The sequence below is a fragment of the Hemibagrus wyckioides genome, linkage group LG17 (genome assembly GCF_019097595.1).
Source record: "Hemibagrus wyckioides isolate EC202008001 linkage group LG17, SWU_Hwy_1.0, whole genome shotgun sequence".
Classification (NCBI taxonomy): domain Eukaryota; kingdom Metazoa; phylum Chordata; class Actinopteri; order Siluriformes; family Bagridae; genus Hemibagrus; species Hemibagrus wyckioides.
In genome coordinates, this window is record NC_080726.1 from 14,257,827 (window position 1) to 14,402,005 (window position 144,179).

Genomic DNA, 144,179 nt, shown 5'->3' on the forward strand with positions numbered 1-144,179 from the left:
GATTAGTTTCGCACTGATTGCCCATACTGGAAAAGTCTTACTAAGCCCTGACTATTGCACTATTAGTTATCAAAATGATTTTAAGAAATGTTTGCTTCCCCTGACTAAAAAGTTAAACAGATATGTAAATTTCTTAATTTGCACAGACAAATATTGACTATTTTATGAATGAGAGCTATAATCAGAATCAGAATATGAAATCAGAATCAGAAAATACAGTAGTTACTGCTATAAATTGAGTCATATATATGTGTGGCTTGACTAAGCATGTAAACATCAAATTTTAAGGGTTGTAGAAATTATAATGAATTCTCTACTCCAGCAGCTTCAGGTAATGATTATGTCAATCGTTCAAAGGCTTTTCCCCTGTGTAATCCATTTCCTTATGAGACTTAACTCTGAGCTCAAGCATCAATATTTAACTTAGTGTAATGGCCTTGGCAAAGTATTAGATGGTAACTATCAGACAGTAACCATTTGGCAAAAAGTATTTGAAAACATGATGATCACACCTATAGCTCTGGGGGAAAAAAATAAGAGACCGCTGCAAAAATAATCAGTTTCTTATGTTTTTTTCTTACTGGTTCATGTATTGGTGAGTTTTGTTTCATTTTTTTATGAACTGATGACAATATTTCTCCTAAATTCAAAATATAACTATTGTTATTTAGAGTGTATATCTAAAGGAAATGACAACACATCAAAATAACCCAAGATCATGCAGTATTTGCAGAGATTTAATAACTCAAATAAAACAAAATGCAAATAATTTGTAAACTATTTGTGTTAATGCTTTGGCTAAATAACATTAAGAAATCAGTATTTGGTGGAATAACCCCGATTTGCATGAGTTTTGGCTCCATGATCTCAACCAGTTTCTCACATTGCTGTTGGGGAACTTTATACCACTCTTTTTGCAAAAAAAGCAAACAGCTCAGCTTTGCTTGATGGTTTGTGATCATCCATCTTCCTCTTGATGACATTCCAGAGCTTTTCAATAGGGTTCAAATCTGGAGATTGGGCAGTGGTCTCTTATTTTTTTGTAGAGCTGTATATGTGGACATTTCCTACTGATGCATTAAACTATTCTGTAGTATTAAGATTTCTTTTCACTATTACTAAGGGGTTGAGCCTAAACATATTCCAGCATGATAGTGCGCCTGTGCACAAAGCAAGGTCCATGAAGAGATGATTTCCTGAGGTTGAAGTGAGACCTGCACAGAGCTCTGACCTCAACTTAAATAATTTTTTTAGATTGGTATTTTATCCCTCCGGTACAGCTCCAGAAACTTGCAGGATAAATTTCAAGGTGCATTGAAGTTCTGGTAGATTGTATTAGTCCAACCCCTTACTAACACACATGCCTTCCAACCCACAGGGTTCAAGGGCTTACTGATTGATTAGATCAGTATGAATATGATGTAAATCACTGATATGCTATGGGCGTCATCATAAACTCATGTCTATCTATGGGAGCCTTTGAAAAACGTTAGACCATAAACAACAGTAGATAATGTTACTTTTTTTGGAGGAATGGTGTTCATCCCTAAATTACAGTTCCAGAGACAGTAGGCTTTATCATCATTTGCCACCTATATGATTCAAATTAAAATGTTATTTGTCACATACATAACCATACACAGTAGGTCATATAGTGAGATGGTTGTAGGACTGCCTTCACATCAGAAAGAGTTGCAGTACAATTTTGGGGTAGAGCTGTAATGACAGATGTAGTGAACGAAAATAAATAAATAAATAAATAAATAAATATTAATATTAATATTAATATTAATATTAATATTAATATTAATATTAATATTAATATTAATATTAATATTAATATTAATATTAATATTAAATAAATTAAAATGTGACACAAACCAGTGAAATATATCCAGCTATAATACATATATAACCACTTAATTTTTCATGTTTCCAATAAGTTCAATGAGACATGATTGTGAATAGTACGCTTGGTTATTTATTTATACATTGTAAAATTTTAAATCCAGTTTCTCAGCAAAAGAATATTTACAAATTTTACTTTCTAAGAGTGAAAGTCTTGTGCCTGTCTTCTTTTATACAGTGCTATGCCTTCTTTTGAGACATCTATGACCGTTTATAGTATTGCAAACCATGTACTGTTTATAGGCATACAATTTCTATTCAGGAGAAAGTATGTATTCTTTTTATTCTAATGAGCGCTAATATCTCAAAATCTTTCATATGTTCAGCAGAGGCTTCATGGTGCTAATTGGTAAACCTTTGTCATGGTGACCTGTGACTGCACAGCTGTGGCAAAAAGACTGTCCCCTGTAGTGAGTGTGGGTTTACTTTAAAAAACATAACATTGTTTTGTTTTATTGACAGAGAAAATTGAGTCCAGTCCAATTCAAAGCTGTTGTATGGAAACCACTATCAAGTCATCTGCAGGACTGTACATTGTATGATGATTTTTCCTCCTGTCTGTCTACTCTCATATACACTGAGAAACATATTAGCAATATTTTAAATATTTTGATGTTACTGTTCACTCTTGCCTAAGATGTATGTGTCTCACAAGACAGATAATATTAGGCATTACTATTAGTCTTATTATTTGTTACACAAATAAATTATTACCTAATGGTTCAGCAACCTCATGCTTAGTGCATCACTTGGAGTTCTGATCACTTGGAAAGCACTAGCTGCTACTGAAGGTGGCCCCACATTGACAACCTAAACATACATGAGATTACTGTGGATGATACCATTTACAAACCATGAAGAAGGCCTTGGACTGCAATTGCCATGAACAGTTTTGCATCATTAGTGAACAGTTGATAACTTCAATAAAATAGTCTTCATGGTAAGACAATGAAATAACTTTTTGACCATATAGTACATAGGGAAATTATTTATAATCTGGTGACACCCAGATAAGTTTTTGGTTCCCCACAAAGTTTCTTCCTCTTGTCATGCGAAGGCCTTCTTTTGTTGTTTCCATTGTTAACAGTGCAATAAAACAATTTATTTGCTATTCTAAACTTTGTTTTAAATCCTAAACATTTGCATATATTTTTCATAACACTGTTAGATTTATAACAAAATAATTGTAACCACTGCTAAATAGAAGGTTAGTTACTGCACAGTCTAATAGATAATGCACACAGTAAACCTTCTGCTGAAGATAACATTCGTCCAAGCACTTCATATGATCATATAGATAAAGGCTGGTAGGATGAAAGGTTAGTATGATTTCTGGTATGATTACCATAGTTTTATGGTCATTTTATAAATGACATCATATTTATTACATATTAAATGAGAAAACAAATTAATAAATCTAGGAAATTTAGGAATTGATCGTGTTTTTCAGTGGAATTGGAATGACATCTGTAAAATCAGTTTTATCTCTTTTCACTTTTGGTGTGAAATCTCCGTCTGGGCTCACATCAGTTTAATATGAAGCCTTTCATTTCCATCTCTTTGTTTCCCAAGTTCATGCAACAGTTCCTGAGTTTCCTCCCTAAAGGGGGGGGGGGGGGGGGGGGTAACCCAGTTCACTCATTTTAAAAGTGGAGATGAAAAGTTTGACCTAGCAATACTGCACATTTCATTAAGGTGGTGATTTCCTTTCTAAGAAGCCACCTTTGCTCAACTTTTGGGTGAGACGCATGCTGCGGGGAAAAGCGTTCATGCTGTGAGTACACTCTTAAAATATTCCATAAGCATACATATTGAAACATGTCTCGTATTTTTTGTTTTGAATATTTAACAAATTGTCTGGAAGGTGTGTTGTGAACTGGTGGCTGTAAAATTCCAAGGTGGTTATGACAAAATTAGATCATTCAATAATAAGAGCATATTGAGTGTGAAGAAATAGACATCAAGTAATGCAGTAACTTATTTGAGATTTCTAATGTAAAGATGCATATTATTTAGATCTGATTTTAATTGACATTGGAAATGGGAAATAATATTGGATACAACTGGAAATAATAATAATAATAATAATAATAATAATAATAGCTAGTGTTTGTTTTCCATGTTATATTAATGTTTTATTTTCAAGACAAGGGAACCCATTGTTATTGGAGTTAACTGAATATATATTTATTAATATATTTCATTATATGCTATAGCTAATGATGATTGAAGCTCATTATAAGGAAATATGTTTTTAAAGCATAAATGCTTTAATTTGACAAAGCTCTGAGTAATTGTATTCAAAATGCAAATTGTGAAGTTCTAGCTACTACTATGAGCTTGCAGTCCCCATTGCTGATCTCTGATGTCTGCATCTCACTTAATCAGTGAGCTTTTAAGAGTTGTGAAACCTTTTACCTAGAAGTCAGAGGAATGCACAGCTGCAGCTGAGACACTGTTGCCTTTGGTGAGCTTGGGTTTACTGAGGACCTCTGAGACGATCATGGCGGGATCTAACTCCAGAGCTGAAGCTCCTGCAATGGAACCCAGTTCCAAGCTCTTCTGCTGCCCCTGTGTGAGACGCTGCCTCCCTCTGGCTTACCGAGAGGAGCTCTACCACATCCTGAGGATGACTGGGCCCCTGGTGAGTGATCGCAAGCTTATGCAAGAGCATAAGAGTAATAGCATACTTACATGAGCTCGTTTTCTCATTGAGCATAGAATGTTTGTCTTGTAGGAAAAAAATGGAGAATGATATTCAGATTCGTATTCAGAAACTTTTGAACTGGTCTTATAATTTTAATATCTGTTAATACAGTTTTTGTTCTTATTTTGTAATATTAATATGAATGTAAACATGGGTAGTGATATATAATTCTGATTTTGCAAGTAGCCATAGCACAGTATAACATGAATATAAAGGAATCATATAGGGAAAAAACATCAAGCACAATTCTGTGCTATTATTACACATTTTTTTTAAAACTCTTGACGGTTGTTTGTTGCCCTTTTCACTCTGCTGAGTCTTTTATCTCTGTTGGTTGTGTTTGTTTCCCCAGCTTGTGTGCCGGGTCTTGAATTTCCTTCTTTTCTTTGTGGTCACAATGTTCTGTGGCCGCCTAGGGAACACTGTACTTGCAGGCTATGGCATGGCCTCAGCTGTGAGTCGCCCAGTGTATCCCTCTTTAATTTAATGCTTTTGCAGAGTTCATTATTAAAATACTCTCTTTTTTCCATCATGCACAATCATGCTGAGTAAAAATCCATTTACTGTATTTTTAGACAATAAATATAACTTCTGCAGCAACTGGATTAGGGCTAACTTTGGCCTGTGATACACTGGTTTCACAGGTAGGTGAATAAAACAATCTCTTTCATTGTCCATAACTAAAATTATAGATTCTTATTTCTATTTAGTATTTGATGAATGTGATATTTAACTAAAGGCTAAATGTATGCATTATTAAAATTCAATTGATTTTAGCCTACTTCATTTACTAATGAAAGAAATCTAGCCATTACTGATTACATCCATGACAGCGGTCAAAATGTGAACTCATTCAGTGGCAAAGTATAGCAGCCATACCATTTCTTCGCCTCAGTAATTAAGCTTCCATTTCTATGTGCTCATGTACACAGACATTTGGGAGTAAAAACCTGCTACATGTAGGAGTAATCCTGCAAAGAAGCATTCTGATCTTGCTGCTCTTCTGTCTTCCCTGCTGGGGTGTGCTTATTAACACCCAGTCCCTCTTACTCCTGCTGGGACAGGACCCTGCTGTAACCAGGTCAGGCATAATTTATATCTGGTCATAAGAGGTTGAAATGAGGTAACTCATAGGGAAAGCACAGCTTTTATTATGGTGTGTGAGTGTGTGTATACTGTATATCTGTGGTGGCCACAGAGGTCATAGAGTTCAATATAGTACACAAGTTTCTATTAAAACGGAATGTTTCAGGCACGTTTCCTTCATCATCTGTGCAGCAGAGTGCTCCTGAGGCTGTAATGAAACCAGTGGATATTTATAATGTTATACATGCTATGTTACATACTGTATATAACAGGAACAACTGGTTTACTGTATAATTTTTAGTTTCTCCTCACATAAGAATGAGAATTATAAAGGGTCTGCCATCTCATCCTAAAACGCCGGTTGCTGAATACTGAAGTGACAGCTAACTAACTAGACTAATAAACGACATATTACAGAAATTAATCAGGCTATATTGATGTTTGAGATGTCAGCCATGATTATGCCTAATTTACTGAATGGCAGGTATTTCGAAGGTTCTGCCCATTCAGACAGTTAAAATTCATCATAAGAAAACCCATAACACATAACACACATTAACTGATGCACAAGCTTTCTGCTGTCTGTTAGCAATGTGTTAGCTCTTCCCACTGAAAAGAGTTTGAGTTAAATGAACAAACAGTGAGATATTGCAATTAAAATATTTGATCATTTAATTCGCTAAAAATATTACATTTGACCAAGACTGAAGAATAACATAGTCACTTTGGTAAACATTTCATTGTTGCATATTAAGGAAATTTTTAGAAAGGGGAAGCCCAGACTTCATGTGGTGTTTTAAAGCAGTCATTTATGTGTTTTTACACTTGCAAAGCCTTTAATTGTCTATTATACCTTTTGTCAAGCATTATTTTCTATCATGATACTGTGTTAAATATTATCACAGGAATTTCTGGAGCATTAATAATTGTTCCTTAATGTAACACAGTAATGACTTCACTGTTGTTGTTTTTTTAGGGTAGCCCAGATTTATGTTGAGGCATACCTTCCTGCTATTCCGGTAAGGTCATATTTACTTGATGTATTTCCATCTTGTAAACCATACATTTTGTATGCATTTTTAGGTCTATGCTCATGTTAGCTTTATGTTTGATGTTTACAGGCTATATTTCTCTACCAGCTGCAAGTGTCTTACCTCCAGAACCAGGTTTGATTGATGGAGTGAAATGTTCTGTAAGCAGTGAAAAAATGCCACAAAGTATCTGGTTCTTATATCAGTATCTCTGTGCAGGGGGTGATTATACCTCAGGTGTATGTATCTGTTGTGGCCAATGTTGTGAATGTGCTGGTCCACTACATTTTGTTATTTTGGTGGGATCTTGGGGTACAGTAAGTATTTTTCATTTATTCATTCATTTCAACATTTCAGTCCACTCCTGAAAAGACAATGGATGTTATCATTTGTGGGTGTGTGTTTATTTTTGCGATATTTTTTTTGTGTTTCAGTGGATCTGCAGCAGCCAATTGTTTTGCACAGGTCTTTTCCTGTTTCAGTTTGTTTGCTTACATTCGCTTTAAGAAACTCCATGTTAAGACGTGGGGAGGTGAGCATGTTCTTTTGCACATGAAAATACATTTTATCAGTTAATACTGATGTTAATGTGCCCTACAGAACATTTGTCAGGTAGATAGCACTGAGATATTCTTTCAGCTTTCTATCATTTCTCCTGCTTTTCATTCCAGGCTGGTCCTCAGAATCTTTGCAGGAGTGGGACAGCTACATGAAGCTGGCTATTCCTAGTACACTAATGTTATGCTTTGAATGGTGGATCTATGAAATTGGTGGATTCCTAGCAGGTAATCTCTGAACAGTTTTTTATTAATTGTAGTGTTACTGTAGACGCATAATAACTAATTGTGCCCTTCCTCACAGGAATGCTGGGGGAAATCGACTTGGCTGCTCAACATGTGGTTATAATGCTTGCTTATATAAACTACATGGTAACAGTCTCTCTGAATATATACATGCCATTCTGTTTTGTAACACATTAATAAAGATGACTCCGTTGTGTACCATAATCAGACATAAAAATACATTGCTACTATAATACAGTAGGTATTTATACTTTACTTGCGTATTAATAAACTAAATATATTAAGTATTCTTACTAAGATAAATTTCCAGGAAAGGAAAAAACTCTTTTAACACATTGGACCTTCAATGTATTCATTACAAAATAGAAAGGTCAGGTCTTCTTACATCCATGCAAAGACTGTATGCTGTATATCAATGAGTGCTTAGCATCCAGTCAAAAAAATGGCATTCTATCCATGTGCATTTGTAGATGGATAACTGCTGAACTAAGTGTTGAGCACCCCTGGCTCTTCTTTACTAAAGTGTTTCCATATGTTACATGTCACCACGTTAGGAGGTTACACTAACATCAGTAGCTAACAATTTACCAGGAAGTAATTCAAAGTCTAGCTAATAAGCACTGATTTTTTACATTGTTATCAATTAATTATCAAACTATGTATTATGAGTCATGCATATGATCAGCAAACCTATATTGAGACTGGATGATGTTTTCAGGTGAAATCTGAAAATTGAAAATTATCCTAGCAGTTATTTTTCATGTGAAATCTTTTTATTGCTTAATACATGAGTACGTTTAAAAGTAGTAACCTTTTTACTTAGACTTGAGTACATTTTTGAGTGGATTAATTAGGTTTGGTAATTAAATTTTATTTGTTAATTGAGTAAGATTTTCACAAATTATCTATACTTTCAGTATTCACTCTACACAAATTATTTATACTTTCAAGTATAATAAGAATTTTATCATTTCACATTATTATTTTTTCCATCCCTAACCATAATCCATGCATGTCCTTCTTCCTGAGCAGAGCTGTAGATTAAAGAAAGTGTAATTCTTATGGCATGCTTGTTTCCTGTACATATTGTTTTTGTGTGTGTATTATACCTGTAGATCCCAGCTGGAATACAAGGTGCAGCTTGTGTGCGTGTGGGTAATGCATTAGGAGCTGGAAATACAGCTGGAGCCATCCTCACTAGCAAAGTTTCTCTCATCTGTGCAGGTAACAACACGTATATATTTCCTATATAATCAGTACTCATAATCATTAAAGCACTATAGCTTGACCAAAAGCACTTAATTGATTTGACTCCCTTTTTAGCTGTATTGGCAATCATTCAGGGTGTAGTGCTTGGTGGAACAAAAACAGTCATTGGATTTTTGTTCACTTCAGATGAGTAAGTACATAGATCTGGTTTTTAATATTTGAAACATTTTAATACTTGAATTAGGTTTTGTGAACATTAATCAAAGGATTTATTTTATTCATAAAACATAAAACAAAGAAACATAGAAATTGCGTTTTGACTTTTGGCCTTTATTTTCAGGTCCATAGCAGAGTTAGTTTCTGAACTCATGAGCATTTACTGCCCCCTTCAATTCTTTAATGGACTGCTGGTGAGTTTTTAATTCCTCTGTACTCTGTTCTATTTGATACTACACTATACACTGCCAAGGGTTTTCAAAATCTTTCAGCCAAGGATCATTTTAAATGTTAAAGAAATTCCATAGACTGCCTCAGTACAGAATTATGTCATGAAAATGATTTAAATGTGTACAGTAATATTTTGTATATTTATTAGATACAACTTTATACCAACAGAACACAGGTTTAAGTTGATATTATTTCTAGGCTTATAACTATAACTTCCTTTGTGTTAACCAAATCATACTCTAATTGCTACAATAACTCAATAATAATAAACTAACTTTAATAGTGGTGGGTTGTGATTTTCATCTGTAGTAACTGAAATAAATAAACAAACAAACAACAAATAAATAAATAATAAATAACCCCAGGGGAACACCAGATAAAACTATAAGATCCACTGTACTGTACTTTAGCCAGCTACATATACTATACTATACTATACTGTACTATACTATACTATACTATACTATACTAGCTTTATCCCTTCTCTTGACACATTACAGCATAAATAATAAATAATGAGAATACTGAGACTATGACTGTTTTTTCCTTAGTGTGTGGGCATGGGCATAGTCCTGGGCACTGGGAAGCAGGGGATTGCAGCCATTGCTAATCTAATTAGTTACTACTGTATTGGACTTCCATTAAGTATTGCTCTGACCTTCCCAGCAAAGTTACAAGTTGCCGGTTTGTACTTTTCAAAACAATTGTATATAAAAATAATATTAGTATGAATTGCATTGTGCTTCATCTGTAAGCAAAAATATTAAATCTAATTTCTTTGATTACAGGCTTTTGGTGGGGCCTTTTTGTTGCTGTCTTCTTGCTATCAATCTTTTTCATTGTCATCATCTTCAAATTAAACTGGAAGAGGTTAACAGAAGAGGTATGTCCTATCAAGTGTTTATCTCACATGAACTGGTCATAATCAGACAGGTTTCATGGGTTAATGCTGGCACCTATGCTTATTTAAGGCTATTGAGCGTGCTGGAATAGGGAAGAGCAGAGGCATAGACTTTAGATCCAGCCGCCGGCTCTCCGATAGCTTCTTCCTTGCACTCAGTAATTTGGAGGTAAGTTTCTCTTTCTTGAATTCTCTTTCTTGAATGTTTTTTACTGGGTAAATATTGCCAAACACCACAAATAATATATTATTCACTGAAAATCAGCTTCAGAATCAGAATGGCTATGTAGCTGTAAGCTCTCAAGACACGGCTGAGGAAAGAAGCACTTCAGTGGCTCTGGAGGGATTGAGAGAGACTCAGGAAGGAGAAATGAGAAAAGAAAATCAGCTCTCCGCCTCACAGGACAGATTGAGAAAGACTCAGGAAGGAGGAAGGAGCAAAGAAAACCACCTCTCCACCTCTCAGCTCATAGTCAGGAGAGGTCTGACTGCTCTGACTGCTGTCTTTATCCTCAGTGTAGGGATGATGGTCCATTTCATCCTGCCTCTACCTGAGGTGCCATCCATCAACAATAGCACTTTGGACTTGGAGAACTCCACTTTATCCACTCCCATTGCCACAACAATGTTGTCTTTTTGAGACTAGGAGATCCTTGCTGGAGAATAGTGTTTTCATGTGGTATTGATATTATATACACTGTATTACCATTATAGTGTACTGACCTTAGTGCCTTATAAACTACCAGGATAAGGAACAGCATATTAACTAAACTAACTTAACTAAAGTTGTTTGACACTTTTCTTTACTACTGGAATGTGAGAATGTTATCAATCTACATGAAGTAGAAATACTGTGAAATTCTAACTAATCCAGCAGTAATGATCTCTCTGTCTAAAGAATATAACTCTGGTAAATATTGTTAGGTTGACAGATTACAAACCTAATAGTATAAATAAATAATAATAAATAAATAATAATAATAAATAAATAATGGAATGAACTGTCTAGACAAAGAACTAACATTGTCACTTAAATAATTTTATTAAAATATGCATTTCTGTAACTCCTGAAACATATGACATGAGACTGTAAACCTACTGTATGGAGCATTATACCTTCATGTAGGCTTTGGCCTGACATCTATTACAGACTGAATGTCCATACATTAAATTCCCTGGGACTATTAAATCTTTAACATGGCTTTAGGCCAAATGAGCATGTTGCTACCTCTTCACAATCACACTTAAGGCAATCCCTAGACCCAGAATAATGAACATAGCCAATAGAGTCAGGCTTCTGCAGGCAACCAAGACCCCTAAAGGTAATGGATCCTTCGTGGACAAGTTGGTCATATTCTCCGCCAGCCTCTCAGTGTCAGTATTAGAACCTTCATCAGTCACATCCATGTTGTTAGCCTGCTCTACTGTATCTGCAAAATAAAAAGATTCTGGTAAATGTGATAACATTCTGCCATTTTCTTCTAACAGTTAATTTACGCTTACTAAACAATCAATGGCAAATATCTGGCAGGATTCTTACCATTATCTGTGCAGTCCAATTGAATTCCAGCTCTTATCTGTGCCTGTGATCAGGGCAAGGTGTTAATAAAACTGATGTATTAAGGTTACAATGACAGATGCAAGTCAAATGATTTTTTTTTTTTTCTGGAGCTCTCACCTCCTCTGTGGCTTTCACCCAGTTTAGCTTTATTAGGAAAACATTAAAGAAAACGGACTGCAGGAACACACAAATCAACAGGCCACTCCAAAGACCTATGAGACAGGAGAAGCATAAAGCATGAAGCAAGAACTTATACAAGAAGAGAGAGTGGGTTACAGAAAAAGTTGTGTTTGTACCAAATATGCCCATTTTAGCAGCAAACATCAGAGATACTCCAATAGGAAAGCCTATGCCATAATATCCAACCAGGCTCCCAGCTGCCCCATACACCTGCTTTCCTAGGGCTCGGACAATATTCGAACCAGCTGCCTGGTTAGTGAAGAAACAGAGTCTTAACACATTCTCGACAAACAGCTTTGATCAATCTGTCTATATAAGATGTTGTAAATAATACATGAAGTGTACTTCAGAATTTAAACATTAACTAGTTGGCTGATTACTCACTGCTGCTGCATCAAAGAGATGGAAAGGGGCATAGAGCACCATTACACTGCTGACTCGCTCTCTGATCCGCCTGTGAGAAAAGACACAATGTTTCTCAAGTAACCTTTCAATAATTTCTCAAACAATACTGTATCACACCAAACAAAACCCATATTACATAGGCAAAGTTCAACAAGGAGTTAAGTCATTGTAAGAAATCTATGAGTCATAGCAGTAACACTCTATAGCTTACGATGTAAGTGATAACCCAACTTTGAGACTGAATATATATGAATGAATAGTAGGTAGCTCCTTGATGATCTGAGTTCATCTAAAAAATATATCTCAAACAAAAGAATGACATTAATAAAATCATTTAGTTTTCACAATGCTTAGTAAATTCATAGTAGATTAAGTGTGGTGCACTCACTCATCATTTGAGAAGATGTAAGAAATGACATCTTTGCTACTGCCAATGATAACTGCCAAGCACACTGAGACGCAGACTGTTTCAAAAGCACAGTATAGTTAACAGAGAATATGTCAGTGAACTGTGGGATTGATACAGGTGTGCCAGCCACACAAGAATCATAAGTTTACAGCCTTGTGAATTCTGCTATACAATTACGTATGCCACAATTCTGACTGAATTATTGTCATACCCTTTACTGTAATTAATGATTTTATTCTTTTCTGGTGCCTTTATGCCACTAAAATGTAAATATGGGTGCGTTTTCAGATAAAGATCAATCTATTGATGAATAACAATCAGCTACTCAATGATGGACATATGCTGCAAACAAACTTGTTTTGTGAGTACAGATAATCAGATAGTTATCAGTTAGTCAAGTCACCATTCAGGAGTAAATCCCACCGATCGATAAGCAACTGAGACAGAATAAACAGATGCCCAAAGACAGTGCTTATAAATGGTGGATGGAAGACAACAGCATATTCAACAATTTACAACAAAAATTACCTTTGCTTGGAAGAGAGAGCACAAAATATATTATTTTCTAAATAGCGGGTCATGGTGAGTTAAAAAAAAGAAAAGCAAAAGGGGAAGAACATTGCAAGAGAGTGTGTGTGTGTGGCTCTCACAATTAAACAATAATTTCAGCAAAGCACTGCCATGTAGGTGCTAATAGACAACAAGGTGTTTAGGAGGCATTTGGGATGCACTGCAGGCATTTCAGATGCACTAATAATAATAATGATATTACATATTAAATAAATGGATCAGTGAAGGGTTTCTATACAAAAATGTTCACCTTCGGCTTTTTGAAGTACTAGCACATGCAAGACCCAAATAAGGAAGTGAAAAATGTATACATATCAACTAATTGAGAATGGACATCATGCTTATCATCTCTAAAAATTTATATGCAAACATATGATAATGAAACCTAATGACTAAAAACGATCAGTTTAAAGGATCATGATTATTAAAATAATTGTATTATTTATTAATTTATTATTTATTAGATTATATAATAATTAATAAAGGACTGCCCGACTCCAAGGTTGCCTTTTGTGATCCCATGTTGGTGGCATTTTTTTTCAAGGAGCTGGATTTTCCACTGTCTGTAGTCCTGCTATTGTGACATTATACCTGGAGTTATAAATAATTCACAGGGATTGAGGCCTGCTGATTTTGAAAAATCAAAATCAAACTAGTCACACACCAAATTGTCATCCTGAAAACTAGGAGTGTCAGTGTCAAGAATCTGGCCAACAACTAGTAATCTGATTTATTACAGGTGTACAATCTACTGATGCTGTACAACATAGTCCTGTTTGTAATCACCGCATGTGAAATTTGTTAGCCCAGCAAGCTTATAATAAACACTTGGACAGTCAGTGTAATGCATTAAGAAGTACCTGCGCAGGCTATAGCGATCTTGGCAGACAGCTTGGCTTGTTCAGTGTTTCCAGCACCCAGAGCATTTCCCACTCTCACACCGCCTGCCACACTAAAGCCTGCAGGAAACTGGCAACAGTTTGGACAGTCTTCAATATGACAGTAGTCAACAACATAGTTGAGATTTAAATACATTAATAATACAAAAAGAATTACTTCAGCAGAATATCCTTGAAGTATTTACCATATATGCAATATTTGCCAGTGCAAAAGTAACTGACTGGGCTCCCAGCTCCACATCACTTATCAAACCTGCCATGCAAGACAAAGGCAGAGAAAATGATCAACCCTGCAGGATGAATTTTAGATTGAAACATTACATATAAATATCCTCGGCACATTAACAAGACTAAACATTATCACTTTATTCAAAGAACATTTTACCTGCCAAAAATGCACCCAGCTCATAGGTCCACCACTCTGCACACAGCATTAGCATGCCTGGAATGCCCAGCCGCATAAATTCACCCCATTCCTGTAGACAATCCATTGAGAAGCCTGCACAGAGGACAAACATGAGCTGTACATCTCAATAGCTTATGACATATCATAGTGAAGCCATCAGTGAATAATTTCATGTCTGAATTTATGTGAAGTTGGGCATACATGTATGCTTAAAAAAGGTTCAATATTGTTTCATTTGTGAAAGTAAATATACAACAGTTATTCTTGTGTGTAATCAAATCAATTATACCGCAAACATCCTGCGTCCTGTCTTGACCGAAGACGTTATCAGATGTGTGTAAGTACCACTGAAGCCACCTTTGAAACCACTACTAAACATCTGGGTCTATTATATGAACTCACCATGCCAGGTGTCCTTATGAAGACCTTTATACACAATGTAGACAAACAGTATAATAGCCATAGCGTAATCTGAGGCAACATTGGCTGCTGCCGATCCACTGTTGATTAAACAGACAACATTAAATGTGCCTTTTTTTTGTTCAAATATATTCAATCATTATATCCATACACATATTATGGTCTGGAATTACTATACTTGTAGAATGTATATTTTAACCTTCACTGATTTTCTATACTTACGCAATGCCAAGATCCAAAACAAATAGGAAAATATAGTTGCACAAGGCATTGATCACATTGCCTAAAGCTCCAGAGATGACCAATGGCCACATGATACCCTAAAAGGAGATGCTTAATTAAATGTCAAATTTACACCACACTAACTTGTTTTCTAATTTTACTTACTTGATTTTGTAGATATGTTGCCTCAGCTTTTTTACTTACTTGATTTTGCAGATATGTTGCCTCAGCTATATACATAAACAATCCCTTATAAGGGAAAAAAAACAGAGTATATGATTCTTCTTCGCAAACTGGGTTCCTAGTGGCAGTGTATACTGAATTTTATTGTTTTAGTGTTGTCAAGTCATATACATTATAGACACTTACTGGAAGAGCAGCCATGTAAATCTTCACATATAGCTGAGATAGTCTGGAACAGACAAAGAAAGATGACTTGAAACTTAACAAAAGACATTTAGCTAAAATAAAAAATAACTATAAATTATATATAGAATTTAATGACAATAAACCAACCTGGCAACCTCAGGGTTCTGTTTAACAGCAATCAGTAATGACTCTGTGTTTATTAAAATGGCCCAGCAAGGGAAGCAGGCCAACATTAAGATGAGAAACATCCTCTGCAGAATTACACCAACTCGCTTAAGGTTCCCACTTCCAAACGCCTGTCATTTAACAGACGAAGCAAAGGTTTATTAATAGCAATCAAACATATTGCATGATGGGATGTTTAATTAAACACAATTAAATACACAGTATATCCTGTTTTTTGTTTTTTTTGTTTGGCTTAGTTCTGCCAGAATAATCATATTTGTAGACTACGGGACCACAAAAAAGTTTGTCTAGATCATTATTTAAATAGACTGATATAAAGGCAAACAGAACTCTTGTGATTTAAGCGCCACGTAATATATGTGATTAATATTAATTCAGTAGATATTTTATTATATTCAATTAGTGTATATTACTGCTTAACTTTTGAAACATAAACATGATATTTATTTCCCCCTAAAGGTTCTATCAAAAGTCAGTTATACAATTCAGTCATGTCAGGGTCATCAGCAAAAACTACTACATTTCTGAGGATTACTTTTGCATCAGTGGTGTGTGTGTGTGTGTGTGTGTGTGTACTTGAGATATTAATGTGGCACCGGCTGTAGCCAATCCATATCCTACGGAAACAGCTGACACGTTAATAATCTGTAAATAAGAGCACATAGAAAAAACTCTCTTTCGTGAAAACTGCAACTCCTGGTCATTGTTACTGGTCATACTGACTGACCAGAGAGAAGAGTTTAAAAGTGCTCACTGCTGTAGCTAGTGTCACTCCGTCCAGGCTTGTCCTTCCTAGATGTCCACAAAATACAACGCTGACAAAACTGATCAAGTAGACCATAACGTAGGACAAAAACTAGTGGGATAAAAACAAGTAACAAGTTAACCGGCTATCGGTTTAGAAATCGAGTTTGAATTATAATCATTAACGACAAAACGAGTCAAAGTCTGTTATGCTTTCTAGAGAGAACTTATATTAACCACGAAAGCAGGAACCTCGTGAACGCAGCATGGCATCGGACCTGGAAGAGGCTCTACTCACTGAACCTAGACTAAAAGCTTAACAATTCAGCGATATATATATATAAAAAAACAGTTTTCAGACACTACTAACCACAGGCAATGCCAGAGTTGACACATCTTTCAGTTCTTTTTTGAACTCGATCGGTATGAAACTGCGAATACGCCTGAGGGAACCGCTGTGCAAACTTTCAGCCATCTTTCCAGCTTGTTGGAAAATCCTGACGTTTAAGTGAGATGGCTTTTGCTAGACAACGTATTTTATCAGATCGCTTGTGAACTCCGCCCCCAATAAAGTAAATACAGTAAAGCACAGCACAGGCCTATCTGATTTATTAAATAATATAGAGCAGAGCTGTAATGGAAACAGCTTTACTGGCTGAAAAGACAAAATAGTGTTCATGTTCTGAGATTCCGGGAAAATAATAATAATCATCATCATCATCATCATCATCATCACCATCACTATTTTGTGTTTTTATCACTTACAGAATCACGAGTGATGGGAAAATCTGCTTTTTTATTTATTTTTATGTGTGTTATTTTTATGTGTGTGGGGATATATGTTACAGTAGGTCTTTTTATCTACATCTAGGTCTTTTTATCTACATCTCAACCCCCAACACACACACACACACACACACACACACACACACATACACACACACACACACACACACACACACACTTATTTATTTATTTATTTTTAAATAATGTGATAATTATATACATATATGGTTCGTACCACTAGATGGCGGAATAGCTGTACAATTTTTCAGGAAGATTTCTCATTTGTCTCTAAGCAGTGTGACCAGATGATGGGGCTGTTTCCACAAGCTGCAAAAATAGCTCAAGGGCGAAGTGTCCTCCCTCATTACGTTTCCCTTACTATACAATGGATATAAAACCTTTACACACCCCTCTTAAAAGTGCAACTGCATTGAAGTGATTCTAATTAACCCCTAACAAAGATCAAATGTTTCTGTAAAATGTCTCTAAGATTTTCTTGGTTGCATCCGACTGCTCAGGAGAGTCGAACAAAAGAAATTCCGAATCATTAGATGTGCCATGGAACACTGCGAAGTTCATCAACGAGTGGATAAAATGTGGCACCATGAGGTTCCAGTCTTGTCAACTAAGTTCAAGAATCTGAAACTATCATGGGCACAGACTCACGCAAACTGGACAGTTAAAGACTGGAAAAGCTAAACTGTTCAGTTTAAGAGGGCTTGTGTCTATGATAGCCTTAGATTCATTGTTAGACTTCCTGTCACCAGTCTGGCCATTTTTCTCTGGTCTCTCTCATTAAAAATGCATTTCATTCTACTTATAAAGTCACAGTGATCACACTTTTCCCTCCTTCTGATGTTTGCTGTGAACTTTAACTGATGATCTTGACTTGTATCTGGGTGATTGTATGCATTTTGCTGATGCCACCTGATTGGGTGACTGGATACCTGCATAAATCTGTTGTTGTACAAGCATTCCCATTAGTCCTGATGTCGATTGTTAGTGTATACTGCAACTTAATGAGACAGAAACTACAGCACATATTGCACTAAAATGAGTAAAGTGTCAATGTCAAAGTATCAAGTGGCAGAGGAAGTGAACAGTGTGTCAAGTGACTTGGTGATTGACATTTGGGATGCAGATGCAGACCTGTCTGCAGGCTGTTTAGGTAAAGACAGTTGGTTAGACAACTCATTAGTGACTGGAAGCCCTGAAAATGTTTTCTGGATGCCAAATCAGACAATAGACAGTAGAAAATAGACAGTGGATAGTTTGCTGGGTGACTGAGCTCTGAGGTGATTTTGTGTGCTTTACTCGCACCATGACCAGTAGATGTCCTCTTTGATGAGCTCATGACTTTCTGCTGTGTACTTGTAACTGCCATACCATACTGTGATGCACCCGGTCGGGATGCTCTCTGTGGTACAGTAGTAGTAGGGTTTTCGAGTTCAAAAACTTGATTAAAGTAAATATGACACCTCCATCAATGTTCATTTAATTCATAAGATAAATTATATTTTCACAGTTTTGATGTTTATATGCATTTTCATAATCCTGATATGAGCTTAATCCTATATTTATTGTATCTATATCCTTCTTATCCAAAACCCCCTGCCCTGGGGAAACCCCATTTCCCCAAATCCCCAGTTTGAAACCTTGCCCACTTCCCAAATCTCTGCCAACACAAATTGCTCAAACTCATTGAGATTCTCAACAAGTTCACCTGTTTATTCATTCGACTCTGTAAATATATATACTGCTCAGTTGTTTATATGCATTCCCTGCTGGCACTTCTAGGTCATTATTACTCATGTTCTAATGTGTATTTGTTGTGCATGACTTTCTTTTGGTTTTCAGATTTGTACTTACATCCTGCCCTGTTTATTGTTTTGGAGACAGTTACCTTGTTGTTTCTCTTTGGCTTTGTTTTACCATGCTTTAAACAAAAAACCTCAATGTTTATTTTAACGTGTATATGTATCCTGTTGTTTAGTCCAATCCTGACGCACTTCACAAACTTAAATAGTATGATGTACACCACAGCGCAGTTGAATTCTCAAATCTGATTGGCCAGAAGGATTTGGTTTGGGTATAATAAATAGATTTAAAAACATGTTATTTTACCAAGAGGAAAATATTGTAATAATTATTATGAAGTTGTTTTGTTTTTTTTTGTTGTGAAGACACATTTATGGAATGTAGTCTTGGGTGTCAGCGTTTCTTCATTTTTTAATTTTTAAAAATATATATTGAATGGAAAAAGTACTGTTACTTACCAAACCATTGTCAGAGGAATAATACAGATTTGGTAAAAAAAAAAGCGGTTGCCAAATATAAGCAGAACAAACTTTTGTACAAAAATAAATATCTGAGAACACATTTCTAAGAGCCACACGTTTCTGAGAACACATTTCTATTGCCAAGAGCTTATATTCTTATTATAGTTCAGTCTAACAGCTCTTATAAAACAAATAGAAACAGTATACTGCTTTACAAAGTGGGCTGTTCAATGAGATTAGATATTAGATATAATGGGAGGGGAAATCAGCTAATAGAAATATTGCATGTACAGCAATGATTACTCTAGTGAACAATGTTTCAATTATTATTATTATTTTTCTTTTTTTATTTGCTTATGATTATGACACTTAGTTTGAAAATGATGAAGTTGCTGAACCAACAACCAGTTGAACAAGACTCTTGCCAAGAGTTCATGATTGAAATGATCCCTTGTCATGCCACCTCAGCAGAGTAAATTCTGTGCTTACTTTAATTTAGAAACATACTTTCATGTATAAATAGGCCTAACGGGTACACACCATACATGTTCTTGTTTCAGCTGGATAATGAATGGGTGTTTGAAAAACAGTAAATGAGAGAAAGGCACTGTAATTACATCTGCCCATGTTCCCAGACTCATGATCATAGTGTTCAGAGTGCCACTGCACATCCAACCGCTTGTTAACTGCTTATTCGTTAGGCGTCTGACCTCTTAATTGCCTCAATAGTAAAATGAGATTTTGTGGTCAAGGGCAGGGACTTGACTTTTTTTTTACGGTCACGCTCTGCCTCTCTATGTTAAAGCAGATGGTGTATATTTCACTGGAGACGCTCCCTGTGGATCAAAGAAGAGTGCATATCTTTGCTCTCAGTGTTAATTTGATCTGATTCTCAAATGGCTTCAACCTTCCCAGACTAAAGGTCTTGTGTGTGGACAGGTAGCACGTGTGACCACATAGCAGGAGATTATAATGGTTGTGAAATTCAGGTTTTTGTATGAGCTGTTATTATTCAAGTGCCTCTGCCATGTCTATGTCCATGATGTCATCAGATGTAATTACTGTGGTGACATGTTTGCCAAACAGAGGTTGGATTTGTTTACTTAAGCTTTAAAAAAAAATCTAATGCAACAACAGCAACTAATAAAAAGTCTCACCAATGAAATCTGAGATATATTCTTTGATTATGCCACATATTTTGACACGGTTTGACATATACATCAAATTCCTGAACCAACATTTCCCCCTAGAACTAATATCCATGCTCACATTAGTATTTAAAAGATTCCTTTAAATTGTTTTTAAATTCCAATTAAATTCCATCTAAATTCCTTTAAAAAGTCATTTTTTTAATTATACGATACTGCTACAATGTTGTAATTCTCTACTAGAATTAGCTACGTCATCCAAACCTTTCTGAGTCTGACAGAAGACTTCTTCTACCAATAATGATGTGGGTTATGGACAAATACAGCCGGTATTTTCACCCCAAGGAAGCCACCATCCATACAATCCTATGCCAACATCCCTTTTTACCCTTTTTTTAGAGCTCATTGACGTGGACATCAACCTAGAACTGCAACCATTGGACTCATCTATGCATGTTCAAGCCTTGGTTTGTCAAGCAGTAAGGGAGGGAGTCATTACCCACTACATTATGCCAATGTGTTTGGAGACACGTGCACTTCATCACAACAACATACCTTCACTTCCGACATCATCAACCAAGTACCATATTTCTGGAACTTCCCTAGCTTCCCTAAAAGTTCACCACAATGCTAGAAATAATGCATAAAGCATCCCTCAATCACTACTGCATTTATGTTAACTAAAAGTAGAACAACCCCAACATTGAACAATCTCCAGAAAGTCTGTGTACAACAATGTCTTTAGCAAAACCAAAGCATTTGCACAATCCTTTTATTGTCCCTATTATTGATTTTGTGTTTTTTACATGCCAACAGCACATGATACTGGGGAATACATTCCTGAAGCATTCAGGTTTATATTTGCTATGGACCAACTCAAATCAACCTGTGTCTTCACTAACCTTGATCTCAAAAGTGTCAGATTGTGAGGGTCATGATGAAAAAACGCCTTTAGCACTGCCTCACACCACAATGAAATGCAAAGTACATTCTTCAAAGATTCTTCAACAATAATTGATCTGTAATATTCATCTTCCTATAGCCTCCTGGTGGTCCAGCGGCAGGATCCCGCACTCTCATTGCCGTGGCCCAGGTTCGATTCTTGAGCAGGGAGCGAACCTTAGCCACTGAAGAGTTAACTCTCAGTGCTGGTTTCAAGCCCGGCTAAAATGGGAGGATTATGTCCGGAAGGGTATCCGGCATAAAACCTGTGCCAAATTAAAAATATGCAGACCAAATGATCCCCTGTGGTGACCCTGAACAGGGAGCAGCCGAAAACAACAACAACAACATGTTCATCATGTTCCTAGTGTTGCATTGTATTAATGGATGAGGTGCATTCAGTAAACTTGCCAACACTCAAAATATGAAAGTACCTACAAAAATGGGCCGACAAAAATGGCATTCATTTTTAGTGGAATTAATACATCTTCTTAACACACTAAACTCTAGAAGGGCCCTATAACAATTTTCACTTCCATACCTTTCTGGCTCCTTAACACTAAAGATGATTACCCAACTCAAAGAAGTCACTTGAAGCAAGGTTCCTGCTTGATTGGAATGAAAACTTGCCACCCAGTGCCTTTGGATTGGACACCCTTGGTCTTGAAGAAGGGCCACCATCAAACATTCTGTCAGAACCCTTTGATTTGGGAATACAACCTGCTTACACCATATGAGAGATACTGGATTCCAGATGTTGGAATGGTAGGATGCAGGATTTGAAACACCAGGAATGAAACTGCCTTGAGAATTTCTCCCTCAGCACAAAACTGATCATCACCAAATACCTGAGGTAAATAAGGTATATCTTTTTACAGTGTTGCTGTCTCTATTGTCTCCATTGAAAAATATCCCATGATCATCAACTAATTCTCTGGCATTTTGACCTGTTCACCAACACACACAAGCCTTCAAAAGGCCTGATCTTTGAAACGCTCTCAATCAAAACTTTAAGCAGTAACATTTCTGAGCTTTTTATGCCATGACAATTGTATATATGTTTTTTACTGTGTTTTGCCAAGCTTTTGCCTTTACCTGTTTGTTTGTAGACCCTTTGCTTACCTAACATTCCTGATTATTGTTTTGTCCTGCTCTTTTTAAAATCCCGCCTGTGAAAATATTTGTGAAAAAACATCCACTGTAATGTGTACTTCCAGCATACCTCGTCTCTATATTAAAGGCTGGACCACAGTTAAATAAAAATACAAATTTAATGAAAGTGCATGACTGGCTCCACATTAAATACTGTAAATTGGTAAGCTGTATTTATAGCTCACAGTGTACTTTCCACATTGTTGATGTTCTTGGCCACTGTTTTGCTTTAGTCACTTTTGTCCTGTGCCATAATGGCTGTGTGAGCTTGACCAAACGTTAAATTTGAGTTACATTAAGATCCCTTTGATGTAATGAAAAGCGTAAAAAGTCACTTGGCTGAAGTTCTGCACCACAAAGTTACATAAAGCTTAACGAATAAGCAGTTAACAAGTGGTTGGATGTGTAGCAGCATCTCAATGTAGTCTGGGTTCTACTTTCATGTTAGAGATCATAGCACATAATTCTACACTTTCTATGCCTGGTTAAGATGCCTGTTTTAATTCACTAAAATATGATAATATAATGACAATTTGTCTTTATCCATCTCATTGTAACTGTAGTTACAAACATTTAAAAATAAAATGTGTTATTTTTTGTGAGTTGTTACCAACACATGTTGGTAAAATATAAAATGGAAGAAATGAGAAAATCTCAAGTAAAATGTCAGGAATTAGAAAGAAAATACATGAGAAATGTTATTGTCTGTTTTTATTCAAGATCTTGCTACAGAAATGGAAATCCATTTTTCTTTTATATACCCTAACTTACTGCATCACTTTAAAGTGCCAGTCAATAAACTAGATTTTATTGCTATAGATTTTATTTATTAAGTGATTCTTTTCTTTTAAGACTCAATATGTTTGTTTTTTTGTGATTAAACACAAGGTTTTGATAGATAAACTCAAACTTGACAAAAATTTACAAAACTTAAAATCAAATTTCAATTTCATTTTTTCTTTTCTTTTCTTTTCTTTTCTTTTCTTTTCTTTTCTTTTCTTTTAACAAACATACTAACCCTGTTGACACAGGTCACATTCTCCCAAGCTGAGACCTTGGTAGGGTCTACTATACAAAATAAATACCCTACAGACTTTATTTGTCTGATACAAAACAGTATACAATATTATACAGCACATAAAAATAGCACAGTGTTTTGGAAAACAAACACGTATACTGCTGGAATGTCGTAAGCCATGGTGTCAGTATTTAGGCTGCTTTAGTTAGGCTGCTTAGAAAAATATGCTGATGGCAAAGATGAGCACTGGGTTCATTCAAACTGGCAAGAAAAAGTGTCCTCATTGGGATTTGTAACTATGTTCGAAGCAATAAATCCTTTATAACAATGTGAACAATAAAATATCAAATTGAACTGTACTAAATATAAGCTATGTTTTTGTATCAATAAATATGACTAATAATACCTAATAATATTAAAACCAGAAGCAACAAACATGTGCTTATACACAGCATATGCTGGCAAATGAATCTTAGTCTAAAAAAACTTAGTAAACACAAGACTCATAATTATAATTGCACTTCCCTGGTGACAGATAGACTGAAATTTAATGACTGTTTTCTTCTCAAATGTAATCCATAGTTACCTTAAATACGCATTATAGTTATGGAAACACCATTCAAACCTTGGCATCAATGACTTGGACTTTGATTTCTAATGAAGATGAAAACATGCCTAAAGGCATATAGTGAATCAGGCCATTTGTGTTAATAATAGGCGATGTAGAAAACCATAACAAAACAAAATACATTGCTAGCCCATTACAGATGGAGGATGAAAAACCCACGTTTGGGCTCTGTCATGGTGCATGATTTGTGTAATGGTATTTGGGGAGAACAGTTTGCTTGGTCTCTTCACTTGCGTCTGTCATGGCTTTCACAAGCCTGTGTTGTTGGCCCATGTAGGGAAAGAGTCCAAATGGAACATTGCCTTTCCCCAGGTGTTGATGGCCAGTGTGATGCAGAAGATCCCTATAATGTTCATCATTATGCCGGCCTTTGCCTTGAATGGATGAAAACCACCAAATGATTAGATGAAAACCAGAATAAACCCAACACCATGACTATAGAGCTTATGTGACCTAGTAATAGTTGAGAGTTCTGGTTATTCTGTACTGTATCTGTATGAATAGATTTTACTAATGAAGAGTCAAATTACTATCCAATCAGAGTACTTATAGCTTTCATGAGCGGAAGAGAGAGGCCTCACCATGTCCGAAACCTTGAGGTAGCCATAGGAGAATACAATCGCATTGGGGGGTGTTGCCACGGGTAACATGAAGGCAAAAGAAGCACTGAGTGTGCAGGGCACCATGACATACAAGGGGTTCATTCCAATGGAGTGTGACTAAAAAGCAAAAATGAAACAGTAAATGCACCATATTCAGTTAGCCCTTTACTCTAATTCTCTCATTTTGATCTCTAATTTAAGTGGCAGTTTTCTGTGCCATGAGCCATTATTTAGTGTGTGTAATTAAGCTGGGATTCTTCAGGATGATACATTCAAGACTGACTCATGTCTGCAAAAAAGCAGCCGCTCCTTAGAACTATTGCACTTGAGGAGCAAACCATAACATAACACCTGACGCATAGTAATTTAAGCTTTTGAGACATGGCTTAGATCTTTTTTGGGTGTAAAAGAATGAAGGAGGTTGAGGTTTTCTGTATGTGCTTGCGAAATGAGTATGACTGTCACAGGTAAGACGATATGCTTAAACATGATTAAACAGGAATGACCTTAATTAGGGCAAGACACTTCAAGTAGGAACAACAACTTTAGTCATCAGTTATTTTTAGTGATTAATTATAACACATCTTGACATCAGAAGATGTATTATGTATGTATGTATGTATGTATGTATCTATCTATCTATCTATCTATCTATCTATCTATATCTATATATTTCTTTCTCTCTCTCTCTCTCTCTCTCTCTCTCTCCCTCTAGGTATATCACATTCAAATTTTATTTGTCACATACATATCCATACACAGTATGACTTGCAGAGAGAGTTAAATCAATTGCACAGAGTTGCAGTACAGTTCGAGGTAGAGCCGTAAGGACAGATATAGTCAAAAAAATTTTTTTAAATAAATAAATAAATGAAAAACAATTACAAAAGAAATTAAATTAAATAAAATGTGAACAAGAGTTATGTTACAGAATAGTTGCAAAATAGGCTTTTATATATTCTTAATAACTTTTTTTTTATCATTCTTGGGTCATTCTAATATACCATGACATCAGTATACTTTATTAAACTGTGTTTTACCAAAATATTACTTTTCTGTGTGAATCTATATAATTTTTCTGTGAGAATCTCTCTCTCTAGATTACCTACATTAATGACATTTAGCACATCTATATTCCAGTCCTTATTTAGCAGAATATTACAGGGAAACATTTCCAAAATCTTGATTATTGTTGGATTTGTGTTTAAGTATGATATGTTTTATAACAATACTTGTTATTATATTGAATAAACAATAAAGAAATAAGGAAAGAACATTTCAACATACATATCTTGAAGTCTTGATATCATCTTCATGTCTCAATAGCATCTTTGCAGTAAAATGAATATTTTAAATCTAATACCAATGTAAATGGATATTTTAAATCTAATAGCACTTTAAACCATATTTACATTATTTCATTAGATGAAGCATCATTCGCATATGGATGTGTAACTTTTTTTTTAATTCAAGTAAATGTACTTGGGATAAATATCAACACTGAACTGTCTATAGTGATTTAAAGAAAAAATGAATCTCTTCTCAAGCACTCAAGCAAAAGTTTATGTAGAGCAAAATCAGTATGCACACAGAAATAATATATGTAAATACTGCAAAAACACTTGTTCCTCATTAACTGTCATTTTACTTTTTTTGTCATTTTTCTGCTCTCTGTCCCTTTGTTTGTTTATGTGCCTTGAATGTCTCTCCTGCTCGGTCCATTTGCAGCCAAGTCTCATTGTAGAGCTTTGTAAGTTAACTAAAGGAAAGCAGCGTAGTGCAGTTTAGAGGGCAGAAGGACAATTTGGTTGCCTGTGAGCACGGTTAGGCAGCTGAATTGGGCTGCTTGAGAACTTGGCTGTCTGGTGAATGGGGCCTCTAAAAGGGACTGAAATAATTCAGTGAAAAATGAATGGACAATAGGGTGTTGTGGATCTGGGCCAGGGTAGTGCTTTAATGCTTGTCTTCACTGGCACTCACCCAAATAGAGTGTACACTCACTACTACTACTACTACTGCTTCTGCTGCTGCTGCTACTACTACAACTACAGTAAACTGCAGCATAGGGTGTGTTTTATCCTGACTTTATTTCATTTTGTCCTTACCATAGAAGCCAGAACCGGTAGGAAGAGGGTAGCTGTGGCCACATTGCTGGTGCATTCAGTGAAAGTGGATATCACAAGACAGAGGACAACGGCAATGGCCCAAGGAGGAATACTATGCAGAGGTGTTAACTGATTCCCCATCCATCTGGACAAACCTGATTCCTGATGCAAAATATATTTACAGATTGAAATCATGGTATCTTACAGTATGAGAGCAAATTATTCAGAATTTTTGCGCACCCCTTAATAATACATCCTTTTTTGAACAAATAAAACACCTATATTTGATCTACATTTTTTAACCGTTCAAGCTACATCAATTCTATTTGGAAATGGTTCTAAAAGGAAAACCTACAAATTTTATTCTACAAATAACCGTTAAGGCTTCTTCCAGGGAAACAAACTAAAAAGCTCTTTAATGTACTATATGGAGTCCTTCAATAGAAAGCAGAATGCAAAGGTACACATTAAGGAAGGAGGAGAAAATGGTATATGGTTAAATATTACCTCACTCCCTTTGGCCAGTGCAAATCCTCCCCCAAGGAGCAGAACTATGTTCCAGGGCATTTTCCTCTGAGCTACCTTCCATGTAAGCAGAGCTGGCATGGGGATACCCAGAGACAAACAGCCAAAACTATGAGTGAGTGACATGCACAACACTTTATAATTCATCATTTTCGGTGTAGTAAGGTGTCTCCCACCTGGACCAGGACTAGCAGGTGGCCAACAACAAAGGGTTGGTGGTGTTGAGGGCAGAATGAAAAGAAGCACAGCGATGAGAACTGCCACCGTGGCATCCGTCACATACCTGATGTTTTAGTAACATTGAGAAATTATTCTATATTCAGTACCCTGTTTAATTCCTGTCATATACAAAAGCCACATTTATGATTTAGTGAAAATTCAACAAAGTAAATGAAAGCTTTGCAAGCAAAATGTAACCCATACTCAGCTTCTGAGTTGAACGTGTGTGTGGCCCAGCCAGCCACAAATCCGGGATCCCTGGTGAACCACAGGATCACAAGAAGAATAAAAAGAGCCAACACACTGAACTCTCCGTATGTCATGGGTCCCAGGAGCCGGTGCTGCTCTCTGATTACATTATACGCCGCAATCTCTTTCTCTGTCTTCACTGCCTTGCAGCCCCATGTCTTCCTGAAGCTAGTGAAAGGAGGATGAGAAGAAACAGACAGTGGGACTCAGGTTGTACTGGATAAACTTTTTTTTTTACAACACTTACTTGAACCCCATGAAAAGAAACTGCAGCCACAGCCAGGCTAAAGCTAGCATCAGGATCATGTTTGGAAACGCAAAGCCGAACCAGGATGCAAAATTGATGACGTCACCATTCTGTGGAAACAGTCTAAGGGAGAAGGAAGAGACATCACTGAGTAGGATAATACAATAAAAAAGAAAGGAAGGAGCGAATAACAGAATTGTAAAATAAGAAAGGAAAAGGAAGGCTATCAAATTGTTTAAAATTTGAGGTTATCATTAGAAATTAAATGTAACACCCACTGATTCATTTGTCCCTTGAGTACAAGATTAGGGCCTGTGCCTGTCAGCGTGGCTGTTCCCCCGATGCTGGCAGCATAGCACACACACAATGTCATGCCTTTACATATCTGTTTTCTCTCTGCTGCTTCTATATGCCTGGTAGCCTCACTTGACATGTTCAGACCACTTAACACCACTGCTGGGAAGAAAATAATCACAACAAGCAATAACATATAACACATTTGATTTCTATTAGTTGGAGCTGAAAATGGAGAAATGCGCTGTATGATTCCTATCTTCTATAAAATATATAACAACGGTCACATATCTGACCTTGCCCATCTTTTTGTTTAGCCAACTCATTGTTTTGTGTGTCTGGTGCCTGGTTTGGCTCCATGCTGGAGTTCAGCGGGACTGTTTCAATTTCCTGGTTGTTCAGTTGTTCCAGGACTGCCTGCACTATGGGGACCATCATCGCCGTGGTGGCAGTGTTACTGATCCACATGGAGAGGAAGGCTGTAATACCCATGAACCCTAGCATTAGCCTGTGTTCAAACACAGAAAAACAAAGAGAAAGAAAGAAAGAAACTTCAAATAAAAGTTGGCAGCTTCTTAAGAAGTCCGTGAGGAAGAAACACTACAATTGTTATAGTGTAATTAGTGGTCACCTACAGTGCTGGACGCACTCCTACGAGGAGCAGCACACGAAGAGCAATGCGTTTGTGTAGGTTCCAGTGCTCAACAGCTACGGCCACCATTAGGCCACTCACGAACAACATATTAGTGTCCTTTAGATACTGAATGCATACCTAGAGAATGACAGGAAAATAAACACCCATAATTCACTGGAAAAGGAAAATATGGTAGAAAGTTTAGATCAGAGCCTAAAAAATGGAGCCTAAAACATGGAGACACCTGTTTTGACTTCATGATGCCGAACAGAGGAAAGAGGAGAGCAGGCAGCAGGGAAGTCACAGCCAGTGGGAGAGCTTCTGTACACCAGTACACTGCCATCAGTGAGATCACATAAGCACAGCTGGCCTCCTGGAATGCACATGATCATCAGACAACTATCAAGTAGTTCTGGTAACTAGAATTAAAAGTTCAAGTTTGAAATTAGTTCTAAATCTAGAACCCTTAAGAGTTCTTACTACAAAAATACCGATCTTAATGAAAGAGAAATCTTAGCTTAGCTAACATAGTTGTTTTAAGTATTGGTAACTGAGTCATGTAAGAGTTTACTCCTTGTTTCACAGCTTCCTCTCACAGAGAAGTCTTAGGATCTCCAGGGTCCCCTGAAGTTTTATTTTGAAGTTTTAAATCTCAGTCCACACAAGCATACACAAATGTACATTATTATATTTTTTTAACTGAGTTCTTAAAGTTATTAGCATGTTTGATTGGATGCTTGAATTGAATGGGTTTAATCCAAACCTCTTTAACCAAGTCAGTAAACCTATAAAAAATAATTTTAAAAAAACATAATATATTTGGTTCATATTATGTTCAGAAATAAAACAGAATTTGTGCTGGAGAGAATCGTTGAAATGTATGTTACAGTTAAAAGACCCTGGCTGCAAAAGGTTTAAGAAGCCCTCCTTTAGAAATCCAGAATCTCATATAACACACAGGATTGAATTTTGTGAGTGGTGAGACAAGTTTCAGAAACTAGGCCTCCTTTCTTTTTAACATTTTGTTCTTCCACATCATTTTTACTTTGAAAACAAGCTGCCTTTTTTTTAATTTTACTATACCCATGATGTACATGTGACTGATAAAATTTCATTATAGTCAGCAGTAGGGAGGTGGCCATAAAATAATGATGATTCATTCAAATTTGTGTTTACAAATTTGTGGTTGCAGAGGTCAAGTAGACTTGTAAAGAGTCATTTTCAAATACTAATAACACTTAACACTGTCAAAAAGAGCATTTCAACAACCTTTGAGGGATTCTTATTTTCAAGGAGCTTTGTACAGTGTGATGCAAACTTTTACACAAAGATATAGTAAGCTATGATTCATAGTTTTCAACCACATAAAAATAATATAACAGCAGAATGATAGCTTGATGTAGTTATCTGTAGCATTTCTAGGTCTTTTACTACTATTAATAAATAAATAAATAAATAAATAAATAAATACATAAATAAATAAATAAATAAATAAATAAATAAATAAATAAATAAATAAGTATGAGCTATGCCCTCAACACACTGAACTAATGCTGAACTACATTCAGCAGATAAAAAGCCTAGCTTAGAGGATGGCACTGATACCCAAAAGATGCCACACAGTACTGCCAGGACGAATAATATAAACATACATAAATAAATATAAATGAAGGTGGATTTGACGTACCGTTGTACCCACATACAGTGGTAGTGGAAGCAGTATTAGAGGTGTAAAGAAAAGAACTATGCCATTCTTTAAGGTCCAGATGGATTTGAGGATGCGTGACATCTCCAGATGAATGAAGAGAGAAGTGGGGTAAAGAAGCAGCACACTGTCAGACTTTTAAAACTTGGAAACTTGGGGAGAGAGAGAGAGAGAGAGAGAGGGAGAGAGGGAGAGGGGAGAAAGAGAGATTGAGTAAGTGAGTGAGAGAGAGGGGAGGAATGAGTAAGTGAGTGAGAGAGAGAGACAGAGAAAGGTGGGGAAGAGAGATTGAGTAAGTGATTGAGAGAGAGAGAGAGAGAGAGAGAGAGAGAGAGAAATGAATGAATAGGCACTCACTGACGCAGTAAACACTCCCCTATTATATGACTGTAAGCCTAGAGATAAGCCTACTTTAATAAGAAAATGCAAACAAATAAATAAATTAAATAAATATATATTATTCTAGATGTAATATAATTATTCTATATGTAACATAATATCTCTGTCTGTTCAACAGGATCTGCATCACAGTGTAATCTACACCAAGTGTACTGTAGCACACAGTTGTCAGTAGAGCAGTGTGCGATCTTGGACTTAGCCTTACTTTGGTTTGTACAGTATCAATGAAATTTTAGTTACGTTACAGCACCCCCTTGTGGAATAATTGCTATGGGCTGTTCACTTGCATTGTCCGTCCTGTGGGCTTTAAAATCTTTGGAAGCGTTTTCTTCTCAAAATATTGCTGTTCTCTACATCTTAAAGCCTATTAACTCTATTACTTTACATTTCATTTATGCCATTTGGCAGACATTTATACAGAGTCAAAAATATATATTCTCATTCCAGTTCTAAGAATACAAAACCCTGTTGAGGAAGTTTTTTGTTTTTTCTTTGTCTTTAGACATCAGCAACTACAGACCATTATCACTTCTCTCCTTTCTTTCTAAAATTCTTGAACGCATTCGACTATCTATCTATCTCTTTCAAAACAACCTCCAAAATCCCAACCAGTCTGGCTTCAAAGCAGCACATTTTTGGCTGTCACTGAGAAACTACATGCTGCTAGATCAGTCATCTGTCCTCATCCTTAGCAACCTTTCACCAGCATTTGACACGGTCAACCACAAGACTCTCTTGTCCACCTTCAGGAGTCTTGGAATTTGTGGAGAAGCATGGGAATTGCTTGCGTCCACCTTCGAAGGTCGCTCATATCAGGTAACATGGAGGAGATTGACTTCTGCTCCATGCAGACTCTACACTACTGTTCCACAAGGCTCAGTACTTGGTCCTCTCCTTTTCTCCCTCAGTACTCACTGAAGTTATTTCCTCACATGGGTTCTCTGCTATGCTGATGATACTCAACTTGTCTTCTCCTTCCCTTCCTCAGATACCACAGCTTCTGCTCGGATCTCAGTATGTCTGTCAGACATATTGTCATGGATGTTGGCTTATCAACTGAAACTCAATCCCAGCAAAACTGAACTGCTGGTCATCCCAGCTGATTCATCCACAGGTCAGGATCTTGCGATATTCCTGCATAAGTCTCTGATCTCCCCTTCGACTTCTGCTCTCAACCTTGGGGTAACCATGGACAATCAACTGCCGTTTTGCTCACATGTTGCTAATGTGACATGCTCATTTCAGGTTCTTCTCTACAACATCAGAAGGATTTGGCTATTTTTATACACACAGGCTGCTCAGGTGCTTGTTCAGTCTTTTGCCATTTCAGTACTGGACTACTGCAGCTCTCTACTGGCAGGTATACCTCTGAATGCAATTCGTCCTTTGCAAATGATCCAAACACCTACCTCTTCCTGAAACACTTAAAGCTTTGTATGTTGCTCTGGATAAGGGTATCTGCCAAATGTTGTAAATGTAAATGTAAAAAGTATACCCAAAATGCAAAAATACAAAATAATCTATATTTATCTTTAATATGTCTTACATTCTCCATTCACAGATACTCAGGACAGCAAACAGCAGGGGAACCTACTTGACTAATGTTTGCCAAAGACAGATGTAGTGTCTATTTTGAAACACCGGGTGGCACCGTCATGTCAAGGATGAAAGAATATGAGCCTGTGGAGGCATAAGGAGTCAGACTGGTAATGGAGCCAGAGTCAGGAGCAGGGCTTTCTTCAGTGTATGATATGAAACAAAGACAGGAACAAGGACAGAAATAGATGTAAATTCCAAGTGAGCAGAAAAGTAGAGACTATAGAAACAGGTACAGACATGGTCTGACATACAGAGTGAATGTAGAGCTGACACACAACAGTAAGACTAAAGCTAGATCAGGTCTATGGCTGGTATTAGATCACTTGTAAAAGAATGACACAAGATGGAGGTAGATTTTAGCCTTGTGAAAACAGACAGAGGGAGCAGGCAGAGTAAAATGCTTGGAAGTCACACTGGTGATGGATTTTCATGGGGCTGAACTGGGTGCATAGGCTGTTGACCAAAGGAAACAAACTGTAATAGCATGGTTTTTTGCTAAAGTTTTTGCGAAAAACATGATTCAACGTGAAAAACGTTGTTGCCCAAGATCAGTAATGTAGATATTTCAGTAGGACGATAACCACTTATGATATTTGATCTCTACCAAAAAAAAAATTAATAATAATATATAACTATAACATATTGGTAAATACTGTATGTCTAGTTCATTTTAGTATATTTTAAGTTATTTATTGTTATAACGTTACATATAGAGCCTATCATCTACTATTACACACAAAAAATGGAATACATATAGGATTTTAAATTATAAACTATTCCTAAAGGAGAAGATAAAAAGTTACTTTAACATTTCCTGGTTTTTCATACACTGTATTGCCAAATGTTTTGGGACACCCATTCAAATAATAGAATTCAAGTGTTGTTTTTCAGGGGTTCAGCTTGGCCCCTTAGTTCCAGTGGAACAATTTCATGTTCCCAACATTGTAGGAAGAGTTTGGGGATGACCCCTTCCTGTTCCAACATGACTGCACACCAGTGCACAAAGCAAGGTCCATAAAGACATGGATGAGTGAGTTTGGTGTGGAGGAACTTGACTGTCCTGCACAGAGTCCTGACCTCAACCTGATAGAACACCTTTGGGATGAATTAGAGCGGAGACTGCAAGCCAGACCTTCTCATCCAACATCAGTGCCTGACCTCACAGATGCTCTTCTAGAGAAATGGTCAAAAATTCCCATAAACACACTCCTAAACCTTGTGGAAAGCCTTCCCAGAAGAGTTGAAGCTGTTATAGCTACAAAGGATGGGTCAACTTCATATTAAACCCTATGGATTAAGAATGGGATGTCATTAAAGTTCATGTGCATGTAAAAGCAGACGTCCTAAAACCTTTGGCAATATTGTGTACATAGTAAGACAGGTAGAGTGCTGCATCAGTACACCTGTTTCCCTTTTAGCAATTACTTCCTTTAATTCAACTTTATATTAAAAAATTTCAGTAGTCCTTAGTTTTTGACTAATTGCAAAGCTCTTGTTTGAAATGTTCCACTAAAGTAGCAGTGCAAAGCGTTTTTTCCTTAGCAACATTGCTTTGAGCATGTATGCCCCAAATATAAAAATAAAATAAAATCTGTATTTTAATTTTTTATTAAATATCTGTTTTTATAAATATTTATTTTTTAATAAATGTCTGTATCTTTGGATATCTTACATTTTCAATCCCCATATTGCATAACATGATCAATGATTAGATTCTGAAAATGTCTGTTTTTGTTCCCTTTTAATTCTTAGATCTTTTTTAGTTCTCGTTTTGTTTTCCAGGAAAAAAATTGAACACATTGCATATAGTCTATAGTTTAGGAAACATTTCACTAACATTTACACTGCCATAACATTATAAGCACTGAGAGGTGAAGTGAATAACACTGATGATCTCCTCATCATGGCACCTGTTAGTGGGTGGGATATATTAGGCAGCAAGTGAACATTTTGTCCTCAAAGTTGATGTGTTAGAAGCAAGAAAAATGGACAAGAGTAAGGATTTGAGTGACTTTGACAAAGGGCCAAACTGTGATGGCTAGACGACTGGATCAGAGCATCTCCAAAACTGCAGCTCATGTGGGGTGTTCCTGCAGTGGTCAATATCTATCAAAAGTGGTCCAAGGAAGGAACAGTGGTGAACCGGTGACAGGGTCATGGCTGGCCAAGGCTCACTGATGCACGTGGGGAGCGAAAGCTGACCCAACAGACGAGCTACTGTTGCTGAAATTGCTGAAGAAGTTAATGCTGGTTCTGATAGAAAGGTGTCAGAATACACAGTGCATGACGGGTCAGGGCTGTTTTGGCAGCAAAAGAGGGACCATCATAATATTAGACAGGTGGTCATAATGTTATGCCTTGTCAGTGTAAATAGCCGTGCTGTAACCTTAGCGAACGTTCATGTAACGTTCCGATATCCATTGACCCTCTCACAGGCTCTGCAAATCATAAACGAATCCTCTTCTAGTGCTAGCAAAAACTATTATATTTCTCGAAGTAGAAGACTACGAAACGCACATTTGCATACAAATAGCAAACTTATTGGTTATAATAATAATAATAATAATAATAATAATAATAATAATAATAATAATAATTAAGTTCTCTCTCCTTGAAAGCGGAACAAACAAAGCTTTTATTTTGGAGAAAATGTCATATGACTTTTGCTCAGCTATTATAGCAGCTATTTTCAGTGCGCATAAGACAGTCACATGAGTGGATTTTCAGATTTCGCTTGGTGACCAGACGCAGCAGCTCCATCAATCTATAGATTAGTTTTGCTCCACTCGGTGGTAATAACTGCCCTTGTTAAGTACATCCACATGACTGTACTATCAGCGCGTTGGCGCGCGCAGTATGACGCGAGTCACGTGTTGACGTCCACAACATCATGGCTTCTATCAGTACAGAGGAAGCAAATAATGTCGCCTGCCAGGAACTAAAGTCCTCTCTTAGACATTTCACGTGATTTTATTGTTTTTCTCCCACCTCTGGATTTCATTGCATGCATGTATGGATGAACTAGCGCAAAGAAACCATGGGAGCTGACATTACGGAAACAACTGTTACACACAACAGTTTGTGAGTGGCTGACTACAGAGCTGAGGTAAAAAAGCTGTGAGCTAGTTAGCTAACGGTCAATAACAAGCTGTGTGTTAGAGGCTGCTTATATCACTGGAGCTTTTCCTTTCAGTCTACTTTCATTTCCTCATTCCTGTTTTTATTGCTTTAACCTCGCTCTATTTGTATCGTAAAAAACGTGTTGTTCTGTCAACTTTTTATTATGAATTACTTTGTGTTGTGGGAAACTTATAATGTTGGCAGTTCAAATACAGCTCTGGTAAAAAAAAAATAAGAGACCACTGCCCAATCTCCAGATTTGAACCCTATTGAAAAGCTCTGGAATGTCATCAAGAGGAAGATGGATGATCACAAACCATCAAGTAAAGCTGAGCTGTTTGCTTTTTTGCAAAAAGAGTGGTATAAAGTTCCCCAACAGCAATGTGAGAAACTGGTGGAGAGCATGGAGCCAAAACTCATGCAAATCGGGGTTATTCCACAAATACTGATTTCTTAATGTTATTTAGCCAAAGCATTAACACAATTTATTTACAATTATTTGCATTTGAGTTATTAAATCTCTGCAAATACTGCATGATCTTGGGTTATTTTGATGTGTTGTCATTTCCTTTAGATATACACTCTAAATAACAATAGTTATATTTTGAATTTAGGAGAAATATTGTCATCAGTTCACAAAAAATGAAACAAAACTCACCAATACATGAACCTGTAAGAAAAAAACATAAGAAAGTCATTATTTTGCAGCGGTCTCTTATTATTTTTTTTACCAGAGCTGTATGATATGTTCAGAATACACAGTTATATCATCAGGAAAGGGCCTCATGTTAATGAACAGCTACGACTCTATAATGCAAGTGAGGAAAAGATTTGTGGTCAGAATTTTAAAACTTATGATACTGATAATAAAACTGATTATTGTGATGTTGCTGGGGGACAGCAGTGATGTACACTATACTGCCTAAAGTTTTGGGACACCCCTCCAAATCATTGAATTCAGGTGTTGTTTTTCAGGGGTTGGGCTCGGTCCCTTAGTTCCAGTGAAAGGAACTCTTAATGCTTCAGTATACCAAGACATTTTGGACAATTTAATGTTCCCAACTTTGTGGGAACAGTTTGGGGATGACCCCTTCCTGTTCTAACATGACTGCACACCAGTGCACAAAGCAAGGTCCATAAAGACATGGATGAGCGAGTTTGGTGTAGAGGAACTTGACTGGCCTGCACAGAGTCCTGACCTCAACCTGATAGAACACATTTGGGATGGCGCTATGCAATTTATGTATTCGTGTCTTTGGTTTGGTGCTGATCTTTGTGAGTTTCCTCAAGGTTCTCTGCTTCTTTCCCATCTACCAAAAGGTAGTCAGTATTGGCTAATCTAAATTGCTTTTATAGATATATGTGTGTGTGTACATATGCACACTGGCATCCCATCCAGGATGTATTCCTTTCTCACACCTATTATTCCTGTGAATATAGGCACTGCATCCTCCATGTCCCTGGCCAGGATAAAGCAAATACTGAACAAAATTGATAAATGTATTCATGCATAAAGATGTCAGTGATTAAAAATCATTATTGTTATTCCTAGACAGCATGTAGTGGAAACCTGAAGACTGTCATTTCATTTTTTTTACTAGGTGTGTTTGATATTCACATATCTTGTTGTTTTGTTTTGTTTTGATTGTTTGTTTCTTCACAGAAATTCAGTGTTCAGTGATGCTCACTGTCTCATCCATTTATGAGCTTCTCATGGAGGAATAGGAGAGTCCTTCTGTTCCTTTCATAGAGGAGCAATACAGAGCTTTGGCATTAAGACTTTGGCTTGTACTGGTTAAACCCTGAGAGGTTGTCATGGAGTGGTTGGCATCAGCTTTAGAGCGCGACCTTGGAGTCGACCAGCGGCAGATCGGACCAGGAACGCGACCCCATGAGCTAGTGGCACTCGTTTCGACCCGCTGGATTATGGGACTTAGAGAAAGGAGAGTAACCCGTTGTGCTCGTTATGATTCTAGCAGTGATGGAGATATCCGTACTCTCCTCCAGCGCTCTCAGGTAAAGTTGCCACCTGGATGGACTCGTGTTTGCATCCAAGGTCTAAGGAAAAGCAAGTTGGGGTATAGGATTGCCCAGGAGCCAGGCTGGAATGGGGAAGGCTTCTCCCAGGAATCTTTCATGAGACAGATGCAGGAAGTGTCAGAGTGCAACATCAGGTAAATAACAATACAATACATGTTGGATGTCCCGAACAAATGTTGGAATTAATACAAATCTTTTACAAAAATACTAAGTGTTATACTAAAAATGAAATATAAATTAAATATAAAATTGAACATTAGAAGTAAAAAAAACCCCACACAAACGTTATTCTGTTAAAAAGACACAGGATCCAAAACCACAAAGCATCATTAGCATCCAAATCAATTAGAAGCTCACAATTATAACATTAATCAGTATAGTGTTTATAGGCATTCTTTCCTTAAATACATACAGATGTAGCTGACTGACATAGACTTAAAAATAAAAACAAATTAGTTATTTATAGTAATTTATTAATCAAATAGTAAATTGTGAAACTATTTCAGGAGCAGACAACAATTGCATTTTGTTTTATCCGTCTTCACACACATACATTTTTAAAATTGTATTTATTTATTTAATTATTTAATTTGAGAGTATCACATTTGTTATTAGTGTAACTAAATTTTCCTGGCATTGACAAGTAAATAGTTTTCTATTCATTGAAATCTAAATAGGTTTATACAATATATGGCCAAAAGTTTGTGGACACCTGACCACCCTCACAAGAGTAGCCACAAAGTTTTATATATTGTTACCCAAGAATCTACCATGTCTATGTACCCTGTAAGAGATTTAAGTTTCCAGTCACTGGGACTATAATGCCCAGCCCAAATGTCTTACATCATGACCAAACTCATGCTCCAAAATCTTATGGAAAGCCTTCCAAGAAAAGTGGAGATTATTATATAACAAAACCTGGAAAAGGATGTTCAACAAGCGCATACGTGTATGGTGGTCCGTTGACAACAAAGTTTTGGCTGAATAGTGTAGCTTTTGCTGTAGTAACAGCATATTACATTTCTATAAGATCATAAAAAAAGCTGTACACATTTGCCTGTCAGAGATTCAGAATATTTGCTAAGAGCTGATTTGACTGTTTGTATTACAGGAATCTGTGGAATGAGGCGTATATGAAACATGTGCAGCCATATGCAAGTGCAACAGACCAAACACAGGTGTTGGCCATTGATGCAGTTCACCGAGCTTTGCAAAAGCTGTTTGGCTGTACATTTCTCTCCACTGAGCGGTTGTCACCGTCCCTCTCTCCAGCCAGAGAGAAGGAAAAAGAGTGTCCTCTACCATCCAGCTCCTCAGCCCTCAAGCAAAACACAGACACTCTGTGTCCAAATGTAGTCCCAGCTGAATGCTTGCTTGAGTCAGGGGAGGTGCTGTACATCATTCTCCCATATACACAATACTCCCTTCATGATGTTGTCACCTACAGTCCAGCTAAGCTTGCCAACAGCAATGCTAAAGTATTGTTCATTTTGTACCAAGTGCTCATAGCTATGCGTGAATGCCATGCATCCGGACTGTCATGTGGAGAGGTCTCATTGCAGGACATAGCTGTCAATGAGCAGCTTTGCAGTCGCCTCAAAATATCCCTAGCACATTACGAAAAAAACGAGGAGGACGGCAATACAGCGGAGTATGCGATGAGAAGGCAAAGACCAACTGCTGGTGATAAAGGAGTTGAAAATTTAAGAAGTGATGCCAGTGAAGAGCACTGCCAGGATTGTCAGTTTTATCTCAAATCTTTGGTCCTAGACTGGGTTCATGGTAGAGTCAGTAACTTCTGTTATTTGATGGAACTGAACAGATTAGCTGGAAGACGCGAAGGTGACCCCAACTATCACCCAGTTTTACCCTGGGTGGTAGATTTCACTGTACCATATGGAAGATTTCGTGATCTCCGAAGGTCAAAGTTTCGTCTAAACAAGGGTGATAAACAACTGGATTTCACTTATGAAATGACCAAAGAAGCTCTTGTAGCAGCAGCTAATGGAGGTGGTGGAAGCCACTTTCCTTCTGATCTTGGTGCATCAGTTGGTCCTAGTGGTTCAGTACAGGCAGATCATCTACACGTACCCCATCATATTTCAGATGTTCTATCAGACATTACCTACTATGTCTACAAGGCTAGACAAACACCCAAATCAGTACTTTGTAGCCATGTTCGTTCTCAATGGGAGCCCAATGAATACCCAGGTAGCATGGAACGTATTCAGAGTTGGACACCAGACGAATGCATACCAGAATTCTACACAGATCCTTCAATATTTCGGTCCATTCACCCAGACATGCCAGATCTTGAGGTGCCTCCATGGTGTAACTCCTATGAGGAGTTTATTGCAGTGCACAGGCGGCTTTTGGACAGTCGTGAAGTTTCCCAGCACCTACACCATTGGATTGACCTAACGTTTGGCTATAAGCTGACTGGTAAAGAAGCAGTAAAAGCCAAGAATGTATGTTTACATTTAGTGGATAACCATACCCATCTGACCAGCTATGGAGTCGTTCAACTGTTCGACCAACCTCACCCACCCTGCCTTGCACCTTATCAGTATTCACCAGCAGAGCCTCCCCACCTTGGTCCTATCAGTGTGTCAGCATGGCAAATCCCACCTCTTGAGACTACAGTAGATGTGGACAGAACGGTCCCAGAGGCAACAGGGTGTGAATCTAGTGGTTGGACCATGGTTGATAGGGATGAAGAGCTTGAGCAAGGAACAGAGGCTCTTGATTCCTTAAGTGCTGCTGTCTCTGCCACCACCTCTATGCCAGTACCTATTGTGAGCTCTGCAGGAGGGAAGGCAATTGGGGAGCATGCTGCGTTGGTTTTGTCTCCCTCTCATAGCTCTTTTCCTGAAGAAACTGTTAGCAGTACCATAAATACTCTTGGATCTATGGGTAACATTCTTCACAGAGGAAATGCAATGATTAAGAAGCAGGAAGGTTACACAAACACAGATGGTTTCAAAATAAATTTGCCAGAAGGATTCAAGCCTTTACAGCCTCTAGAAGAGTTTGAGAAGCTTAATATCTTCTTAGCTAAAGGGTTGCATTCCCAAGTTCAGAATACAATGGATGTAGACAGGAGAGCGTTGGGTACCTCATCAAAAGCACCCTTGTCTTTTACAGACCTATTTCACAGAGACATGCAAGCCCTTGGTGTGTTCATTGCAGAAATATTTTATTCATCAAAACTCCAGTGTTTAAAACCAGGCACATCTTTGAGAGGCCGTTATCAAGCAGTTATGAAGTTTTGCTCTGCCAGTCTTAGAGACATCCCACTACCATTTCATCATGCACTTGAGAGCCTTCTGCAAATTCACAAGTACACATCTGAGACCGAATCTTTGAGCTTGCTCTTTGCTGGCCTGCCATTTCTTTTTAAATATGACCCAGTTTATGAGGGCCTTCCACCACCAAATCCATGGCAACTACTTAGTCCTGTGTTATCTCCATTACCTTTCCCTGAATATTTCCCAGCACTTCATCACTTCATTTTCTCTTACCATTCCAAGATGGCATCCATCAACAGCGTTCAAGGTCGGGATATTGTGTTTGGCCTATGGCAACAGCTGCAGACTCTTCTACAGGGTGATATCACTGCAGAGGGACTGGAGATTCTACTTCCTTTTGTGCTTGCTTTAATGACAGAAGAATCTACAGCTGTGTATGCAGCCTGGTACTTATTTGAACCAGTCTCCAGTGTCCTAGGGCCACGCAATTCCTCAAAATATTTGATAAAGCCACTCATAGGTGTATATGAAAACCCCCATTGCCTTCGTGGTCGTTTCTACCTCTACACAGACTGTTTTGTACTACAGCTTATAGTCCGGCTTGGCTTGCGAGCTTTTCTGTCTAGCCTTCTACCTCATGTGCTCCAAGTTATCACTGGTTTTGAGAGTTGTCGCACAGGGGCAGGGAGTGAATGGGATGGGCTTAAAGCCTTAAGGGGTGGTATGGGTGGTTTAGGAGAAGAGGAGGAAGACTATGAATGTGTGAATGGCAGGCCATCATCAGCTGCCTCAGCTGGCAAAGTGGGAGGAGGCAATAGCAGTGGTAGTGGAGGTGTCGGGGTTGGAGACCCAGGACTTGTGGACTACTCATCAGGCATCAGTCTGAATGACCAGGTCTTTATTGCTGACGGTGAAGACTTTCAGAACGGCTTTTATGTCAATAATGGGTCATCTGTACCAACAGCTGGGGTATCTGCTAAACTACAAGGCAAGAATTCTGCAAACAAAGACCAAGACCAGGAATCTCTCAGTGTGGGTAAACTAAGTGACAAGAGTAGTGCTAGTGAGGTGTCCATTGGAGATGGAGACTCCACCAAGGATCGAGCAAGTTTAAAGTCTGCTGATAGCAGTCAGGACTTAAAGCAGACCAGTGATGGGGAGGATGGAGGTGATCTGGAGGACGAAGATGCAACCGTAGAGGAGAAAGAAAGCACAGTACAGAAAGCTCCTAGTCTTGAATTGACATTGTCTGGTTGTACTGAGGAGTCTGAAGCCACAGTGGCTACTCTAGAGGGTGACTTCATGAATGGAATGGTGCAAGGAGAGGGTGACAAAAATATAGAGGAAGAGGATGATGAACATGACTCTTCAGAGAACTCTGAGGAGAAAGAACACAAAATATTATTGGGTAAGTAGAAAAAGCGTTTGGGGATAATGCTTAGAAGTCAAGTTTTGTGAATTCAGAAATTTTGGGAATTAACCTTGTGAAGTAATTTTATATATATTTTAATCAGACACTGTTTGCAAAACCGTTCGATGGCTGTCTGCTAAATTGGGGCCCACAGTAACCTCACGATATGTAGCTAAAAATCTTCTGCGCCTTCTTACTACCTGTTATATAGGTAAGAATCAGATATGTGTTTCATGTAGATTGCTGATGTTTTTCACTGAACCATTATTCTAAATACTGTACATGGGCATGGATTTTCTCATCAGTCTTAATTCGATGTTTAACATTTCTCTCAAAAGGACCGGAGAAGCATCAGTTTTTGCTACCAGCAAATGAAGAGAATAGTCTTGACAGTTCAGGAAGTGTTTATGAAAAGAAACCAATTGTTGGTGACCAGACTGCAAAGGCAGTTCTTGATTGTCTTATCTACATAGCCCATCTGTATGGAGAGCCTGTTCTGACCTATCAATACCTACCATATATTGGTTACTTGGTAAGTTTTTTTTTTTTTAGCATTCTGTATAAAAACATTTGTTGAAAGAATACGGTCCATTGTGTATGTACTGATCTTGCAATAAAGCATGAATATTTTAATCTGTTTTTAGTTTAGGACAAAATAATGTTTTTGTGATGTAAAAAGGAAAACAAGAGAAATCATGCCAGATCTTATTCTACCTTTTTATATGACAAAGCAACCAACAAAATTCAAGTGACAAATAGAAACATTGGGGGGTGTCAAGGCATACTCTTTTATAACTTCTTTGTCACAAAAACCTGCTATTTTTAGCAGGGGTGTATATATATATATATATATATATATATATATATATATATATATATATATATATATATATATATATATATATATATATATATATCCACTGAAGAATACATGGTACAAATCTAAAGCAATAATTGTTACAAAAATGATAGGATAATCATTTCCAAGTGTGTTCCAAATTTCTTCTGCAAGTATTCATCAACTTTGTGAGACATAACAGATCTGTATTGTGCACCAGAGATATTATATAATAATTAAAAATAAATATCTCTAGGATCCCTTTCTCTTATCACCAGGAATGTAGCTGCTTCATTTAACAAAGCACTCATGCCCTTTGCCTTGGCTTGGATGGTGACCAGTTGGCAGACTTAGCATCATTCTCTTGGTGATTAGTGTTTCCAAGATTTAGCTTGGAAATACATATTTATTTATTTTTAGATAATTAGTGGGAAAAACACACAGGACACTTGTGTGTGATGGGTTTTATGAGTGATGGATATTTATGTGCTGTTCATTTTTGTGTATATTGTCGTTTTACTGAACGCATCATTGGACATGATTGTACACTGACTTTTATACCTTTTTTTTTGATCTTTGATAAACCTTTGCCAGGTGTCTCCTCCCTCATCCTGCCGTCTGAATACTCGTAAGGAGGCAGGACTTCTAGGTGCAGTCGTGCTGACTCAGAAGATTATAGTTTATCTGTCAGACACCACTCTAATGGACGTGCTGATGAAGATCAATCAGGATGTACTTCTGCCCCTGCTCGACCTGCTCACCTCACCCAAAATGGGGTAAGGTCTTGTACCCTTTTTTTCATCTTCTGATTTACTTACAATGAGAGCCCACACTTCTTTGCAATAATTTTTCATTATTTGTATTTATGTGGCTGTTCCTGTATTCAGTTTTCCCAGTGGGGTACAGTCACGTTCTGCTGTGTGTTTGAAGACTATCAGTCTGATGGCACTGATATGGATGCGAATTGGCAGGGAGATGGTGCAACAGCACATGGCAGACACACTCTGCAAGTTCTTTCAGGTCTTCTCCTTGCTGGACACTCTGCAAAACCAGGTAACACAAATTGGTACATATTACTACTATTGGTGCATATTAATAATATTGGTACATTTGTAATAAACAGAAATGCATCTGGTTTTTAATGCCAGGCTGATTTGGTTGAATGGGGGCTTTTATTGCATTGTTTTCAGGAAAGACAATAATTTTAGCCTGTGCCTTTGTTTATGTTTCTTGTTTTAGTAATGTCATGATTTCATTGTTATTTTACTGTGCAGATAGAGAGGGGACCCCGAAAAGAGGTTGGAGAGTACACATACATTGATGTCTGCACTCCAGGGGGAACAGAGGTGACCTGTGAACTGGGGGTTCTGGAAGAACTTCAGGCCGTGTTCAACCCAGAGATGGCGTATAATGCCTGTATCCCTTCACACTGTCTCATTGGTGAGACAGGCCTCGTTTATTGTTTTTGGGGCTTGATTAATTAATTTATTAATTAATAAATCTTTCATTTATGTTTTTCTTTTGATTTTAGGTGACACAATTATTCGCAAAGTAGTTCCTAACTATGAATTGGTTTGGGGTCTGGCTATGTCCTACTTTAACAAATCAAGTCTAGGAAGCCCAGAATCAAACCTACCTGGCAGTCAAAGAGCAGAGGTGCCCTCTTCTTCCATGAATTTCTCTCCAAGCTTAAGCCACCAGTTTGGTCGCAGCCCTTTCCCAGCCCCCTCTTCCACTTCAACTCCTCTTAGTGGGGATGCCCTTCCTGAGTCCGGAACATTTGGCAGTCACTTGGTAGGAAATCGCATCCAAGTAGCACGGGACACTGAGCCAAGTGGGAGCCCGAGTCAGTCCTCTTTTGATATCTGGGGACGGTCTCATGTGAGCTATATTCCATCATCAAACCTTGCCAACTCCATGTTTGCCTCAATGTCGGTGGGACCAGTTTCCTCACTTTCTTCATCTTCTTGGGTTCTGGGTCATACTCCAGAGGACAGTGCACTGAAGCAGGAACTCCCACGCAGTAGTCGTTCTCTGCAGGGTAATTGGCTGGCGTACTGGCAATATGAGATTGGCTTTAACCAGCAGGACCCACGGTTCCATTTCCACCAGATCCGCCTGCAGAGCTTTTTGGGCCACTCGGGCACAGTTAAGTGTCTAGCTCCACTAGCTGGGGAAGACTACTTTCTTTCTGGAAGCAAAGATAAAACCGTGAAACTCTGGCCACTGTATAATCATGGTGATGGTACTCGAGAGGTGGATCCTCGCCTGACGTACACAGACCATCGCAAATCTGTGTTCTATGTTGCACAGCTGGAGGCGTTACAGGAGGTGGTGAGCTGTGATGGCACTGTGCACTTTTGGGACCAGTTCACAGGTAAGAGGCACTTATAACTGTACAGACAGTGTTAAAACTACAGTATGTAACTTTTGGTGCTTTCGGGATTTCTCCCCAGTCCAAAGACACACGTTTACTCTGATTGGCATTTCTGAATTGTCTGTTGAGTGCACAATTGTGCCCTGTCATAGTCTGGCATCCTGTCTAATGTATACCCTGCCTTGTCCGCATGTCTCCTGGGATAGATTGTAGTTCCCTGTGACCCAGCAGGATAAGCAGTGTAGGATGGATGAAATAAGTAAACAAATACAGCTTTAAAATTAATAAAATTCTCTTTGTTGTGTTTGAAAAGGCAAGCAAATTCGTGTGCTAGATCCACTTGACGGAAAGAATCCCATCACAGCCGTCACCACTATGCCAGCTCCTCACTGCAGCGTGGTGTATGCAAGTGCTGACTCTATCCTTCGTTTTGTAGACCCACGCAAGCCTGGTCTTCAGGTACGTCCATCACTCCTCAACATATCATCCCCATCTCATTTAAAAACCTAAAGTTACTGTTGCCTTATAAATGTAATTGATCAGAATTGATTCTATCATGCAGCTCACTACAGGCAATGTGTCTTGGCATTAGAGTTAATGGCTAACATTAAGGTACTCTGTGCTGTTCCCCTACTCTCAGCATGAGTTTCGCCTGGCCTATAACAACCTGAGTGCAGGTCTAATCCGCTGCTTGGCTGTGAGCCCCGGAGGACGAACAGTGGCAGCTGGATTCTCCTCTGGCTTCATAGTGTTGCTGGATGCGCGGACTGGGCTGGTGCTGCGAGGATGGCCTGCTCATGAGGGAGATATACTGCAGATGAAGGTGGGGGTGTGCTTCATACTTCTCAGATGTGTAAATGTAGTGGGACGTTTTTACAAATCTTTGTCAACATTTACATTTATAATGAGGTCAGTAATGAGGCTGTTCAGAACGTTTTGTGAATACTTGTGGTGAATCAGATATGCGCCTGGTATTTGTCACCTGTTGACTACATGTACTAACAGAAATGAGTAAGAGATCCCTGTGCTGCACAAAAGCCCAGTGCAAAAGCCTGTTTAGTTATTTTCAAAATCTGTTGTTTACAAGGTCAACAGATTCCTGAAGATTATCATTCATTAGATTAAATGTCGTATTTTCTAAATGGAGGTATTGTCCACTAAGTTATGTTAAGGAAGACAAGAATTTCATTGTTTCCAGCCAACAAATAAAACTTAAATGTTGCTCCTTGTATTCACTGATTTATTCTGGATTTATAGGACTTAATTCATCAAGGTAGATTTAGGACATTTCTTTGTTGCAAGTACATAACAGTTAAAGTACTAGACCCACATTCATAACCTTCTTTAGTCTATGAATTTGTGGAATAGTACTGTGCTTCCCACAATGTGAGCAGAAGTTGTACCCTGTCAGTTTGTTCAGAAGCAGTCAACAACAGACTACAGCAAAACAAACTTTATTTAACCTTGATTATGAGGGTCAAGGATCCTGCCTGGGCCTTTGCAACCCAGTGTTTAGCAAATATGGACATGGCTTACTCATTATTAACACTGATATGAGAAATGCTATTGATTACATACAAGCTACACACAATTAGTAATTATGGATCACTGTATGTGAAAACTGTCAACCTTGAATTGGTTTTATTTATCCCAAAAAAAAAAAAAATCAATACAAAGACTTAATGTATGTGGTTGTTTGCATATGTACCCATATCTGTATGTTTTTGCAGGCAGCAGAGGGGAATTTGCTGATTAGTTCCTCCACTGATCACACTTTGACAGTGTGGAAAGATCTGGAGCACAAGCCTCTTCATCTGTACAGGACTCCTTCTGATCCCATCCATGCCTTTGACCTCTATGGTGCTGAGATTGTGGCAGGAACTGTAGCCAACAAGATAGGCGTGTACTCCATGATGGACATCTCTGCCAGCCCAGCTAGTTGCACCAAACTTAGCTCTGAGAACTTCCGTGGGACGCTCACCAGCCTTGCAGTGCTGCCCACTAAAAGACTCCTGCTGTTGGGTTCTGAGAATGGCGCCATCAGATTGTTGGCTTAAACACATGTAAAACTTCAGCACAAGCAGCCTTGATGTTGAGAGTCACGTTTATATATTTGCTCTTTGCACCAATGCTGGCTCGTCCTCAAAGTGGGGGAAAAAAGCAAAGACAATGTTTGTCTGTTGCCCTTTTCAGCTATAATGAGGAGCTTCTGTGATTGATTTAAGTTATTTAAGAATGTCTTAGCACCTTAGACTTACTAAGGCTTAACTGAACTGACTAATATAAGTCTTAACACAATCAAAAAGCATATGAACAGCTTCACAAACAGTTTATACAATTTTATACAATTTATCTATGGGGTTTGTGACTAGCTGATGTTTATGTACAAGAAATACAAGGATCTAATTTCTTATCCTGGAAAAAGACAAACTGTCTCTTTAGATGAGCGGATAAGAAGAGCTGCTCAGGAATGTTGAGCCAATCATGGTTCCACAGTAGTGTTTACACTTTCAAAATAGGTGTACAAAATCACCAAAACCCCACTGTGTGAATCACAGATCAAACCTTGTCAATGCGATAATGTCACCATGCACCTGAGGCATTGAACTACTATGCAGTATTTGTGGGTTTTTATTGGTATTCTATGTTGTCCTAAGTCCTCTATATCATAAGTACCTTTAATCATGAACAGTTAATGATATGAAAGGTATTTTCCAGGATGCCATATCCATTATTGCATATTGATGTCACATATGCAGTCAGTTATAGGCTTTTTGTTTTCCTTTGAAGGACCTCTCTCTCTCTATATATATATGCACACCACAGTAAATGAGGAAATATCTAGTCATAGATGCTCTATGAGGAGGGGTTAAATAATAGGTCAACGATCCCATATTAAATGGGATTAACATTTTAGTGTAACAGTGAATTCTTACATAGTTTGGATTGTTCCCCAAAATAATCAGTCCTCATAATTCTATTAATTCATTCTCTTCTGTATACCTGTAGTAATATTTTTATTCCTTATATACAGTGTACTTGTGTATCCTAGAAACTAACCACTGATTAGAGGAATATGAACTGTATGCACATAATAGAGTCTTATTTGACATTCCAATTAGGCGGTTCTGAGTTTGTAAAATTTGCTAAGTAAAACGTGATGTTTTACAGCTTTGTCAATTAAACGCAGTTATGCCAACTATAAAACTACACTGGGTCATGATCAGGCAAGGACACACATAAAAGAGAGACCCCCGGAGCTATTCCGATTGAAACTGATACTTACTCTTTGGTATTGAATTCAGGTTTCTAATTTGAGATCCATCACATGCAATAAACTCGACCTGTCTGATCTGACATTTTGCTTGCACAAATGCAAATCTGCCTATGAATCCCAGAAGTTTGGGAATTCTTTATTGAGTCAAGTAGAACGAGCCATTCTGAGTACACATCTCTCAACCTGATCATCTCTCAAACTTCATGTCTTCAAGATTCTGTAGTAAGTCTCACTGCAATATATGGAACTGTGTAACTCTGAGTAGGTTACTCTCTTGAACTTAAGCTTAACTTATTATTATTATTGTTATTTTTTACTTTCAAGCTTTGTGAATTTTTTTCCATGTACTTAAGAAATCAAATTTGGACATTTTCAGAAATTTGAAGTAAACTCAAATTGATCAGAAATATTGTTGTTCTGTTTGCTATTTAAAATGTGTGGGTTTTTTAGTATGGGATTAATCCGCATAATATGTGCAGCATTAACATGCCCCTGTGAATGCAATGGGGATAATCAGTGTTAATTTTACTCTTGAAGGTTTACTGTTTAGAACCACAGCAGCCACTTGGAAACCTTGGCCCACAAGGGCAAAGTCCTTCCTGAGTGTTTGACATTTGATGCCTCTGGTTTTAGAGAGCTCTGTGGCTTTCTGTATAGAGCTGTATAATGTATTATATTTTCTTGTCTCTTAAGAGCAGTAATTCACCAGCTGCCGATCTTTATTGATAATCTATATACTTAACGTTTCTCTCTCTCTCTCTCCCGCTCTCTCTCCCTCTCTTATCTCTATCCCTTTCTCTCCATTAGCCACAGTGCTTCTAGTAAATGCAATAGTATGCACCCACTGCTTCCAGCAAGCAGGTTAATCAGAACCCTACATTAAAATAGTCCATGATCCATTATGTTCCACATAGTCATAAGTGTGTAAACAGCTACATGATGCATACATCTTGCACACACGGTTTGTGGCGTCAAGATCTTTCTCAGTGTTTACATGTATGTGAGTTATATGAAGCACAGATCAATGAAAGTTGAAGTGTAACTGCCTGTCCATTGATTGCCAAACTTTAAGAGAGGACAGTTTTCCTTTTGACCATTTGTGGTTTCTCTCAATTTAGGACTGAATAGTAGTTTCCCCAGGTATGTTCAATTTTCCTGTACTATTGTGCATAACATAAATGATAGTTTGATATATAAAATGTTGAGCATATTTAGTTTTGGAAATGTGTATACAGCGTGACTAGTAATCTGAAAAAGAATCAAAATACATGTGAAAATGAACACTGAACTACACATTCAGTGTTTTAGCCGAGACTGCTCTTTAGACCATATTTAAGTTCGTAGCAATGAAACTAAATGTTATGGTATTAACATATTTGGTCTGTTTTTCCTCATATGCTTAAAACAGTATCTGCTCATGTTCATTATTGAATTTAGACTGTGGAACGCTGTGCTTCATGGAGTAATTGATTGCAGTGCTAATTTGTTTAGGAATCAGTTACCATAAAAGACTAAGGAGAGAAGGCTATTAGCTTTAAATCTTTACACCCAATGTCACTTAAATTGATCAAAATAGCTCTCTAATCTAAGTGCAGTTCTGGCTGTGTATTCTGTTCCAAGTTAGTACACCATACTTCTGCAGATAAACTACTGAGCCTGAAATGAACTTTTATAAAAAATATTTGTTGCTCATATAATCTGCTTCACTTTAAAATATGTGATTTCAGACAGGACATGGATCTAAGATTACTTGTCTTCCTTTTCCTCTGTTACTGCCAACAAGGCTGGACGGTAAACATTAACATTAAGTTTAGATGATTAACATCAGGTTTTATTTTTACCTTTACTTCTCAATCCCCTATTCCATGTTAAATCAGAAAGGCTGGTCTTGCACTTTTACAGGAGGATGTCGTTTCAGAGGATGAAAAGCCAGCTGTGATTCCTCTCACACCCCTGATGACCAGCGCTCCCCGAACAGTAAGAAGTTTGTTCACTGATTAAATCTTGCATGTCGCCTAATCTGATTCAGGAGACTTCAGTCAGTGTGTTTCTGACAGGATGCAGAAAGCTCCAACGTGTCCCACACAGAAGATTTTACCCAAGATGGCTTTTCTATCTCTACCCCCACTGCCGAACATGCAGAGAGCTCCTCAGAGGAAGACCTGGATGAGTTGTGTGGTCCGCTGAATTCTAAAGAACTTCGACGGGCCGTAGGTAGTGGGATTATGAAGTTTGGTCTGGAGCTGTTGGAGAACCTGAAGGCAGATTCGAAACAATCGAACATTATTATCTCCCCCCTCAGTGTGTCCTTAGCGCTCTCTCAGTTGGCTCTGGGTACGTTCCCCACATGCAACACTTGACCAATTTAATGCACGTAACTCACGTAGCAAGTAAATAACTAACCATATGTTTCTTTTTGGCTAAATTTAATATCACTATAGGATGATTTTATTTACATTAATGACATGTTTCTGGAAAAATAACTAAGTAAAGTGGTCCACAAGCCAGGAGAATTCAATTCATTTTTGTTATGTAGGGTTTTCTATGGAAATAGAAAAGATTGAACATTTACGGATGCAGATTGAGTGGGGTCAGTGTAGATTCTGCAGTTGTCTGAAACTATTAACCATTCTTTTTAAATTATTTAGTGTTTTGATGGTGGACAGAGCTATTGGTCCAAAATGTTCAATTGGGTTGAGGTTGAGTCATTGTACATTACATTTACATTTCTGTCATTTGTAGACACCCTTATCCAGAGGGACTTACATTTTGTCACTGTGAATGTCATAGTATTTGATTTACATAATTTTCATACTCGTCCTTCACTTCAGTGAGCCTTTGTGCCCTGTACATACAGGCATTTTCATCCTGGGAGAGATAACTCCCATCAGAACAGAAATGCTCTACCATATGATATAGGTTGTCAGTCAGGGGAACTTAATTGTATTCATTTGCAATGAATTCTAGGATGAGGCAGGAAATTTGCCCTATATAAGATAACAGCAATTTGTTTCTGCTTAGTCACCTTTTTGTATATTCAGTAGTATCACTTGTATATGGGACTTTGAACTCGGCATATGGAACAACGGTTTAGAGAGTGTTAACAGTGTGATGTATGTATGGTTATCAGGGGCGAGGAATGACACCGAAAAGCTCCTTCTTCAAAGCCTACATGCTGATACAGTGCCATGCTACCACAAAGCACTGAAAAGCCTTCTCCACCATGTCCACAAAAACGCCCTGCAAATCGCAAGCCGCATCTACCTTGCTGATGGTAAGTGAGGAAAAAAGAGACCCCAGTGATATTCTCTCCAGACTTCTTATGCAGACAGTGTCAGTGTCATTGATGTGAAGTTCTTAGCCCTGACATTAATCTCTATAACAGATGAAAGCATCATAAATCTATAACCATTTTTTTTCTTTCTGAAGGATTTAAGCCAAACCAGGAGTTTTTGGAAGAGTCTTTCAAAATATATGATTCAAAGCCTGCAGCTTTGACTGATCTAGAGGAGATCAATGAGTGGGTGGAGAAATCCACTAATGGTCATGTTACAGACTTCCTGTCTAGTCTCCCTCCCAACCTTGTCATGATGCTTATCAATGCTGTGCACTACAAAGGTAATACAATAATATCATCATCCTACATGTTCAGTAGTTCAGAATTATAACACACTGCTCCCTAGTGGAACTCTGGTTGGTTTCTATATAAGATGTTTACCAGCCTGATATCTGTGGGGCTAAATGATCCATCAGATAACGTTTCAATATTGAGTATTCAATCCATAAACTTTTCCACCTTTTTGTACTGTTACAACCTGGACCTGAAATGGGTTTATTTGATATCATAGGTAATGAAACTGTACAAAAATAGTAAATATTATTGACGGGGGTGGGATGGTCATAGATATACACAATATAGTTTGGAAAATTAATTATAAATGGGGAAAAAAAATTCGACTGTATACTTATTCACCCATTTTAATGTGTAAATTAGTTTAGGTGCAACCAGTTACCATCTGAGATCACACAATATGGCTGTTAATAGACTTGTTCCTTGACAATGCCAGTGTTTGATAGTGAACAAACCTAAACAAACAGCCTCACGAAGATCACAGAACTATCAGAACTACATCCAGGCAAAGTAACAATCTGGAATTGGTGATAACTTCGTTTGTGGATCGTGAACAACCACACATGCCACAAATCTGGTCTTGGCACAATGGGGTACATTTGACAGAAACTGACACACACCCCCACAGTGAAGCTTGATGGGATGAGACCATGTTCTGTTACCTCTAGCCTCTTGGTTGTGTGTGTGTGTGTTTTAGCAATTTTCTTAGTGGATCCAAAGAAATGCATTTTCCTGCTGTAGGATCTATTGAAAATTCAACCACACTGTCCTCTAAATGTCCTGGAGCTGCTGTATGCAAATTTGTAAAATGTTCTTTTCTTTCTCTTTTTTTCTCCCCACTATACATGACTGGTGTTGTGTGGTTAATACTTTATTTTGGTCTTAAATATCGCTAGAATTTTGTGTCGGCTCTGCACTGAACACATTTATCAAACTCTTAAGTACATACACTAGTGATTTTGCAAAGGTATATCGTTTATTTGGACACGCATCCTATCTAAATGTTTGATTATAGTGGTGGCAATTCATATTATTTTAGCCTCTAGTGGGCATATTATTCTCTAACTGTGTGGTAAGCCAGTTTCTCACTTTTGAGGCAAAAAATAGCTTTGGGATAGTCATTTATCAGTTACATTTTAGGGCAGGTATACAGAGAACTGGATTAGAATTTTATTCTGCTTGCTAAGAAAATCATTGAAAATCATTTTTGCGGTAATTGCTTGCTGATTTTTTTCACTTCGGGTTATTCAGTCATGTATTAGGTAAGAAGAATGTACCTACCATGTGGGTGCTAGTAGTGAGATTAATGAGTTTATCTCCCAGCCGGGGACATGGTGCTTTACATCAGCTATCTGTCTTCTCTTTTCTTTTTCTTCTTTTTTTGGAAAGTAATACAAGCCCTGTATTTTTTTTAAAAAAAAAGACTGCTGGAAATGAAATGGTGTTCTATGTAAATATAGCCATAAAACGTATTTTTGTTGGTACTTTCGGCAAGTAATTAAACCGCTCGCTTAAACAAGGATAAATGTATATGCACTTGTAAATTCAGTAGGATTTTTGTGTGATGCAACTTGGGAGAAAAACTCGCATTCCCATAAACAGTATATTGCGATTCTTTTAGGTGGTGCTAAGAAACGAGGCTGATTTAAGATTTTAAGATTCAAGACAGGTATTATTTGCCCTGTACACGGTTATATATATAGCCTACATCCTGCTGAGAAATAAAAACCCAGCCTGCTCCTCCTTAGACAGTGTGTATAAAAATAGCTATTTAAAAAGCTAAACTAAACTAGGTATGAATCAAAAAAAATTAAGAACTAAAAATAATATGTAAAAATAGGATTTGATGTGCAAATATGTTGCATTTAGTAACAGCAAAGAGTACAGAATGGAAAGTGATGTGGTTCATGTAGTAAAAGTGCAGCGTGCAGAATATCAATTGAGTGACTCTTTATGGACTCCTAAGGGAACCATAAAGTGGACATGAGGAATTTGATGGCCTGAGGGAAGAAGCTCCTCCTGAGACTCAGTTTTAGCCACCAGACTTCTAAAGCGCTTGCCTTTTGTAATTTGTATACCCATAGATTCTATCTATCTATCTATCTATCTATCTATCTATCTATCTATCTATCTATCTATCTATCTATCTATCTATCTATCTATCTATCTATCTATCTATCTATCTATCTACCTACCTACCTACCTACCTACCTACCTACCTATCTATCTTAAAGGTTTAAGATAGAGGTTTAATCAGCATGAAAACGACAAAAATGATATTGATATCCAAATTATTGAACAATTTATCTTCCTAAGCTGAATTTGGGTGTTCTGTCTTTGGATCTACTGACTGATAATGACTTCCTGTCTGCTTTTTCAGGAGAGTGGCTCTGGCGCTTTGACCCTCATTTCACCTCCAGTGAGCCTTTTTATATTGATGAAAAACAAATAGTCAATGTTGACATGATGCTTGGGCCAAAATACCCACTCAGCCTTTTCAACCATAATGAACTTGATGCACAGGTAACGTTATATATACACTAGACAGAAAGTCAATCATATTAAGTAGATTTTTGTAACATGACATGTTTCTTTTTCTTCTTTTAATGGACATTCCTCTTATGTACAACTTTTGTTTTGATCCCCCCTGTTTGGCAGATTGCTCGCTTTCCATTCAAAGGGAATATGAGCCTGATAATTGTAATGCCCATGAATGGACCAGTTGACGTGTCAGATATTGCAGCCAAACTCAATATCTCAGAACTATATAATCAATTCCCACGAGAGAGAAGCATGCTGGTTAAGCTCCCTAAATTCAAATTACATTTTACTCAGGAACTTGAAGAGGCCCTGACAAGCATGGGTAAGTCAGAATCCTTAGTACATGTTATTGTTTGTTTTTAAATGAAGATAAATTTCACAGACTGAATTGATTATCAAATATCAATTCACTGATGATAATACTTAATATTAACAATCCAGTGAATAATAGTAATATTGCTGAGTCTTGTTTTTTCTCAGGTCTAGGGGAGCTGTTCTCAAGTCCTAATCTGAGTGGTATCTCAGAGGGACCCCTGCTGGTCTCCAGTGTACAGCACAAGTCCAGCATTGAGATCAACGAGGAGGGAGCAGAGGCTTCGGCTGCAACCAGTGTAGCTGTCAGCCGCTCCAATCCCTCTTTTACAGTCAACCAGCCTTTTCTCTTGGCCCTTATAGATGATTCCACTCAAACACCACTTTTTATGGGGGTTATTTTTAACCCTAACCCTAGCGGAACTACTTCAACATTAGGTCCAAACCTTTCAGATAAAGGAAAGTTTCTTAGTAAAGATAATTTTGACAAGCCACCCAAGTAAGGGTGCTTATTTATGTCTTTAGTGCTGACCTGCCTCCAAATAACCAAATCAAGACGTGCAACAAATCTAGGCTCAGTTAGAATATGTTTAATGGGCATGTTACAAATATGGCAATGACATATATTTGAGTTTTTAAAAAGTTTCTTTTATATAAATGACCTTTCAGCTGAGAATCAAGCTTACATTGACAGCATATAACTCTGTTTTACTGCTGTTGTAAAAGCATGTGTTTGATAATTAAATAAATGTATTTTTAAAAATGAAGTCCTATATTTCCATCATTGGCAACATCATACTATCATGTGGAGAATATTAAAATCCTTTTCCTCTTTTTTATTCTTATCACTGAATAAGATTTGGATTGAACGATAAAACCATAAAAAGCTAAAAAGTACGAATAATAAGCATGAAAAGTGAGTAAATGAGTAATGAGTAATATGACTGTGTCTCTGTATGGGAAGATAAAGAAAAAAAACAGGACTTTTTATATTAGGACCTAATTTGAACGCAGTACAATGGATTGATTCTTCTTATCACAATATGCATGTAAAGACATTGTTTTTCAGCAGTTTTAAAAACAGATTCATTTAATAGCCAGTTTAAATCATGAGCTTTATTTGCCCAGGCTGATCTTCTAAACTCTCATGCTAAAGGGTTACATCTTTTCCCTGTTTTCAACAGACCTGATATAACCTCATGAAGGGCGTGATAATCAGCTGGCTCAGATGTGTCAGCAGTAGGGTAAACTTTCCAATCTGGAGAGTGATGGTTGCTGGGATATGAGCAACCGTTCCCTTCTATCATGATTCAGCTTGACCCACAATCCCTTATGACTCTTCTCTGTATTGGCACAGTGGTGGTGAAATGAAATTGCCCTGTCTGTCACCGTCTGTCTTTCAGCAAAAAATGAAGTGCTACCTCCTCTTGAAGCACTTAAATTTGCTTGAATTTATTAAAAAAAAAACAAAACACTAAAACAACAAGACAGCTTGATTGATTTGGGTGTCTTCTTGCAATACTAAATTCTCTGTAACAGGGTTTGAGCTTGATGGTATTCTTAGACCCTATCATATCAAAAAAAAAAAACCCATAAATGTACCTTTGCACCAACGTATTAACTGTTTAAAGTTAGATTACTCGTCAAAGCACTGTAGGCAGTACCATTATACATGCTGCATTCGACTTCGAACACATACAAAGAACTTAGAACCCCACCACAAATTACAATAACTGTGGAAGGTGATAAAATAACTGTGATAATACACAATCATTTCACCTTGTGGATGACAACAATAGGGAGAATATGGATTTTAATAAAGACTGCAGAGCCTTTCTGTATGTTGTCCTGGAAAAAAGCATCTTAATCATTCTTAAATTGTAAATGTAATATAAATGAGTTACCAGACTAGATTCCATTTAGAGGTTCTCCTTGCCAATTACACACTCACTGATTAAAACCGGACCAACTCTGCAAGGCTATTTGCTCATGCTAAAGTCAATCAGTCTACAAAGTAAACTGGTACTCTGGTGGGGTTACAGCAATTAACTTTGCAGGCTTTCCACCTTCCTCTAAAGTTTGAGCTTTAGGGCTGTATATTATTTAAATACATTGGAGGGTTTACTGTGAAGGACTGACTCCCAATGTTAATGTAGATTTCCTCTGAGATTTTCTCCACCTCCCCTAAACATAAAGGTATAAGTGGATTGGCTATTCTAAATTGCCCCTTGATGAGAATGAGTATGTGAATGTGTATACATGGTGCCCTGCAATAGACTGCCATCACATACAGGGTGTATTCCTGCCTTGTGTTCAGTGTTCCAGGGATCACCATGAGCCTGACGCTGGATAAAGTGGTAACTGAAAATGTATGCATTCATTAAAAAAAGAAAAAGAAAAAAAATTACGTTTACATTTGTGGATTTTTCTAAGATGCCCTTATCCAGAGTGACTTACAGAAGTGCTTTGAAGTCTCTGTCGATAAACGCATCCTGATACTGGTTCACTAGGTCGCAGACTACAGTTAGTCTAAAATCTCTGATGGGAGTATAGTGAGAAAAGTGCTAACGTAAGGTAGGTCTGTAGACTTGGTTTGAACACTGCCAGTGACTCGGCTGTTATCTCAGCTGACATCTAAGGGAAGTTCTCTGATCCATTTCTGGCTTCATAGGCAGGCGTCAGCGTTTTGTATCTGATGTGGGCAGCTACAGGAAGCAGTGGGTGGGAGAATTTAGGAAGGTTGAAAACGATCACGCAGTTGAATTATGGGAATGGTGCTCAGGGGCCGGCTGGTCAGAACCTGAGATGCAGTAGTCCATTCTCAAAATGACAAGGGACTAAACAAGCACATGAAAAGCACCTTCTACATACATCATTAGTACTATACATAAGCTGTAGTAACTCAGGTCACTGTGTATTTAGTACAATACAACTGTACTACAAAGACTAGTGAGGGAGTGGACCTGAAATATCTATTATCTGGATCCTTACGCTTCTATATAAAACACGGACATAATGTGAGAATAGTGATACTGTGCGTTAATTAGAAACCTTAATAAAACATCCAGGGCTTTAATACTGAGATGCAGAATATGACCTATTTATCCTTCAGCAGTTTCCCTCTGCTCGCTGGGCTCGGAGGATTGCTGCGCATGCGCATGCGCATGTTTTTAATAGCCCTAAAAAATCATGATTCTTCATAATGTTCTCATGCTAGAGGCATTTTCTGGGAAGACATTTACCACTACCAAAATATGCTGCCTGTAGTTGTCTGCCGGAGGCACTTTCTGATAAGGCCACAGTAATAAAAGTAGACAAAATAACACAAAATAGCCTCCTTGCGCTGAATCAGGCTCGAGCGTGAAAGTATTGTAAATAGAGCAGCCAGCCTGATTTACCGGGAGAACCAGCCTCAGTCTTTTTATGATTAAAAAAATAACCAATAATTATATAAACAGACTATTACCATGCACTGTGATAGGCTGTTTATATAATAAATACTGATATATGGAAAATTCTGACGATAAAATGTCTCGAGAAGGATTTTCCTAGAATCAGTGCCGATATAATAATAATAATAATAACAATAATACAGTAATAATAAGAGAGCAACTAAAAGGAAATGCATGGACGTGGTCACGTGGGCTTACGCGTTGCCGGTAGTGACGTAACGAACAGGAAGTGGTACCAAGGTTCGCGCGTTTTGAGTGAAAGTTGGCGCCACGAGCTTTAGCACAACAAAACGTCTGGCTGCTGCGCGAGACTCCGTGAATTATCAATAAACAGGATTTCTTTGTGAACCAGCAGTATTTTTGAGAAGTCATGACTGTTAAATTGTCAGAGGGCGCAATCGAGGTACGTGACACAGTGCATGAGATATAAATAAATACTGTATATATATAGTGAGAGAGGAATGGTCAAGACAGGCCTGGTGTCATGGCCGCTACATGTTATGAAACATAACTAGATAACTGTAGAGTGTGTAATGTCTGATGGAGCAGAGAGGATCGAGATGATAATCACCGAGACTCTGTAATGTTCTTCATGAGCTGATGTTTATTAAAGAACCCGCAGTTTTGGAGAACTTGGCGTTGCTAAGAACTCGCATGTAGTTAGCATACAGACAAGTCAATAAAAGCATAACTGTAAAAGTGTAAGAAAATATTAGAAAATGTTTTGGACAAATGTATAATTATTTTGTTGTCTAAGTAGGGATGTCTTTTGGACCTCCTTATTTTCTGCCTCATTTTTCATGAGCCACTTTCAAAATATTTCGTTAAAACTTTGGACAGACTAGCTTTAATATGTTTTAAAGCAGATGTAAGCAGTGTTATTAGTTTATACTTACACTAAAGTCTTGCATAATAATAATAATAATAATAATAATAATAATAATAATAATTTATGCAATAAAGCGCGCCAGGAAGTCCTTTATTTCACCAGAAAGGAGGAGTTAGACGGACATGGCCGAAAACCATGGCACATACATTTTCCTGTACACTTGTCGACACACATTAACTCATTTACTGACCCATAACTATTCCACACTTAACTCTTTAATACCTTTGAAAGAGTGTGTGAAGTAAGTACACAGACGTTCAGCAAGCCAGTGAGGGTGTAACTGATACAATCCCGGTCAGAAAAGCATGGGTGGATTATGAGGTGTGGAATAATCATGACCAAATATTGACATTAAAGGATCATACACTGATCAGGCATAACATTATAACCACCTGCGTAATATTGTGCTGCCAAAACAGCCCTGACCCGTCATGCAGCTTTCTATCAGAACCAGCATTAACTTCTTCAGCAGTTTGAGCAACAGTAGCTCGTCTGATGGATCGGATCACACGGTCAAGCCTTCACTCCCCACGTGCATCAATGAGCCTTGGCCATCCATGACCCTGTCACCGGTTCACCACTGTTCCTTGCTTGGACCACTTTTGATAGATGCTGACCACTGCAGACCGGGAACACCCCACAAGAGCTGCAGTTTTGGAGATGCCCTGATCCAGTCGTCTAGCCATCACAATTTGGCCCTTTGTCAAACTCGCTCAAATCCTTACGCTTGCCCATTTTTCCTGCTTCTAACACATCAACTTTGAGGACAAAATGTTCACTTGCTGCCTAATATATCCCACCCACTAACAGGTGCCATGATGAGGAGATCATCAGTGTTATTCACTTCACCTGTCAGTGTCCATAATGTTATGACCAGTGTATACCAAGTGTTGTGGATGCTTACAATGTGTGTTTTACATTAGGGAAGTTTATTTGCAATCCAGATAAGATTCTGATGTGTGTTAACGTGTCATAACTAACTATAGATAACAGGAATAAAGCCTTGATCGACGCAAAGCATTAGGTGTCCGTTGTGTTAAGGTTTTGTTACAGCTGTTTGATTTGCTGAGAAATTGATTCTGTTTGCAATAAAGTCTGTTGTTCTGTTGTTTCAGGCCCTGATCAAAGGTAATGAAGTGACAAACCCGATTCTTCAGTTGATTGTAAGTAACTATAATCACTATTATCATCATCATTTTATATGATGTGTGTGCAGATATAGCTGCAAGGGTCATTTTCAGTTACACTTTACAAAAATCTCCAATATACAATCTAAACCTTTGCATAGAAATTCTCATTTCCCTAACACGATAATATAACACAGCTTTAAAAATGATTAATACGGTATGTTTTATTCACTAAAATATCTGTCTAGTCAGGCCTTTTTATTACCGTAGCACTTAAAAAAAAAAACAAACAAAAAAAAAACTAATCTCAGTTTTAACTAAACGTATTTTTTTATAATCACATTTATTACTGATAAACCAACCTTTTATTTATTGTTTCTGAAAGTTTTTGGTTTCAAAACTAAATAGTGGTGACATTGTATTTGAGTTGTTTCCCATTTATGTTCAAGTGACTGTAAAATTTTTATAACGATGGTTGAAGAACCATCTATTGTTTAAGACTAATTTCTACTTCAGCAATCCTGTATCTGCAACTACATCCAGGCGTCAGGTGCTAATAGCCCCTTATACACACAGTCCATTTTATTGGGAGCACCTGTACATTCACACCATTGTCTAATCATCCAATCATGTAACAGCATCATAATGCAAAAAAAACCAAAAAACATTCAGATCCAGGTGAAATGCTTGAGGTAAAAATCGTATCAAACTTCAGAATGGGGAAAATGTGATATTCGGGACATTAACCATACCAGATGGGCTGGCATGAGTATTTCAGAAATTTCTGCTCTACTGGGATTTTCTCATACAACAGTCTCTAGGGTTTGCACAGAATGGAGCAATAAACAAATAACACTGAGTGAGGAGTAGTTGTGTGTGTGTGTGTGTGTGTGGAAACACCTTGCTGATAGAGTTCAGAGGAAAATGAACAGATTTGTAGGGGCTGATAGGAACTCTTTATAACCATGATGGGCAGAAAAGCATTTCGGCATGCACAAAACACTGAACCTTTAAGTGGATGGGTTTCAAGAGCAGATCACTTTGGGTTCCACTCCTTATGATGATCTGTGCATGCTGAGATGCTTTTCTGCTCACCAAGATTATAATCAGATGCTCAGCAGTTTTTGAACGTGAAAACCAGCTCATCTAGTACCAACATCCACGCTACAAAGTCACAGACATCACATGTTTTACCAGACTTTACCAGAAGCTCTTGACCTGTACCTGTATGACTTTGCTTGGTGCTGCTGCCACCACATGATTAGCTGATTAGATAACAGCATAAATGTACTAATAAAGTGGTCAGTGATTTTAGGTGTCTGTCTTCATACTTGCACATGACTTGAGCGTGTACACGAGGGACAGTGTCATAAACCAAACCAGATTTTACAGAAAAGTGAAAATATCCAGTCTCTGAGTAAGAGGAAATTGGTGGTTATGACTACAGAGTGTATATCGTTTGTTTTTAATATGCAGGATTCTCAAAGGTACGCTGCTAAATAGTTTGCACGTTTTCCTTTTACGTAGAATATTCGGAAACTCGATTCAGGCAATGGACCGGTTCGCTTTCGCCTCATGATGAGCGATGGCCTTCACACCATGTCGTGTAAGTTTGACTGTTACACCGATGTTTGTTTCTCTCATATTGATTTAATTTGAGGCATTTACAATTGATATTTTGAGACCAGTTCCTTTAATCGAAAAAAGGAAGATGTTCAGGGCTGTTTTTTATTTTAAAGCACAGATGTTCTGAGATGAAAACATCAGGAGACTGTGGAGGGGCTGTGTTTAAAATGATCAAAGAGCAGGAAAAGAAGGGGAAAGCGTCATGAAAAAAAAGCCCCCTTTCCTGTAATTAATTTAGTCAGTTGTAAAAGTGTTAATGGCATGCAAACTCATGCATAAGTTACAGAGCAGTTTCATTATCCATTAAGAAGCACAGCTGTGCTGCATCTTAATTACCTTCTCTGGCAGACCCACACAGGCTGTAGATGTGAGCCGAGATTGATGCCAGTTATTTATTTATTTATTTTTTTGGATCTGTTTAATCTTGTCTGCTTTGCTTGTTTGATTTCTTTCTCTGTGCAGCCTTCATGCTCGCCACACCGCTGAACTCCCTGGCTGAACAAAACCTTGTCGCTCCCAACTGCGTGTGCCTTCTGAAGAAAAGTGTCACCAACGTTCTAAAGGATGGACGGTCAGGGCAAATTTTCTACTTTGAGACACTTGCCTCTTACTTACTCATGACCTGAAGCAGCTATTAGCATTTGCAGTCCTAGACTTCCTAGACCGTCGGGCATTCAGCTGAAATTCGTGCGGGACCAGATGTGTAACTAAACTAAGCAACGAAAGTCAGCTTTTACAATTCTGCTTGTTTGGCTTGATTTTTCTCTCAATGCAAATCATCACGGTGCCAGTGAGACCAAACACAGCTGACGGCAATGCTCTGGCTGTGTCTGAAAATATTTACAAATTGAGATCTCAGCCACCAATCAGAAGATGAACAGACTACAAACACAGTAGTGGTAATGATGAGCCCTGAGCACTATAAGGCAGAAATTTTATTCAGAAGACCCTTTAGAAAATATTTTCAAGACAGCTCCCCGTACAAGATTTTGAACTTCTTAACAAGCATAAACCTCAAAAAACTTATAGAAACTCTTCTTGCTATCTCACATATCAATGTAACCCTATCTATTGAATATCACCTTGTTTTAACTACATTCAAATTTTGCCATAATATAGCCATTGACGCTAACATGGCATTAAAAAAAAACACAATAATAATGGTAATGATGAAAGAAATCTGCTATTTGATAGCAAATAATTTTATTGTTACTTTAAATGTTTTACCATTCTGACTCAATTTTCTAATTTTTTTGCATGAGCCCGGCTTACAGAAACCGATGAAGTAAGCAGATTGTACTTCTCTTAGTTAAGGAATCATATTTGACACAGAGAGCAAATTTTATTGGGATCAACTCTTACAGTGTGACAATTAATAATAATCCTAAACGACCATCTAAAATCAGGATGTGTAAATCTGTTGCTGTATGTTTCTGTACAGCCGGAACAGTTGCCTTTTAATGCTTGATCATTAATGATTTTATCATGGTTATAAATAACACTCTTTGCTTTTATGAAACTTACCCGTTCTCAGTGAGCTGGTTTTAGATAAATCTATTATACAGAACATGTGACTGGCTACAACAGAGAATCTGCTTCCAAAGCTGAGATAGTTGAAAAGCTGGTCCAGGTTGAAAAAAATTGCTGATCTATGGCCTGCTACGGTACTTGGTTAGATCTGCTGAAATGTTTTGCTCGGCCTGTATCTGGACCACAGCTTACCTCTCGACATCCCCTGTCCTGTTGTTCTTATTGGTTTTACACATTGTATTAAAATTGTCATTATTTACATTTGATTTTCAATTTAAAATTTTTAAAGTATTTTTTTTAATGCTGAAGTTAAGAATAAAGTAATTCAACATAAGTTAACAAGTCTAATAATTATAAGAACATGACAGTAAATATAATCATTTTGTGGCTTGTGATTTCTATCAACGTAACTAGTTTAGAATTTTAGAAATCACTGACAAATGCTTGAAGAAGCACCCCCTGAGAGCCCTTTTCCTGGACTGTCAATGATGTTTAATGACGACAGTGAATTGTTTATGCATTTGAAGATGCCATTGTCTCGGCTGGTGTTCTGAATATTTGTCATTTGTCTGTATGCCATAGCACTGTGGTTATTATCCTGGACCTGGAGGTGATTAAACCTGCAGATCAGATGGCTGGAAAAATAGGAGACCCAACCCCTTATGTTGAGGGTGAGTACACACCAGGAACATAAATTTGTCTATAAAATCATTACCTAGGCTCCTGGGTGGGGAAAACGTGCACCGCGGTACTCAGTTCTGTGAACGATCTGCCTGCAGCTCAACTAACTTAATTTAATGGATAAGTATTCTAAGCTACGTTTTTTCAGCCTGAGTCATTATCCTGATGATGATCTAGTAATAAAGCATGGTGTTTGTGTCCTCGACAAAAAAAAAAAAGACAGAAAGGCATTTGGAAAACATTTCACGTATGAGCTATTTTCTCATCACATGTGAAGGAATTATTTAAGTCTGACTGCATCTTTCTTTATTTTCGCTCGATGAACTGTTTAAATGAGAGGAAAGATAGATAGATATATATATATATATATATATATATATATATATATATATATATATATATATATATATATATATATAACTATAACTATAACTATAACTGCTTTTATACCGCATTGTACTGTTTACCACATCCCAGCCTTTCATATTTCTGATCGTGGAAAGATGGTCCGTCATCTGTTCGAGCAAATACGCCAAGTTAGAAATGATTTCTAAAATCAGCCAGACTGCATCCTCAGCATTGCAGCAGGTGGCAGGATTCGGGAATGAGTAGCAAGCATTACAGCATCAAGGTGTTTTGCACCATTGAGAAACATATGAACCAAGTGGAATGGATTATGTTTAAACACATGCATCAATAAAATATTTTGTGTAAGCCAAAAGGAAGTAATTTTTTCTTTCTCTGGTGGTAGTTGGCAGGTGAACACTAGTGACCATTATATTATAACAGCTCACTGAAGGTACTTGTCCAGCAGGCAACTGTGAATGAAAACCTAATGGCCCAGCCATGTAATCTATTTGTCCTGACTGCCCAGGATACCACTTTGTCCACTACTGTGCTTGGTGTTCGATGCCCCAAGAGAAAAGTATATCATGCCTCCTAATTTAAAACACCACTGAACCTTTTAAGTTGGTTTGGTGCACTTTTTTTGCTCCAGGTCAATCCAAGGCTCCACAGACCGTTCCTGCTCTTACTCCTGCTCCTGCTCCTTCTTCTACTTCTGCACGTCCACTGCAGCCACAAAATGGAGGTAATTATCCATGTTTTAACCACAGCATTCAACTATTTACATGTTTCAACACATCATTTAACTCTTTCCTAATAAGTGTGCTGCACAAATTTTACATGCATAATTAATTTAAAATCCTGTGTATATATTGTGTGCATTTTGCTGTGCATTCCCACACATGTCCAGCAGGTGGCAGGATTTTTTTGTTCACTGTTTAGTGACCAAAATTCTCCTGTAATGGCTTCCATCATCTTGTGGTAGTTGTATTAAACACTTTTTAACTGCACATGACTTTTAAAGAGGTGTAGTAGAAATCATGATGGGGATGTATCTCCTGTCAGCTTAGTAAGGAGTTATTGTAAAATTATCAGTTGGAATAACTAAGATCTAATCATATAATCTTTCTCTTTTATTTCATACTGTATTAATGAAAAGTTTGTGTCACAAGATCAAATTTCTACACAAATCACGTCCTTTAATGTGTAGAATAAATATTTCCAGAACCTTTAAGTTCTATGCTTGAAATAGATCTTTGTTCAATGATTGACTCTATATCAGTTAAAAATTGTTTGCCTAAATACGTTTATATTCAGCCAGTCATGGTGGCACTATTTCCTTTTTTTAAATTTTTTTATTTATTTATTTTTGTAAGAGCTCTTGCATAGTAGTGGATACTTAATTAACTTTGGCTGCCTCATCCAGGTTGTGCATGCTTCAGTGACTTCTCTTTTACTCTGTTCTCATTAGGCTCCATGAATAGAGGCTCCAGTCGTGATTTTGGAAAGAAGCCTATGACAGCTCCCAGCACACCAGGAGGCACTTCAAAAGTAGTGCCTATTGCCAGCCTTAATCCCTACCAGTCAAAGTTAGTAGGAATGCCTCCGTTTTGATTTCTTGTCTTCCTGTCAGGCATTCGTGTGTGCGACATCACTGTGTGGTGCTATTTTTGAGCTGAGATCCGTGTTCCCTAGATGGACCATTAGAGCACGAGTGACCAACAAGAGCGCCATTCGTACCTGGAGCAACTCTCGAGGGGACGGAAAGCTCTTCTCCATGGAGATTGTTGACGAAAGTGTAAGTATCTAACATTTCGAGGTGGTTTTGTAGGAGAACACGGTCCACTGAATGTGTTAACCCTTGACTTTTTCATTGATTGTGGTGTATATAGGGAGAAATTAGAGTGACTGGTTTTAATCAGGAGGTGGACAAATTCTTCTCCCTGATCGAGCAGGGGAAGGCAAGTCGATTTTTTTTTCTCCACTTGTCCCTTTTCTGATTAGCGGCTTAGTGTGAGATTGTCACCTGAATTGAATTGTTTCCCACAAAGAGTGGACTTTAATGTCCTAAGTCTTATTAAGTCTAGATCTTAATTAGAAGTTATACTAACATACTGCACACACTGTTGCTCTTCTGTCCATTTATACATGACCTTTCCTGGCCAGCTGGCTGTCTGAATTGATCTGTATCAAATCTGTATCAAATCTGTTTATGCTCCATGGCAGGTGTACTACATCTCTAAGGGCACTCTGAAGATCGCCAACAAACAGTTCACATCCCTTAAGAACGACTATGAAATGACTCTGAATGGCGAGTCGACCATCATCCCCTGTGACGACAGCTCTGATGTTCCCATGGTGCAGTGCGACTTTGTCTCCATTGCTGATTTGGATGCTAGGGATAAGGACGCCATTGTGGGTGAGCGTGCTAGTCGTGTGATAGTCATCATTAATAAGAGACCTTCGCTGATAATTCGCATTGGTAGAGCAGCTAGGGTGAGCTGGTACCTTCTTGAGATTGATGCGTCACTGGCCCAGGAGGCTGCTGTAATTATAACAGCGGTGATGAATTCAGGATTAATAATAGTGATGACAGTAATAGCCCGTGGCCCAATTTGACTTTCCATCCTTTTGGTAAGGGAGCAGAGAGGGGAAGACTCTGTCACTGGAAAAAATAAGAAGGTAATAAGCGCAGTAGTAATTACGGTAATGGAATCAGGAGCAAGGTAAAGTGCTGCATCTTGGCAGGTTTGGAGATGAGTGTCTGTGGTTATTTGTGAAATATTCTTAATAGTGCTCAAATGAGTCATAACGGTATTAGATAAGAGGATTAAAGATGGCGGCAGAGTGGAGCAAGCGTGGGAGCTTGCCATAATGAAACTGACGTGTTATTGGATTACACCCAGAAAGAGTGAGTCTGTCCAATGCCATGTTGCTGCAACCAGGTTTGCAGCAAAGGTGTTTAAAGTATATATAAAGTATTACTCAGGCAATATGTGACAAGCATTTCATTACAAGCACCTTCAGCCAGCCGGTGGAAGAATAAACTAATAGGAAGCGCTTCCATGTCATCTGTTTCTGTTGTTGTTTGTATCTTTAGATGTGATCGGCGTGTGTAAGAATGTAGAGGAAGTGACGCGGATTACAACCAAGAACAGTCGCGAGGTTTCCAAGAGGAACATTCAGCTGATGGATATGTCTGGCAAAATTATCCAAGTCACCATGTGGGGAAATGAGGTAAGCCCTGCACATCCAGGAGGAATTAGGAAATGAAAAAGCGGGGAATATAATGTAATTAGATGTTTAGATTCATTATTTAAAAAATGGCATAAGACATTTCTAGGGCTGCACAGTTAATCATACTTTTATCATTATCGTGGTATAAGCTTCCACAACATACACAGTGGGAGGCTACGATTAACAAACCACTTAAGAGCTGGCCATAAATGCACCATTCCCACGCTTTGAAGTATGTTCTTAGTGACAGCCTGAGGCTGTGGATGGGTGTTTTAGGAATTATTCTGAAATCAGTTTTGATTTACTTCAGCTAGAAAGGGACAAGCTTCACCCCAACCTCCCATGAAGGCTACTCCATCTATAGAGCAAGCATTCAACAGCACAATAACATTCAAATCAGCACAACACAAAAGCTCAAGATATTACTCAGAGTATTACAAACGGACGGTCAAACATTCTCCGTAGTGGAGGACACGGACTTTCAGTGAATGATCAAACAACACAAGCCTTGCTACATGATACTAAGGTTGCTTGCTGGATGTATACACGGTTAATGGCAATGTGAGAGAACTTCCAAAAAGTTCTCGTGAAAGCTTACTGATTTAATGTTTATTATTCAGGTAATGTTAGTTACTCTGAAACGTGGAAAAAATACAGAAAAAATAAACTTATTCGCATTTCTTTCTAACTTTAATGATCAGTAAACAAGTAATTAAAAAAACAGAACCAACAAACGATCAGTATCTTCATCAACTTGCTGATTGCAGTATTGACACAGACATTTTGTAACGGTGCATAATTTGTGTTCAGGATGTTCTTGTTTAGGATTGAAATATTGGTGCTGTCATGATCTTTGAACTCAGACAGCATCCTGTCAGACATAAATCATATTTTACACTTAATTTATTGCAGTATGTCCATGACATGAAATGCATCAGTGAATCGGATAGTAAAATGAAAAGATAATGTATTGATCCAGCGTTACAGGCTAATATCAATATTCCGTATTGGATTAAGGCACCCTGGTACACTATTATTGAACACATTTTTATTTAACAGATGTTTGGCTGTCTTACTGAGTTATGTAAAGTGTTTCAAATGGTAGTTATGTAAGAGTTTTGTCCTTAAAAACACGAACACAATCTTGTTCATGGTTTACCGTCTGAGCAGTGACGTCGCACTCGTCCGATACGTTCGGCTCCAGACCTGACTCCATCAGATCTCCCTGCCTTTTATGGATTATGCATTTATGATCCTCGTATCATGTTTCCTAATGACGGCTAAGTGTTTTGTCTAAAAGGGCCTGTGCATGAAGAGATCTTGTTCTGGGCGCTGCCTCAGCACATGTAATCTGTCCGTTGCGGTTAGCACAACGTTTCATTCTGAAATGCAACATGGGACATGCTATGGAGAGCTTTTGGTCTTGTAGAAAAACAATGAGCTAATAGAATAGTTAATGTCCTATGTAGAAACCGTTTTTAAATCATTGCATAGTTGGTCATGAAAGACATTAGAATAGAATCATTGCAAATGCTAATCTCTCTCTGCCATTCCTCCCTTCAGGCAGAGACATTTGATGGCACCGGGCAGCCTATCTTGGCAATAAAGGGTGCCAGACTCTCCGATTTTGGAGGGCGCTCTCTCTCCACACTCTATAGCAGCACACTGATGATTAACCCTGACATTCCTGAGGCATACAAACTGCGAGGCTGGTGAGTGAGTTATCTGTATCATTATGGGTTTACTGATATAATTAACTTGATCCTGCATGATGAATGGTGTTAATGTGGATGAAATAAAGAGTAAATGACTTTCTTACATTAGTATGCAGAGATGAGTGCAGTATTTTCTATTGTATTGTATTGTTGTCAGGTTCACACATGAAACATTGATGTGCTCTGTCTTTCTGACTGACCTCAGATATCTTCTAATCTTACCTGATCAGTGTCAGTATAACTGCTCAGTAACTGTTCTGAGCAGCCACAAGACACATGGCAGATCTCCTTTTTTTTGTTTTTTTTTTTTTACTCGTTTTGTGTTGCACTACTTGTGAGAATTGGGACATGCTAAGAAGAGGCGCTAAAAATGCCCACTGCAGAAAGCTGCATATAAATGGCTTTGGTAGCAAGGCGAGTTTTGTCTCCGAGGATACGTCAGCCTCCTCTTTTCAGAGCTGATATAATGCATTAAATCATAACCCAGCCCTAATTTTTTTTACGTTTCCATTGTACTGCGTGCATAAGTGGCAGTTTACATTGCCTTTGGTAACAGAATTGCACACTGCCTCCTTTATACGCAGAAGTAGAACAGGCTTCACGTTTGAAATAAATAAATAAAATGAAGTGGGGGAAAGAGAATGTGTAATAGATAGACAGGGAGCAGAACTGGGTTGATCCACATGCTCATGTCTGCCTCCATTAGAAGCACACAGGGGCCTGCTTATTCCTTGCAGAACCTTTTACTGGCCTTTACTGCAAAAGGAATTATAAAATAGCTATGACTCATATTTTCATCTTTTCCTGCCAGTTGAGTTATTTATTACTCGAATTATGGTGCATGTTCTTTACCCTATCCTGTAATAAACAAGTATCTTGATTGTCATGTGAAGGCTTGAAATTTCTTCTCTCCGTTTTTTTTATATACTTCGGTGTAAGTGTAACATTTTAATGGCCTGACATGATTTATTAATTATTAAAATCACACAACTGGTTAAAAAAAACAACACAGCTGTGGATGAAGATCCAGCACTGTCATGCATGTCGTTTTTACGAAAATTATGAATGGCAGAACTGGGAAGTCATGAGTCTGTTGTACATACAACAGCATTGACATTATATAAAAGGACCAAGGCAGAGTAGCTAAAATGACCACAATAAATAACCGTGTTTGAATGTAACGCGACATCATTAGGATTTTATTGCATCCTTGGGGTTGTAAAGCGTGGAACTGAATTTTGGCTGTAAAAATAAATAACAGCCTTTTTAACAAATTTGTTTAAATGCTATTAATAACAGATGATGAGCATTGCTCAGGGTGGACAAATCCGTAGCCCCGGGACTCGGGGGGGGGCATTAATTAGCTTGCATTTTTTCGAAATTTCCGCAGATTTGTGCCAAGTCATGTCATCACAGCACACTTTCAGCCCTCTTTGATTCACCTGCATTGAACGAGTGCAGCTTTCAGAGAACATAATTACATGTGTGTCTTCACTGGTAGTAGTTTAAAAGAAGAATCCTGTGCGTGCAATTTTGCCTATTCAAATACCCCACATAAAGTCGTATTAAAGAAGTTGGAGGGACAGATCTTTTACCTATGACTCTAAGAGAACACTGCAGCTTATAACTGAATGTTCACATTTAACAACTTGCTGACCTTTTTTGGAGGATACACATGATGTTTTGCACACACATGATGGTTTGTCTCGAACCCCTTCTTTGAAAGATATTATGAAGTATTTTCAAGACAGGAATTTACTTGTGTATCTTAATGCACTTATGTAGCTTAACTTGTTTCCCATACTGTGTTATGTTATGTATGTGTGTATGCATGTGTGTACATACATACATACATACATGCATACATGCGCTCGCACACATTTTTTAGATTAAATATTTATTCCAGACTATTAGGCAGGTTCATTACACATGCTCATTGGGCTGGCTATTGGCTTTCTGATTTGTCTAATCCTGTTACAAGTATAATCTGAAATCAGATTATCAGGGTTTATTATATAATAGTATATACTAGTATATATTAGTATTAAATAATAGTATAATAGCAATTAGTTTTAGCCAAGTGTCAAAAATAGACTTTTTATTAAAATGAATTCTGACATTGAGAGGATTTAGCGCTGTACAGAAGTCAAAACGCATGCTAAGCAGTCATTGTTTAGGCGCCATGTCTCTGGTCACACTAAACTCCACTCCACTTCACATCGATTGAGCTGTCCATTTGATTATAGATCTTACCACTCAAGCTAACAATCAGTGCTGAAGTCTGAGATAAAGGCAAGTCTCTTGGAGCTTTGATTAATTCCACCCAGTGTGTTTCATTTATTTACTTCCCAATAACACGGGTCTTGTCCCTGGGGGAAATCGGATGAAAGCTGTAAATAATGGGTGAAATAATATGAATTTCGCATTATATTCCGCTGCACTTGGTGTGCAATAAAGCTCTATTTTCTAAAGCCTGTAAACATTGTTTGGGTAATTATTTTTAGGGCGATCTGATGGTTCCATTTGCATAATGAGAGTCGTGGAACGTAGATGATCAGACGGGGAAAGGCAAACAGATGCGAGAGCACTCGACTGGTTCTGTCGTGCTTTCTTCAAGTTGTGCATAGGTTTGAGATCCTGCATGCCCGTCTTTCTTATAGTAAGAGGGGTTGATGCTCGGCGAGTGGTATTAATTAGTTTGGGAGCTTAAGTCAAGAGGCTGGCTTATGTTTTGCTCCTGTGGAAGGAAAAGTAGCTGTTAGGCTCCTCTGTTTCTGGAATTTTCTCCTCACTCGTCAGGGATAATAAGGTGGAAAAGTTGGTTTTATAGCGCATGGTCGAATGCTCAGTGGCACCACAAATCAGCAGCACAGAAATAACAGATAAAGCCCTTAAGATCAGGTCCGTTTACTGTATAATGGGTTTCTGCATTCAATGCTTTCAGGATTCAACTTGCTCTTGTAAGTCACAGCCTGTCGATCATTATGGCCTAATTCATCTGATAATCCATTTACGGAAGTTTGATTATACAAAAGCCCGTTGAATGTCATTGAAGTGATCCCATGGGAAACGAGCAGGAAAATGATCCTCAGCTTTTTTCGTCCATCATATAGAGCATACAGAGGCAGAGTAAGTCTTTAATTGCACTGTAGTTAACCACATGGATGATGGATGATTCCACTCGATTTGTGCACCATTTTATCTCCTAGAACATGGTTCTTGGGTTTTTCTCTGGGTTGCACTGATGTAGAACTGTAAGAACTCATAAAATGCTGTCAGATCTTTCCGCTGCATCTTTAAATGAAAGAGGCTTTGCATTAAAAATTAGATTTGCTCTGAGCTCTGGCGCTACCATGTCTCCGCCTTAAGCAAGTACTAAATAATTAAAATAGCTAATTAATTTTGTGAGATTAATTCAAATACTCTTTGTGTTTAATGTTTTTTTATTTGCTACAGCTTTCACTGCTCATTAACTACCTCCATTATCTAATGGTTTACGTTTTTGGTGGTACAGGAGAAATATTTGTGTCCTGAGAGGTGTGTGTTTGTTTCGCTGCAAACACATGTATGTGCACTGTGACGGAACCAGTCAATCACTAGATTATAGTCAAGTTGCCCCAGTTTGGTTTATGTTCTGTTAAGAGTTAACCTGATGTGACGGCATCATGTCTTGCAGCTGAAGCGTTCTCCATTAGATGGCATCACAGCTCTGGTGGACTTGAATCCTGTCCTCATAGTAGGAGGCTTTCTGCTCGCCCTCATCCGTCCTTGTGTAGTCTGGCCTTCTCTCGGCTTTTCAGCTCTCTGTGTAGGAATATGTAGGTTGTAGGGCTGCAGCTAACATTTTCATAACGCCTGAATAAGTTGAATACTGCTTTAATGGATAATTGTGAAATTCTATACAGATCTTCTGCATGTGGTTCTGCAAAGTTTTTTTTTTTTTTTTTTTTTTTTTTTTTTTTTTAATGAATTTTTTAATATTATTTATGTGTACTTGTACTATAAAATGTCAGGGCCACAAAAGGCCTAGTTATATACTCTTGACATCAGCCAGGGAAAAGAATGGCTTGTTTTTGCATGGACCTTGTAATAATCCTGTGCCATGCAAGTTCAGCATTTTTAAACTTCATTTCAGACCAGTCACATTTTTCCACAGACATCTTTCAGAAGAGTGTTTATTAAATTGATTAAACAAATGTTTCTTTCCTTTGTTAACATTATTGATGGTATCTAGTAGTTGTTTGGCTCGATTGCCTTTTACTTTAAGAGAAATAGTTTGTGTTCACTCTTTATACAAGAGATAACTTGTATGTTTGCTATTATAGACAAATCATTCATGTCTGCATGATTCATATATGTTTTTGTATTTGTTGTATTTTTTGAAGTTCAGACTGTGTATCTTCTAAATTTATTTTACATTTATAAATGCCTCACAGACCACTTTAATAAGGACTTCAGTAAACCTGGACAATTTATACATTTATCTAATCAGACATTTGTGTAGCACAATGCATAAAATTATGCACATACAGGTCAAGAACTTGAGTTAATGTCCTCATCAAACATCAGAATTGGGAAAAATTGTCATCTAAGTGACTTTGGCAGTGGCATGCTTGTTGGTGCTGATTTGAGTATTTCAGAAACTGCTGATCTCCAGGGATTTACATGCACCACAGTCTCTAGAGTGGTGTTTGAATAGCAGAAAAACTTCCAGTGGGTGACAGCTGTGCTGGCCTTGTTGATGCGAGAGGTCAGAAGAGAATGGCCAAACTGGTTTATGCTGAGAGGAAGGTTTCTGTAACTCGAATATCCGCTTGCACAACACATCAACACACAGCTTGAGATGGATGAGATACAACAGCAGACCGCATCCTGGTTCAGGTCTTGTTAGCCAAAACTGGACAGTTGTGATGTTCTGCTGTTGCACGCCATCCACCTCAAGATTTGGCATTTTGTGCTTTCTGAGAAGCTTTTCAGCTCACCTTGATTGTATATAGTGGTTATTTGAGAAACTGTAGCATTTCTATCAAATCTAAGCAGTCTGGCAATTTTCCTCAAATATCTTTTATCAACGCGGCATTTCCACCTGCATGAAAATCAGCAGTTTCTGAAATACTCAAACCAGCCCTTCTGCCATGCTCTAAGACCCCGAGATCACATTTCCCCCATTCTAATGTTGCCTTGTCGAACATTTAACTCAAGCTCTTGCCCTGTATTTGCATGAATTTTTTTGCCTCGGACTGCAGGGATGTGATTGGCTGATTGCCTGTTTGCCTGAACGAGCAGGTTTACATATGTTCCAATTAATGTGACCAGTGAGTAGTTATATTGAGAAATTTTAAGCTAGCATACTGTATCAAGCTTCTGCATCATTTCCCCATCATTTCACCAGCTCCCACATTTAGAAGAATAATCAAATGTCATACTGTTTTATCCCCTGCTTTTGGAATATTTCATTATTTTAGCAAATTCAGCTCTAACAGTGTTCCGAGAAAATCTATTCTTGTAATTTAAAGCAGCACATTCAAGTGACGTTTTCATACACGTGTCTGTTTGTCAGGTGTTTGAACATCTGAAAAAGGAGTTCACTAATTGTTCTGTAAAGCATTAATGCATATTCTCACTACCTCTTTACAGTTGAAATCTCACTGATGACGTGCGTCTCATGTTGAGAGTGTCATTGAAATGAAGTATCCTACTTCAAACATGTGGTTTGTGTGTGTGTCCATCCGTCTGTCAGTCCTTGTGTGTGTCCTCCTGTGTAAGTCTGTGTCTCTTTCCTTAATGTGGAATATACCATGTGCTCTGTCTACAGTGTTTCAGTCTTTTTGGTGTATACACCTCTTGACTTGTCATGCAGTGGGTTATGTTCGGTTTCTTTTCCCTGCTGTCTGACCCAGTGGCGTTGGCTCACTTTAGGCATGCTGCAGTGAGCACTTGCTTGTCTGTCCAGCACTAGAAAGCTCACGCCAGCTTCAATTTGTCCCTCTTGTGTCTTCCTTCCATGCACATACTTGCTCTGTGGCCCTGCTTATTCCTCCATGTTTACAGCTCAGTCAGCAATTTCCTGTCATTTGATTCAGCGACATCATTTGGTTTTTATAGGTCAAGCCTAAGCAGAGCGCCGTTAGTTCCTAATGATGTAGCTGTACTAGACTGTATGAACAGCTTTTTCTCTTTCTCCTGTATGGAATTATCCTGTGGCCTAAATATGGCTTTCTGATTTTATCTGATTTTTCTGAACATGCTTACTTTTCTGTATATTTTTATTCTTTCAGTTGTTTTATGTTTTAAAATTTCATCAGTTCAGTTGTCTCCAGGTATTTGGGTTTTTTTTTTTGTTCAGTGCCTCTTCTTATACACATCTACCCATGTCTAAATGTATGCAATTTATATATTTTTTTTTATTCACTTAATATTTGTGACCTTGCCTCTGCCATGACTGTAGCTCTATATGCTGAACAGTGTTAAAAAAAATTAAACACCTAACCAGAACAAACTTGACAGAAATAGTCCTTTTAATCAGAAGTAGGTTGATTCATTTTCAATTCATTAGGCACACTATATTTAGACCATTACTTGTGCGCAAACGGATATAACAAAGCAGAAAAAGAGCGTAGCAAGGAGGGACCCTATACAGTGCTGGAGAATTAAACTCATTTTTCAGAGTGAAGTAAAATTGGCAGAACCCAACATGCCAGTGCCACCTACTTACTCATTAATGGGTCCGTTTACAATTAAGGACCAGCGTTTTCAAGAATAAGGCTGGAAGCCCCGGTGTTTACCACGTTGCTTCTCTCTCACACCAACCCAGGCCTCCAGCCTATATATTAGAACAAATTATTGATCCCTCACACGTTGTCTCAACTTGAGTGGGTTTTGTTTCTCTGCCTCATTCTTTCCTCAGTCACTCTGGAGCACCCCAGGCAATCTGTGAAAATGGGTTTCTAATTTCACCCGCCCGACCCCATCTCACTCAACTGTCCCTGTGCTGTTGATTCATTTCCCAGGTAGCCCCACTGCTGCCATTGTGGCCGCTGCTTTTTGCCCACTTTCTTTCCGGCTAAAGCTGCGTACTCAGCTTTTTTATTGCAGTTTGATATTGACTGCCTAGTTGCGGTGTTAAGATACCGGGGTGAAAAGATATGGACACACACACACACACACACACAAACATAACATGCTAAGGTCTATGTCTGTGTATGTTGACAGGTATGATAAAGAGGGTCATGCCCTAGATGGTCAGTCTATGACAGAAATGAGAGGAGGAGGCACCGGTGGCCCCACTAACTGGAAGACTTTGGCAGATGTCAAAAACGAGCACCTGGGTCATGGAGACAAGGTAAACGCTCTTCTAATTTAACAAACCTAAAATTCCAATTAATTCATTTAACCAAAGAAGTAAACATTTCAGTTACAGCAGACTATGTGCGCAGAAGTTTTAGGCTCATGAAGGTCATCCTGAACTCTGTATTTAAGTCCCAGAACGAATGAATACATGTTGAAATGAACACAATTTTTTTTCAATCAGCTCATGGTTTTTTTTTTTTTAACTCGCATTATTATCATTTCATCTGTAAATGTCACTGAACTTGAACAATACTCATTGTGTTTGATGTATTTTTTTTTATTACAATCGCACAGTTGTGCCCTTCCTATGTAGGCTTCGTTAAGCATTACTGAAGGATCTGAGATGAGATAGAGGTGACAGATTAGTTGGGCTTTATTGAGCTTGATAATTAAGAGCTTATGGTTCAGATAGTAAATCTGCTCATTTTGGCTTTATTTACACTCTTGGCAATGAAAGAGTTGCTCATTTTGGTTGAACATCACTTTCGTTCATTCTAAGTAATGTGCAAACGCATTGACTACGTTACGGATGTTTATCTTGGGCAGATTTGACTCCTGTTTTAGTTCTGCCTCATTAATATGTCTAGTTTAACATTGATCAGATTGCATTAAATTCAGCTCTTAAGCTTTATAATTAAGAGTTTAATATCATTGTCTCAGTAGGAGAGCACAATCTCACTGCTTTATGTACTAATACCACAAGACGCTAACAAGCTGATTGCGTGTTTTTCCAACCGGTGATGTAAACAGTAAGAATGACTGCTGCAGCACATGAAGGGAAATGGGAACAACGGCATCTTCCTTTCTCAGCTACAGCATTCAGCCATCAGCACACCTTACTGTACGGCGCACCTGAGATCTGGGAATAAATCCCAGTGGAAGAATAAACCTCTTTATAGGCTACACCATGTGGATATTCGTGACATTCCTATAATTTGTGATTGGGCATGCTCCAGTAGATTTAGCAGGGCTTTTTTATCTATTACTCCTGACATGCAAACTACATGAACTCGCCCAGGGACGTTCGCTTATGTTCTTACTAGATTTATGATGCCTGCTCTGAGGCTGAATATTGCATGACTCTGTTATGAATTCAGGAAAAAAGGACATGGTATTATGTAGAGCTGAGGTTTTAAGTTTATTTAATATAAATAATGTAGTTAAATAATAATAGCAAAAATAAATAATTGTGAAAAAAACGAGGCATCAGAACGGCATTATAAAATATTTATTTATTTATTTATTTATGTTAAGTTCTTTTTCTGAATTATTTCACATTACAGATGTTTACATATGGTCCACAAGACACAATAATTTAATTTGCACCAATAATCGTGTTTAAAAGTTTATATCCCCTGGCTCTTGTATGCATCATGGTGACTTGAGTTCTTGAATGTTTGTAGCTTTTGTAATAGTTGTGTACAGGTCTTTCATTTGTCCTCAGTTTGAAGAGATGGATCTCCTGATCTCACAACCTCAGTTAGAAAGGGTCAGATATGCAGAAGATGCCAGAAATGCAAATATTGTTCAGGAGCTGGAGAACAATAGGCAGGTTTACTGCTCAGAACAAACAAGGGACTCGTGAAAACGTATAAAGATTCTGCAGGGTGTGTGTGAACTAATGACCTCAACTGTAGTTCTAAATATACATGTTTTCCTGAACTGAAACATATTGAAAGATTCACTGGCAGCTTTATGGAAAGACGTCTTGCCTGCTTCTCATTTTGAGTCCAATCTACATATGAAAATGCATTAATGGCAAATCTACATTTATAACACAAATAAGATCTCGCGTTTATTATCCACATCAGCCACAGGCTCATCACCTAAGGTAAAAGGCACACTGCTTTAAAACATATGCCTCATTATTGCCTCTTCACTCGAATGATCTCCGTTCACACTATCATTGGTGGGGAAATGATCGCGGAGACGAATTTTTCTTAATGGTTTTTTAATGTTTTAAAACTTTGCTGTTATCTGTACAGCGTATGTAATTGCTCTTTTGGTAGCGATGCGAAGGCACAGAGGAGCATCACAAGCTTCCAAAAGCCTGATTAGTAATCACTTAGCTTGCAAAGTTGTAAACATCCTTAGGCAGACTGACTTTGTTAACTGCTTCATTTACTTTCATATAGATATATGCACCGTCGAAAGAATCCTCAGGAAAAGATCTTTTGTGAGTTAGTGACAAAGGACTGCAGCACTACATCAAGATAATTGAGAGAGCTCTAGCCTGTAATTTTAAATCATGAAGTCCACTGGATAAAAATAATATTGCCAAATCCAACTCAACACACGACACTGTTGCCCTTTTTTTTATTTATTTTTTCCCCATTGGTTGTGTCCATAACTGCTTCACTTTCATACATTTTTAAACGTGGTGTTACGTAATTATTAATTTATTTATTGGCTATCGATGTGGTTTACAGCAATACTAATAAATCCATCACACGTTCGATTTTTTTAAAATTATTTTTTATATTACACTTTGAAAAGTTGAAAAACTTTATTATTTGAAAAAAGCCTAGCTTCTTCCACTAACGCATCATCTGCAGGTAGAGATCAAGGACATGTTTTGGAGGTAACCGAACTAAAAACTTTTCCATGCTGTTTTTGTCAAATATACATGTTATCCTCGAGTAAGAGATCTTCGAATATGTTATTGACAGAAAAGCTCATTTTTGGTCAAAACTCGAACAGAATTTTTCCACTGCAGCATCCAGCTGATTTTTGAAGACTACCCCACACACATGTATTATGATTTATTTATGACTAAGGTTCCTGAGCAGGTTGTCACTTGAGAGATTTGAGAATATTCGTGTATGTGTATGGCAGATGTTGAAGAGGTATATGATTCCATCCTCATCCACTACTGCAAAGCACTAGGTAGACAATCCTACAGAAGGTAACATAGGCATGAAGGCTTCATTTTCTGGTTGCTGTTTAGTTCATCAGCATGAAGATGTAGCTACATGCTTCACTGACAGGATTCGCAGGAAAAGATCTCTGCGAGTGAGGGAGGAGAGCGGTAGCACTACATCTAAATAATTGAGATGGCCCTAACATGTCATTTTAAACCGTGAATTCCACAGTGTAAACAATTATATCGGCAAATGGGTTGTGTGCGTCCATGCCTTCCTCAATTTCATGAATTTTTCAAGGTAGCGTCACTTTTTTTTTTTTTAACCCCCTCCTAGACCAGCGTGTATTGATGTGATTTACACCAATGCCAATAAACCCATCTTATTGATGCTCCCTTTAGCACTCAAGCCAGTTTAGTGCGCTTTATCATTTCAGGATTTTTTTTTTTTTAAACCTTGTTGCCAGGGCCATTCGGTGAACATAAGAACATGTTTTTATTTTGAAGGATGAGAGATCTGAATGTGAAGGCAGAAGAAAGGGTGCCCAAAGATGAGAGAGAATAAAGAATCATCAGGTGCAGAACAGAGAAGTGCGATTTTTAAAGGGAGGTTTTTGCAGTGGGATATCCACAGAAGCTGCAAAGTAAAGCTACCCAATATCACAGTGAAGAGACACCAGAGTGAAGAATGAGGGGGGGCCTGCTTTCAAATAAGCCAGAACTGAATTATTGAAGAGAAAACCAAACGGGGTGCTGTTGTTTATATACTGTAGATTTCAGAAGAGTTTTGTACATTTAAAGTTCTATTGAAATGCTGACAGGGCTGTTAAAAAAAAAAAAACCTGACAAGTCACCTGACTGTCACTGACTTTGATTTACAGCCGGTTATTTATCAGACGCCGTTATCCACCCCAGTTTAAATAACATGCTAACAGTGAGGAACGTCAAACTGCGAAGGTACTTGGAATGGAAAAACTGGTTTGTACAAGTAGTAGGATTTGGTGGTTGAATTTTTTTTGTCACTTCCTATACCAATAAAAAGTAGTGAAAAATACTGTTGTAAACATGACTGCTTAATTACTGGAAATAAGTTAAAGGAATAAGGAGTAATATGAGAGGTGGTGGATACAAGTTAAAAATAAAGTGCCGTTAATGAGGTGTTTTCCTAGGTTGTGTCTGCAGAGAAAGGTCTTTCCATTTGCATTGAGGAAACTCAAATTATGGAACCCATACACATACTCTTCTGCACTTATTTAAAGTAGCATTAGAGCTGCATTTTGCTTCATTCATACACAGTGACCACCATTTTCAATGACATGCATGATATCAATCATTTGTGACTAGATGTAGACGTGTCCAGGGGTGCGAAAAAGTTGAGAAAAGTTCAACTTTATGCAAATATTGAGTGACTTGGTGCAGTGATTACCAATGGCAGTGAATACAGTAGAACGCACGTGATCCTCATTTAAAAGCCTGGAATATTAGCTTTTAATTATCAGCCATGTTTGACATGACAAATAGCCATGCTGTCAGCGAGTCTGAATTGTTTCGCAAACTGTCAGTTCAGTGCGTTTACTATTGCCACAGATAGAAGATCACAGTGGCAAAGAGCACACACACTGCTTCTCCTTCGTCTCGTACGACATGTATGCTCTGGTGAATTTTATATACAAATGCGGAAAAAGTCGCCCCTTTTCTCTGGACGCTTTCCGCTGTCTTTCCTATGACCCTGTACTCACTCACTGAAACACAGGTTTCTGTCTGCACTAATGCGGCCCTAGATTTTATTGAGACAAAAGGTCAAGCCACTGAAAACACCTGTAATTAATGATGCTTGTCACAGTCTTTGTATGGTCTCCCATTGCATGTTGGCCTTTTGACATTCAGCTAATACCAATTTGATTTTGCCCTTTCATACTGATATATATATATATATATATATATATATATATATATATATATATAATCCTGCACTCCTACCTTTTAAACAAATGGATTTCTACAATTGGCTCTCGTATTGCTGTAAAATTAAGCCATTATAACAGCCAGTAACGTATTTATTTTTTATTTTTTTGCCTTTTTTCCATTCTCTGGCCTAATTTTGCAGTAAAATGAATGAAAGGATAATTATATAGGCATTCACTTGATTAATTACTGCTTTTCAGAGAGTCTGAAATGTTGAGATTCCCCTACACCAACTGAAATAACAGTCATTTATAGCCAGATTCTGTTTGAGTACACAGCTATTTTTCCTCCTGCCTTGTGGCATTGTCACTCAGCTGGTCCCTGGAGCTTTATATTTATTTGAAGCAATGCAGAATATCAATTCTGCTGGTCTTGAAGTTAATTGGGGTCAAATATCCAAAGTGTAGTATCAGATTGGTCAGCATTAAACCTGTTCACGCTACGAGAGAAATCAATTCTGTTAGCGGCAAGCTTTCACATTCTGCTTTTTTCCCCCTTTTATTTCTTTAGAAAACTTCAGATTGTGGCTTTGCCTGAAGCATGTGTGGACTCAACATAAATGGAGGTCCTAAAAAGCCACATGTCCTTTGAATGTTCTTTCTTTTAAACTGGAGAGTTACATTTATACTGTAACTGTTGCTGAAGAGTAACTGATTATAAGGAAGAGTGAATTTGAAGTGTGCTGTATGCCCAGTGGGTGAATAATTGAGCTTGAATAAGTTGGCTTTGTTTGCCTTCCTGCAAGATGTTCATGCTTGTTGTTCTTAAGAGCAATGACGATTACGGTCATTATCCTCTGACCGGCAGCTTCCCCAGAAGCCGGACAGATCCGTGAGCCTGGCTTGATTTCTGAAACAGCATGTGGTCCTTAGCTGGCTGTCTTCATTTATTCCAGTCACTTCTAGTTAGAGGGAAAGAAAAAGCAGCAGTAATACAGCATGGCTCCTCTCATCAGCAGCACTCTTGCCACTCCAGCTTGAATTAGTTGTCTGGGTTTTTCTTCATTAGTTTGAGCTCTGAGCTGCCACTTTTGTGCCCACCAGGTGTTTTCCACCCCAGCTCCCACGTTTATTCCAGACCTGTGCTTGGTTTTACGTGTTCTGTTTTTGATATTTTAATATTTGATTATGGTGAAAGACAAATCCACAGTGTTCCCCTTATGCTCAGTTAACACACATATTGGCATTTGTAATGTGTGGCACTTGTCAGCATTTTTACACGTTTATTTATCATGTTCGGCCTAATCTTTGATTAATGGAATAAGCTTAATGTTATGTAAATAAGAGTGTTGTTTTACAGCTCTGCTGCACAGTAAATAGCACTATCTCATGCTTAAATCTTTCGCAGTCTGCAGGGGTAGACGCTTCAAAAATTCAGTAGCTTCATTATTCAAAGCTCCAATATGCTAGATCTATGTTTTGGTTGCCTTAATCACCAAAAAGTGTTAGCTGATGTAATATATGCCAATCTAGCTTGCTGGTAAAGGTGCATTTAATACAAACCTTTCTATATTTTTTCTAAAGAAGCTTCTTATGTGGCAGACTAACTCAGTGGCCAACATTCTGGCCATGAGATGTGGCATGCGGTCTTCGTTTTTTTTTTCCTCTCAATGTTTTTAACCATGAGGTGACTGACTAATCTAAGCAAAATGAAGTCAAGCAAAGTCATCATATAACTTCTGTGCTTGTGTGTAAACCTGCTTTTTCCTTGACTGGATAAAGTCATCCATGCTTGCTAATTAATCTACCAGGTAAAAATCGTACAATCTCCCAGCAGTAAGTCGTGACTCAACTGATGTGTGTAGTGCAGTGACTGGAGGGATTTGGAATGAATAGCATGTGCTATTAGCAATGTGCGTCACCAGTGTTTTAAACAGTGTTTTTCTTTTAATGAGTGTAAAATGTATTTGTCTGCCAGGAAACTACAAATAAAGAACATGTAATCTGCTTGTTCCAGGGACCCAGGCTACCAATTTGTCTACTCTTGGTTTGTGTGATGGTACAGTCTTCTCTATGTGCTGATCTCTCTCCCTCTCCCTCCCTCCCTCCCTCCCTCCCTCTCTCTCTCTCTCTCTCTTTCTCTCTCTCTCTCTCTCTAGGCTGATTACTTTACCTGTATTGGCACCATCGTGTACATGAGGAAGGAGAACTGTCTGTATCAGGCCTGTCCCAGCAAGGACTGCAACAAGAAGGTGGTGGACCAGCAGAATGGAATGTACCGCTGTGAGAAGTGTGACAAAGAGTTTCCCGACTTCAAATATCGTCTCATGCTCTCTGTAAGTCAGGCTCTCTTTCACTCCCACCTACCTATTACTGTTATCTCATAATAAGCACTATTAAAGTTTCTTAAAATAACACACATTTTTCCACACGGGGGGACTAGATGTGATTAAAAAAATGTAAGTGCACATTGTGAAAAATGTGAACATTATATTTTCGGCCCTGGTTCAATTTCCATGTTGTTTTTTTTTTTGCATCCAGGGAAATTCTCATCAGCCAGTTGGAGTGGGACTGAGTTGTTATTGTATACCTTGATCTCCAGTATAAGTAGATATTGACAGGCGCACAGTATCAAACACCTCTCAATAAGATGACAAACTTATGCTCATTGCTGATGTGTATAGGTGTTTTGTACAGATTATGGCAACAGTATTGCTGTCAAAACTTCCTGTTGTGAGGGGTAGCAAAAATAATGAATATTTTATATTTTCGGAACATATAGTTGTCAGGTTTTGCACTTTACTCAGCTTTTTCCTATAACGTGGATTTTAATCTTGTGTGCAAGTATGTCCCGTGTTTAATGTTGTACAAGCTTAGCCCAGTGTAAATATTTTGGATGGGTTTTAATTCTTGTTTTTAGTCTTACTTTGCTGTCCTTCAAAATGCAGTATTTAATAAAGCATGTTTGCACTAAGCACAGCTTCTGTCCATCAAGTCGGATTTTTCAACAAGTCTTGTCTTAGTAGTTTATCAAACCATTAAAATGTAGATTAATAGTTTGCTTTCTGTCTTTCCAGGCGAATATTGCAGATTTTGGAGATAACCAGTGGGTCACATGCTTTCAAGACACTGCCGAGACTATCCTGGGACAGAAATCGGATTACATTGGCCAGCTCAAGGACTCTGTAAGTTTGCACAACTCAATTCAGCCTTGTGTGCTGTTTTTTTTTGTTTTGCTTCAGCATTGTGATTTCTTTCATTGTTGCTTTTTTTTTTTTTTTTTTTTTTTTAACTAATTACAAAATACTGTATATCAAATACAGAACAAATAAAGGAATGATAAGATGTTTGACCAGCATCTTTTATGAGATTTTTACTTTTTTTTTTTAATATATATATAAAACGAGCACCTGTAAGACATGAGGTAGGTAGTATAAATGTCATCACATTGATTAATCTCCGAAACAATAAATAAAAAATTAAACCAAAGTTGTCAGGTGAATGAGTTCTCCAGAGAGCCTGTTGATGTGCAATGGCTTCAGGCTAATCATAGCCATCGAATGCAATCAAATATGACAAAAGGACACCGAAAGCAAAGGTCATTAAAACAAAATTTAAATTACACATCAATCTTTTATATCATAGATCTTGTTTATCAGGTATATCGTTGTTACTTCGTGTCAGCATGAGTTCCTTTCATATGCTGCGACCCTTTCAAATGCCTGAGTGAATACAGGCTGCTTAACAGCTGGAGGCTGTCCGGATTTCCGATTCGCTAAATGTTCATCATGATGTGATTTGTGGTACCATCTGAGAGGATTGAATTAGTTCGTTCTGCTGAACGAGAGGTTTGCACTGTTTTTCATCACATTCTGCAAATCACCTACTGTTGGAGGGTGTCTGTCTTCCTGAAGCCTGAATATTTCCAGACATTTGACGTGCTGTCTGCAAGATTATATTCACTTCCTTTGTTACTAAAACCACTACTGGTATCCTCCACCATCTTTTGCTGCTAGCTTTGTGTCCTTCACATGACTTGCCCGCTCACTGGTCTGCTTGCTGGACTAGGCATCATGTTTGTGGAGACAAGTTTGACTGCGCCTACACACTTATCAATTGAATCTGGCCCTGAACTGCACCTACTGCAGTGTGTGAACTGCACTTTTGGAATTGTTGAGCCTATGTCTCTCTGTATATTTCTCTTTAATACTTCATTTACATTTTTGCAATTGGCAGATGCCCTTATACAGAGTGACTTACATTTTATCACATTTTATACGACTGAGCAATTGTGGGATAAGGCCCAGCTTGGTGGACTTGGGATTCAAACTCACAACCTTTAGTCCAACACCTAAACCACTAAGCAACCATATTCTCCATCTCTGATGTGGCCCGTGCATTTCAAAGCCTCACACAGCTCACATCCGTTAGAGGTGCATCAGTCTAGTATTCAGCACTAAACCAGGTCTATGAGATCTTGGTTCATTAGAATTGATCACCTGAAGTTTGCTCCTGCACAAGATTCAATTTTGACCAAATTACTTTGTTTCTCAGTAAGTTTTATTATTTCTCCTTTTATTTCTTTGTGCAGAATGAGGCAGCTTTTGATGAGGTCTTCCAGCATGCCAATTTCAGCACTTTTGTCTTCCGCAACCGAGTGAAATTGGAGACCTACAATGTGAGTATATATTTAATTGGGTATCATTTTTTTTGAGCATATCACTTAACCAGGGAACCAGGAGTTGTGTAGTTGCTCATTATTCGACCAAACCACTGCTCTCTCTCTCTCTCTCTCTCTCTCTCTCTCTCTCTCTCTCCCCCTTTTTATCTTTCTTTCCCTTTCTCTCTCTTCCCTTCTCATGCTCTTGCTCTGTCTCTTCGCCCACCCCTTCTCTCTCTCTCTCTCTCTCTCACTCACTCACTCACTGTCACACATACACTCTTTATATTTTTGGTAGTTTTTGTTGTGCTAGAGATTACAGAGGTTTTACACTTTATTCTAGTCGAAAATTTGAATGAAGTTTCTAAAGTGGATGATTTTCCTTTTAACCGAACAGAAGCATCACTGTGTGTGGTGCACTTATGTATACAAAAAAGATTGCCATAGTATTGTCTCCCTTGGTGTATCTGAGCCTGGTTATGCACTAACGTTGCAGTACAAGTGTCATGTTGTCTATCAGCAAGGGGCTGTTTCTCCTTAGGCTGTGTGGGGCGGAAAAATCGTAAAGTGGATTTGTTTGGATTGCTGTATTGTGAAGACTGCGGAGCCTTGAGTGGTGTTTAAGGTCTGTTTTCATTTGTGTGGGATGAAAAAGAAAAGGTACACATACCTAGAGGAGACAAAAGTGAGTGGAGTCACTGTCCTATCTCAGTTAATATATCCCTTTCCGACAACCTCCAGTCCATCAGACATTTAGATTCTTTGGTGCTAAATTGTCTGTCACTCTGACTACACCTGCTCCAGCGTGTATATACAGTATGATATATGTGTCATAGGACCACTTACAAGAATTGACACAGTTTCTTGTACATGTGTTAAAAAACCCATTAAAGCAGTTAATTCCTTTATAATGATGATATTCTGTCCCTCGTGCTGCAGTATTTCTTAGTGCGCTTTCACACATCCATACATAGTGTTTCAAGAGTCAAAGAGTTCTTATGTGTGTTTCTCACCTTGCATCTCTCAAACATCATCAGACCTGGTTGTTTAACTATCACAATTAGGCACTCGTCAAAGGCGCTCAGATCCTTACGCTTGTCCATTTTTCCTGCTTCTATCACATCAACTTCAAGACCTGATTGTTCACATGCTGTTTAATATATCCTTAACATGTGTCTGTGTCATCTTTCAGCAGTATTAATGTCATGGCTGGTTGGTGTCCCTACAAGCAAAAACAATAATACCATGATACCATGGACTTGGCTAGGGATCATAAACGAGTCTGCTATACTGCTTACTCTTGTGCAGTAAATTTTTACTAGGACAGAAAGAACTACTACCAAGCATCAAGAGTGTAAAAGTCTTTGGGGAATATTGGGGAATGTTTGTGTGTGCACTGCACGCATGCTCAGAGGTTATTAAACTGTACGTCTAACTAGAACAAGTGGCTAGTTACTTGGCAACTGTAAAATGCCCTTGAAGCCGTCTCTATGAAAAATAGCGCAATGTATAGCTCAGATTCCAGGCTAAATCGTGCTGGCAGTATACTTCAAAAGATAAAAAAGAACTAAATGGAAAAAGAATATCCGCTGAACAGGTACTTGTTGATGCACTCAAAAGAGCTGTGCTACGAGATGACTGTGAGCAGAGCAGACTCCATAACAGAGCAGTGTTGCCAGGTCGACATGGCTGCAGACGTTTCAGCTGTTCTTAATACCACCCACTTCAAATTATTGCATTGCAATAGTACAATTCATTTTACAGTTTAGAGACGCCAACGCCTACTATTTAGCATCAGCATTTAGGATTTTCTCTTGCACTCTTGTAGCAGGAGCTACATTATATCTGCTTGGCTAAAGCAGCAAATAAAGATTGCCCTGAGCTGTGAATTCATGGGTCTTGGGATTTTGTGGTTAGTAAATATTTAAGACCACACCACTTTTGTGTTGCTGTTTGCTTGATGCTACAGTAACCCTTATATTCTCTTCCTAATCCTGGCCATCAGGACTGCCTGTCATCTCCTGATTCTGAAATCGAAATATTATTGTGTAAATCCAGTATTGCTGCAGTCTCCTATTCTGTCATGCAAACATTCTGTGGTGCATCATATTTGAATCACATGATCTATTAGTCTTCATGCTATCAACAAATTTGGCATTTGTTAGCGACTCCCACAACAGAAATGTGTTTAATGAGTACAAATCCCAACAATGCCACAGCTGTCTGTCGCTAGGAGACTAGAGCGCATAATTGGCCACGCTTTCAAGGTGGAAGGGATGGCATACTCTCTCCCTGTCAATCAGAGTGACACTAGACAATAATAATGGTCGTATGTGAGCTGAAGTATGTTACACTGCCCTGTGACGCAGCAGTCTGAAACTGGAGGTTGGCTTCATGTCTCGTGTGAACAATTGGTCATGTTAAAACTCTCATGTGGACTAGGTAGTGCATCACTTTACCAAACCAGAGTCCGCCTGTAGGAGGTGGTTTGAATTCAGTTGTACTGGAACTGTGCCTATAATTCATGTGAATGTGAACGTACTCAGGTCCACACTTGTTCAGGAGGTAAAGTACCCGGCGCCGATAATGACATGGTTACCTTCCATAACACGTGTGTACCATGAGTGACTGGAACCATGTACCTTGTGGAAGAAAGAGGTGAGATGCCATACTGTGCACAATGACAGAAATAAATTCTCCATGTGCATTTGTGATGGCTAAAAGCACATGCACTGGGGCTTGTTAGAAACCAGTGAGTCTGAAACCAGACCAGTTCTGCAGGGGGCACTGGGAACATTCATACTCTGATTTGGACCACAGCAAACGTGTGTCCAGTGTGGTGACCACCTCAGAGGAGGCACAGGTTGCCTTCCCGCTTCTCAGCTGGGTAGAAAATGGCACATGGAGGAAAAATATGTGGGGGGGGCACAAAAAAAAGTCCTTATTAGGGGAAATCAGTAAGTACAAAAAAAGTGGAATTTTCTTTCCTATTAAACCAGCATTTTCTGTGTTGACAGAGAGGTTTTAGGTAATAAACACTGGATTGTGCTGTTTCACTATTTATATTTTCTTTCACTGTGTAAGCGATCATATATTTTATAATCTCAGTAGTTTTTTGATGTTTTCCTTTGATGTTGGCAAGGTCTGAAGACTTTATTTTTTTATTTATTTTAATATCTCCCTTCCCTGAATCAGTGTCTATATACTGTTGCTCAGAGCTACACAAGTCAGATCATAAACAGTACATATTTTTACTCCAGTTGTAGATTTAGGTTTAATATCATGCTTAATGTCTGGCATTGACCCAGACTACAAACTGGACATCGGACGTTTTATTTTGCTTATTTTCTAACATCTTAGACACTCCGTTGTCTGCCTCTAAATCCAAACTGTTTGGAAGATTACAGTTCAGGCAGCACCTTTTTATTATCGAATCGTTGTAAATAGTAGTACAGTGTAAAGGGTCAAGAAAGGTCATATTTTGAGATTTTGGCTGTAGTTTTTGAGTTGTTTTAAAAAGCAAACATTGCAATCTTGAAAAAAATAATAGTAGTAATAAAAAAAAAAAAATAGCATAGGTTTTTATGATGCAGCAAAGAGATGTTGGCATGAATGTAGAGAAGATGGAGGGGTTGGCACCCTCGAGTTTTCCCTTGAATGTGTCTGCTGCTGCTTCCACAAACACATGTACAGACAGCTGACTCGCAGCGCAGTGACGCAAACAAGCGTTTGATATTTAGACCAGTTCGCAGGCAGGAGATGCAGTAGTTATCACCTCGTGCACACTGCAGCAAAGAAAAACAGCCCCATCTTTCTGGCTCTGGCTGTTTGTTAAAAGAAGTATGCCGTTAAATTTTGTTAAGAAGTGTGCAGAAGAGTTGCAGAGGCGAGCTCTGTTTAAAGCTTTATATTACCGTGCAGGGAAATTTGCACTCGGTAGCACATTAGTATCCAGGTTCCCAGAATGCAAACTGCTATAATGAAATTGGTTTACAAATCAGGCTTGACGGTGACTTTGCCGATCTGCTCAGTTAACAAAAAAAACGAAACCCCAAAATAATGTCGGTGTGTTCATTTAAATGTTTTGTAATGGCCTGTTGAGGAGAACTTTTGTAATATAAGGAATATCTTTATAGGAGTGAATGTACAATTGTTGAAATTCTTGTATACAAAATATATCATGATAAAATATTGTACTGAAATGTTTTTGTGGCAATTGCACACTGAACAGAAGCAGCTGATTTGAACTGATTTGTTTACAGATTTGTAATTATTTAGATTAGTTCAGATATAAAAAAAAAATCTTTTCATGGAAAATTCTCATCTTTTTTCACATTTTTCTTTAATGCAGGCTGTTGTGATGCATGTTATGTGATTAGAAATGTCCTTAAGTATCATGAAATGATTTTTTGTGATCTCATTGACTGTCAACATTTAAAGATAATCTGGTGTCTTGTCTTTGTTTAGGATGAATCTCGCATTAAAGTAACGGTGGTGGAGGCCAAGCCTGTGGATCACAAGGAATACAGCAAGAGGCTGATCATGAACATCAGGAAACATGCAGCACATTAGCAATACTGTTACTCCTCTCCAAGCACTTCAGTCTTTGACCTGCCGCAAACGTGTCTCTTTTGTCTTTTCTTTATTTGGTTATTTTTGTTTTATGCTATTAATGTCTGGTCATTCATGTGTGGTCTGCTACACAACAGCTTTTTTTATATATTAAACAGATGCTTATGTTGGACCGAGGAGTGCTACAGGCTAAGCGTGGATTTGTTTGTGCAGTTTTCCCTACATGATAACAATTAGCTGTAGGTGGTTTAATAGATACTGCTGACCTTTAAGTGAACGAATTATTCAGAGAAGTAAAGGGAATTGTAAAAACATGGGGTGGCAGCATTACCGGTCAGTGTGTATGCTTGCAAGGTTGTGTATGTATTTAAGCAAGCAGAAGCAAATCTACTGCCCTTTCCTAACGTGTCAGTTCAGCAGCCTGGTCAGTAGGTCTCCTGTCTCTGGGCTCGCCATGCTTAAACTTGCACAGTTTAAGGTCAGATTTACTGAAGCTCTGTGTACATGTAGATATTTTTCACTCTTGTTTTCTGGAGAACTAACACAAGAAATAAAGATATTGGGTATCCTGGTATTGAGTGCTATTCTTTATTATTTTTAATACAGTGTCTGCATGCTCACACATCACACATTGTATTGGACACTTAACAGAGTTTCTCTATTTGAAGCTAGTGGTAATGAATTTGTTTCTGAATAATACACAAATCCTTCTCTATTTTGGTCCTTTGTGCTCTATTCTAGGGCTGAGGCTCACACTAAAAGCTCTAAAACTGCTCCACAGTAGCCTTCAATAATCCCCTGTAACACTCTAGGTCAATGACAGTTCTTTGTAATATGTCCATGTCCCTCTCTGTGTACTGTAGCTAAAACTGTGCTCATGTATGAAGGACGGACTTTTCTTTTTGCCCACATTTCATGTGTCTTAAAGATCTTGGATAAAAATCGAAATCTCTACAGGGATTTTTGATGGCTCTTGCTGCTAGCTTGCTTGACTGTTATTGTTATGCTGTAGCCTTTGAAATTTCTTCTCATGTTCTTGAGAAACCCAAACTGAACCTCTAATTCTGTGTTTGCTTTTAAGGAACGGTTTTTGTTATTCTTATTTGTTCTGGGAAATACTGATGTTTGAATCAGAGACATAATGAGTGATAAATTTATTTAAGCCTGAAGGCAAATTGGATGATCCACATGGTACCTCTGTAGTTTTTGGCTTCTGGATCATGAAAGTCTGGCTTCAATTAATTATTTTGTTGATGCTCTGTGGATTGGTATGAGCTGTTTTTTGCCAACATTTTCTCCTTAATTTGATCACCTGCCAAGTCCTACCCACCAGCCAGCTCCAACCAGGGAGGATGAAAGCTAACAGGTGCTTCTTCTGAAGCCAGGCAAATACATCATTTACAGTATAAACTGCTCCTCATGCTGCATCACAGGGCAGTGTAACACACACAGGAGAGTGCTGTCTGTCCTCTTCCGCATACATGACGTCCATGCTCTGTTGGTAGCCTTGTGATTGACGGTAGAGAGATCTCTGCCCCTTGTCTCCTGCCCTTGGATGTCTGTGGCATCGTTTGTGCTTGAGGCATGAGCATATTTGATCAAATCTAACAAATATTGGTATTAAGTAGGTGCCTCCATGTGACCTGAATATCCAAACATACAGAAGAGGAGTTTTACTGCAGTGTCATGGTTCTCCAAAGTGCAAGTTCAAACATGGCTTTCACTCTGTTCATAAGATAGTTATGCATGAGAAATGAGATGCATGTAATTTATGGAAACATGGAAATTGGATTTGTTCTTCATGCTCTTCTGTTTCTATTTAGAAGCTGACTGTGACATGTTTACCTTGAACCACTTCTGGGCTTTTTTATCTTTGTCTCGTTTTCTGATGGACACTTCCTGATAAAGGGTTGTCAAATTGAGTTAACAATACCGAAACCCAGAGAAAAGTGTAACAAATCCCTGATGCGATAAGAACTCGAATAAAAGGCAGAGGGGATTGCGGAGAAGCAGAAGCTTAATCTCAGACGCTTGCCTCACACAGAGATGTTCTTTCTCCCTCTGTTACTTACTCAACAGCCAGCTTCTTGGCATGTTTCAAATCTTCCAATCCTGCAGTAATGATGCTCGTTTGCCTGGATGCTTCCCTGCAGCTTGGTCTGCACTGAAGCCTTCTAACCTGATTAAGACCTCGAACAGTGATTTTTGCTCGCAGAAGTGGATCAAATAGATTTGTCGTGTCACTGTGACATGGTAGATATCCTGTAGATGAGGATTGCGGTTGAAATTGCGGATCACGGTACAGTAGAACAATTTGTTCAGCTCCTTTTTTCGTCCTTGATGTGGTGATTGCAGGAAATGTGATTTGCTCTCGGATCGGTTCTTGGCTTAGGGATGTTGTGTTTTAATGGATTAAGATTTTAGAGCCTTGTTTAATCATTAAAATCTGCTGCATTTCAATGATTCTTGCAGTAGAACTGGAGGTTTGCGGCACAACCACAATTCACGAACGTGTCACTCTACTAAATGGCTCCTAGTAGGTCTATCATCATGTAAAGCAGGATTTTTTTGGGAGGTGAATTTTGTGGCAGTTGCTTTTGAAGGATTCTTATGTGCGGTCCTAGCATTGTCAGTGCTATGGAGACAGATGGGCCAGAAGACCTCAGCAGTGTCACTCTAATTGTAATAGATGGAAGGAAAGATAGTGTGTATGTCTCCCTTAAAACCTGCAGTCTGGAGTGAAGGTGGACACCTGAGGAGAAGGGAAAGATTGTGTGCGTCTCCTGATAGCTCACGCTCACTAGATCTCTGCAGGGCATCAGTAAGCTCAAATCAGAGGAGCACACCACCTGTGTGAGGAAAGGGAACTCTATCAGTATCTGCTTCTGCCTTTATATTCACCCTATTCACCTTTTCTTGGGTCAAGAATGTCAGTGTCTCTGCTTCTGTGGCACGACCCCTGAAATTGGTCAAAATATGTCTCTTTCAATGAAACACATGTTCAAACTGGAAGTATGGTATGCTACCACAAAATATATCTTCTAAACCTGCTGCACTTTGCCCCCAGAAATGAGATTAGGTTATAGGGGTGGCACGGTTGTTTGATCTGTGCTCTGGTCAAGCCAGATGCAGTTTTGCTGTTGCAGCCAATAAATGCACATTGTAAAAGAAGTCATGAGTTAAGATCAGCTTTTAGTTCTTCAGCTTTTAGTTAAGATCAGCTTTTAGCTTTTAGATGGTTTTAGTGCCATCGCAACCAAAGACAGCCAGCAACAAAGTTCTGCCAGTGTTGTGGACTGGACAGCTGCTGGGAAGATGGTCAGAAAAGCACTAGGAGGACAGTGGTGTTATTGACTAAACAAAACATGCGAATGGACAGAAAAGTATCTTTATTACCTCAAGCTCACTATGAAAAATGAGAACACCATTTTCTCTACATCCCTCTCGATCCTATTGATTGATGACAAACAGAATGTAGTCATTTTCTTAGAGGAAAGCTACTTGTAGAGGTTCTTTATTGTAATCTGACATCGAGAACATATACGATTTTATTGTAATTATCACATACAGTGTGACAAGGAATCGTACAAAAAGACCTCTGACAGTCAGGTCCTTCAGGTACTCCATGTACCTTCTGAAATATGCTCCTTTGTTTGGTTTGTAACTCTAAATTGTGAGATCGTCTTCTAGTCCATTGTGTATTCCTGCTTGCACGAAGTGTTCTCAGGTTAGTTTCCGAATCCCAAATTACAAACTTAACAAGATAAGGCACTTATTAAAGATGAATGGATTGTAGATTTGGTTTTTATTGTCAAGTTTATTACAAAGACATCTTTCTTTGTGCCAAAACTTTGTGCCTTGTTATTCTTGCTATTCTCCATTTATATCCATGAAACAGAAGTATTCACTTTCTTAACAGTGCCAAATATTTTCTTTTACAATGCTTTTAATAAGGTATTTCGCATGTACTGACACTACCTGCTGGTTTAACACGATGCCTTACTGTAAATAATTAATATCTTATTGTATAAATGGACTTACACTAAAGATTGATGGGCTGCAACAGCGAGTTTCTCTTTCTAGACACAGCCAAAGAACACAAGACAAACATTTTCTCTCTAATAGTGTGTGATGACTTGGAGATGTCTATAGATGCTGTATTCAGTGTTTCTCAGAGCGCCTGAGCCTCTTCACAGCTGTTCACAATGCTGCTCAGTTCTTGACTCTGATTGGCCAGGAGGTGTTGATTAACTATTTATCACAGCATCGCTTGGAGAGTAGTTCAATTCAAAGCAGAGGTTTACAGCGTATTAATACACTCACTCTAATATGCTATAGTTTCTCTAGTAATGTAACTTGTATGGCACAAAGTCCTCATATAGTTATTCAAAAATGTTTGCAGTTGGTCTAGAGTCTACAGCCTAGAGATACGTAGGATTGCTGTGGATTATACCTCTTAAAAATCATATAGATGACTGGACTTCAGTGAACAGTTTTGCACTCAAGCCTCCGTCAGTACACAGTTGATAACGTCAACAAGATACACTTCATTTTGGAACTATTTCCTAGTTAGACAATTGCACAGATACAGAGGGGTTTCCTTTTGAGTCTGGTTCCTCTCCAGTTTTCTTCCTCATATCATCTCAGGGAGTTTATTTTCTTGCCGCCTCACCTCTGGCTTGCTCATTAGGGATGAAATTTTCTATACTGAATTTATGTATCTCTATAAAACTGCGTTATGACAATGCTTATTTTAAAAAAAAAATATATATATGAATAAAACTGAACTGCATTAAATTAAGGTTTTCCAGCACAGGAAATTTTTTCATGTTCTTGGAAACGTAGAGACTGCCTTTTTTAAACTTCTAGAGATAAAAAAAAATGGCCTTTGAGATATGATGCAAATGATAACAGGAACTAATTTGCTTCATGGTTGTTCTGCAACAATAAATGTTACTGTCATTCTTTAATAAATTTGCTGTGATGTAAGAGGAATTAAACACAAGCCACTATTGGAAAATAACCTACTTCCGGTTAGTAACAGTAACTCCACTTCATACATGGGTGCATCACACCACTCTGTCAATTGATTGTTTTCCTATAACAACATACAGCTTTGGGGTTTATTCCTTACTTTGTGTTTGTGTGTTTGAGAAGGGAACAAATGAGAGTTTTTGTAGACACACAAAGCAGAATCATAAAACAGAATACAAAGTAAGAACATCAAGGCTCTGTCATATCCCTGCCAATATAACATCTCATATCTGATAAAGTTGCACATTTTTTGTGTGAAGCTTTTTGGATGGCTACTGAGAAAATATGGTGTTTGTATTTGCTACCGATCATTTCATTTGAATTTTTTTTTTTTTCTTAAATAAAAAATGAATGGTGATCTTCAGACTTTATAAATTTATCAGCTTTAATAAACTGTGACAGTAGCGGTAATGAAGTCACTGAGAGGGAAACAGAAGACACACACACATGCAATCCTTACAGCTCTGTCTTGTTTTGCTGATAAACTCGTGAAGATCAAATTAACACTAAAGGGATGTTTTGTGTGTCTTTGACCTCACACTTTCATTATCCATAATTAACATGGCGGCCTAATTGTGTAGGAGGGGACTATTTATTGCATCTCTTTCTGTCTCTGCTTACGTTCTGCACCATCCTGCATAGCCTTTCCTCTCATTCTCTACTACAGAATCTTCTGTTCTATGGAGATCTCTCCACAGGCTGTTTGGATGTGTAACAGTGCACTGCTTTCACGCTGATGCAGCTGCCTGTCTCTCAGCCTCCATCTGCACCAGTCTACAGATAAAATGTGCGGTGGAGCGGCCCGGGCCCAGACTTGGCCCGCAGGGATCGAGCTGCCAGAGAGTAGAACAAGTACCGAGTAGGAAAAGACTAGCTTTAGATCAGCACAGCCTCCAATCTGCAGCTACACCCCTCTCACGCTGCATTTTTCCTTTGAGCGTTTGAATGTAGTTTTTTTTACTGATCCTTTTTTTTTTTTTTTTTTAAATCTTTTTCCAATGTTTTTCTTGTCAAAAGCATTGGACTGGCCCTGGGAGACTGAAGAGGATTGGAGAAGCTGTGTTTGGTGTATGTTTTAGAAGAAAAGAGTACGGGAACGTGAGCATGGTCAGAATGCTTACTAGGGAACTTTGGTTTAAGATTCTGTCATTCATTCTTATTCAGTTGCCGCTTTATATCCTGATCAGAGTCGCAGTGGTTCTGGAGCTTATCCCAGGAGCGGAGCACCATGCATACACATTCACAAATTCATTCATACCTAAATACCTTCATACCATTCATATCATTATTCATTCAAGACTAAACATGCTACTTGCATGTTTTCGAGAATCAGGATGAAACCAGGAGGCTTGGATAAAACCCTCACAGACACTGGGAACATTCATTCGTCAAACACCTTATTAGAAACTTTTACAGTTTACCCTTTGCACTTAAACAGCTTCAATCCTTGGTGGCTTGGATTCTACAAGATTTTGGAAACATTCCTTTGAGATTCTGGTCCATGTTGATATGATTCATTTATTCATTACACAGTTCTTGAAGATTTTTTTCATGCTGCAAATTTCCCATTCTGCCACATACCAAAGGTGTTCTACTGGATTCAGATCTGGTGACTGCGACGGTCACTGAAGAACACTGAACTCATTGTCATGCTCATGTAACCAGTTTGAGATGACTTTTGCTTTGTGACATGTTGCAATATCATGTTTTAAATAGTCATTAGATGATGGTAATGGTTTTGGCCATGAATAGATGCACATGATCATCAACAATACTCAAACAGACTGTGGCATTCAAGTGATTATTGATTGGTATTAACTGGTGCCGAGAAAACATTCCTCACACCATCCTGGACTGTTGACACAAGGCAGGTTGCTGACAGAAGTGGAATCTGATGTGGTCTTCTTCTGGCCACATTTGTACAGAGTGGTTATCTGAATTACTGCATCCTTTCTGTCGGCTCAAACCTTTGTCTTACAATTTCTTCACTGATGTCTCTCATAACCAAGAAATCTGAGTAAACTCTAGAGACTGTTGTCTGTGAATATCCCAGGAGTGCAGCAGTTCTACAAATACTAATAAAAAAAATTAAATAAAAAAAATCAAACAGCCTGTCCGGCACTAACAATCATGTCATTCTGTTGGATGATGTAAATATTATAGATGTTCCTAATAAAGTGCTTGGTGAGTGTATGTGGAACTCCACAGAAACAGTAGAGCAGACTCAGGATTAAACCAGCAAACCTGGAGATTTGAAGTGGCATGGTTAGACACTTCAGGGTTTGGTCGTGATCTCAGGTTACTGTCTGTGAGGAGTCTGAAGGAAGTTTTCTGCTTATTTAATCAGTTTTTTCCAGGAACTCTCATTTCCCCCTACTTCCTAAAAACATGCTGGAACTTGGGTTGGTCTTTCAAATTGCCATTAGGTGTTAATAAGTGTATATGTGATTGGCATCTCATTGCAGGATAAGCTCTTCCTGGGACAGGCTCAAGAGCCACCATGACTTACCATAATCCAGGCCAGGAAAAATCATTTTCAAGATAAAGGAATAAATAATGGATTCTTGCAAATTGAGGAACGAAAAAAATTCTTGCTAGTAGACTTGACAGTGAATATCTAATCAGCCCAGAGAGGAGGGTTCTGATCATCACTGTCATAGAATATTAAACCAAAGTGAGGCAACTTTCCTAGATACAGTTGTTCTACAAGGGTTGTCATAGCTGATATATTGTGTGCTCAGAATAATTGTTTCCACTGTCACCCACACAGCGTCTCGGCCATTCTCCCTCTGTCTCACGGTTACTGCTCGATTAGTTTACGGATAGTCTCCTTCATTGAAGGGAAAAATCTCTCTCTGCCTTGGCTAGATAGTCTGTTTGATCAGAACCGATATCTGGTTTTCACCAGACTAACTATAGCGAATTTGTGACTTTGGTTTAGACCTGTGATTCATACGTTAGTGTGTCTCTGAAACCACCTCTGAGTGTTCAGAATAGTGGGTTGAAAGAAGTCATACAGGACAGAAATGAAAGTTAAGAATTCACTGAAGGAATCCCTAGAGGTCCTTTCATTCTGCACGACTCTAACTTTGCTTTTATCTCAGCAAAATTCTTGGATCTCGCTGCATGCTTTCAGGGCATTTGTGGCCCATTAAGTGTTTAAGATGATGGTCTTTTGTACTGTGGAATGTCAGAAGCCAGCCTAATATTTCCAGATGTCTTTTTCATTAGCAGTGTAAATGTATTCAAACAAATGGTGTTAATTTTGGCACATACAGTATATGGCTTGTAGAATAGTATTTACAGACCAAAGTGGATAATATTTGCAAATGAGCCAACAGACTGCAGTGTTGTGAAAAAAGCAGCCTCTATGAGATGCACTGAGGAAGAAAAATGGCTGTGGCACAACTCAAACCAGATATAATTACCAGAAAACAACCAGTGCTCTCAGAGCTTTGGATAATGTGTCTCTTCTATTGAAGAGGTCTGTGAGGAAGCAGATAAGACAATGAGTAGGCTATAATTCCACAGGCTATGTGCTTTGACATGTTTGTTAGCTCATTTTAATGTGTTAAAGTGGCTGATTGGTAACCTGCAGCTTTCATCGCTCTACCTCTTCATGTCATAGATTTAAGCTCATCAGTTCAGTCTATGCAGCTGCTGCACCATCCCTGCCATCATACTGTCGGAAATCTGACAAGCCTGCATGACTGTTACGCAGGAGTTGTGTCACTTTTAACACTGCAAGTGTGTTCCTGAAGCGGAGGTGTGAACAAGGACTCACTGTAGTGACTATTGCTTTGGGCAGTATGACAGCAAGCACATCTCAGGGCTTCAAAGCGCTCAAGAATGGCAAGTGAATTGTCCGCCTTTTTAAATAATCTCAGCTCTAGTTTCCTGTCCACTTTCTCAGATGTCCATGCAGCTATGTGTTGGAGGTCTGGCAAGATATGCCATGAATCTCCAGGCACCAATATGAAGCTGAAGCTTCATTCTGCGTAATAACAATGCCACAAGAGAATTTCTTGAAGGGCATACATAGAAATACTTCATAACAATGGAAATAAGGGTTCTTCTATGATTAGGTCTCAGTTTGTCAGTGGGCAAAAATACATTTATACTTTTCTGCTCACAATTTTATCTAAAACAACTAAGACACAATACAAGTGAGTGGTTAAGGGCCTTGCTCATGGATCTAGCAGCACTTGGTGCTGAGAATTGAACTCCTTACCTGGAAATCATTAGCCTACTGCCTTAACCACTGTTACACTATTGCCACTAGAGTTCAGGTCCCTTGATCTTGACCTTAGGTTACTTTGCAGTTTCTGTGCATGAACTCCTTATTGATGTGGGTTTCTTCAGTTCTTTTTTTCCAGATTTATCCTACCTCACATGAACATGGTGGACATGAATGAGTGTGTGAATGTGTGTTTTCATAGTGCCCTGTGATGGTCTGGCATCCTGTTCAGGATGTATTCTCACCTCGCATTCAGTGTTCCTGGGAAAGGATCCAGGAAAGTAATGGATCAATAGATAAAGATTTAGATTTTTGGCAGACACAGTCTGCATTAGCATCTCAGACAGACTATTTTCCACTACTTGTGTCTTTTCCTGGAATTTTTTTCCAATAATTTGGATTCTCATGTATCAAATCAGTAGACTATAGAAGCCAATTTTTGCTACTTCAAAGAAAAAGAACGTTTGATGCTAAGATAATGAGAGTCTCTGAAAAGTCTGCCTAAGTATTAGCATGGCAAACTGGATTTTATTGTCAATATTTGCCAGACATTCACACCTTGATGACAATAGCAATTAAACAGCCTTTGAAATGTTTTTCTTATAGATTTATATATTTTTATCATGTTTTTAATGGTTTCAGGCATAAAGATCTGGTCTGAGTATATATATATATATATATATAAATATATATATATATATATATATATATATATATATATATATACAGTATATCGCCAGAAGTATTCGCTCACCTGCCTTGACTCGCATATGAACTTAAGTGACATCCCATTCCTAATCCATAGGGTTCAATATGACGTCGGTCCACCCTTTGCAGCTATAACAGCTTCAACTCTTCTGGGAAGGCTGTCCACAAAGTTTAGGAGAGTGTTTATGGGAATTTTTGACCATTCTTCCAGAAGCGCATTTGTGAGGTCACACACTGATGTTGGACGAGAAGGCCTGGCTCTCAGTCTCCGCTCTAATTCATCCCAAAGGTGTTCTATCGGGTTGAGGTCAGGACTCTGTGCAGGCCAGTCAAGTTCATCCACACCAGACTCTGTCATCCATGTCTTTATGGACCTTGCTTTGTGCACTGGTGCACAGTCATGTTGGAAGAGGAAGGGGCCAGCTCCAAACTGTTCCCACAAAGTTGGGAGCATGGAATTGTCCAAAATGTCTTGGTATGCTGAAGCATTCAGAGTTCCTTTCACTGGAACTAAGGGGCCAAGCCCAGCTCCTGAAAAACAACCCCACACCATAATCCCCCCTCCACCAAACTTTACACTTGGCACAATGCAGTCAGACAAGTACCGTTCTCCTGGCAACCGCCAAACCCAGACTCGTCCATCAGATTGCCAGATGGAGAAGCGCGATTCGTCACTCCAGAGAACGTGTCTCCACTGCTCTAGAGTCCAGTGGCGGCGTGCTTTACACCACTGCATCCGACGCTTTGCATTGCACTTGGTGATGTATGGCTTGGATGCAGCTGCTCGGCCATGGAAACCCATTCCATGAAGCTCTCTGCGCACTGTTCTTGAGCTAATCTGAAGGCCACATGAAGTTTGGAGGTCTGTAGCGATTGACTCTGCAGAAAGTTGGCGACCTCTTCGCACTATGCGCCTCAGCATCCGCTGACCCCGCTCCGTCAGTTTACGGGGCCTACCACTTCGTGGCTGAGTTGCTGTCGTTCCCAAACACTTCCACGTTCTTATAATACAGCTGACAGTTGACTGTGGAATATTTAGGAGCGACTTTCACGACTGGATTTGTTGCACAGGTGGCATCCTATCACAGTTCCACGCTGGAATTCACTGAGCTCCTGAGAGCGACCCATTCTTTCACAAATGTTTGTAAAAACAGTCTGCATGCCTAGGTGCTTGATTTTATACACCTGTGGCCATGGAAGTGATTGGAACACCTGATTCTGATTATTTGGATGGGTGAGCGAATACTTTTGACGATATAGTGTATATACTAAAGCCAGCAGTGAGAGACTGCAAACTCTCAGCAGCACTGTTATGCTAATCAGAGGTGCTGAACAATCAACATGGCTTGCTAAACTCACATGTATTGTAGCTAGCTGGCAATAAAAAAATTCTCTGTCTCTGTTTTGATGAATGTTCTTGATTGAGTCTTCAAAAAATATATGAAAATACCTCACTGTTGAAAAAGACTAAAAAGTGTACCTGTTTCAAACTGTACTGCAATCATCTCTTCGTTTCTCCAACCGACTAACCTGTTTATACCCAGTTTTTGGGTTTCATCAGTTTTTCTTTGCACTGGAACATCATTGGAAGTGGGTGATCTTGCATGCACACAAATTAAAGGGAAGACTGCTGTGAACTTTTACAGGGACCATTATAAATGTGTGCATAATTAAATGGACATTCTGCTCAAATATTAATCCAAGAGAGGCAAAAGAACAAAATTGGCCATGCTTTCTGTGTAGGAGAGATGGTATGCTCTCTTTCCTCTTTCAATCACAGTGACACTAGTCAATCATGAGCATTGTGTATGCAAAAGAGGCTAGATTGCACTTTACACAGAGCGTGTTACACTTCCTTCCCTGTGTTGCTGCATGAGCAGATGTAATTGCCTGGCTTCATGTATCTTGGAAGACGCCACTCTCCCGGGGTGGTTGCTCTTGTGTGACAGGGAAAGCTGACCGGTGAAGGTGAAACTAGAAGGTGACCAAATTGGGGAGGCAGGGGATGGGAGGGGGGATTAATAACATGTTTGTTCTATTTTGGGGCATATAGTATGGCTGCACTAACTTACAAAAGATACCTAATATATAGTCTACATTGTAAGAACAATTTTCACTTAACTAACATATTCATTTTAATTCAACCAGATTAAAAACTGCTTGATTCCGTGTACATATCCAGCATTTTGGCTGATGCCCTTATCCAGAGCGACTTACATTTTTATCTAATTTTTATACAAATGAGCAATTGAAGGTTAAGATCCTTGCTTAAGGGCCCAGCAGCAGCTTGGTAGACCTAGGATTCAAACTCACAACCTTGTGATCAGTAGTCCAATGCCTTAACAACTTCGAAGCTACCACTTCCCCAGAGTCTAGTTTCCCCTCTCTCAAATCACTGTTCAGTTTGTATCCTAATTGTCTCATTATTCATCCATTTATTCATTCTTTCATTCAGTTCTTGAGCACTGAGCTTGAGGTGAGAATACACTCTAGATGTGCCAGTCCTTTGCAAGGCACCACACACACGAACACTCTCATTCACATATTAGTGCATTTAGTACCCATTTGTTACAGTATATATACTGCTTTTTTAAAACTTTTGCAAAATCTGTCATGCTTAAAGCACACTTATGTGGAATAGGTACATGATTTTTCTTCTACTTACTAGGTTTAAGCCTTAGATAATTTTGACATGCCTTAATAGAGATTCAGCTACTACATCATACTGTGGTATGGATTCTTGCTATTTTTATTCTTTCTCTTTTTTTTGTTTATTTATTGTGTGTATAGTAATTTGTTTGGCATGGACAAAATGTTTTAAAATTAAGGCATATGAGTTAAATTAGACTCTAAAGCACACTACTCAAAAACATGAAGGTCTCACTTTGTAACATTACTATAACACACTCTACCATAACATAACTGAATGGCAGTAAGCAACTGTGTGTGTGTGTGTGTGTGTGTGTGCGCGTGCGTGTGTTGAAATCCCGCTAAAAGGTTCTGCTCTGTACCATAAATCACTTTTCACCCTCTTATCTTTTGTCATTTCTCTGAAGCCTAGGTTCGTAAACATACACACCACAATAAATCCAACATACTGATGGAACAGTCTTCAATTACTTGGTGGTTGATGGAGTGAGCTGACGGATGAGTCTAACATCTTTATTTCCAGACTGCTATTTGTGATCGGAGACAGATCTCTCTGTTATTGTCATAACATTTCTCGGAGTTATGGCTTCACATATTTATTATTCTGTGGTCTGTACTGCACATGCAAAAACGATCTGATAATCTGCTCTTGTGTCTACATGTGTTCAAGAAATGGTCAAATACTATGAAGTATATCAAAGGCCACCTATATACTCACTCAACATATTAGTATTACTGATATCTGACATTAACTCTAATTCCTGCCACACGTACAGTACCTACACATCCTCCAATACTCATGTAACAGCAGGACAGAATAAATCCAGAGATAAGAGTAAGTATCTGATTGACAACTCAATGAGCACTCTGTCACCCTTTGCTCTTTGCTAGCCAAGTGTTATTGATTCTGCTGTAATTGATTATGGCTTCAGATGGCTTTTCAATGGACTGTGCCCTAAGTAAAGGCTGTATGATTAGGAGGCAATGGAGACTGAAAGCTCGGCTGGCCAGAACAGGCAACAGAGATAGTGTAGGATAGATAAAAGAATTGTGAAGGCAAGCCAGAATGAGGTCAAAAAGCGAGAGTAATGGGTTGTTTGCAGATAATCGTATAGCTGTGTGTGCTTTTCGGGTCCTGCTGCTAGGTCAAAGGATTCACAAGCCCAATCTGAAATGACATCGAATTAATCTCCTAACACCATAACCTCTTGTTTCTAGAGAATCAGTTTCTTGGATGTGCCGTAACTGTCTGTCATGTTGTCCTATCTGTGTTAGTTTCTTAACAAAAAAGCAACACAGAATTAGCGTGGAAATAACAGTAAGCTGAAGTATATTTTTCTCAGCATGGAGTCATTATAAAGTGCAATAATCAACCAGCTCAGGCTTATCAGCTGCTCACATGGACCATGTTGTGCCTATTGACTTGCCAGCAGCGCTGTTTTGTGCTGAGTTTGGTCTTTTTCGTTAACCACTCGCTTTCTATAACAGTATCATGTTCTTAGCAATTTTTACGGCTATGCTATGATGTTACCCGAGTGGTAGTTTAAGAAGATACAGTGGGTGCTTTAACCCTTCTGCATTGGTAGTTGCTGTATGAAAAATAGAAATATAGATAATGGGAAATGTATAATGACTAAATTAGAAGAAAATTTGGAATAATTGCTCCTGTTTATGGCCATAATGAGTAGATTTTTTTTTTTTTAGGTTGCATGTTTGGTCCATGGAGTTGCATAGATGGACATAGGTGCAGGTTTATGTTTTTTAACAAAACACCCAGGCATACAAACAGAAAAGCTAGGCAATGCTCACAATGAGAGAAAGGGTAAGGGTCAGACAGAATTGGCAAACAGGCATAAATTAGAAAAGGTTAATGGGCTAACAATAAGCAGACAAAGGTCAAAACAAAGAGGCAAATAGGCAGAGAGCAAATTCTTTGAATCATCATGGGGCTATGTTAGAGCGAGGCTTAGAAAAGTCTGTTAGTGTGTCAGGGTTATTTATGAGATTGTAGGTGATTGTGTAAAGGTGAGTCCAATCTGGAGATTGTGAATGGAGATAGGTGTTTGTTTGGACACCGTGTGCAGGGACCCAGTAGCATTCCTCAGAGCTATAGCCCTTACAGTGTTTTGAGGTACGGGAGTTGCCCTTGGCAGTGACAGGAGTCAAAGAATCGACCTTACAGAGTATATTAATCTTCTTCCAATGGCTAGCAGTGGTACTGGGGTTTCACTAGGGGGGTTTCTCCATCTAGCAGACCAGGAAAGACATACTCGAATAGTGAGATGGAAGTTTGGGAATAAGCTGAAATGATGTGACAGTTGCAATTTGTAGTTACTTCAATGTTAGGTTAGATGAGCAGTCTTCAATCTTTTTCACAAAGGGCTGATAAAGCTGCAGGCTCTCAATCTAGCCAAACAGGAGTCACAGCGATTAGTTGATTAGAGTCTAAGATCAGCTGGAAACAAGTGAAATTAAATATGGAATAAATAAAAACTGCAGTGTCACTAGCCTTTTGCATTTTGCCACTGATTGATGATTCATTGTCTGTCAGAAAATTCCTTTTATCTATGGACAGCATAAATGTGTGTTGCTTCCTCCATGTTTCTTCGCATTTTCAGGAAGCCTTAACTGGTTGTACAGGAATCCTTAACTGATTAATTGTTTTGACATCTATGAAGTTCTCAGCTGCCCCGGTGTCAATAAATGCTGGGAAAGAAACAGAGGTCATATGACAAGATCACAGGCTAATTATCACAGAAATCGAGAGTGACAATGTATATATATAATTATGCTGGAAATAAGAGAAGAATTCAACAGGCCTCTAAATATAATGCAGTCAGGAAGCACAGTTATAGACCTAAACATTGCATTACAATTAATTACAACTTATTTCATCATTGAATATAAAATCCAACTATTTGGTAACAGTTTTCTTAATACCAGTGTTCATAAGGCTACATGATTCCTGTAATAAGCCTTCATGACAAGTGACATAAACCTACATAAATATTTATTAAGACCTTTCTACAGTTGGTCTCAGATTTGACAGTGAATCCTGAGGTAAAATGAACATAAAACCAGAGTCATGTCACTTCTTTTTCTGGGGGGTGGGGGGATGGTGTCTTGTATTTTGTGTCTAACATGTCTGAGGTTCGCTATATATATATATATATATATATCGGTTATGGTTAGGTCATTATCTCATGGCCCAAAATCAGACATAACATTTAACCAAAACAGTAATTATATCATCCAACCCCTTTTGAAACATGCTTTATACCTGCCCATGTTGGTTGATGCCAGCTGTCAGCACTACTCTTAAATAAAGTCTTAGAGTTTCTGAAAAGCTAAATGGCAATGTCAAGTGTGTTTACACAGTGCCACTAATCCCTGAGCCTACTACAGTAATCCCATTGTATTTATTGGGTTTACAAAAAACAATTGGACCATTACATGTTTTCAGCAGACCTAGAGTCTAGAGGATTGTGATGGAGTGAGATTAGACATGCAGATATCTAAATGATATCCAGTGTATTAAGTTAATTTAACCAACTGAATTTGAAAAAGCTAGTGCTTGGGGCTCTGAGACAGACTAGCTTTCCATCGAGGGTTTATTCCTGCATTTGTGCTCTGTGTTCCTGGGATAATCTCAAGACCCCCCAGGACCCTAGCCAGGTCCATGATGAAGCAGTTACTGAAAATAAATGAATAAATGAATAATTAGTACAAGTGCCATTAGGTGCTAACACCAAGGAAAGGTCAGTCAGCAGTGAACATTACACTGATGTTATCCTGTTGGAGGAACTAGAAGGTCAATTGAAGGACAGTTACTTTAATTTGATACTCAGACTGGCCATGGTCTGACAGCTGGTGACCTTTTTTAAAAACCTAAATTCTCTCACATTTATTATTTTTAATTAGTCTATTTTTTTTCCCCTGCCAATGTTCTTAGCGGCATTTCATGTCAGAAGGGTTGCTGTCAGCCACCTCAGCTGAAACTTGTTGACTCTCACTCTGATGAGACGGGAGACAGTCATTGGCTGTGGCGTTTCATCAGATTATGTCCAATTTCAATCACATCACAAGACCTGTGTGACCTGTTCATGTCTGCGCTGTCAGGCCATTCATAGAATGAAATGAGATGGCAAGTGACATCAGCGAGACCTTTCACCCGTGTGTGTTCATGAGGTCGGAGGTGTCCTGAGTAAATGTTGCTTCTTCTGACATGTTTAAAGCATGTGATGAGGAAATACTGCTCCGAGTAGAAGCTGAGTGAACGACAAAGAGACCTGACCCGATCCCTGCCAGTGTTCTGATCATTTCTTTGAAATGAGATGTCTCCTGTTGTTCGGTGCATTTGGCATTGTATGGAGACTCTTGTGGCATGTGTGACAGGGTCAAAGATACAGAGACAGCAAACAGGAATCTCACAAATCTGGTACATGGAGATAGCTCTTATTTATTCACAGTCTTTCTTTGAAATGGTCATAGCTGTCTTTGTTTTTCCCCCAAATCTGGAATCCAGGTCAGGTGCATTCTTACTGTGTTTTTCTCCCACAGAAATGTGGCCATGGTCTTTATTGGTGCATTAATTGGCCTAGTCTCACCTTTAAATCTGTCTGTCATTAAACAGAGAAATTGAAAGCATCCTAATGTCTTTCTTCCGTTTGTTGAAATAGATTTATTATGTGTGCTAATCACTGTAAATGGTAATTAGGAGGTTCTGTTTCGAATACTGTTTCAGAATTAGTGTCATTTCAACAACAACAACAACAACAAAAAAATTTAATTTATGAAGTTCCTAATTAGATAGTGATATGGAACACTGATTAACAAAAGCTTGTGTAATGAAACATCTTTTTTCTTTGATCATGGTGTGCGTGGCAAACTGCAGGGAAATTGAACATTTTTAAACATCACTGCAGTTTCTACAGTCTATAGATTCTCTTGGGGACAAAATTTAAGGGATAAAAAGTCATGAAAACAAGGGTAATAATAGTGCTGCTGCTTCTATTTCTTCTTCTTCTTCTTCTACTATTACTACTATTACTACTACTAGTAATAATAATAATACAGCTATGATTGTCACCCTCAATAAGTATCAAACAGAATAAAGAAATAACATCTTTAACAACATTAACAATAACAACATTAATTCATTTTTAATTTTTCTAAAATCGAGAGTATGATCATTTCACTGTCTCAGGTTTGGCATTTCTGTGACGAAATAGCAAGGACCAATTAGGAACAAAACTCTGTAAATCTTGCCAGATACATTTAATATAATCTAACAGCTGATACCAAAATACATAACAGAAACATTTTATTTCATTATGTTTTAAATTGATCTGCAGCTGTAGTTGCATCAACACTTTCTATAAACTCACTGCTAAGAAATATTGCAGAGAATATGACTCAGTCAGGAGGTAAAACAATTTAAGGACATTTCCATTATCTCAGTTTGGTTTTAAAGTGGCACAGTGCCACAGTATGTCTTCGCAACCTCACAGAGCCAGTGTCTTTGGTCTGAGCTTGAGCTCGAGGAATTGTCTAAAGTTTCCTGTGTTCTCGCCATATCCTCAGAGGTTTTCTGCAGGCTTCCTGGTTTCTTCCCACCTTCCAAAAACATGCTGGAAGGAGGATTGGCTCTAAATCTCTTAAATACCCCTAGGTGTAAATGAGTGTGTGTGAACGTAGGTGTGCATGGTGCCCAATGCTGGACTCCAGCTTGCACACAGGGCTCCTGGGAAAGACAACCTTGACTGAGATTCAGTGGTTACTGAAGAATGAATGAATGAATGAATGAATGAATAATCAGGTTTATTCTTTCATCATCACCCCTATTCATTCTATTTTTCTCCTCAGAAACTAAACATCAGGACAGAGTTTTGTTTAAATATCCTGTGGGATGGAGGGATGGCTGAGTTTAATGTGATTTCCTCCAGCATTCCTGTTTTTCTTAAGCTTCAGTTGATAATTCAGTCTTTAAGGATTGCTTTTCCATGTGACTCAGCAAGACGCTAAAAGTGCTCTTCTATGAGGTGGACACTTTTAAAGCGAGCTCCTCAGGGAAAAATAAATATACAATATTGACAGCTTTAAAGTGGGTTTTTGCACATATATTTAACACCTACACTCAAGAAAGAAAAAGAAAAACTAGATATAGTGAATATCCTTGTGAGACCTATTTTTCCCTAATTTTCTATACCACAGGAGCAGATGTCCATACGTTATTAAACAAGCTAAGGAATCTAAAGGAATCTAAAGCTACTCTGATCACAGGCTCACTAAAACTGGACAGAAATATTCCCTGGTGTCTGGTTTTGGAAAGCGTTTGCTTATTGTAGGCTCAGATTTCTGTTCTTGCTGACGGGAATGGAATGCGTTCGACTGCTAAAGCTCATCTACCTTAACATTTAATGTGCTGTGAATTCTGAGATGCTTGTCTGCTCATCATGATTGCAAAGAGTGGTTATTTCAATGGGAGCCTCTAGTATTCCTCTCAGCTTGAACCAGGCTGACCATTCTCCTCTGATCTCTCTAAACAACAAGACATTTCAGCTCAGAGAACTGCTGCTCACTGGATCTTTTATTTTTTTTGCTCTTTTCTGTGTAAACTTGTATGGGTGACAGGAGGAGGTGTACAGTAAGTACAGTACAACTTACAACTTATGAGCTGAGAAACATGTCAGAATGCACAACACTGAGTGGGATGAACTACAACAGCAAAAGAATTGGGCTTCATGGAATCTGAAGTCAGGCTCATACAAACTAGACTGTAAAATATTACCTGGTGTTGAGGAATTTTGATTTCTGCTGCTGATGCAGATGATTGGGTCAGAATTCGGCATCAGTAGCACATCCCATGAACCCAGGCTTAGGCCCTTCAGTGTTCTTAATTCTATGAGGCATTGAGCACATTGTCCATAGCATAAAATAGCTGACTGGCTAATATTCCTACATAAATTAGGCATTCATTTAAAAATGTCACTACAGACTCGCAACCATTATTTTTCTTTATCCACGCTGTACGTTATGTGCAGCTTCAGCACAATGACCAGGCCAATTTTCAAAGACATGACCGAAAATGAGCAGTCAACTTATGAAGACATTAATCAACAATACAAGAAAAAAAAATTCAGTGTGTGTGTGTGTCCACTTGTGCATGTCTGTGCTGCTGTTAAGTAGAGATGAAGTACTGGCCTATTCTCTGGCTCTAAAAGCACATCAAACACCGTCAGTAGACACTCTCCTAATTGAACACAAGCAGCTGTGAGTTGTTGATGGGGCAGTGTATGCGTCACGGGATCTCTGGGCACGGCTCTCGCCACTCCTCAAATGTCAGCTTTCTTCTCCTGATCCTCTCCTCACTGAGTATAAAAGTCAACACCCTGCCATCCTTCTCCTTGCATTCTTCTGGGGGTTGTTATGCGTATAAAAGTAAATAGAAGTCTGTTTGATCTGACAGGCCTGAATTTAATTGACTGGGTTAGGGCTGAGGAGGGCAGATGGAGGAAGAAGGATGTGGACAAAGAAACTGGATGTCTCTCACTCTCACTTAATTTACCCTCTCAGCTGGGCTTTGAACTGAACTCCATGACGAGCCGGATGCCAAAATGTCATTCAGAAACTGAGAAGATTTATTTTGGTGCAATTCTAGCAGGAAAATATCAGATAGTCCTGTTCGTTCCAAAGCCCTAATTAATTAGTAATCTACAGTGATTGTGCTTCTAGGTCTTGCCTTCAAAGAAAAATGTAGTGTTGCACGGTTTTACATGTCCTACCCAGTCAAAATGTCTCTGAGAGGAGCAGATCTGCCTTTATATGTCACGTGGAAGAAAAACAAGCTAAACCAAATGTGGTTCATCCCCCAGAGCCTCTAATCTGAGGTACCGAAGTGAGCACAGAGCTTGCCACACTTGATTGCAGTATTTTTAGCCATCCAACATGGTATGTGTGTTTGCGTGTGCATGAGTAGCAGTGTGGCACTCTTAAGCTTGTGTTCCTGGAGGCTGTCAGAGTTATGGGGTTGTGGCATGGAGCGCTGTCTCCTGTGGAGAACGCCCCTTGAGAGAGTGGCATCCTCTCAGCATTATTTTTTTAGACCTTTCTTGTGCAAGCTCTCTTCAAGTCATTACAGCAGATGGGAGCTCTGAAACATCGAAACACCTAAAATAATTTTATTCCCAGATTAAAAATAAGTCCTCCTAGACATCCTTCGGATTGCTTCTCTGTTTCCTCTGATCTCTGCATTTAATCTTGCCATCCCTCAAATCTGTCAGCTTCATTGTGTAGGAGCTAATATTTTTAGAACATTTCTGTGCACAATTTTCTGCATGGATTTTCTTTCGTCACTCATGTTTCATCACCCACTCTATCCCCTGGTGGTTTTTTTTCCTCATCAGAAGGTCTATGAATGGATAGCTGCAGCTGCCCTTATGCTGGTCAGTTTCTGTTTTTTGGTTGTTTTAGGGGGTGTATTCTCTCTCTCTCTCTCTCTCTCTCTCTCTCTCTCTCTCTCTCTCACTCTCTCTCTCACTCTCAGGGAGTAACAATTCAAATAATAGTACATACAGTGCTTTCCATAATTACTGAAACCCTTCATGAAAATGAACAAAAATTAATAAAATGAATTACACATGCAATTATGTGTAACAGGTGGTAATATTTGAAGGGTTTATGCACATGACCTTTATAACACATGAATAAGCATTGCATAACTAGTTTAGAAAACATGAATAGAAGATTTATATTAGGCCTGTCAAAACCTGTGAAGTTATATAAATCTATAATTGCATATATTATGGACATTGTTTTATCTGTGTATATGTTTATGTATATTGCTTTGTGTTCACAAAAACCTTTAATTACAAATATACAAATATGGGGTTTATATTTATCCATTTGCCTGGTGCTTTAATCCACTTGATTTCAAATGAGACAGGAAACTGTAATTCCAGGTTAAGGGCTTTGCTCGAACCCCCAGCTGTGTGATCAGTAGTCCAAAGCCTTTATCCAGTACCATCACTAACCCGCTGTTCCAGACTGTTGTACAGTATGTTGTTGTTTTTTTCTAATCAGATCTTTGAAGTTATTATTTTTATCTCTACTTAACATTCATGAAATACTGAGCAATCATCTGTGAGCATCTACCTGTCATGTTTTTACTGTCTTTACTGTATCTCTTGAGTAGGAAATTGATTGCTCTTCAGCTGAAGTGCTAATAGCCCATTCGTTACATTCATTACAATAAAACCTCACTTATTTACAAAGTCCATATGGCTGCTAGTTAAATGATTTTTATTGCCCTCAAAAGTGGTAATTACATTTCCATGAATAATTACTCTATGTGTAACTTGTACAGCTTCCTCAAAGTGTCATGACTGCACTGAGAGTAAAACAAGAGTGCAGTAAATAAATAAAAAATACAGTACTAATCTCTACCTCATTCCATTGATTGATCGGTCTTCATTTTTTCATGTAAAGACAAAGCCACAATAAATTCCTAATATCACCTCATGCATTTTGACATAAACCTTGCATAAACCTTTAGCATTGATTTAGAAATCATTTATTCAGTGTTTCTGGCTGTAATAAAACACTATACTGTATATCAGTACCCTTTACATAAAGTGTTAGTGTTATTATTATTTTAATAGTATGGGGATGCTGTTTAGTTTTAGTATGGATTTTTTTAAATCAGGAAATTCTCTACAAAATGCTACAAATTAAGGTTTTGGGTTAAAATATCTTGCCACTCAGAGCCTCATAGAAGTCTCCGGACCAGCAGCCGCAAAATAAACTCAAAGAATCAATTATCCACCCTCCTGTTAAACAGTGGGCTTGTTTGTTTTTGTGGTTTGCAATTACCTTTTTCATTCTAAGGGCATTTTGTTTTTTATAGGGTTATAAGGTTATTTTAAGCATGATTTATTTTGGCAATAAATATGCACTACACATCTATTTCAGGAAACACTGGGAAAAAAACCTAGAGGTAGAAATACCAGCGCTGTCACATGGTCATTATATTCACTTTAATAAATAATTTGTCTCAATTACAGAATGAGCAAGACGAGACTGTTATCTATTTATATATTTTATATCTGCTTGTCTCATGCTGGAAATGGTTCAGCCAGTGCACGTTTAGATTTTTTTCTCAATTGCCATGTGAGCCCTTCTGAAAAAAAAAACGAAGAAAAATGAATAGTGTACCTCGTATTCATATGTGTATTTGTACCTTCGTAGCCATTCATCTGAATAATGTATTCGGATTTGGTTACGTCCCTACAGCTCATGTATTTTTATATCCATTAGGTCAACAATCATGCGTCTCTTATAAAATCAGGAGGATTTGGCATTTCCTCTCCACAGAGGTCACTCAGGTGTTTATTTGGTCCTTCCAGTCATTTCATTTAGACTACTGCAACTCATCCCTGGCATGCCTTCCCATATGTGTGATCTGACCCCTGCAACTGATCCAGAATGAAGCTTCATGATTTGTTATTTTTTTTAACCTTCTCAAGTTCTCCAACAATCACTCCATTGCTGTGTTCCTCCACTTGCTCTCTGTAGCACCTCACAGATTTAAAACTCTTATGCTTGTCCACAAAGCCCAAAAAATGTTAATGCAGCAACAATTGTGCCCCCCCCCCACTAATACACCTCCTGCCTTTCCTAGAAAAAGAGTGATGAAACAGCTCTTTCTCTCCATCAACCAAGTAATGGAGCTTAAGTGACTCACCTGAGCGTGGCTGCACCATGTGCTTGATGCGCCTGTCCATGGACACGAAGATGGATTGATAAATAGGGACATTAACTTGGGCCACTGTTCAAAACTCCTGTCTGTATTTCAGCACACAGTCCAAAACTATGGACTGCATCGCTGCTTTTTTTTTTTTTTGTTGGATCTACACCCGCTTGAACAAATTCTACAATAATGTTTCTACTCAGAAAATTTCATTTGTTTCCTAAAAGCAGATTTTTATTAATATCATGCTGTAATGCTTAACATTTTTTCACTGGATCCACTGTTGACATTGTGATTGCCGGAGTTAACATAATGAGTGTTTGTATTTGAAAACTGATCCAAGTAGACGGAAACAGTTTATATGACACGCTGTGACATTTGAATTATGTTGATTTTTCGGATGGATTTTTATCCTGAGGAAATAATAGACAGCAGGAACACAAAAGCAAAAAAGAAAAAGAAAAAAAAAGCCTCTATCAGGATGTTTTGTAAACTCCTGCTTGTTCGGCTGCTGGTTTGACATGCTGTAATTTTGTACGCCGAGGACATTTATTTCATGTGAGTGCTTGATCTGCTGTGAAAATAAAAGACATCGCCATCAACAATGTACGCTTCGGCTTTATTTCCCCCAGATGAATTCAGCTATTAGGAGTGATTTATTCACCACCTATTATTTGAAGAGCCCTAATTTTTCTGATTGACATTTGCTTTGTGTCGGAGCAAAAGTGTCAGCTAGGGTGTGAGTGGCTGTATGGACGAGGGCCAGACGTGCTCTGTTTGAGTTATTCACCCCAGTTTGCTTTCAGTAAACATTGTCAAGCTAGCTTTCAGGCGGGTGATACCTGTGGTTCAGATGTATCCGATGTTTGTGTTACAGAGAGATATGTGTGGATGTGTGTGTGTGAAAGAGAGAGAGAGAGAGAGAGTATAAGAATAAGAATGATTTTTTTAATATAACTCACATTTTAACACATTTATAACACAGGTATCACTGGTGATAAGATTAAGAAAATAATCATTCATGTATCCATTTTCTGTAGCACTTATCTGACACAGGGTTCGCAGGGAACCTGGAGTCTTTCCCAGGGGACTCTGTCCCAGGGGACAGGGTGGCAATCCATCACAAGCTACAATCACTCACACACACACACACACACACTCAATTTAGAGATGCCAATCAGTCTACAATGCATATTCCTGGGCTAGGAGAGGAAACTAGAGCAGCCATAAAGAATCACTTAAAGTACAGAGCTTAGTGGGTAAGGCATTGGATTACTGATCAGTAGGTTGTGAGTTCAAATCCCAGGACCCCCAAGCTGCCACTGCTGGGCCCCTGAGTAAAGCCCTTAACCCTCAATTGCTTCATTGTAAAAAATGAGATAAAAATGTACATCTCTCTGGGTAAGGGTGACTGCTAAATGACCGAAATGTATGTAATGTAATGCATCACTGAAGGTGTGAGGTGAATTTGCTAACCACTAAGCCTCCCAGAAAATAATAATGAAAGTGTCCTAATTTACTACAACCACATGTTCCAAAGGGTTTTATACCATAGTTATTTTTTTTGTAATCCAAATTTTTTAATTTGAAAAACTCCAACCCAAGAAACACAGCCAGTTTTGCTCTCTTGGTTCTCAGCCATGAAAGGATGTTTCACTTGTCAGAGTTTAAACTTATGATCTCATGAACAGGATGAGTGCTTTTCTGTTGTGCCATTTATGAGCAGATATCATACTGTTTAACCTTTGGCAGTTAAATTTAATGTTGTGCAACATGTGCAATTTATTTTCCTCTCGCCTGAAGACCTTCCCTGTAAGAAAACTTACAGATCATGACAAACAACTGCCAAACTGGACTTCTTTAAATGTTAAATAAACATCTCTGATCCTGTATAAAACATCAGTGATTATATATTTATTTCTTTGTTAAATATTTTGGATTTTTTTGATTATGTGGAGCATCAGCCAGGCAAGTGCATGTGTAAATTGTTACTATAGAAACAATCACATTAGAATGAACGCATTAATAGAAATGTGTGATTTGCTTTACATCCATCATTACAGTCAGAATCCTGCTTATTATGGAAAATTATACACATTTATTCATCACTTTCTGACCAATCAGAATAGACTTGTACAGCACTTCTCATTTATAGTTTGTAGAAATAAGTGGAAAGTGCAGATTTCTAGTTAGACAAGGAAATGTTGTTATGAACTGCATGTAGGACTTTATTCTGTTGCATGTACGTTATATTTTATTGTAAAAATACAAACGCAAACCATTTTAAGGTTGGGGTTGTTGTTGTTATAGCACTATTTACCTACAGTAATACAGACGTCAGTAGAAACATGGCACAAAGATCCAAAAAGAAGAAAGGTCTAAAAAGAACCAAAATCTATATAGAACCTGTGTGTATGTGCGAGTGAGTGAGTGTGTGTGTATCTTTTTTCTTTATGAAAATCATAGCTGAGGTGTTCATTGTAAAATAAAACGATTTTAAAGGGACAGAGTTTTCACTGGTGAGGCAGAGACATATTCTGCATCTTAATTTCTAATATGGTTTGCTTTCCTTCGAACTCATTAAAAAATTTCTTGTGGAGAAATTGTGTTGAAGTGCAAAGAGAGATCTCTACAGTCTGATCTGTTTGTTGTGTCTGTGGGTTTATACAGTGCATAAGGAAAGGCTGCTGATGCTGCGGGCAGGAACGCAGTGAATGGAGGAGGAACAGAGCCCAAAAATCGGCAGGACAGAGTGAAGAAGAGTGAATGAAATGGAAAGGCAAGATTGAACTTGGCCCCAGAAGAGCTGTGGATTCCTACAGTGAAAGAGAGTGAGGAGGCGGAGAGAGAGAGACGCACTCCATGTGTGTCTTCTTCTTATGTTGTAGAAGATGGAACTTTATGCAGCGCTGCAATCTAGGAAGAGCTGCAAGGGGGGGAGTGTGTCGCCCTACAGGGAGAGGAAAGGAGCAGAGATGAAGAGAGAGGATAACACTACTAAGAGTTTGTGTGGATGGTTCAGGTCATATGCTAATCAAAACACTCCTGTATTCCTGCTGGGCTTTCGATTGTATTTGTCGATGAGGGAGCAATGAGCGACAACTGATAAAATAAGCTCAGGCGTTTAGTATTTCTGATTTCTGACTATATTTGCATGACTTCATAAATCCATATTTATATGGAGACCAAATGGTACATATGTGTTGAAGTCTATAGATGAAAATCTTTTGCTGCACATTACTTAGGGATGGATTAGTAAATAACTGGCCTGTGGGAAGGAATCTAAGGTTACTTTCATCACTTTCCACACACACCAATCAATGCATGAAGTCCTAATCAGCCCAGCACATGCGAAATAAATTGAACATGGTAATACACTACAAGTCCATTATGAGTATGCTAGTCGTCTCAGTGAATAGCAGATGGCAGTCTTACCTTATGTGACTGGCTTTTTCCTTGTTTTTCACCTTGCAAACCCATCCACCAATCTGTCAAGTTCCTGCTGTTTAACAAGCTCTAACGCAATGGCCAGCAGTGACCTCATGTTGAGTCTTCTTTAGCCCTTTTTAAATTTGGCGTTCATTTTTGATCAAACCCATTATAGAAAAAAGAGCAGAACATTTTCTGGCTTTTCATTTGTTTTTAAGCTTTCTTTTTCACTGACACAATATATTATGGGGTTTTTTTTCATCCACATATAACTGGAGTTAAAAACAGTTCAAGTTTTTAAACTGTTCAAGTTCATTCTTTTAGTGTGAATAATGTGAATAATTCCTTTATTTTCATATGTAGATGACTTCATGTTATGAATAACATATTTTTTATATATATATATATATTGTGACATGTGGTTTGCATGTTTGCCTTGCACGTCCATGATGGGAGGTTCAGTTCCTGTCAAGGTTCTCTCCTTGCATTGGAGGTTTCCTCCATGTACACCAGCATCCTCCCCCCAGTCCAAAAACATGTGTTCTAGGCTGATTGGCATCTCTGAATTGTGAATATGTGTGCAGTTGTGCCATGCGATGGGCTGAAACCCCACCCAGGGTGTCCTCTGGTATAGGTTTCAGATTCCCTGTGACCTTGTTTGGTCAGTTTGAGGTTGTTTGCTAAACATGGAGAAATCCTCTAATTCTATTAAGACTTAACATCCCTGTACACATTCTAGAAGTTTTTGGTATTAAAATATCATGATTCAGCTACTGGTGGAATAAATGAGGAGCTAATGTGCTGTAATTGCAGAATGCCATCAGTGCTGTCAGGAAAAGACTGCAAGTTTAGAGTTAAGGCTCTATTTTTGTGCAAGTGCAATATCCTGGTTACTTCCAGTTTGTTTCTAATTTAGGTGCGTGTTAAGCTATTTTTTGCTATGTGCGCTCAGCTGCTATTTTGTGATGGGAAGTAAACACGCCTCCACTGATGTGGGTGGAGTGAGGCAACAGGTGGTGAGACATTTGAAATGTGCCGGAAGAGCGTGATATTCAAGCCCACTTCTGTAAATAAATGCACTTCTTACCACCTCCCCCTTAGCGCAAATTTCTGAGTTCAAGTAGAGTTTTGTTCGGTTTCTTATGAACTGGTTTCAGGGATGTTCACTAAGCATGTATCCCTACTTCAGCATAAATACCACAAACACCACAGATGTGTCTGATGTGAATCAGACTAATGTTCATTAATATTAATGAAACAACAAAAGTAATTATGCGAAAGCTCAGTTGAATTTTTGAATCTGATTAGTCAGAAGGTGTTAATTAATGACTGGGAATGTAAATCACAGGTTTATATTAGCGCACTCGTTCTACAACTCATAAACAGTTACTTCTATGGCAGACACTCAATACAGTCTAAGGCTAATAATAAACTGTGAAGATTTCTGTCAGGAGATGTTTATCTAACGTCTATGGAAGAAGTCTCAAATAACCTGAGTTACCAAAAGCGCTTGGTAACAGTCAGGTCAGCCTCGATTGGTACTTTCCGGTTTCTTAGTAGGCTGACACATGTTTTTTTATTCATTAAAAAAGAGAAATAAAAAGATGCTGGTGTGGGAAATACTTATTTATAACTGCTATAATAAATAATTGCTACATTTAGCTTGTTTCATGTATATTCATTAACTAATTACATGTTAATTACATGCAAATATAAATGGATCAAACTGACACTATGTCACTGGTTAATAAATACAAAAAAAACCCAGTGCTTGTTACCCAATGGTTGTGGTATAAGAGGAAAACACATGCTGTTGGAAAAATTGGGCCCCAATTACATCATTCTGCCATTGGTTATTTTCCTATAACCGCACATCCTGTCACGTTCTCTTCTGTTCATAAATATGAGACACACATCCTGTATGCGCTACATCATTTTATCCATATTCATCACTGACCATTTGTCCATTTTCTCTTGGAATTAGCCTGGAGAAAGTGGCATCATAGTTTGAAGTGTGTATGGTGTCAGTGGCAGGGTGCGTGTGATTAGTCAGAGGAGAGATAGTGCAGTGTGTGTGTCATTAGGCGTGCTGCTCAGGGGCTCGTCTCAGCTTGGGATTTGTGCAGGAGTGATGGGGCTACGGGCCATGCTGCTAGAGGCTCGCACTCCCTGGGCTCCCTTCGCACAAATCGATCTGCTCTGTTAATTGCAGTCATTGATCAGCTGCAGGCCTGACAGAAGTGCCTTCAGTGAGACTGAGCTCTGCAAGGGAGAGCAGCAGAAGTCACTGTATTTACCAAAACCTGTAATAAACTTCCACTGGAAATCACTGGAAAGCCGATGGAAACATCACAAGGCATGTTGCCACAGCAGGGATTTCACTTACACACACAGTCTCAGTCATAACGCTGGGTAAAAGTACAAGCAGGCTGCTAATAAATGATGTCAGATAACAAGGGATTTGCAGGAAATATTCACTTTCTGTTCCGGCAGTACTGTAATTAGGTCCTTTACATCGGGAACTAAAGATCACATGGTCAGCTAAGGTAGAGGGTAGAGAAGAGCGATCCTACTGTTTTATATGCAGACGCTTCAACTGGAGGGAGTGAGGTGTTGTGAGAGGACTGATAGGATTTTCAGGCTAAATAAATAAACTGAATAAAAAGCACTGCAGAAAGACTGAAGGGCTTCTATAGAGGGATGCGATATTAGTTTGTGATTGATTGGGGAATGAGGGACTTGGGGAAGAAGCAAGAGAATGAGGGAAGGGGAGAGGAGAGCTTGCTTAAGAGCCAGGTGCTTTGGTGTTTGTGATTTATTCTTTTCGCTGTTAATTATCATGTTCTCCTCATTTGGTCTCTCTCTCTCTCTCACTCTCTTTCTCTCTCTCTCTCTCTTGCTCTTTCTCACACACACACACACTTTCTTTCTCTCTCTTCCCACATCTCTCTGTCATTCTTGCTTGCTTGCCTTTTTAATTTTCTAAGTGCATGCTTTTTAATTAAGCATCAAACTCGCACAGCAGTAAAAAAAAAAGAAAAAAGAAAAGAGGAAGTAAGACCCATGTATGCTCACTTCCTCCTCAGACTCCATGATAAGCTTTCTATGATGGATTTTTTTCATCAGCAATACACAGTCACATCACACAGCGCAAATGAAATCCCATATTTGCATTTACTGTTGGTCCTCATCATTACTGGTTCAGTTTTCCAGCAGTTCATGGACCCTTGTGTGCCCCATGATAAATCCTCCACCTTTTCCTACCTCGTACCATCTGTTCTCTGTCTGCTCTTTTTCTCTGCCCTTCTTCCTGGAGCTCACCTCTCCACCCTTTCCAATTTTGTCAGTGTCATACATTTCCTAATTCTTCGTTCATGTGTTAAACGTAAGAGGTTTCGGATGAGAGTATATTTAGCAGCTGTACAGAAAATTCTCGGTTGCGAATAAATTCCACTAACACACTGACGTAGGAGCAGAATTCTTGCTAGAGCTGCTGCTTCTTTATTTTTTTCCCCAGAACCTGACAGCATTGACAAGATTGCAGTTTAGCCTAGAGCTCTTAGCAGCATTAACAGTGTGTGCCTCTCACATCTCAGCACAAACAGCTTCGAATGTTTTCATACAAGTTGACAAATCACATTCCTCTTGTTCCCCTTTGTCTAATTAGCAAGACAGTAGATCTGTGTTTAGTGTTGGTGGGTGCAGGTAGTATTATTAGTAAATTCCCCAAGTCTCATCAAAAGACATCACTTAAAATGCTCTTAAATGGAGTCGACTGCCTGCAGGTATTTCCACTTTTATGTTATTTACATCTAAACATACCAAGAGCTAGTTGTTGAACAAGATGGAAATCGTGTGTAAGAAGGCATGTTTTTCATGTTCATAACGGAAACATAGAAATAAAACAAAGCACTACTAATTGTTTTGGGTGGCACACATCACAGCTCCAAAATGTCCTCAATCCTGAGCTTAGTTTAGTGTCTATTCAGAATTTGGATGTTCTCACTGTGGGTTCCAGGTGGATATCCTCTTGGTTCTGCAGTTTCCTCACACCTCCCAAAAACATGTCAGTAGGTGGACTGGCTATCCTTATTGAGTGAGTGAATGTGTGAGCTTGGTTTCCTTTGATGGAATGGTCTCCCACTCCATCACACCAAGCCAGTGCTCCTAGAATAGACTCCGGATCCACTTCCACACTGACCAGGAGAAGACGTTTAATGGAGCTGAATAAATGATTAAATGATCTAGTTTCTAGATCTAGATCATTTGTGATCTAGTTGTAAATTCCTTTTTTGAAGCAGAAATAAATAAGTAGCAAAATATGTTTTCTTGTATGCTCTTTTTGGTGTTACATAATGAACACTGTAGAACACAGTCAGCTTACTACTCAGTTTCATGATGCCAATAAATTTGACAAGCAAAATTAGGTTAAATATCTAATGACATCAAAAGCCTGGTTGTTATTTAGTTGCCAATATTTTTTTTTCCTTTTTTAGATAATCAAATTCATTTTGTAGATTGGTAATAAGTATATACAAATGCCTGGAGCATAAGAAACAGGAAGGGACCTGTGAGTGGTGCAAATGCGCATAAAAAAAAACTGTCTTATGCCCTACCAAATTAGCGACATGTTGTCATTTGGTGTCATAAAGATAGAAGCCAAAGCCCCATATAGTTTTTTATGTAACTGCAACATCCGACATTGATTCATAAGTAATGCTGTATCCGTTCTCTGCCATGCGGAAAACTAGCTTTCCCCACATTATTGTAGGAAAAAATTACGGTTTAGCTCAGGATCAATTCCCATCATTGTTGGAAGGAGATGAGAAATGAGACCAGAAAATACTGTAAAGCCATATTTATAATTGTAATAATCGACTCAAATATGATGCTTTTAAGATGATTTATAGCAGTCCTTTATATGTCAGGTTTCATGTTTTGGAGATTGAAAACACACACACCAATACATGGAGCTCAATATCACCACCACCCACGAAATTGTGTTTGTGTGTGTGTGTGTGTGTGTGTGTGTAAGAGAGGGACTCACTGGGCTACACAGATACCTGGATTATTCCTCAGATATAGTAAGCAGTGACTGATCCGGAAACATCGACTGAATAAAAAAAAAAATCTTGCTGACATGAGAGAGGTGGAAGCATTTCTTTCTTTACTTTGTCAGTGCCCTGCTTTCTGAATACTAAAAAAGAAAAGGCAACACGCTTCTTAAAATAAGAAGATATAGATTTTAATATCTTTATAAACATTTTTTTTTTTTGTATTATCTTCTGAGAACAACTTGTTAAACCATCGAATAACTAGGATGGTGTGATGCAGGAGAGTGAGAAAGAGAAAGAGAGAGACAGACAGAGAGACAGACAGAAAGACAGACGGAGAGACAGACAGAGGGCATAGTGAAGGAAGAAGGATTGTGCAGTTTCTTTGAAAATGGATTCTAAAGCATGTAAGAATCAAATAAAAAAAAATGAGAAAGCAAAAAATGTGAAGAAATGCACTTCTCTGCTTGAGAAGTAAAAAACCCTGTTGTCATCATAAATGTCATTCATTCATGGTTTTTGTCATGGTACCAATATTATCTGAGTCACAAGTCCATCTACCGGCTGACGAAACTGTTTACAGTTCATTATTATTTTACAAAGAATTTCTCAGTAGAGGAGGCACAAATCTCCAGCCATTCCCTGGACCTGTAACTGGAGATTGAACATCCATCCAGACTTTTCCCTCTGTCCAGCACAGACAAACTATCTTTCTCCCAGACCCCAGTTTTTTGTCCTATGGCTCCAAAAGTGCGTTTTTTTTTTGGCCATGGTATGTTGAAAATCACTATTATACATCACACCAAGTTATTTGAAGGAATATTGTCCCATTTCTTCATAGTATTGTTAAATTGTTGATTTCACAGCCTTTGAAGAGTGAAAGGTTGTCCATTTTAATAGGCAGTTCAGACAGAGGGATGTTTGCAAAAAAAAAAAGGTTCATCCCAATTTGACCTTAGTCCTCTAGGGGCACTTCCTGTTTCCATGCCCCATTAGCAGGTCATCTCTAGTTCCCAGCTCAGCCAAATCAAACAAACACAGAAGACAATAAACAAATACAACTCTTTAAATTTTCAGAGCTTTATATCCTAGACACACACACACACACGCACACACACACACACACACGCACATGCACACACACACACACACACACTGTTCTTGAAGCAAATGTACCCTGTTTGCTTCGTTAAACATTAATAGCAGCTTGTTATAATAGGCTCCATAATGCGTGGATGCAAAATAATCCAAACAGACTGTGCAAATGATGAAGATGCTTGTTGATGCGATGTTTGTAGCGAAATAAAATATGATATACGTATAGAGTTTTTGGCTTTTTGTATATTTTTATCTATTTGTCTGCACAGTTGGAGAGAATTGTATAGTTTAACTGACTAACTGCGTTTCCTTGCAAAATGCTGAAATAGGTTATAGCCTGACTGTTCAGGTGTAAGAGTGTAAGTCATTTTCAGAGTTCGATGTATTTTTTTTTCCCTCAGTGCCAGCAAATCTAGAAAGGAATATTTGGCAGCACATTACTGCAGTAAAATAAGGAGGATACAATTAAAAAGAAAACAGTTTCTGTCTGTTAATCCTGATTAATCTGCTAAAGTCAAATTTGACTAAAAATAGCAAAGTTGTGCTATGTTGTTGTTGTTATACATGGGTTCTTTTTTGACATATTCATTTATTTCCATAATGAGCACATTATGGTCGGGGATTAAGTGAATACACGGCACATATATTTCAGATGAGGCAATTATGTGTAGGATTACATTCAGTTGTTGTCAAAGAAAAAAATACATTATGTGTTTTGCCAACAAATGTGACTCAGGACATGCTGAAGGTAAAACTTGACTGGATTTACAAATAACACTTTATTTTGGATGATTTTGGAGGCAACAAAATGTGAATGTGTTAATATTATGTCACAATTTAATATTTTATCATTGGCAATTTGTATTATAATAATTTCTTATTTAGCAACATTTCAGTTGCATGTTTTATTCCAATTGCATGTCTTGCTGTTTAGCTATCACTTGTGATAATGTTATAATGACCCATCTAGATGTAAATGTAAATATTTTGGCAACAATGGCAGTGAAAGCATGTTTAGGCTGCCTGTACTGCTTCTCTTTCAATTCAATCTTCCATCCTCCTGCTCATATTAGGCATCTGATGTTCACTCAAATGTATCTATTTCACAGATATGTGCATATGATGCTTAAGCATGTGTGTCTATTTCAGTGTCTAACTGGCAAAGATCCTTAAACAGTATTTTACACATATTATTAAACATACACACAATGATCCCCCCACCCCAACCCCAAAACATACACACACACTTGCACACACAGAGACTTTTGTAAAGAGGCCTTGGAAGGCTGGAGCTAGAGTGGATCTGAGAGCTGCATTGTTTTCATTTAGCTACAATGCACCAGCATCAAGTTCACTGTATGATGAATCTAGCACTTAGCAGCACAAGAAGTCCCACAATACTCGAAAGAGGAAGGTGGAGCCACTGGGAATTGCCCATGTTGGTGGCCTGCTGGACCCCACTGGGGGGACGCACAGTGGTCCGGGGAGTACATTTATTCTTTCTCCGTGTGGTCAAACTATCAGGGGATGTGTGGCCATATTTCCCAGTGAAGTCAGATGAGGAAAACTCCTTGTCTGCCATTTCCTTTGATGTATGAACCTCATTTGGCCCTTTCCCTTTTCCGCCCCTGCTCTGCTGGCGTGTGCAGTTCCGAGAACGACCAGACCTCTGAGGAGTGACCAGATTCGGGGAATCTTCTGTTCCTGCCTGTACTCCATTAATCGCAGGGGGTGGTTGGGGCAAAGGTGTGGGCAGAGAGGAGAATTGTTCACCAAGGTGGGGGTGGTGAGGGCGTGGTTGTGGCGGCTGGCCAGGTTGAGGCTCTTGCTTCAGTGAGACCTTGTCTGTTCCAGCCCATGACTTGGTCTTGCTCTGGTGCAGGGACTCTGATCCAGAGCAATTGGGGAAGTCTTCTTTCCTCAGCTGCTTTAGGTCTTTTCCTGCCAGACTGGCCGGGGCCACACAGCCCACTGAAGATGTGGATCCACGGAACCTCTTAAGCCAGTCCCACAGAGACAGGGCCTTGCAGTCACATTCCCAAGGGTTGTCGTTCAGACGAAGATATTCCAAAGCACCCAGCATGGCCAGGCACTCACCAGATAGCTCTGTCAGGGAGTTGTTGAACAGATATAGTGTGGTGAGGCGCTTCAGGTCATGGAAAGCCAGTCGGTCCACCCACTGCAGCTGGTTGTGGTGCAGCAGCAGCCGGTCCAGAGCACGCAGTCCTCTGAAGGTGTTCTGGTGCAGGCTCCACAGGCGGTTCCCATGAAGAAACAAGTGGCTCAGGTTGTGTAGGTCCATAAAGATGTCATCCTGCAGGTACTCTAAGTGGTTATCCTTTTGAGACAAAGAGGAGAGAATTAAACATGACAAAAAACAAATGCATACCACATAAAAGCATGGGCAGTTATGAGACTTACTTGCAGGTATAAGTACTGCAGATTGCGGAGGCCCTGGAAGATGTTATTAGGCAGTGCACTCAATCCACAGCGGTACAGGTGGAGGGCATGAAGACGGTTAAGCCCATGAAAGGTCTCCGGAGATAGAGAACGCAGGTAGCGGTTGTCTCCCAGGTCTAGCTCCTCCAACAGAGTGAACCCTTGAAAGGTGGTGGGATCAATATAGGTGATGTTGTTGGAGTAGATCCACAGTGTTACTGTAGTGGGACTAAAATGACCCCTTAGCAACTGGTGGATTTTGTTATTCTGGAGGAAGATACGCTCACTGTGGGGAGGAATGCCCTCAGGTACAGAGAGAAAGTTGTGGGCCTGGCAACTGATGGTGCTGGGGGCAGAGTAGCAGATGCAGTGGCGCGGGCAGGACCAGGATAGCTCCAACCCACAGAGCACCAGCAGGAACTCAAGCCCACAGCCTAGAGAGACACACAGATGGAAGAAGAAAGGGGAAAGAATCAGAAAAGTGTTTCTGGAATACAGCCTAGCATGAGGTAAACCGTTTTCAGTTTATGGAATTTTGAGATCATAGGCAAGATGATCTATTTATGCACCATAAAGACCTGGGTAGGGTTGATTTAGGCATGAAGTTTTGTGGAATAATTTGGCAAAAATGAGCACAATTGACTGCGAGCATGGCAAGTAAACAATTCACACATAAGGCCAAGATAAAGCAAAAGTAGAATGGTAAGAAATTTACAAAGACACAATACAGCTGGACACAGCAAACAGACTGCCCAAGAATGGTAAATAAAAGAAGCTAAATGATAATGAATGACAAACGTATTACACAATCTGTTGGTAGCTACAGATTATCATGTGGTCAGTATGATTAGATCCTTTGGGAAGCTTGTCGACAGCTTGTGTATACAATAGTTATCCACTGTTGGTTGCCCAGGGAAACAAATGTGGATACCAAATTCCAATCTATCAGAAGTCTTTTGTTGTGGCAGGGGGTAATATAACTGAAAATTCAACCATTAAAATTCCACAAACCTATAAATTACGGTAGATATATGCTATATCATGATCAAGTATTCTGCAGCCAGCTATTATATGCAACTATCTGCCTAATTCTGCTGTTTAAATCAATCAATGAGCCTGCAAATGGTCTCACAGATGCTTAGTTATAGCTATGTTAAGCCTAAAATACAAAATATTTCTTTTCCAAGATACTCAGTTGGATTTATCCAGCAGTTCATCTAAAGAGAAGGGAGGAGAAGCTACATTTTTACACACTATGAGTCCCATTTGTACACAAGCGACAGCTGGTTTCTTTTTTCTCCAAAAATGTATTATTCAAAACACGATTGCTGTCATTCACTCAAAATCGATTCGCTCCCTCTGTCTCTTAACATCACTATAATCCTTAGTTCCTCCATTTGAAATGTAGGGCTAGGGAATTACTCTCTTACAAAAGACAAGCAGATATTTATTGGAATATTTTTTGAGGTAAGGCATTTTTCAAAAATCATGTGAGGCCGCTATAAATAGGTAATGTAATAGCTCCTAGCTGAATATCAAAATAGGGAATGAAAGTGCACATCAAAAAGAGTTGGACAGTCTTTAGTATGCCTGGTGAGCAGCCAGATTGAACACATCTCTTATACTATGGGACTCCACTTTTCTATAGTCCATGAGAAAACAATACAATACTGAAACTGTGAAACTGAAACTGAAACTGAAGAGTTGCCAAAACGCTTCCAAGTCCAGACACAGTATCTCGAGTTAAGTCCAAAGTCAAGCTAAGCTGGGTCCTTATCTTTTATTTTATTAGGAAATAAACAGTGCAGACAAGAGCATATATTGACTACATATGACTTTCCATTGAATAAACTGATATTTTGTAAAAATAGTAGTTTATGCATTGGAAAGTCACATGTAGTCAGTTTACCCTGAACCATGAAAGAGACAGACCACCATCATCTTCACCATGAAAATCAAAGAGACACAATAAGAATAATAAAGAAATTGAAGTTTAATACACTCACTGACCCTTTGGCTAAGCAATAGATCAGTCAGAATGGAATAATGACAAGATTATTAAATTGGTAAAGGATAGAAGTCCCTTTTTTATCTGAGCTGCATAGCCACTCCTTATCTGGGCTAAAACTGATCAAAAATGCAAGAGAGAAATTTGAGGAAGTCTAATTCAATTAAATTCACACATATAGCAAAAATAAATTCAGTGAATCTGAGAAATAAGCAGATTATTGTGCCAGGAAAATGACAAAAGCTGAACCTCACGAACAAAAAAAAACACATTATCTAGTAACAGAAACACAAAAGCCCAGTTTAGAGTGGAGATATTAAACTGGGATGTAAGATGGCTAATCCGAGAGGATATTTACAGTACAGAAGCATTAGGAGAATAAGGGGGGAAAATGTGCAAAGCTGTTCTGCTAGCTAAATCCAAGCTGGGCATCAAGGCTTCGCCTGTTTATTTGCCTTGTAACCACAAAGCTTAACTCCCTATGATTAGTATACACGATTAGAAAATTTTAAACCCTTAAAGGTTCTTTGGTTGTACTGGGGGAATTCTTGAAGGTTCTATGAAGAAAAATGCAAAAGAATGTTTCATTATACGAAAGGTTGAATGGTTTTAGGAGGCTAAGAACACACATATTTGTCTTATTATATTAATCCATTTATTATTAGGCTAAGATAATGTAGAGTGTGTGTACCAAACATCTCAAGTTACTACAGAAACATGTTAGAACGAGTGCATTAATGTAAACCTGTGAATTACAGCAAGCGCTACTGTCAAAGCTATAGAACAACACTGGTCAAAATGTGTTGATTAGTTAATCAACACATTTTTTCCATTCAGATCTGAAAAATCTGCAAAATAAACTTTTTAAATTCTATTTCTAAGCATGATTTTATCTGCTATCATAATGTGAGCTAATACAGCAGCTTGTCTTTGGCTGGAAGAAAAGGTGCCCATTGATGCCTAGGAAGGTTTGGGATATGCTTCTGAGCGACAGGGTTTCTATCTCTGTGCTCCACCCTGCAGCAGAAAAGTACCTCCAGAGACCTGCTGCTTCACACCTGTCACCTCCCTGATTGCAGCATGTGTGTGTGTGTGTCTCCTGGAACCCTCTCACCACAATTTACACCCCTCTGCATCTCCAGTTGAGTGTAGACACAGGAAGAATGAGAGTGAGAAAGGAGGTATTTTTAGCAATGCAGACAGATGCAAATGGGACACGAGAGCATGAAGGTGCATTATCATATTGCTTGACCACATAATGAGCCTCACTAAAGTGAATTACTGAGGTGGTTTGGACCACGTCATAGATTCTCCATTAACACGTCTATAGCTCCTCTGTGCCAATGATACCATTTTGAATTCCTGACAAAAGAGATAGATTTTTTTGCTGACGAACAATGGAGGTGTTATTCTAGTCAGTCTCGCTCGCCTCCTCCATCTCTCTGTCTGTTTCTCTCTTGCGCTCTCTCTCAGCACCTTTCCCCTTATCTGTCTGTGTATAATGGATGCAGCTGAGAGCTCGTTACAGGGAGAATGATTAAACAGGCTGTGACTGGGCTTGACGTTTACCCTGCCGACCCCATGGCCACAGTCCCTTTTCATGCCTTGCAGTCACCAAGAGGAAAATAACTAAATAAAGGCATGAAACAGAATGGCTTTGGTCCCTAGACAGACAGTGTAAAGTCAGTCTGTTGAATATCAATGAAGCATAGTTCACACTAAATTTGCCCTCATGAATAACACATCGCTGCTAATAGGAGAGAAGCAGTGTGTCTGTGACTCTGCACACCATTACACTGGACAAACTCAATTTCCTGTGTTTCTCTAAGGACCCTGATAAGCGCATGGCTGTTGCTACCTTGCTTGAATGGCCCAATAAATAACATGCTTTCCCTTAAGAGTTGGTCACATTGATGTTCATATTTACACACCTAAAAAAAGAATCAAGTTAAAGGGCAAAGCAATAAGTGACGATAGATTGGTTTGATTTCTGCTGCCATCATAGGTAACGTTAGTTAATGTTTTATCTATACAGCAGAAATGTAAAAACTTCAGTTATTTTAGTGAAATTAGTCCAGATCTTTTTTCTATCCTATTATGGTCTCATACTTCAAATTCATTAGGGTTTATAGTCTGCCACTGAGTTTGGGTTTGTTAAGTTAAGAAGAATGGAAAGCCAATGAAATCCACTCACATCGTCCTCGCTTCTTTGAATTCACACAGATTTCTCATGACGAAAAACAAAAAACCAAAACACCTTAACCAAAGACAAAGTAAGATTAATAGGTGGCCTTTAGTTTAAAGATGATCCTTAAAATTAGTTTTGGATTGTGTTATATTTATTCGTTATATATTTTCATTAAGTTAAAATGGACAGAAATGCAGTTGGCAGCAAGGCAAAGGGGGAAATGGTAGCTTAGTATTTTTAGGTGTTGGACTAGTGATCAAAAGGTTGTAAGCTTGAAACCCAGGTCCAAGGGCCACTGCTGGGCCCTTAAGCAAGGCCCTTAACCCTTAATTGCTCAGTTGCACTGGATAAAGGTGTCTGCAAAATGCTATAAATGTAAACAAAACCCTTTTAAATCATTATTTGTAGCAAGAACTGGAAGATCCAAATGAAAATTTAAGGAGTGTCTTTTAAGTTATACTGAACTTACTACTAATCCTGTAGGTACGATTGATCATTCCGATGAATTTCAACCATGTTTAAAGCTACTGAATATATAATTTATATATATATAAACTATACCGAGCTATATATTTACCTATACACCTGACCTTTGCTTGGCTTTTTTTAAGTGCTTTTACAGTATAATAGCTGTAGTAAACACACAGGAAACTTTTCTGCCTGAAAATGGTCCTTCCTGACTGTCAATTATTTAAAGGCAAGCTAGAAACAGGAAGTTAATAATTCAAAGCTAAGCAATATGTCCTAAATTTAATGGGACATAAAAGAAACTAATGGAAAGCTGCCAAAATGTCAGACTTACCTGTAGAAATAGCTAAGGTGCTAAAGCATGTCTAGAATCTTCTTGGTGCATTACAGACTCAAAATCCCAATGTAGTTTAAAATTCCAGCTAATTAAACTGCGTCTGATTTGTGGTGAAGTGAACGGAGACGTGAATGACAATCTAGCCTTATCTCAGGTCTTCAAAACAATTTACTGAAAAGCCTGGGAAGATACGGCTGATCACTGGAAGATATGTTTAAAGAAAAAGTATAAGACTTGTCTAGGATTAATTAGATTTGTGGGTATGATTGTGTTTCCTTATTTACTATAGTCTAGAGTTCGAGAAATGGCAATAACTGCTTTCCCACAACATCCTGTTAATTCTGTTTGTCTTTTTAATAGACCTGGAATTCAATTCAAGTTCAGCAAGTCACTAATTAGTCTAAACATCATTATTGTGATTGTATTGCTGTTCTTGGTTAAATGCAACAATCATTGAGGGTGCTTATATGCTTAAATGGCATTAGTAGAGCAAATGTTTTGCTTCTAATGAAAGCTAATGAAAGTAACACCGCCTGCTTTATGGTTCTTAGCTAATTGGAAGTATAATGAAACGGTAAAGATCTCTGATGGACTAAAGGGCATCATCCCACCTCAATGTGTCTTGTTGGTGGAAAATTCAAGTTCATGCTTAAAGGCCTGATATTACTGATAACCACTGTGTACCACTGACCAGGGGTAATATTCAGGATTCCGGAGGAAGAGAGACTCTATCTCTCTTTCTGGTACTAAAAATGTGGACTTATTTATTCAGCACTTTATCTTGGTCAGGGTGGAGGTGGATGTGGAGACTGGATATAAAAAAGAATACAGCAGAAATATTAAACTGTAACTTTAGTTGTTTCTGGTATGACACCATTAACTCTGTACCTTTGGTATAGTCTACTTATATAGTCTACTTTTAAAGCTTTATTTAAAAAGATCTAATTATGCATCTTAAATCCTTCTTTTTTTTACCTCCTCTTCCAGCGAACATACATAACACAGTAAAGAATCTGGATATCTTTTTTTTTCTCAGATACATAAAATATATATTAAACAACATTATACAATTTCCTTGTCTATAAATGCCTTGCAGACATTTACAATGTAAGCATTTCCCTATAAAGCAATGGAAAAATTGTATTACATCATCCTTATTATTATCCTTAATATGCCATACTATGATTTCCTGAGCTCAGCTGCACTTGCCTTTAACATAATCCAAAGGCTCAGCTCACATGAGCTCCTCCAAATTCAAATGTACCCCCTGGGTATGGTACTAACTCTGCAGCATTGACTATAAGGACCTCTCTCATTTCTCTACCTGTCAGTGCATTATTAACCGCTTGAGTAAAGCAGGCAGAATCTGTGACTAGTTTGGAAGCTGAGGCAGAATTACATTTTTTCCAAATCTAACACAGAGTGGAAGAGACCTTAGAGAACAACCATGTATTCTGGATGGAATAAAAATACAACTTATGTAGTTGGTTATAAGAGAGCTCTGTGGACATGACCAATATGTTATAATTGTTTTTATTTAAAGAACTGAACCATGGAGATAGAACGGGAAGCAATCTTTAGGGCACTGGTCCTTGGCCTAGTCTCAGTAGAATAGAGGCCTGGAGCCTACAATTACATCTAACCCACTCCTCTGTGTTTTGACCGATATACCAGTATAATATTCACAGCAGTGACCTGGGTGATGAGGGAGACATATCCCATGTCAAATATTTCCTCAGCTTAGTCAACATGATTTGCTTGATGTTTTTGCATGCGTTTTTCTTCCTGATATGTTGCTACAGTGTGATAATAGATCGCTCTGGCACCTCTTAACCGATGTGTGTGATGTGCCAGTAGATTTGATTAACACTGGAGGTGCAACTTGCGAAGCTCGCAGGAGGGTGTCTGGTGCATACAAAAAAAGCTGATAAGATACTTGAGAGATTATTTTCTATTCTATTACTTTGATAAGATATTTTCGAGATTACTTGCGTGTGCACGGCACTGTCAATCTTTGATAATAAGGGTTTCATGGCAAATGAATATGTGCCCTTAAATAAACAAACAAACACACTCGCTATAAGAAAGCAAGAAGAAAGTATAGGCGAAGTGACAACGATGCTTTTCCAGCTGACAAATCGGAGGAGCTAAAAATAGTTGGGCTAAACAAGCTGCTGCCATATGGAGCATGTAAAGAATACAGAGGGGAATTTGGGGGTGGAGGGAGACTGAATTTGTTACTGGGAAAGCATTTAAAGGTGCAGGAGAGAGAGGCAGTGGTTGACGGCCAAAGAAAGCACAGATGTTTAATACCGCCATTTTAATTAAAAGGATTTCAATAAATGTCAGAGTGGCATTAATTCCTTTTAGTTAGTTTCAGACAAAGGAGGAGGACATTTCATTGTTTGTTCAATGTGCAGTTACTGTGAGCAGTAATTCGGTGAGCAGTGGCAGGGGTACAGGGACATCTAGAGCAATCAGACCCAGACAACACTCCACATGCTGGGTCTGATTACAGTGCAGGTCGAGAAGCTGCCGATCACTGGATGAAGAGGACAGTTTTATATTTATCCTGTATGATTCATAGGGCAAATCTGTGCACTCCTTTATTTGCCCACATTCCATCAAAGCTATGGTATGTGTAAATAAAAATGGGAGGTTCTAATGGAGGCCCTTGTCTGATTATGCATTATGGGATATGTTGACATTCTTATATTTTATCTTGGAAGTTGTAGCTCGGTGGTTAACATGATGGACTACAGATCAGAAGGTGGTGAATTCAAATCCCAGTACTTCTAGCTGCCACTGCTGGGCCCTTATGTGAAGCCATTTTGTCTTTTTCATGCAACTGAATCCATATAGTTAGTTTCATTCAGCTTTAATCTTGAATCAAAAACAATCATAGTTGCAACCTAGCCACAATTGTCACTAAATCTCTGAAAGTCTGAAAGCTACAGGATTTCCTCATTTGAAAATAGCTGGGAAATAACTGCTGATTAATTCAGTTGCCTAAATTTCATTCATACATAGTGTGACAGACATTCTGTATTTTCTTACGATCTGAACTGATTAGGCTTACGAACATTTTGCAAGGGCAAGTAGCTATCCAAATACACGATCAAAGCCTGATATTTACTGGAAGAAAAGGACCCTTAGCTAGCAAGGTTTCAGACATCTTTATGCAGACTGACAGTTTTTCCCCACTGCTTTTGTTAAACTGGCTCAGTACCTGATGTAATCTTTGCAGGAACACAGCCAAGGCAAGGTTAGCAAGTAACCTAAATAAATAAAATCATTTCACAACCCACTACTAGACACCATGTACAACCTTTTAAGCCACTCTAGGATAAGAGCATAGCTAATAATTTGTTCTCTCTCTCTCTCTCTCTCTCTCTCTCTCTCTGACTTCACTTCTACTGCTGTGGCTCTTCTCACCCTCCAGATCTGCCTGATTCATTCTGATTTTCTACTTCTTGGAGCAGACTGCACTCTGGCACTTTTTTTTGCCACTGTGGATGGTTTCAATAGATATCCGTAAAAGATTTGCAGATCTAAAAAAAACAAAACAAAGACAAAATAGTGCATGCCTAAACCTCACACTTGCTTCAGTGGATACTGTAGACTCATACTAGCTGCTCTGCTCTTCCATATTCATGATCTGCTGCTATAATCATAAAGATGTCCTGTGCTTATCCCAGGACAGTTATTCGTATCATGCTTACTGTGAAGATCCTTTCAACTCACTTAGTAATGAGTAATGCTTTATAATCCCACTACCATTCTATATATTCACAATCTATCCAAATTCATGTAAAGCTGATTTGTGATAATATCTATTATTAAAGCCGTTATAAATTTACAATGTTCTATTCATTCTGTTTTGTGGAGTATATTCTGGGCTTTTAGTGTATATAAATTTGATCACTAGTTATTAAACACAGGAGATATGAAAGCTTGACTGAAAGTGTTACAGCCAACCCAATGTTTACAATGGAGAAGCACTGAACTCAATGTTAAATGTCAGTTACTCTCTAGTCACCTCGCCTGACAGGTAGCACACAGCTCTAACGATGTGTGGGATCTTATGGGCAAAAACTGAGAAAAAAAATAATAAAAATCACAAAATAGAGAGGTGGTCAAGGAAAATTGGTCAATACAATGTGTCATTTCCTCAAAAGGAGTTGAAGTCTAGGCTCTATTGTGTTGAAATTCATTATCATTCATGTGGCACAGAGAAGCCAGTCAGTCTCAAAGACTACATCGTGTGAATATGGAATAGGCAACAGTAGGACCTTCTTTCAATGAATACTGGATTGTGACAGTGCTCACAAAACATGACGTCAAGTACATTTTGTGACAAGTCAGAAATTTGTCTCGACCTCCAACAGCAGCCTGGAACACTGTGAAGTGTGCCTTGAAATGTGAAATGTTCATGACAAAACCCTGCCATGACAAAACCCTCCTTTATTTCTCACTTCCTGGTGTGACTATTGAATATCTGTAATCTTGACATGATGATCACCTATTACTGGTAAAATATCGAGAAGACTGGGTTGGATTTCTGCACACTGAAGTCTAGTGGATATGCTACATGCTTGCTGAAGGAACAAACTGACTACAAGTGTTTTGTGGTGAGTGATTTAGAGTTGCAGTGCACTTTGCCCAGGGCAGCCCTTGCATGCCCAGGTGACCTGTAGCAGCAGCAAAGGCTTGCTTTTGTAGCTCACCTCAATTCATTATTATTGGCAACCCTTAAGAGATCTCTGATCTTTCCCCCAAACAAAAAGACTTTCCTTCAAATGTACCTGTACAAGCTGCAGCTAGCTTGCATACTAACCACTCTCTTGGCCCAGATTTGCAGGAGATGAATTATTCAATGCAGGTGATTTTTTTACTGTAAGAACACACACACACACACACCACATTTAGAGCTACAGGGCACCACATTTGGGTGAAGCCAAGCAGAAAATGGCAGAGAAAAGCAGCTCACAATAGCAGCTGATTAGAGTTGAGTATGGAGGAGCTGACTAGCTGTACAGTCATTACTACTCTTACAGATCTGATCAGTGCTCACAGGCAACCTGCAGGAAGGAGACCTCTTTAGTCTTACTCCTGACCTACACACGGCCCTGTTAACAATCATTTCGTTTGCGCACAACCCATACACAGACGGACGCCACATATATAAGCCCATTTGAATCTGTTTCACTGCACCTAACACACATCTGTGACCTTAAAACTTAGAGCCACTGACACTGATGTGAATGTATAGGCAGATAATGACTCACAGTGGAGGGTTGAACACCTGCTCTGAGAGCAATATTAGGAAGAACAGCATGCACATGTTTTTCCACTTGAGGCAGAAAAGCAGGAGACATGAGGGACTGCAATCTTAGGGAAGTAATCCATTTTCATTAAGAGTACCTTCTTAAATGTTGTGAGTCTTTCCATTGATCCTGCTTTAATGTCAAGTCATTAACTGTACTGGGCTTAGTCACTGCTTAAATTAATGAAGTCCTTGCACGTTCTATAGGCCTTCACTACAGCAGAAGAAATACACGCAGCCATTTCTCTTTCTCTAAACTCAGGGTCATGTGTGAATGTGTCCTTCTTTGCTCCACAATCCTTTAGCCTGTTTGCTGTCTTTCCTTCAATTGCTGCCTTTTGTATTCATCATCATTCCAGCCAAGCCCTGTTTCATATCTCTATTACAAAGACATACATATCAATCTTCTCGAGCTGTTTACTTCACTTTACTGCTTTATAGCTGTCCTTGAATCTTTCTATTCCCTTCAATATTTCTCCCTCATTTTTTTTTCTATGACTGACTCTTCAGCTACCTGCTTACCTCCTCAACACAGGCCTTCTAATGCATCCCTACGTTAGGCTCAGCCAGATTTTCCACTTCAATTACAAGGTGACATGGACTATATTTCCTCTCTTGCACACATTTTCAATTACGCTTGCATTAAAAACGATTTTCCACCCTCTCCTCTCTCTGTTTCTCTTTTACGATGTGATCTCTCTCGCTCCTTCTTCCCCTCTTCCCCATTCTCTCTCCCTCTCTTTTGTGGTATCCTCCATGCTTCCATGCTGTCACTCCCCCCACCCCCCGCCCCCCTCACTGTTTTCTTGCTTGGTAGTAAGCAGCAGCATAGCAGCTTTAGCTGGATAAAAACACAGTCAGCATGCAGGCCTGATTAAAGCAAAGCCAGTCTGGACGTTAGAGATAGTACAGCAGCTTATGGGATTCACTGAGTCATACGCAAGCAGCACAACGCTCGAAGGCTACTTCAAAGTCTCCTCTAAACCAGCTTTCAAAACATGTCAATTCAATCATGCTAATTTCCATTATAGTTTCTATTACATGGACCCTACTTTTCAAGCCATGAAAAAGGGATCTAAGGATCATGAATGCTACATTTTGGCTATTATACTGAACTATCACTTCATTGTGAGAGAGGTAAAATGTGAGTGGGAGAGGATAAAGCATAACTAATTGTATCCTATTTTATTTTAAGTCGCTTTCCCTAAACAAACACTGCTTTGCTTATAGTCTTAGTGTGTTTTTCTTTCTGTGTGTGCATTCTGATTGCATCTGGTTGAATCCAGTACAGAGATAGCACTAATTTAATAAGATCCTGAATAAAGCGGTAATTTGTGGCTTGTGTGTGTAGATAGAGGGCATGTTGTGGGTCAAGTGTAAAGTAGGGGGTTGGAAACAACAGTTAAGTGGGGATTTGTATGTGTTAATTGTTTTCCACAGCCATGGCCTATTCCTAATTACAAGTCAAGTACAATTCTAATTAAAGGCAGTGAAATCCTATTCAAAAATAGTGAATGAAATAAAAGTGTAGACCTGAGTGTGTGTGTGTGTGTGTGTGTGTGCGTGTTGTGTTCATAATGTCTACATAAATCAAAATCAGACTCAAGTTGAATGGTTTTGGGATTAGTGATGCAAGGTGTGATGAATATCTAACATTAAGCCAGCATTACTGTAGTAATAAGTATAATATAGTAATAAGATAACTTTTGATTTTTTTAGTATTCGCCAATACGGAGTCTGAAGCCAGGCACATCTCTGCTGTGTTTCTATCTGAGCTAGAGGCAGGAAAATGATCATCACACTTTCATTTAAATCTATTTTGGCAACTTCAGTATTCCATTATCAGTTAATTCGAGTAGAATTTTGTTTCAAGTCATGTCAAGAAGCTTGACTTCACTTGTTTTGAGAGATATTAACTGTTTATTTTTTAATAATTAATGGAATAAGTCTAGTTCAAGAGCTACCGAATCCACTGATGAAAACCTCACCCTCTCTCAAGCAGATCTCAATCTCCTGTTTACTAATTACTGAATTGTTTTTGCCAAAGTGTCCTGAAGAGGGTGCTAACGAAACAGGCTGGATGGACAGTGGCCAGCAACTGAAAGAAGATGAAGTGGGTCACTTTGCTCTCGTTTGCTCTTGAGCTCTCTTCATTACTAAGCCCGATTTGTCCGATCTGCCAGCTGTAATTACCAAAACGTTCACCTAAAAACATGACATGAGAAAGTGGGCCACTGAAGAACTGGTATATTTCTGCTTGTTTTGTTTCCTCATATCGGTCTATAAATAAGTGTTATAGCATAAAGTTACTTTGCGACAAGTCCAGTTACAAGCAATCATTATACATCATGATTTTCTATAGAGAAATTGTGGTTTTATGATTTGGACTTTACTGTATATCAGAAGCATCACTGCAGTTTAAACAGTGACCAATTAAAGCACACATATGTTCATGTACTTCGACAGATCATCAGGAGCAACAAACCAGATTTTTTTCTCTCACTTAATGTTGTCTGTATACATTTTTCCCCACCCAGCCTGCGTGATTGCTGCTGTGTGCTGCTGGTAATGAGCTCTTCATGCTGAGTTTTATCTTTAAGATGTTTTATCAGGTTACTTCTAATTGTAGGAAGATGCTGTAGTTCCTCCTTCTTGATGTTTTCACACAGCAAGGTTTGCAGTCTGCGTCACTTTGATCAATTGTGAAATAAATCCAGATCACTGTCATTTCTTGTCTTCTGTTTATTAGCACAGGAGTATACCCTAGCCCTGTATCACATATCACCTGATATCATTTCAGATGCTGGGAAAAGAGCAACTTCTGTGAATATGAGTAGGAGTAAATGTGCTTAGTATCAGGCTACCCAGTTGGTATCAATGCAAACTTAGTAATAAGTCATAACAAGTTTATGACATGGTAATTTTTTTTTTTCAAGTGCCAAAAATGCTAATGTAATGCCTGCATTTCAGTGGTATTAATTTGAGCATGCAATTGGCATTTTTATATCATACGTCAAAATTTATGTCCTAAATGTATATATTTTTAAATATATTTCTATAAACCTGCTTTAAATTTCCATTCTTAAAAGCACTATACATATACAACTGAACTGAATACCATGTATGCTACTTTACCCCTGATATTTTGCTATGCTATTTTTTTTTAGATAGAGACACCTAAAATAATTATAGCAACCAGACGAAACAAACAAACCCTGTTAGCTTGAAAGTCAAGACAATCTGTAAGCCCTGTTAATCAATCAACTTGCACTGTTTTTTTTTGCAGATGTTGCAACTTTGTGTGTTTTTATCTACATTACCCTTTAGTAAATTAGAATCTCTGTGTGCTGTCATGGGAAAGATGATTTTTGCTCAGTCATCACATTGTTGTTAAGCCGTATGTTTGTTTTGTCAGCAGAGTAACTTATAAAAATTCATTTCCAGCCCTCTGCGCCAAAACCAACACAATATAAACCCTACAAACTGTGACAGCTCGAGTAAATTTAAAGGCTGTCTCTTGTAGCGTTCTGTCTATTCCCACCGCAACACCAACATTTATGGATATTTACTGTTATATTAAATGCACCGCAGAGTTACAAAGTTCTGGCCCTGTCATGATTTTATACTGGCCCTCAGAGGTAAAGTGAGAGTTCTGGCTGTAAGAGACAGAAATGAGTAACCTGAGATATGTTTTTGGAGAGACAGCTGGCTCAAGGAGTCAAAACATAATGTCTGTTTCTCAGGACTCTTTCACAGTAGATTGACTTAGGAAAAAATGCACTTGCACTGTGCATCTCTTCCCATTGGGGGTATTATCTTCGCACATCCCTGTCGAGCTTTCTGCCTCTGACCTGTTTCAACCCCAAAATGACATTGTGTTAGGTTGCCAGAGACTAAAAGAGGAAGAGAAACCTACGGGACTGAAGATGTAGCTGCTAGTTAAACACCACACGTTCCTCAGCATCGTGATCTGTGGCAGGACACAGACTGGCTCTGCTAGTGCTTGCTGCAGGCTCAGAAAGCTCTCTGAGGCCCAGAAGCAGATGTACACATTGAGTCAAAGGGAGTAGAAGGTAAGGTGGGTGTAAGAGTTTTAGAAATGATAAAAAAAAGTTGCACAGTAAGAATAAGAGGAGGTGGAAAAATAAAGGCACGCAGGCCAAGAACAACTCTCTCTCACCTAGAAAGTCTGGAGCAATGACTCAAGGTCTGAGGAGCATGACAAAGCATGCATGCTAATACTCTGCACAAACAAATGCACTTCTCTGTTTTATTACCATATTACAAACGCTCGGTGTTCACCATAATGTTGTGAAGGAGCCACTCCCAGGAGGATGCTCGGTATCACCTCTGATGGGAGACACATGGTCCAGCTAAGCGTCTGCTGTTTTTATTACATGTTCCTACAGAAATGCTGATCTCTCAGTTTTCCCAAGTCCCGGGAACACATTAAAGACCTTTGATTATCAGTCAATATTTTCAATGGCTCATTAAGTTCAACAGCAATTAACTTGCCTCCCTATTGATAAATTCAGCACTTAGCTAGAGGACAAAATGAATGGACTATGCCGAAGCAGTGCATGTCAAACAAAAACAAAAGATGTGCATGTGGAGTAGTCAATATGCTTTTTTCCTGGGTTGGGTCATTAAAGCCTGTTTACTCAGAAATGATAGGAGATAAAGATTATTACATCATTCTGTATATATACAGACCAGGCAGAGCTAGATGTCCCAATATAATAAAATATTATGAGGTTATATTCCACAGACAGCATTTCACCTGAGCTCTTAACTCAAAGTGGTAAGCAATATCTGCCTTTTTTATATTTTATTAACTCTAAGGCTAAATGTCAACTGCACACTTTGCAAATAGCTCTTTTCATTACCTTTACCAGTTTGAGGGACAATACAGGAAGTGAACGAGCCTGACAAGCATTAAATTACAGACTTACAGACTTATAAATTATCTTCTTATCCAGGTATTCTTATAAATGTAGTTCTAAAAAGGTATTCTGAGTTAAACATTTATTATGAAGTATGATGGTTCAACAATTCCTTATTTATTTTTGGTCTATCTGTAGCAGCATCTGCTGACACACACTCCCACTTAAAAGTGCTGTTAGAAAAGTAGTCATCTATTAGCAGCATCCAGCATTAGAGACAAAAACATTGGCTGTGGTTGTCATCCAGACAGAACTATATGTAGGCAATTTAAAGTGAATAGATGCAATAGCATTATTTGACAGACTGGCTAATGCTATGCAGCTGTTGCTTGTAATTTGCATGAGTTAAAACCACCTCAACTCAATTCATGCTGAAATGAGACCATTTCCTGAAAGTTCTAACCATTTTTTTTGCAGCTGTTGCTACACAGCCTAAGGTGGTTTCCACACTGGACATGTTTGCTGTGGTCAGAATTTGAGTGTGATTGTTCCCAGCACTCAGTACAACGTTGATCTGGTTTCAGATTCACTTCATTATATGGTAACCTGGTGCATTTGAGTTTATCTTACATCATCACAAACGCACAAGGAGAACACACCGCGACTCAGCTTATTTTTTTGTATTTGGTTATCATTTTTCCTTTCTATTATGTGCAGAAGATTGAACACAGACTTCTTCAATTGTTAACAATGCGAGAACGTCTGCATTCTTGTGAATTTTGTGTAACTGCTCCTGTATGTTTTCATCTCCACATACCTGAATATTGCTCCTCAACTCTTCTGTGTCCTACAGTGTTTCCCTGACACTCATGGCTCATGTGTGTTGTGGGAACTTATGATGTTGCCATCAGCTAAAAAAACGTGTGCAGGTTTCTTTACTTCCGAGTACGCTCACATTCACGCAAATCATGGCACAGAACCAGTGCAACTAAACTTACACCTCCTCCAACAGGTAGCCTTGCTTTCACCTTACTAAATTTTCATGCAAACCTTTCTGAATCAAACTAAACGGCTAGCATGAAAGCCCCCTAAGTTGCAAGTTTTTATGTGTAGATCAGAGAGAAAAAAGCCACCTTGAGCAGGAAGGAAAATAATTTCACACATGAACTAGTTAAAGCAGAGAATATGATGAACGATGAATCTGACATTAAATGAAGTAGACCCATATCTTCACTTTCTATTTTCTTTGACACTACCTTTTTACAGCTTTTACATGGTTTCACTTAGTTTATTGTGCCAGGCAAAAATAGCGAAATGAAAATTGAAAGCATATTTTTAACACAGAAATAAAAGTGTCGGAGACCGACCCGACTGTCTGGGTTCCACAGTTGATAAAGCAAAAGAGAGATGAGTATAGACAGAAAAATTTTCATTCAGAAATAAGTCTATGTACATTTGTGGCCTTTAGAGCTACTTATTGTTTTCCTTTTAGATACTTTATAATAGTGTCTAGTGTCTTGTTGGGATTAGTCAGCGAACTGAGACACAGCAGCCTACATCATTTTTCATGTTCACAAGTTAGCCTGTAGGTCATGCTGCTCTGACAGAATGACTATGAAAACACAGATACATAGTGACTTTTGGTTTGGTAAATATTGTACAGTTACAAGCAGTGTTTACTCTGCTGGCCTTGGACTGCATGAGATCGCAGTATTTAGGTTCGCCTACATCATCTCTGGAGTATTCATTATGTGTGTGTGTGTGTGTGTGTGTGTTTTTCGTCTGGGAACTACACTATTGCGCAGCTGATACAGCAATACACCAACAAAACAAACAA

At 38.4% G+C, this 144,179-nt stretch overlaps 7 protein-coding genes across 14 annotated transcripts in view; 4 read left to right on the forward strand and 3 right to left on the reverse strand.

The window, feature by feature from the left end:
* Positions 1-3,546: 3,546 nt before the first annotated feature.
* slc47a4 (solute carrier family 47 member 4) lies at positions 3,547-11,094 on the forward strand. Of its 2 annotated transcripts, none has more exons than XM_058414048.1 (18): positions 3,547-3,682; positions 4,331-4,552; positions 4,968-5,069; positions 5,191-5,259; positions 5,548-5,696; positions 6,678-6,720; positions 6,823-6,867; positions 6,952-7,049; positions 7,167-7,264; positions 7,404-7,517; positions 7,594-7,661; positions 8,651-8,759; positions 8,859-8,934; positions 9,085-9,154; positions 9,743-9,875; positions 9,980-10,074; positions 10,163-10,261; positions 10,358-11,094. In XM_058414048.1, the coding sequence occupies exons 2-18, from the start codon at positions 4,412-4,414 to the stop codon at positions 10,730-10,732; spliced, it is 1,884 nt and encodes a 627-aa protein (XP_058270031.1). In that variant the 5' UTR covers positions 3,547-3,682; positions 4,331-4,411; the 3' UTR covers positions 10,733-11,094. The 2 variants fall into 2 exon arrangements, with proteins under 2 accessions (XP_058270031.1, XP_058270033.1); XM_058414050.1 differs by having other exon boundaries at positions 3,662-3,682; positions 4,334-4,552.
* A 222-nt stretch (positions 11,095-11,316) lies between these two features.
* On the reverse strand, positions 11,317-16,985 carry slc47a3 (solute carrier family 47 member 3). 3 transcript variants are annotated; one of them, XM_058414052.1, is made up of 17 exons: positions 16,834-16,985; positions 16,474-16,575; positions 16,296-16,364; positions 15,681-15,829; positions 15,534-15,576; positions 15,369-15,413; positions 15,165-15,262; positions 14,925-15,022; positions 14,502-14,615; positions 14,302-14,369; positions 14,078-14,186; positions 12,627-12,702; positions 12,218-12,287; positions 11,950-12,082; positions 11,771-11,865; positions 11,633-11,675; positions 11,317-11,522 (listed from the first exon to the last, which is right to left on the reverse strand). In XM_058414052.1, the coding sequence occupies exons 1-17, from the start codon at positions 16,936-16,938 to the stop codon at positions 11,317-11,319; spliced, it is 1,623 nt and encodes a 540-aa protein (XP_058270035.1). In that variant the 5' UTR covers positions 16,939-16,985. The 3 variants fall into 3 exon arrangements, with proteins under 3 accessions (XP_058270035.1, XP_058270034.1, XP_058270036.1); XM_058414051.1 differs by having other exon boundaries at positions 11,771-12,082; XM_058414053.1 differs by lacking the exons at positions 16,296-16,364; positions 16,474-16,575 and having other exon boundaries at positions 16,834-16,976.
* Positions 16,986-23,466: 6,481 nt separating this feature from the next.
* On the reverse strand, positions 23,467-31,152 carry slc13a5b (solute carrier family 13 member 5b). Of its 4 annotated transcripts, none has more exons than XM_058413080.1 (12): positions 30,979-31,148; positions 29,536-29,664; positions 29,293-29,429; positions 28,954-29,165; positions 28,642-28,819; positions 28,364-28,486; positions 28,072-28,284; positions 27,825-27,931; positions 27,631-27,722; positions 27,124-27,285; positions 24,998-25,135; positions 23,467-24,790 (listed from the first exon to the last, which is right to left on the reverse strand). In XM_058413080.1, exons 1-12 carry the CDS (start codon positions 31,078-31,080, stop codon positions 24,665-24,667), a joined length of 1,719 nt encoding a protein of 572 aa, XP_058269063.1. In that variant the 5' UTR covers positions 31,081-31,148; the 3' UTR covers positions 23,467-24,664. The 4 variants fall into 4 exon arrangements, with proteins under 4 accessions (XP_058269063.1, XP_058269064.1, XP_058269061.1 ...); XM_058413081.1 differs by having other exon boundaries at positions 28,642-28,816; positions 30,979-31,146; XM_058413078.1 differs by having other exon boundaries at positions 27,631-27,931; positions 30,979-31,152.
* Positions 31,153-35,860: 4,708 nt separating this feature from the next.
* Positions 35,861-49,725, forward strand: wdr81 (WD repeat domain 81). The gene is made up of 12 exons (XM_058413318.1): positions 35,861-36,100; positions 37,778-38,288; positions 39,266-42,810; positions 42,917-43,024; positions 43,152-43,345; positions 44,246-44,427; positions 44,539-44,704; positions 44,926-45,091; positions 45,183-46,028; positions 46,342-46,487; positions 46,669-46,851; positions 47,759-49,725. Exons 2-12 carry the CDS (start codon positions 37,930-37,932, stop codon positions 48,083-48,085), a joined length of 6,222 nt encoding a protein of 2,073 aa, XP_058269301.1. The 5' UTR covers positions 35,861-36,100; positions 37,778-37,929; the 3' UTR covers positions 48,086-49,725.
* Positions 49,726-50,318: 593 nt separating this feature from the next.
* serpinf2b (serpin peptidase inhibitor, clade F (alpha-2 antiplasmin, pigment epithelium derived factor), member 2b) lies at positions 50,319-56,556 on the forward strand. The gene is made up of 9 exons (XM_058413319.1): positions 50,319-50,445; positions 51,033-51,096; positions 51,208-51,282; positions 51,363-51,639; positions 52,436-52,579; positions 52,735-52,923; positions 55,317-55,459; positions 55,595-55,799; positions 55,958-56,556. Exons 2-9 carry the CDS (start codon positions 51,040-51,042, stop codon positions 56,290-56,292), a joined length of 1,425 nt encoding a protein of 474 aa, XP_058269302.1. The 5' UTR covers positions 50,319-50,445; positions 51,033-51,039; the 3' UTR covers positions 56,293-56,556.
* Positions 56,557-59,480: 2,924 nt separating this feature from the next.
* Positions 59,481-92,309, forward strand: rpa1 (replication protein A1). The gene is made up of 17 exons (XM_058414321.1): positions 59,481-59,644; positions 61,246-61,293; positions 62,785-62,863; positions 63,346-63,454; positions 64,996-65,084; positions 66,092-66,184; positions 66,911-67,028; positions 67,135-67,237; positions 67,332-67,400; positions 67,666-67,858; positions 68,540-68,676; positions 70,240-70,388; positions 77,604-77,733; positions 84,665-84,841; positions 85,583-85,690; positions 87,097-87,183; positions 91,633-92,309. Exons 1-17 carry the CDS (start codon positions 59,612-59,614, stop codon positions 91,735-91,737), a joined length of 1,827 nt encoding a protein of 608 aa, XP_058270304.1. The 5' UTR covers positions 59,481-59,611; the 3' UTR covers positions 91,738-92,309.
* Positions 92,310-123,800: 31,491 nt separating this feature from the next.
* The window catches only part of rtn4rl1b (reticulon 4 receptor-like 1b), a 168,666-nt gene continuing 148,287 nt past the window's right edge, over positions 123,801-144,179 (reverse strand). For both annotated transcript variants that reach the window (XM_058414552.1, XM_058414551.1), the window contains exons 2-3: positions 127,115-127,566; positions 123,801-127,031 (exon numbers count right to left, since the gene is read on the reverse strand). In XM_058414552.1, the coding sequence (XP_058270535.1) occupies positions 126,045-127,031; positions 127,115-127,566 (1,439 nt within the window). In that variant the 3' untranslated portion in view covers positions 123,801-126,044. The remainder of the gene's footprint in view (positions 127,032-127,114; positions 127,567-144,179) is intronic.

Bases quoted from the DNA above. Each gene is read 5' to 3' on its own strand.
- wdr81 (XM_058413318.1), top strand. From the start codon at position 37,930: ATGGAGTGGTTGGCATCAGCTTTAGAGCGCGACCTTGGAGTCGACCAG. The intron at 38,289-39,265 runs GTAAATAACAAT...TTTGTATTACAG, and splicing joins GTGTCAGAGTGCAACATCAG to GAATCTGTGGAATGAGGCGT. The intron at 43,025-43,151 runs GTAAGAATCAGA...TTCTCTCAAAAG, and splicing joins TCTTACTACCTGTTATATAG to GACCGGAGAAGCATCAGTTT.
- slc47a4 (XM_058414048.1), top strand. From the start codon at position 4,412: ATGGCGGGATCTAACTCCAGAGCTGAAGCTCCTGCAATGGAACCCAGT. The intron at 5,070-5,190 runs GTGAGTCGCCCA...CTGTATTTTTAG, and splicing joins GCTATGGCATGGCCTCAGCT to ACAATAAATATAACTTCTGC. The intron at 8,935-9,084 runs GTAAGTACATAG...CTTTATTTTCAG, and splicing joins TTTTTGTTCACTTCAGATGA to GTCCATAGCAGAGTTAGTTT.
- slc47a3 (XM_058414051.1), bottom strand. From the start codon at position 16,938: ATGGCTGAAAGTTTGCACAGCGGTTCCCTCAGGCGTATTCGCAGTTTC. The intron at 15,577-15,680 runs GTTGGTTTATTG...TGTCTGTTCCAG, and splicing joins CAGAACCCTGAGGTTGCCAG to ACTATCTCAGCTATATGTGA. The intron at 12,703-14,077 runs GTACTTCTTAAT...CTTTTGAAACAG, and splicing joins GATCGCTATAGCCTGCGCAG to TCTGCGTCTCAGTGTGCTTG.
- serpinf2b (XM_058413319.1), top strand. From the start codon at position 51,040: ATGGATCTAAGATTACTTGTCTTCCTTTTCCTCTGTTACTGCCAACAA. The intron at 51,097-51,207 runs GTAAACATTAAC...GCACTTTTACAG, and splicing joins ACTGCCAACAAGGCTGGACG to GAGGATGTCGTTTCAGAGGA. The intron at 55,460-55,594 runs GTAACGTTATAT...CCTGTTTGGCAG, and splicing joins ATAATGAACTTGATGCACAG to ATTGCTCGCTTTCCATTCAA.
- slc13a5b (XM_058413078.1), bottom strand. From the start codon at position 31,080: ATGTCACGCATCCTCAAATCCATCTGGACCTTAAAGAATGGCATAGTT. The intron at 29,665-30,978 runs GTACGTCAAATC...TGTGCATTCCAG, and splicing joins CACTGTATGTGGGTACAACG to GAGGCCAGCTGTGCTTATGT. The intron at 25,136-27,123 runs GTAAGGACAAAA...TTTGCTTTTTAG, and splicing joins TACCGGTTCTGGCTTCTATG to TCACACTCCATTGGAATGAA.
- rpa1 (XM_058414321.1), top strand. From the start codon at position 59,612: ATGACTGTTAAATTGTCAGAGGGCGCAATCGAG. The intron at 66,185-66,910 runs GTAATTATCCAT...TGTTCTCATTAG, and splicing joins ACTGCAGCCACAAAATGGAG to GCTCCATGAATAGAGGCTCC. The intron at 70,389-77,603 runs GTGAGTGAGTTA...GTATGTTGACAG, and splicing joins GCATACAAACTGCGAGGCTG to GTATGATAAAGAGGGTCATG.